At 45.0% G+C, this 144,179-nt stretch overlaps 1 protein-coding gene across 3 annotated transcripts; it reads left to right on the top strand.

Annotated features, from left to right (window-relative positions):
* Positions 1-41,310: 41,310 nt before the first annotated feature.
* Positions 41,311-138,477, top strand: SV2B (synaptic vesicle glycoprotein 2B). Of its 3 annotated transcripts, XM_069559261.1 has the most exons (12): positions 41,311-42,096; positions 79,628-79,808; positions 80,275-80,426; positions 88,640-88,773; positions 90,542-90,631; positions 100,891-101,001; positions 102,440-102,528; positions 106,114-106,278; positions 118,215-118,348; positions 123,345-123,545; positions 130,948-131,107; positions 135,451-138,477. In XM_069559261.1, the coding sequence occupies exons 1-12, from the start codon at positions 41,646-41,648 to the stop codon at positions 135,632-135,634; spliced, it is 2,052 nt and encodes a 683-aa protein (XP_069415362.1). In that variant the 5' UTR covers positions 41,311-41,645; the 3' UTR covers positions 135,635-138,477. The 3 variants fall into 3 exon arrangements, with proteins under 3 accessions (XP_069415362.1, XP_069415363.1, XP_069415364.1); XM_069559262.1 differs by lacking the exons at positions 79,628-79,808; positions 80,275-80,426; XM_069559263.1 differs by lacking the exons at positions 41,311-42,096; positions 79,628-79,808; positions 80,275-80,426 and adding an exon at positions 83,912-84,036.
* The last annotated feature ends 5,702 nt before the right edge of the window (positions 138,478-144,179 follow it).

The raw sequence follows: 144,179 nt of genomic DNA, 5'->3' as shown, positions 1-144,179 counted from the left end.
AAAATTAATAACAAAAAAACCCAACAGCAGAGCCAGGGAACTCCCATAGGAAAACCCAGACTGTCTGTATTTCCTTCTCTTTCTTGAAGCAGAGCAGATGGTGGCTTCACTTACCAGGTCAAAGCAAGAGGCAGATCTCAGAGTGGACCCACCCTACACATTCTACAAATTTTAAGACCTTTGAAGACCTTCAAATATGTGAGAAAAGCACAGGGACGTTTTGCCAACACAGAATGAAAGCAACTCTCATCTTCTCAAAGCTCCTCATTCTAGGAAGTACTCAGGAAGCACTTTCATATCTGTCCATTTATGTTAACCTGAGGATTAATTATCAAGTGGGGTGCTTGTAAAATCATCACAAAATAGATCACTGGAGTAGATTTAACTGCTCTGAATGTGCTTATTGCTGTCTCAGAGAGAGCAAGCTAAAAAAGATTTTCTTTGTTTTCCTCCATATTCCAGCATGTTTAGGTTTATCAAACCTGAATAATAGCCATGCTGCTGCTGCTGCTGCTAAGTTGCTTCAGTCATGTCTGACTCTCTGCGGCCCTGGAGACGGCAGCCCACCAGGCTCCCCCGTCTCTGGGATTCTCCAGGCAAGAACACTGGAGTGGGCTGCCATTTCCTTCTCCAATGCATGGAAGTGAAAAGTGAAAGTGAAGTCGCTCAGTCGTGTCCGACTCCTAGCGACCCCATGGACTGCAGCTCACCAGGCTCCTCCGTCCATGGGTTTTTCCAGGCAAGAGTGCTGGAGTGGGCTGCCATCGCCTTCTCCAATAAGGACCCACAAAGTTTCCCCCTACTTCTACAGTGTAAATGCAGGGTTGTAAACCAACATTTGTATTTGCAGTTGATCATCAGGAGGCTTGCTATCTTACAGGACCCTGGCTGAGGCACTGAGATGCTGGAGTGGATGGCCAGCACAGGAGGGAGTTGAACTGAGGCAAAGTCAGCTGGGGTCAGTCAAAGGCAGTTTCAGTTAGGGTCTTGTACTAGGGGAGGTGGGGAGAGAAGACATTTCCCAGTGAAGCGGGAACGGTAGGATGGGGAGGCAGGAGGCCCTGGTTCATGATGTGTTGGGCGAGGGACAGAGCAGGGCACGTGTCGTTCTGCCTTAACCACCCCACAAAGGCACAGCCTTTGTCGTGGGGCCGGCAACTTGCGTCTCTAGGCCGCATGAGCTTCATTTCCTGTTTAGATAAAGTAGGAACAATGCCTTTGGGTAGAATGTATATATTCCTTGGATATGTAGGGCCGTCTGGAGTGGAGGGTGGTCCCGTGCGTGTGTGTGTGTGTGTGTGTGTGTGTGCGTGGGCACTCGCACGCGTATGTGTGCTCAGTCACTCAGTTGTGTCTGACTGTTTGTGACCCTATGGACTACAGTCTACCAGGTTCCTCTGCCCATGGGTTTCCCAAGCAAGAATACTAGAGTGGGTTGCCATGCCCTATATATATTATATATGTAAAATATACAGTCATATTAAATATATATAATATATATTATCCAGTAGTGTATATATAGTATATATATGTAATATACACTCATATTAAATATATATTATATATATATTATCCAGTAGTATATATATAATATATATATTTTCCAGTAGTCTCAATATTACGTACATCTATATATGCTCTCTTTATATGTATGCAAACAGGTGGATGCTACATTGTCTCTACCTCATTTGTATTTATCTATGTGCTGTGGCTTAGTCACTTGGTTGTGTCCAACCCTTTGCACCCCCATGGACTGTAGCCCACAAGGCTCCTCCGTCCATGGGGATTCTCCAGCATGAATACCGGAGTGGGTTGCCATGCCCTCCTCTGGGTGATCTTCCCAACCCAGGGATCAAACCCAGGTATCCCACACTGCAGGCAGAATGTTTACCAGCTGAGCCACCAGGGAAGTCCAGAATTACTGGAGTGGGTAACGTATCCCTTCTCCAGGGGATCTTCCCTACCCAGGAATCAAACCGGGGTCTCCTGCATTGCAGGAGGATTCTTTACCAGCTCAGCTATCAGGGAAGCCATATTTACCTATAGCTATCTATCTATCTGGGCTTCCCAGGTGGCGCTAGTGGTAAAGAACCCGCCTGCCAACGCAGGAGACATAAGAGACGTGAGTTTGATCCCTGGGTCAGGAAGATTCCCTGGAGGAGGGCATGGCAACCTCCTCCAATATTCTTGCCTGGAGAATCCTGTTGGGTAGAGGAGCCTGGCGGGTTCCAGTCCAGGGGATCACAAATAGTCGGACACGACTGAATGACTAACACACAGACATAAATCTATCTATATATCTCTCCTATCTATCATCTATCTGCCCATCTTCCTATCTACCTATTGATGGAGAGAGGAGATTTACTATGAGGAACTGGCTCACATAACTGCAGAGGCTGAGAAGTCCTGTAATCTGCCCCTGTCTTCAGGCTGGAGACCCAGGAAAGTGGGTGGTGTAATTCCAGTCTGAGTTTGAAGTCCTGTGAACCAGGAGAGCCGATGGCGTAAATCCTAGTCCAAGGGCAGAGGTCTGATGTCCCAGCTCAAGTAGGCAGGCAGGAAATGAATGACTTCCCTGTTCCTCCATCTTTTGTTCCGGCCAGGCTCTCAGAGGACTGGACTGGACGGTGCCCACCCATTCTGTGGAGGACAGATTTACTGAGTCCACTGATTCAAATACTCACCTGCTGTGGAAACACTGTCATACACACAGCCAGTTTAATGTGAGCACCCTGTGCTCCAGTTAAGCTGACACACGCAGTGAGCCATCACAAGTTATAAGGCAGTGGGCTGGTTAAATGCTGAAGTGCAGATAAAGCGCCACTCAGGGCCTGACATGCAAGTCCTTGAAATTTGCTTGCTGTTGTTGCTGTAGTTGCTTTATGGATGCTGACACTGTTATATAGGTACATTTTCTGTCGGCATCGGGATTGAAGGGCCTGGGGAATCAGTGGACCTGGGGGAGGGCTTCATCTTTGTTGTTTTTCAGTTGCTAAATCGTGTCTGACTCTTTGCGACCCCATATATATTAGTCTGCCAGACTCCTCTGTCCTCCAATATCTTCCAGAGTTTGCTCAAATTCATGTCCATTGAACTGGTAATGCTCTCTAACCATCTCATTCTCTGCTACCCTCTTCTCCTTTTGCCTTCAATCTTTCCCATCATCAGGGTCTTTCCCAATGAACTGGCTCTTTGCATCAGGTGGCCAAAGTATATTAGGGTTCTGTTCTATTCTGTTACATCTAGAACAAAATGTCTCTACCTCTTTAAAACAGTCTGCAGGCAAGGAAAATATCTATACAAGGGAAGCTGTTTAAGTGCTTTAGACTTTATGTTCATAATAATTTATTAAAGATCTGCTGCTGAGAGTCTTTTTTTTTTTTTCAAAAATAAATCAATAGTTCACTCACAGGCCAAAATACTAAAATTCTTCTCTTCCTGCGAGAAATGAATCATGGAAAAAGATCACATTTGATGTGTTTGTGAAACATTTATTCACTCTGTGTTCAGAGCCAGGCATGAGTATAAAATGAAGCATAACATAAATTAGGGCCCCTGTGATGCGGTACTCACAGTCCAGAGGAGATGAACACTGTGCACAAAGCATCTTAAAATAAGATGTTGTAACTTGGATGGACCTAGAGATAGTCATAGTAAGTGAAGTGAGACAGGGGAAGACAAATATCACACGATATCGCTTCCATGGGGAATCTAATAAAATGATGCAAATGGTTATTTACAAAACAGAAATAGACTCACAGACATAGAAAACAAGCTTGTGGTTATCAAAGGGGATAGCAGCTGTGGCGAAGAGGGGGAGTAGATAAATTAGGAGTTTGGGATTAATTGATACACACTATATATATATAATATATATACATATGCATATGTACATATGCATATATATAAAATAGATAACCAACAAAGACTTACCGTATAGCACAGGGAACTATATTCAATACCTTGTAATAACCTAAAATGGAAAGAATCTGAAAAAGAATACATGCATGGCAGGTAGCTTCTTTACCGTCTGAGCCACCAGGGAAGCCCATGTGTGTGTGTGTATATATATATATATACATAAAATCTCTCTCTCTATTTATATAATCTTATATATACATGTAAAATCTATCTATAAATCACTTTGTTATACACCTGAAATAACACAACATTGTAAATTAACTTCAATTAAAAATGGTTATAAAAATAGAGTAGGAAAATGGAAAGTACATTTCATGAATTTTAGCAAGCTGCTGGCATGACACACACACAAATAAGATGCTGTTAAGTACTATTGCATTGCAGAGTTCCCTAGGTTCCAAAGATGATGGGAACATAGATGTGGGAGCGATCTGCTGTGTCTAGATGGGCTTCCTCAAAGCCTTGGGGAGGAAGCGATGCTTGGATTGGGGTTGCTAGGCTAATTGGACACCCCTTGGGTGTGTAGGGCCCTGTAGGCTGGACAGAGGCCCAGACTGAGGGACAGGATGTGGGATGTGGCTAAAGATGAGATGAGGGGCTGAAGTTGACTGCAAGACCTTTGATGCTATGTTGGGGAGTTTGGATTTGATCCTGTAGTCAGGGGGTGGGGTGGACACTGTAGGGAAATATGCATTTGATGCACATGCCCTGGATAAACACCAGAGATAGGGAGGAAGAACATTCAGCAATGATGTGAATTGCCCTCTGCTTATAGATCCAAGGAAGTTTTCTGCCTGTTGAGCAAGGTGGGCCCATGCAACTTGCTATTGGAATAAAATTGCATTAAAATCAGCACTGTGCCTTTCAGGACTGGCACTGCGGGGTGACAGCTGGGAGTGTCTAGCTAGGCACAGGTCCGGGTAGATGGAAATAACAATGATGACGGATGTTTACACAGCATGTCACCTGCTGGGGGGAAGTTGGGACTTTGCCCCTCTGCTGCTCAGCCTGTCAGCCATGCAACCTTCAGCCCACAGATTCTGGTCTTAGATGAAAGCAAACTGGAAAGGCCATATGCCCTGCCTCTGATCCATGTCAGCGCAAGGATGGCCTTATCAAAATATCACACTTCTTCCCAGAGAGTCAGTATCAGTTAATGCAAAGGAATGCTGTGATCATTTGTTTTTTCTTAAGATTCTTTTTGATGTGGACAATTTTTGAAGTCTTTGTTGATTTTGTTACAATATTACTTAATTTATGTTTTGGTTTTTTGGCCACGTCGTATGTGGGATCCTAGCTGCCTGACTGCTACTGCTGCTAAGTCGCGTCAGTCGTGTCCGACTCTGTGTGACCCCATAGACGGCAGCCCACCAAGCTCCCTCATCCTTGGGATTCTCTAGGCAAGAACACTGGAGTGGGTTGCCATTTCCTTCTCCAGTGCATGAAAGTGAAAAGTGAAAGTGGAGTCACTTAGTCGTGTCCGACTCCTAGTGACCCCATGGACTGTAGCCTACCAGACTCCTCCGTCCATGGGATTTTCCAGGCAAGAGTACTGGATTGGGGTGCCATTGCCTTCTCCAAGCTCCCTGACTACTAGGGATCAAACCTGTAACTCCCAGCATTGGAAGGCACAGTCTTAACCACTGGACCACCAGGGAAGTTCCATGATCATTGTTTTTTTTTTAATAAACTTTTATTTTGTACTGGGGTATAGCGAACTGGAGAAGGAAACAGCAACCCACTCCAGTATTCTTGTCTGGAAAATCCCATGGACAGAGAAGCCTGAAGGGCTACAGTACATGGGGTCTCAAAGAGTCAGACACAACTTAGCAACTAAACAACAACATAGCCAATTAACAATGTTGTGATAGTTTCACATGAACCTTGAAGGGACTCAGCCATACATGCACATGTATCCATTCTCCCCCAAACTCCCCTCCCACCCAGGCTGCCCATAACATTGAGCAGAGTTCCATGTGCTGTACAGTAGGTCCTTGTTGCTTATCCTTGTTGCTTATTTTAAATATAGCACAGTGTGCCATGATCATTGTTTTTAATAACAAAAAACCTAAATCACCTTAAAGAGATGGATCATTACAGAGAAAGGTACGAAGGAATACTATACCTCAGTTAAATTAATTAGAATTACATATATGTTATGGCTAAATCTCTATAATGTTGGGCTAAAAAACTGGGGTATTTACCATAGGACACCACTTATATAAAGTTTAAAAGTCATGCAAAACATATTGAACATCTGTTATGTGGGAAGCTCTAAATACTTTGGCCACCTAATGAGAAGAGTTGGCTCTTTGGAAAAGACCCTGATGCTGGTAAAGATTGAGGGCAGGAGGAGAAGGGGGCACAGAGGATGGGGTGGTTGGATGGCATCACCAACTCAAAGGACGTGAGTATGAGCAAACTCAGGGAGATAATGAAGGACAGGGAAGCCTGGCATGTTGCAGTCCATAAGGTTGCAAAGAGTCTGACTTTTGGAGAGCCATGGCTTAGTGACTGAACAATAATAAAAACCTGTGAATCTCTGGGAGGAAGAGAGAGAGATGTTACAATATGGGAAAGGTCTACATGGGGGAGCTTCAAGTCTATCCAAACAACTTTCTTTGTTTTGAAAGCAAGAAGTCCACAAGGTCAAAGTTAAGATTAGATATATCTGGGCCATGAGTTCATGGTTTTTCATTATGGTATATTATTTTCGCTTTGCATTTCTGTATTTGAAGAGAAATTTCATTAACACAATAAAATCTTAAAAAGCGATGCTTTAATCAAGGCACCCAGGTCTACTCAAAGAAGACATTACTTTTGGCATTAACATTTTCCTAATTGCTTTGTCTTCCCAATTGACAGGTTTTGGTCTTCATCCAGGAGGCATGTGTGTGCGTAGGGGGTGTGTTTGGAGATCTGTTAGGGGAAGCGAACGTATTTGTCAAAATGGAGTATGGTGTTTGTATCAGAAACCTAAAAAACTATTTTCTTTAAGTGAAATGCAGAACATATGACCTTAATGAATAGAAGGGCTGTGCTGTCGGTGAGTGGACCTAGACCTCGGGAGCTGAGCACACCATAAGGGGTGAGTGGGGACGGTGGTGGGGAAGCAGGAAACTGCTTGAGGTGATATTGCCCAAGGAGGGTGGCTGGAGATCTTAGTTATAATTTTTATTAAAAAAATATTCATTTCTTTGGCTGTGTTGTGTCTTAGTTGCCACACGTGAGGGCTTTGTTTCGTCACGTGAGATCTTCCATTGCAGTGCACGGACTCTCAAGTTGCAGCTCCTGGGCTGTGGACTCAGGAGTTGCGGCTTGTGGGCTTAGCTGCTCCTTGGCCTTGGGATCTCAGTTCCCCGAACACGGATCAAAGCTGGGTCCTCTGCATTGCAACTCGGATTCTCAACCACTGGACCGCCGGGGAAGTCCCTTAATTATAATTATTAAAGCTATGTGGCCAGCTTTGGTTTGACCCGGACTAGTCTTGCTGCATGCTCGGGGCCTGATCTGGTGGAGGGGACATAAGCCGTAGTGATTCTAAAGACGTGAGATGGCTCTTTAGGACTGGCTGAACCTCCTGTGGTTTTGCATGTGTATTTACAATTTGAAGCAGCGTATCTGGTATTACCCGATATATTTTCTCGACTTCCCTTGTGGTCCAGTCGTTGAGAGTCACCTGCCAATGCGGGGGACACGGGTTTGATCCCTAGTCGGGGGAGGTCCACATGCTGTGGAGCAAATAAGCGCATGTGCCACGACCACTGAGGCCGGTGGGCACAGAGCAAGGAAAGCCACAGCAGTGAGAAGCCTGATCCCCGCGACTAGAGAGCCGCGCCTGCTCCCCGTGACTGGAGAGGTGCGCCTGCTCCCGGCGACTGGAGAAAGCCTGTGGGCAGCAGCGAAGACCCAGCACAGCCAAAAATAAATGAATAAACAAAATTTAAAAAAGAAAACCAAGAAACTTAAATTTTTTTTTCTGCATTGAATATAATACTTTTTTCTTTCCTCCCCCCCCCCCCCGCCCACCCCATGTATATTACAGAGAGCTAAACTCAACATATCTCAGGGGAAAAACTTTCAGAACATAATGTGACTCTTAACAGAGCCATCACACCCTCTGGGGAAGAGTGAGGGTTAGGAAATGAATGGCTGTGGAATTTGTTGAAGTGGGGGAAGTGAAAGTGTTCCTACTCTTTGTGACCCCCTTGGACTGTAGCCTACCAGGCTCCTCTGTCCGTGGGATTTGCTAGGCAAGAATACTGGAGTGGGTTGCAATGTCCTCCTCCAGGGGATCTTCCTGACCTAGGGATCGAACCCACATCTCCTGTGTCTCCTGCATTGGCAGGCAGATTCTTTATCCACTAAGCCACCGGGGAAGCCTATAAAGGAGGGGGAGCATAGGTAAAAAAATAGGCTGATAACAATGCTCTAGGCCAGAATGCTCAGGGGACCAGAATACTGGTGGTGATGATGAGGATGCAGGCGTTTGATAGCAAAGAGTGTTCTTCCGTCTCCTAGAGATCTCCCTGCATGGAGGGGGAGCAAGTAGTGCTTCTGAGCAGGTGTTAGGCTCCCAGGTTCTGGGAGCAGAGTAAATACTTTGCAGGCTGTGATGGTCCTTGTTTGTTTCAAGCCTGTTAGTATTGAATCAGTACCACAAGCAGTAAGAGATGAGAAGAACCATTGAAGGACCTGCATTTCAGTGCCCAGGTGGGGCTGTAGGTAAGCCAGGTAATGAAGCAGAGGCCCAGTAGAAGTTTCTGGACATTCACCATGGGGATGAGGGCTTGGCATGTTACTCTGGGCTAAAGGCTATTAATTTTAAGCCCACTTGCCGATGAGGAAGCAAGTGTACAGTTAAACATGGTTAAAATAATATGTGTTTTTTTTTTTATGGGGCTTCCCAGGTGGCGCTACTGGTAAAGAACCCAGCAGCCAATGGAGGAGACATAAGAGTTGCAGGTTCAGTCCCTGAGTCGGGAAGATCCCCTGGAGGAGGGCATGGCAACCTCCTCCAGTACTCTCGCCTGGAGAATCCCATGGACAGAGGAGCCTATAGTCCATGGGGTTGCATAACGTCGGACGTCGGACGTCGGACACAACTGAAGCAACTCAACACACACGCATGCAAGGCAAATTAACAGGAGAAAAACAAATTTTATTTTGTATGTACATGGAAACCATTAAAAAACAAACAAGTACTCAAAGAAATGACCCAAACAGGCGGCTTTCATGCCTTTTAGACAGAAACACTAAATTTGTGAAGAATTGAAGAATTGACAAGGCAAAGGGGTTTTGGATTGGGTAGTAACTTAGTGAAGAAATAACAATGTTTATTGACAGGCTTCTCAGCCTTGAGCTCCCTGTCTCTGGTCATAGGGGTGTCTCTCTTCCTTCTGGTACAAGCAGGGTACCTTTCATGAGGGAGGTCTGCTTTTAGGGGAACAAAAGAGGGTCAGAGTGTCCTTTTCACAGCAGCTGTTTCTTCAGTTCAGTTCAGTTCAGTTCAGTTCAGTTCACTCGCTTAGTTGTGTCCAACTCTTTGCGACCCCATGAATTGCAGCACACCAGGCCTCCCTGTCCATCACCAACTCCCGGAGTTCACTCAGACTCACATCCATCGAGTCAGTGATGCCATCCAGCCATCTCATCCTCTGTCCTCCCCTTCTCCTCCTGCCCCCAATCCCTCCCAGCATCAGAGTCTTTTCCATTGAGTCAACTGTTCGCATGAGGTAGCCAAAGTACTGGAGTTTCAGCTTTAGCATCATTCCTTCCAAAGAAATCCCAGGGCTGATCTCCTTCAGAATGGACTGGTTGGATCTCTTTGCAGTCCAAGGGACTCTCAAGAGTCTTCTCCAACACCACAGTTCAAAAGCATCAATTCTTCGGCGCTCAGCCCTCTTCACAGTCCAACTCTCACATCCATACATGACCACAGGAAAAACCATAGCCTTGGCTAGACGGACCTTAGTCGGCAAAGTAATGTCTCTGCTTTTGAATATGCTATCTAGGTTGGTCATAACTTTTCTTCCAAGGAGTAAGCGTCTTTTAATTTCATGGCTGCAATCACCATCTGCAGTGATTTTGGAGCCCCCAGAAATAAAGTCTGACACTGTTTCCACTGTTTTCTCATCTATTTCCCATGAAGTGATGGGACCAAGTAACATCAATTCAAAATAATCAGTATGCCAAAGTGGCGTCTTTCGGGACAGTCTACTCCTGAACCCCATCACCGGCCTGCAGTATTGCCTTCCCATAATCTCCTGATCCTGTTCCATCTTCAGTTAAAGCTGCTCCTCATGCAGATTTTTTTCATCTAGTCTCAGAGTCATTTGATTCCTCTCTTGTGGTCACACCCCGCATCTAATCCATCTACAAATCCAGATGGCTGTAACTCCAACGCAGAGCCAGGTCTGACAGTTCCTACCACTTCGGTCATAACCATCTCAGCCTAAACTACTGCTCTTGCTGGTTTGGGTTATGGCAAGACCAGCCTTCCCCTGTGGCTTCCCTGTTCCCTTCCTTGTCTGCCCACCCCTTGTCTACACGCCCAGTCTATTTTCAACACAGCGCTGACCAGAGTGATCCTGTTAAAATTTGTGAAATCACATCACACCTCTGTTCTGTATCTCTCACAGCTCCTGACTTTGCACTTGCCCTCTTTACTTGAACTACTTTCTGCAACTACAGTTGTTCCTCAGTATCTGCAGGGGATTGGTTCCAGGATCCTCCCTGGATACCAAATTCTGAGGATGCTCAAGTCCCTTGTGCTATAAAATGGTGTAGTACAGCCAACCCTCCCACATCTGTGGATCCTGCATCCATGGGTGTGGACCCTGCAGATAGGAGAGTGCTGACTGTATCTACATGACTCATGCCTTTGCTTCCTTCTATTCTTTACTCACATGTCAATTTATCATGAGGTCTTCCTTTATTTCTCTGCCTGAAACAGCCCATTCTCACTGTTCCAGGATCCTGTTGCCCTTAATCTGCTTTGTTTTTATACAGGGCACTGCTAAATAACAAAAATTCAACTTGAATAAATTTGAAGACCTTAACTGGCTTTTTAAAAATCAATTCAATTTTTTTTTAAACTGGTTGTGTTTTAAATGGTTCTATCAGTGAGCAGCACTTCCTAGTTTTATCCCCACAAAGCTACATTCTTGGCAGCTCCATCAGGTGGGGTTGCAAGACGCGTCTTGATTACGGTCTGCGCAGCATGGATGTCAGCTGGGCACACGGACGGTCAGGAAGTCTGCGTCTGTCCAGTGTTTGAAGCAGATATTGCAGATGCTGTACCAGTTGGTTCTGACAGCTTCAATATCACTCAGCAGATGCTGGGCCAGGCACATCCCCCAGATCGGTAGCAATGCAATGCCTGTGAAAATAACAGCCACGATGGTTAAGCTGCCCTGCAACCACCTCTCAATTTGGGATACATAGCATTTTGTAAGCTTCCCTGGTGGCTCAGAGGTTACAGCGTCTGCCTGCAATGCGGGAGACCTGGGTTCGATCCCTGGGTCAGGAAGATCCCCTGGAGAAGGAAATGGCAACCCACTCCAGTACTCTTGCCTGGAGAATCCCATGGACGGAGGAGCCTGGTGGGCTACAGTCCACGGGGTCACTAAGAGTTGGACACGACTGAGCAACTTCACTTTCACTAGCATTTCGTATAGATTACAATCTGCCCACTGCCTTTTGGTTTTTCGCCTGGCGTCCTAGCCACGCCGAGTCTGTTCGTTTACTTGGCTGGGTCTTCGACGCTGCGTGCGGCCTCTCCCGGGTTGCGGTGAATGGGGCTGCTCTCTGTTGCCGCGCGTGGGCTTTGCGCCGCAGTGGCTCCTCTTGTTGTGTGTGGAGCACAGGCTCTAGGATGTGTGGGCTTTAGTCGTTGCTGCCCATAGGCTTCAGCAGTTGTGGCTTGTGGGCTTACTGCCCTGCAGTGTGTGTGATCTTCCCAGATCAGGGATGGAACCCGTGTCCCCTATATTGGCGGGTGGATTCTTAACCATTGGACCACCAGGGAAGTCCCTGCACGGAGTGTTAAGTACACCTTCTGAAGGCTCTTTAGTACAGCAGGAGAATGTCACACTGCGTTGTTCTTGACTTGCTTTGGAATCTCTGCAACTGCAGTAAATATTAAATATTTAGGTTCCAACCGTCAGCTCCAAAAGCCTCACAGCAGCATCCTATATAGCAATAGAATGCAGCTCTGCTGAGCTGCAAGAAAGGAAAGGTGTACAAAGGCAGAGGGGCTTCCCTGGTGGCCCAGTGGTGAAGAGTCTGCCTGCCAGTGCAGGAAATGTGGTTCAATCCCAGGGTTGGGAAGGTCCCCTTGAGAAGGGCATGGCAACCCACTCCAGTATTCTTGCCTAGCAAATCCCATGGACAGAGGAGCCTGGTGGGCTACAGTCCATAGGATCACAAAGAGTCGGACAACTCTGAGTGACGATGCTTGCAAGCGCAGTTACCCTAACCACATTTCCTGTTCTCAATAGTCAGAGGTGGCTGGTGGCTACTGTACCAGGCAGCCCAGAAAGTTCTACTGGACAGAAGGTTTTGCCTTCGTGTCTTTTAAATTTCTAACATTTTCTAGTTTTGAGTAGGGATGTTTGTTTAAAAGAAAAGCTAATGCACATTTGTGATGTGTTGAGAGTTACGATAGTAGATCATGTAATATTTATGGAGGTTTACACACATCGGCTGTGTTTATCTATCCACTCACCTTTCTTCTGTGCTGTGCTAAGTCGCTTCAGTTGTGTCTGACTCTTGGACCCCATGGACTGTATGTAGCCCACTAGGCTCCTCTGTCCATGGAATTTTCCAGGCAAGAATACTGGAGTGGGTTGCCATGCCTTCCTCCAGGGGATATTCTGACCCAGGGATTGAACCCGCGTCTCTTATGTCTCCTACATTGGCAGGTGTTTTTTTTTTTTTTTCACCACTAGTGCCACCTGGGAAGCTCTAACTTCTTCTCCTCACCATCACCCTATAAGGTGGGAAACACTGAGGTTGAGAGGAGTTAAATAAACTTGCCAAACATCTGCCAACCAAGTTGACTTAAGGCTGAAGTATGGACCCCAATTTTTGTTTTCTGGAGTAATTCACATGCTTCAGAAAGAAGCTCACAGGTCCCCTGTTGCTGCTGCTCTCTTATCTCCTCTTCTTCCAGAAAGCTTTATTGTCTAGATACAGTGCCCATGATCCCCTTTCCCAGAGGTCACTACTGTTAATATTTGGTTAATATTTCCCCAAAGTTCTCCATGCATATAGCCATATTTTGCACCAAGGGGGACCCTTTCTAGGGCTGGAGAGTGGGTTCTTGTTTAACACTTAGAAATGAATTGTTTGAGGAGACACATGTGCTGACAAGGCAAGAGACTTTATTGGGAAGAGGCTCCTGGCTGGAGAGCGTCAGGGTGAGGGAACCCAGGAGAACTGCTCTGCCATGGGGCTGGCAGTCTCGGGTTTTATGGTGATGAAATTAGCTTCCAGGTTGTCTCTGGCCAATCATCTCATTTGACCCATATTCTGTCTGACTCAGGGCTCTTCCTGATGGTCAATCTTGACTGGTTCTTCCCAGTCAAGCCAGGGTCCCTGAGCCCTGAGGAAGCAATGGCAACATTTCTGAAGTAGTTGAAACTGACTGGTGTCTATGCAGCTGGTTTCAAATTCCCCAGCAGAGACCTCTCCCATTTTGCAAAAATATTCGTATCCACACTTCTATATATATGGACATGCATGCATGCAAGCATGCTCAGTCAATCAGTTGTCTCCAACTCTCTGTGACCCTGTGGACTGTTGCCTTCCTGGCTCCTCTGTCCATGGGATTTTCCAGGCAAGAACACTGGAGTAGGTTGCCATTTTCTCCTCCCAGGGAATCTTCCCAACCCAGGCATCGAACCCATGCCTCCTGTTTCTCCTGAATTGGCAGGCGGGTTCTTTACCGTGGCACCACCTGGAAAGCCTATACATATATGCACACCAGCCTGCAGATTACCTTTTTTCCCCCTTAGGTGTCTAGGGTGAATCATGACTGTGTGGTTTATGATGAAGAGGAAAGTCTTTTTTTTTTTTTCCTTCTGAAAAGAAAAACCAGGCTAGTTGATTTCAGAGGTGAAAGTTTCCAAAGATCAGCATGCTAAAGACAGTAGCATATTCAGGGAACACAGAAAGACGTGGCGTCTTTGGCTTCACGGCTCCCAACGGTAGCAGCCGGCAGCTCTGGGGGTGGATCCCGGATGATGCTTGAGCAGGATTTGTCCTTCACACGGCATGCTGCCGTGATGTGCCATCTGTTTCTGGGATGATTCTAGTAGCTGTTGAGGAGCCCATGAAAATATCCCTGCCAGGTCTTCTTAAAATTCATCTTTCCCCATAGAGGGTGTATGACAACCCTCTAAACAATAAGGCAGTTTAGGAATAGGGGGACAAGGAAGACGCATCTTTTAAGAAAAAGAGCTACCTGCCACCCAGTATGGCTCCCTCCTCCCTTCCTCCTCCCTTCTGTCTCACTCAGGAGTTCAGGACATAGCTCCCCTAGTTCATTTTGGTGTCCACAGGCAGATGAAAGGATGCTGTGATGGATCATTTATTTGGGTTTCGACTGACGCTCAGGGGCATCAGTGGAAACCCAGTCTTCTCTTTGTTTTTCTTTTGCAACACAGTATTTATTAAGTGGGGCTTCCCTGGTAGCTCAGACAGTAAAGAATCTGCCTGCAATGCAGGAGACCTGGGTTTGATCCCTTGGTCAGGAAGATCCCCTGGTGAAGGAAATGGCAAACTGCTCCAGTATTCTTGCCTGGAGAATCCCATGGTCAGAGGAGCCTGGCGGGCTACACTGCCTTGAGTGCGGAGTTCTGCAGCCTGCCACTGGGAGACAAATACAAGGTGGACCCTGCCCTCAAGGTGCTGACAGTCTAGGCAGTCAGCTCCAAGGGTGAGTGAGGGCAGGGATGCTGCGTGGGGTGGCTTAAATAGAGTTCTTTAAGGTATTGACATCATTTGAAATCTCTCCTTACCAAATAGGTCAAATAGGTTGGAGTCATTTCAATAGGAGGGCCAAACAGCGGAAAGAGCCATGTCAAGGAATTCTATCACCCAAGTAGCCAGGCTTGTCGGGTGTCAGACTGAGATAATCTGTGACATTCTGTAAAAATGTGGAGAAGCCCAAAGACCACAGCCGAGGCTGCCAAGTATAGCCCTGGGTGTGAATCTGACTGACTCTCTCCGGGTTTGTGACCTTGGGCAATTCTCTTGAACTCTTGTTACCCAGATCCACCCGTTAGGTCCTCGAGAGGATGAAATGAGCTTGTGTGTGAGAAAGCTCCTGACATGTATTACAAGCTCATTACAGGGTCCCTTCCTCTCCCCTTTTCTTTCGCTGTTACTCTAGGGTCTGGAGTGGAGCCCAGAACTGTATAAAACTCTAGACTCTAGCACTAAATCTGTTTGCATTCCTGGCAACATTTGAGCCCTTTCTAATTACCAAGTGTATACATTGCCAAAGCTGAATCAGAGGCGAGGACGGAGAGAAGGAGGAGACTAATTACAGAGATGTCATACCCTGGAGTGGGGGACGGAGGAGGACCATGGGGCCAGTCACACCGAAGACTGAGTCATCCCAGGATAATTAGGAGCCGGAGGCAAGAATTAGCAGGTCCTGGGGTAGGGACTTCCCTGGTGGTCCAGTGGTCGAGAATATGCTTTCCAATGCAGGGGATGTGAGTTCTATCCCTGCTTGGGAAGCTAAGATCCCACATGCTGTGGAGGAGCTAGGTCCATGTGCTGCAGCTAAGCCTGTGTGCCACAACTAGAGAGCTCATGGGCTGTGACTAAAGAGCCCGAGCAAAGCAACCACTGAGCCCTCATGCTCCAGGGCCCGTGGATCCCGACAAGAGGAGGCTGTGTGCGCCACGACTGGAGAAAGTCTGTGTGCTGCAGCAAAGACCAGGGGCTAGGACATGGAAGCAACCTAGATGTCCAGTGACGGACGAATGGATAAGAAAGCTGTGGTACCTATACACAATGGGGTATTATTCAGCTGATAAAAAGAACGCATTCGAATCAGTTCTAATGAGATGGATGAAACTGAAGCCTATTATACAGAGTTAAGTAAGTCAGAAAGAAAAACAGAATATTAATGCATATACATGGAATTGATGGTAACGATGACCCCATATATGAGACAGCCAAAGAGACACAGATGTAAAGAACAGACTTTTGGATTCGGTGGGAGAAGGCGAGGGTGGGATGATTTGAGAGAATAGCATTGAAACATGTGTATTACCATATGTGAAATAGATCACCAGTCCAGGTTCGATGCTTAAGAGAGGGTGCTCAGTGCTGGTGCACTGGAATGACCCTGAGGGATGGGATGGGGAGGGAGGGGGGAGGGGGGTTCAGGATGGGGGATACATGTACACCCATGGCTGATTCATGTCAATCTATGGCAAAAACCACTACAATATTATAAAGTAATTAACCTTCAATTAAAATAAATTAATTTTAAAAAGTGTAAAAAGAAAAAAATGTACTGGGGTAAATTTAAAAATGTATATTATTTTTGGGAAACATAGGGGACTAACAAAAGCAAGATAAGCCAGGAAGAGTTTCTTCAAAGTGAGACGTGTGGGGGAGGTTTCCAGCAGTGGGGAGAGCAGCAGGACGATGGGACCCAGGGTGCAGCCATAACCGGGCAGCAGAAATCAGGGGCCCCTGGTCAAGCGGTGTGTGATAAGTCCATTGGCCTGAGCTGCAGAATCCGCTACTTGCAGGCGACCCTAGAGGAGGGGGCATGTCCATGACTGGGCTTCCCAGGTGGCGCTAGTGGTAAAGAACCTGCCTGCCAATGCTGGAAACATAAGAGATGTGGGTGCAATCCCTGGGTTAGGAAGATCCCCTGGAGTAGAAAATGGCAACCCTCTCCAGTATTGTCTGGAGACTTCCATGGACAGAGCAGCCTGATGGGCTACAGTCCATGGCATCGCAAAGAGTGGGACACAACTGAAGCAACTTAGCTCAGCATGGGCAAGGCTGGAATGTGGTGAAGAGCAGATTTTTTTTTTTTTAATAACTTTTTATTTTAAAGTGGAGTATCCATGGTCAGAGGAGCCTGATAGGTTACAGTCCATGGGTTGAAAAGAGTCAGACACGATTAAGCAACTTCACTTTCACTTTTCACTTTCATAGTTGATTAGCAATGTGTTAGTTTCAGGAATACAGCAAATGATTTAGTTACACATATACATGTATCTATTCTTTTTTCAAATTCTTTTCCCATTTATGTTGTTATATAATAAGGAGCCCATTTCCCTGTGCTATATAGTAGGCCCTTAGTTATTTATTTTATTTTATTTTTTGTATTCTTTTTCATTTTAGAAAGTTTTTTTTTTTTTAATTTTTGTTAACACTGAAAACATTTTGTATTGGGGTTAGCCGTATTTGAAACGAATCACCAGTCCAGGTTCGATGCATGATACAGGGTGCTCAGGGCTAGTGCACTGGGATGACCCAGAGGGATGGGATGGGGAAGGAGGTGGGAGGGGGGTTCAGGACGGGGAACACATGTATACTCATGGCGGATTCATGTCAATGTATGGCAAAGCCAATACAATATTGTGAAGTAAAAAAATAAAAAATAATAATAATAAAAAAGAATCAAGAAGGTTAAAAAAACAAAACAAAACAGTGTTGTGGTAGTTTCAGTTACACAGCAACGTGATTCAGTTATACATGTGTCTGTGCTGTGCTTAGCCGTTCAGTCGTGTCTGACTTTTTGTGACCCAGTGGACTGTAGCCCTCTCAGGCTCCTCTGTCCATGGGATTCTCCAGGCAAGAATACTGGAGTGGGTTGCCATGCCCTCCTCCAAAGGATCCGCCCAACCCAGGGATCGAACCCGTGTTTCCCACATTGCAGATGGATTCTTGACCTTCTGAGCCCCAGGGAAGCCCATATACGTATCTATTCTTTGTCACATTCTTTTCCCATTTAGGTTGTTGCATGACAAGGAGCAGAGTTCCCTGTGCTATACAGTAGGTCTATGGCAGTGTGAACCTGCCAAACTCTGTAGCTATCCCTTCCGCCACCCTTCCCCTCCTGGCAACCACAGTTTCACTCTAAGTCCATGGGTCTCTTTCTGTTTTGTAAATAAGTTCATTTGTATCTTTTTTTAGATTACCATAAAAGCACTGTCATATGATATTTGTTTTATTTTGTCTGACTTACATTGCTTAGTACAAGAACCTCCAGGTCCATCCATGTTGCTGCAAGTGGCACTATTTCATGATTTTTTTTTGTGACTGAGTAATGTTCCATTGTATACATGGACCACATCGTCTTTATCCATTTCTCTGTCGATAGACGTTTAGGTTGCTTCCACGTCTTGGCTATTGAAAGCATGCTGCGATGAACATTTGGGTGCATGTAACCCTTCGGACCATGTTTTCCTCCAGAAGTGGGATTGCAAGATCATATGGTAAAAGAGAAGGCTAGTTTTAAGAAAAAAAATGGACAGGGGCTAAGACAAAAGAAGAGGTAAATCAAGACATGAAGAAAAACTCCTTCAGCTTGGCTCGTTTTCCTCTGATTTGCCCTTGGGGGCACGTTGGGGCGGTCTTGGTTCCTCCTTGTTATCACCTTTCTTCCAGCTGCCATGCTTCATTTTCCTCACCAATCTGTATCCACAAAGTTTTTAGTCTTTTAGGAAGAGATCCAGTTTTTTAACCAATGGCCCTGTACTAGAGTATCAAATCATTTAAATTTAATGCCAGTTCTATATTTTTACTTTTCAGTTCAGTTCAGTCACTCAGTCGTGTCCGACTCTTTGCCACCCCATGAATCGCAGCACGCCAGGCCTCCCCATGCATCACCAATTCCCGGAGTTCACTCAGACTCACATCCATCGAGTCAGTGATGCCATCCAGCCATCTCATCCTCTGTCGTCCCCTTCTCCTCGTGCCCCCAGTCTCTCCCAGCATCAGAGTCTTTTCCAATGAGTCAACTCTTCGCATGAGGTGGCCAAAGTACTGGAGTTTCAGCGTTAGCATCATTCCTTCCAAAGAAATCCCAGGGCTGATCTTCGGGATGGACTGGTTGGATCTCCTTGCAGTCCAAGGGACTCTCAAGAGTCTTCTCCAACACCACAGTTCAAAAGCATCAATTCTTCAGCGCTCAGCCTTCTTCACAGTCCAACTCTCACATCCATACATGACCACTGGAAAAACCATAGCCTTGGCTAGACGGACCTTTGTTGGCAAAGTAATGTCTCTGCTTTTGAATATGCTATCTAGGTTGGTCATAACTTTTCTTCCAAGGAGTAAGCGTCTTTTAATTTCATGGCTGCAGTCACCATCTGCAGTGATTTTGGAGCCCCCCAAAAATAAAGTCTGACACTGTTTCCACTGTTTCCCCATCTATTTCCCATGGAGTGATGGGACCAGATGCCATGATCTTCATTTTCTGAATGTTGAGCTTTAAGCCAACTTTTTCACTCTCCACTTTCACTTTCATCAAGAGGCTTTTTAGTTCTTCTTCACTTTCGGCCATAAGGGTGGTGTCATCTGCATACCTGAGGTTATTGATATTTCTCCCGGCAATCTTGATTCCAGCTTGTGCTTCTTCCAGCCCAGTGTTTCTCATGATGTACTCTGCATAGAAGTTAAATAAGCAGGGTGACAATATACAGCCCTGACGTACTCCTTTTCCTGTTTGGAACCAGTCTGTTGTTCCATGTCCAGTTCTAACTGTTGCTTCCTGACCTGCATATAGGTTTCTCAAGAGGCAGGTCAGGTGGGGATCTACTTCTAAAGACTGTAACTCACCAGAAGATGGAGATGATCTTATGTGTGAAGAAACCTGTCCTTACAGAAATCTGTTGTTCTGGGTTTCAGTAAAATATCTGTGAGCTAGACTATAAGGGGTATGAGGGCAGGAGCTTGTTATATTCCTCTCAACACCCCCAGTGGGCTTCCCAGGTGGCACTATGGATAGAGAACCCTACTGCCAATGTGGAAGACAAGAGACGCAGGTTCGATCCCTGGGTTGGGAAGATCCCCTGGAGGAGGGCATGGCAACCCACTCCAGCATTCCTGCCTGGAGAATTCCATGGACAGCCTGGTGTGCTACAGTCCATGGGGTTGCAGAGTCAGACACGACTGAAGTGACTGAGCATACACACACACACACACACACACACACAGCATCCCCAGCTCTGGGCACAATACCAAGCCCCAGCCCCGCAAGGTGAGTGACTGTGATGATGAAAGTTCAGTGAGACTAATCCCCTTAGGAAGGAGTTATGAGAAAAGAAAATATAGATGGGGAGGTGGAGTGGGTGTTTCTTAGCACTGGTCCTTCAAGGTCAAATTTGAGGGCAGTGGTCTGAAGGTCTTGAGAAACCACTTAAGAAGAGCTGTTACTCAGGCCATAGGGAGGTGAGCTGACTCTGTTGGGGTAACTCAGGTGAGAGGTGTTCTGAGGCGGTGTCAGTGGGATGAAGGCTTGTCTCCAGACCTTATTTCTCTGGCACAGTGTCAAAGTGTAAGCTAATGGGCTTAGTGGGCAAAACCTGTAAACTACACAAGAAGGAGACCCTGGGTATTTGGCTTTCTTGATGATGGACACAGAAGTCTTCAAGCTGATAGTCAATTCTGCTCTTGGTGTGGCACTCTAAACTATTTGTTTCTTATCTTTAAGCTGTGTTTTCAACCAGTAGAATGATTTTTGAATCCAATCTATTTTGGGGAAGGAAAAAAGGTATATTTTAAATGCCCAGTGGGTCTAATCTCTCTTCTTGCACTGGGCGATGGAAGTCCACTGGCAGTGAGACGCATCTTTCAGCGCTCCCTTAGATAAAAGCTCGTGCTGCGTTCTGCGAGTGTCCAAGTAGATGTGGGCAACACAGAGGGTGTCAATTTAATAGCTCTTACTTTTCTTTCCAAAGGAAATATTGCTTCTCAGGAAAAGCAAAGCAAACATTTATTTTTCAAAAGGCTAGTTTAAAATGTACCTGTGCTGAACTTTGCTCAGTGTCATGTGGCAGCCTGGATGGGAGGGGAGATTGGGGGGGAAAATGGATACATGTGTATATGCGTGGCTGAGTTGCTCTGCTGTACACCTGAAACTATCATGACATTGTTAATTAATTATACTCCAATATAAAATAAATATTTAAAAAAGAAATTAAAATCAACAACAAAATAATTAAGGAGAGCTGATGGGGGGATATGCAGATATAGATATTTCACATCATTCTGTGGTGGAATAGTAAAAAATTAAAAACTGGGAAATATTTTAAAAAATAGAAATTAAAGTAAGATGAAATGTACTTATGCTGCTTCACGCCTCAGCTTTGAGGTGTCAGTGAGTCCCGCACCCTCTGTTGTCATTCAAGGCTCTTCTTAACCTTGCCTTACCTTCACTTCCACATCTATCTCCAGCCATCCTCCCCAAGGCCTTCCAAGCTCCCTCTGGGCTCACTGGCCTCCATGGAGCTCCCATTATTAAAAAACCTGATGATACCAAAGGGAAGCAGAAGATGCCACTTTGGCATATTGATTCTTTTGAATTAATGTTACTTAAGAAACTGCCAGTACAAGAAGAACACTTTGATTTTCCTTTGTTCCCCTGAAAGCAGGAAATAAATCTCTCACATGAAAAGTAACTCCCCTGTACCAGGAGGGTAGTGGGCATCCTTTTTACAAGAAATAGGAAATTTAGCTCCAAGAAGGCTGTCTAAGCAAACCTTCTTACCTCTTAACTAATTCACTTCCCAAAGTTCAGGCCCCTTTGTCACGTCGGTTCTTCACATATTTGCTGTTTCTTTGCCTGCAAGGCATAAACACTGCCTGCATTAGTCATCTCTTTGAGTCTCATATTTTTATGAGGCACCTGTACATATCAAGTTAAATTTGTTTTTCTCCTGTTAACTTGTCCTGTGGCAATTTAATCATTATGCCCACCGAAGATCTGAGGGAAGAAGACAGTTTTTCTTCCCCTATGTTACCCAAATTTGCTGTGTAATCTTGTCAGTCTGTGAGTTTACTTAAGGCGCATATGTTCCTAAGTGAACATTCAGGGACGTTTCAGTTGTTGCTTGGAGTATACAGTCTTTGTTGAGTGTGTCTGATTGTAAAGTAAAGTGGGATGGAGACTTCCCAGTGGTCCAGTGATTAAGACTCCACCTTCCAATGCAGGGGGCACAGATTCCATCCCCGATCAGGGAACCGAGGCCCTACCTGCTGTGGGGTGTGACCAAAAATAAAAAACAGCAACAGGAAAGTGGAATTGAGGAGTGTTCTGTTACAGAATAGAGGAAGCCTGGATTCCAAGGGCCTGAGACAGGGCGTCTGTGTTATCAGGCAGGCAGGCCCTCCCAGCAGGAGGTAGTCAGTAGACTTCTATGTACATTTAACTTTTCATCAAACCAGCACTGGTTTCCCTCTGGCAGCAGGAAAAGCACTAAGGGTGTGGGGGAGGAAGCTTGGTCCAGGTGGAAACTTTGAATCTTGACTCTCAAACTTAGCTGTGTGGCCTTGGCAAGTGACTTGAACTCTGAGCCTGTTTTCTCATCTGTGGAGTAGAAAAACAAGCGTAACTATCTCGTAGTGTGGTGATGATAGACTTGAAGTACTCAGGTAACAAAATGTTGCTTTCATTCTGCTTTGAAGGCAGTGTTTTGTCTCAGTGGTATTTGCCAACCTTGCCTTCTTCATGCATGACCCTCAACTATAAGGGCAGCCGTGGAGACGCACACAGAGGAACAGACTTGTGGATACTTGTGGGTGAAGGAGAGAGTAGCCTGGGAAACACGTACATTGCCATATGTAGAAGAGATGCAGGTGAGAATTGGTGGTGTGATGCAGGGGGTTCGACCCAGGGCTCTGTGACAACCTAGAGGGCTGGGATGGGTGGGAGGTGGGAGGGGGGTTCACGAGGGAGGGGACATACCTGTGGCTGGTTTGTGTTGCTGTATGGCAGAAACCGGCACAGTATTGTAGAGCAATTGTCCTTTGATAACTGTGTTTTGCTCTATATTTGTCAATATTGTACAATTAAAACCTTTGATAATCATTACTCAAGGACAGTTATGTTTTATAAGTACTGTTCAGTTGTCCTCTCCAATAGAATGATGACTCAGATGCATTCTTTCTATAAAACTTTATAAGTAATAGGAAAACAAAACCTGAAAACAATACAATATTAGGTTACTAATGTTTCAGTTCAGCTCAGTTCAGTTGCTCAGTCGTGTCCAACTCTTTGCGACCCCATGAATCGCAGCACGCAGCCCTCCCTGTCCATCACCAACTCCTGGAGTTCACTCAGACTCACGTCCATCGAGTCGGTGATGCCATCCAGCCATCTCATCCTCTGTCGTCCCCTTTTCCTCCTGCCCCCAATCCCTCCCAGCATCAGAGTCTTTTCCAATGAGTCAACACTTCGCATGAGGTGGCCAAAGTACTGGAGTTTCCCGCTTTAGCACCATTCCTTCCAAAGAACACCCAAGCTCTGAATCTAAGGCCTGTTTCACTTTGGTTAAAAAGGCAGTTTAACAAGTTAGCAAGCAGATGATAGAGCTGTGCTGGCCCCCCCCCCCCGCCCCCAAAGGAGACTTTTTTTTTGACAATCAAAAGGGATAGAAAGAACATTAAAAATGCACTTTTTCTTCATGCAATTAATGTTATTTAATGGTGTGGTTGAACATCTATCTTTAAAAAAGTTTTTATTTTATATTGGAGCATAGTTGATTAACAATATTGTCTTAGTTTTATGTATACAGCAAAGCGGTCCAGTTATACATATATTTGTATCTATTCTTTTTCAAATTATTTTCCCATTTAGGTTGTTACGTAATATTGAACAGAGTTCCCTGTGCTATACAGTAGGTATATATGTTGGTTGTCCATTTTAAATATAGCAGTGTGTACATGTCCATCCCAAACCCCTATTTATCCTTCTCCTTCCTTACCCTCTGGTAACCATAAATTCATTTCTAAGTCTGTGGGTCTGTTTTTGTTTTATAAATGAGTTCATTCATATAATTTTTTTAAAAAGACTCCCCATGTAAGTGATATCATGTGAGTTTTATTTTTCTCTGTCTCACTTCGCTTAGTATAACAATCTCCAGGTCCATCCGTGGTGCTGCACATGGAACTATTTCATTCCTTTTAATGGTTGAGTAGTATTCTGCTGTGTATCTGTTTGCCACATCTTCTTTATCCGTTCATCTGGGATCTTTTGAAATCATATCAGATACCAACAAAGGTAGCATCACCCACTCTGGGAGCCTGACCTTGGGAAACAGTCCTTTGGGAGTGTCAGGAAGGGGGAAATTTGCCCGTCAATTCCTCTTGAGTTCTTGCGGCTGGACTAGTAATAAAATTGACACAAGACAGATGAAGAGGAGAAAAAGACACACATTTTAATTCAAGCATATAGAGGTCTGGTAGAAATGAGACCTAAGAAGTGGCCCAAAGCAGGCAGCTTTTATACGTTTTAGGCAAGGTAACAGTACATCTGGGAAGAATTGGCACAGCAAAGAGACTTAGGTTTTAGGTGCTCAATCAGTGAAGAATCTAGAATTTAGGCCTGGCATCGTCAATTAAAGGAGTGACAGGGTTTGTTCATGAATTCTCTGCCTGAATTCCCTGTTTCTGGCGATAAGGGTGTTCTCTTAAATACAGATGTACCTTCCACATGAGAGATTTATTTCCTGCTTTCAAGGGGACTGCAGATGATCAAAGTGTCCCTCCTGCACTGGCTGTTTCTTAAATAACTGCAATTCAGAGTAATCGATACGGTGTGTTTTGAGGGAGCCATTCTGAACCATAAAATGTGCAAATTACCATCTGGTTACTGCAGGGATGGGGGTGGGGGTGGGGGTCCCAGGGGGAGAGGAAGTGGTACAGAGTGATGGGGGGAGGTGGTCAGGACTCTAGCCAGAGGGTAGGGACTCCTGAGACTGCTGGGGCTGCAGCAGAGTGCGGTGCTAAAAACCGAGAGAATATTACTTCAGTCTGTGTGTTTGCTGTTTGTGGGATGTGCTGAAGCCTCTTACCGTCCTTCTGGTTCTGTTACGCAGTGCTGCAGAGGTTAGTGGGTATGTAGAAATGCATAGAGTGCGTGCTCAGTCGCGTCCAACTCTGTGACCCCATAGACTGTAGCCTGCCAGGCTCCTCTGTCTGTGGAATTTTCCAGGCAAGAATACTGGAGTGGGTTGCCATTTCCTATTTCAGTAGAAATTTATATCTCCGTGTTATTCATTTATATAATAATAGCTATTTTTATTGAGCTCTTTCTTGATGGTAGACACTGTACTGAGCTTTTTGAATCTATCAACTCATTTAATTCTCATAAAGACCCAATGAATAGGAACTCACTTTCTCTTCATTTCACACATGAGGAAACCAGAGCTTAAAGGTTAAATGGCTTGCTCAGATTCTCAGAGCTTGTGAGGAGCAGAACTAGAATCTGCAGATGTATGGCCAAGAATTTGCTTTACAATATCACAGCAAGGCAAGAAATACCTTTAAAAATGTGTTTCTTACTCAAATAAGAGTAGGGTTGGTAAGATGGCGATGATCAGTCTTTGTTAGGGCTCCCTTCCCCACTCCACTGAACTGTTTAAGTGTGTGTGTGTTACTCAGTCATGTCCAATTCTTTGCCACCCCATGGACTATATGTAGCCCACCAGGCTCCTCTGTCCTGAAATTCTGCAGGCAAGAATAGTGGCGTCATAGCCATTCCCTTCTCCAGGGGACCTTCTCGACCCAGGGATGGAACCCAGTCTCCTGCTTTGCAGGCAGGTTCTTTACCATCTGAGTCACCAGGGACTGCTTAAGGCCCCCCTCAAATTGTGAGGATGCCTGGTTCTTGGTCTGTGGCTACAGCCACAGAGATTCCCCTGGTCCTCTCTGCTGCTCAGTGCTGCCTGTGGGATCAGGTTTTCTGCCATCTGCCAGGCGGTTCTGGTTTGGATGGATACAGTGGCACCATCCAACAATTCTTGATTTTTTTTTTTACTGCATGAGACCATTTTTGCTGATCCTGGGGTGCAGGATTAATAGCCTCCACGGGCACCCACAGCCTATCCTTCATTCGCAGTGCCGCCTGCTGGACAGACAGGGCTCTGTCTTTTCTTAGGAAACTCACAGGCTCCTTCTCTGTGAGTGCCCTCTCAGGGCTTGGGTACGTCCCCTAAAAGTCAAAGTACCAGCTCCTCTTGCCCTCTCCTTCTTCTAGGAGCTACTAGTTTAGCTCCTGGAAGGAGCTAATTGTCTGAAGACTTGGCTGAGGCCGTCTTTGGATTTGCTCTTGAATCTCAAACAAATTGTTAACTGCTTCCAGGGGTAAGAAGAGCATCAGCCAGAGGTTCTTGACTTTGAGTGATCACAAGAACTACCTGGAGAGCTTGCTAATAAAACAGATTTCTGTCCCCCTTCTGTGTCAAAGGTTTGAAATAGGATCGAAGAGTGTATTTACTTGGCACCAAGTGATTCTCCTGGAGGTGGTTTGAGGGGTGTCCTTAGAAAAACCCTGATTTGGCTTTAGAACACAGAGGAGCAGTTCAGTTCAGTTGAACTGAACCCTGACCCTGACCCTAACCTTAACCCTGACCCTGACCCTGACCCTGACCCTGACCCTAAGTTTTCTATGGTTCAGTTCAGTTGCTCAGTCGTGTCCGACTCTTTGCGACCCCATGAATCGCAGCATGCCAGGCCTCCCTATCCATCACCAACTCCCAGAGTTCACTCAGATTCACGTCCATCAAGTCGGTGATGCCATCCAGCCATCTCATTCTCTGTCGTCCCCTTCTCCTCCTGCTCTCAATCCTTCCCAGCATCGGAGTCTTTTCCAATGAGTCAACTCTTCACATGAGGTGGCCAAAGGACTGGAGTTTCAGCTTTAGCATCAGTCCTTCCAATGAACACCCAGGACTGATATCCTTCAGAATGGACTGGTTGGATCTCCTTGCAGTCCAAGGGACTCTCAAGAGTCTTCTCCAACACCACAGTTCAAAAGCATCAATTCTTGGGTGCTCAGCTTTCTTCACAGTCCAACTCTCACATCCGTACTTGACCACAGGAAAAACCAAGGACTTGACTAGACGGAGCTTTGTTGGCAAAGTAATGTCTCTGCTTTTCCATATGCTATCTAGGTTGGTCATAACTTTTCCTCCAAGGAGTAAGTGTCATTTAATTTCATGGCTGCAGTCACCATCTGCAGTGATTTTGGAGCCCCCCCAAAATAAAGTCTGACACTGTTTCCACTGTTTCCCCATCTATTTCCCATGAAGCGATGGGACCGGATGCCATGATCTTCGTTTTCTGAATGTTAAGCTTTAAGCCAACTTTTTCACTCTCCACTTTCACTTTCATCAAGAGGCTTTTTAGTTCGTCTTCACTTTCTGCCATAAGGGTGGTGTCATCTGCATATCTGAGGTTATTGATATTTCTCCCGCCAATCTTGATTCCAGCTTGTGCTTCTTCCAGCCTAGTGTTTCTCATGATGTACTCTGCATAGAAGTTAAATAAGCAATACTCCATTGTGTATATGTACCACAGCTTTCTTATCCATTCATCTGGTGATGGACATCTAGGTTGTTTCCATGTCCTGGCTATTATAAACAGTGCTGCGATGAACATTGGGGTACATGTGTCTCTTTCAATTCTGGTTTCCTCGGTGTGTATGCCCAGAAGTGGGATTGCTGGGTCATAAGGTAGTTCTATTTGCAATTTTTTAAGGAATCTCCACACTGTTCTCCATAGTGGCTGTACTAGTTTTCATTCCCACCAACAGTGTAGGAGGGTTCCCTTTTCTCCACACCCTCTCCAGCATTTATTGCTTGCAGATTTTATCATGTGAATTGAATCGCCAGTCTATGTCTGACGCAGGATGCAGCATGCTTGGGGCTGGTGCATGGGGATGACCCAGAGAGATGTTATGGGGAGGGAGGTGGGAGGGGGGTTCATGTTTGGGAATGCATGTAAGAATTAAAGATTTTAAAATTTAAAAAATAAAAAACTAAAAATTAAAAAAAAAAATAAGCAGGGTGACAATATATAGCCTTGATGTACTGCTTTTCCTATTTGGAAAGAGTTTGTTGTTCCATGTCCAATTCTAACTGTTTCTTCCTGACCTACATATAGATTTCTCAAGAGGCAGGTCAGGTGGTCTGGTACTCCCATCTCTCTCGGAATTTCCCACAGTTAATTGTGATCCACACAGTCGAAGGCTTTGGCATAGTCAAGAAAGCAGAAATAGATGTTTTTCTGGAACTCTCTTGCTTTTTCGATGATCCAGCGGATGTTGGCAATTTGATCTCCGGTTCCTCTGCCTTTTCTAAAACCAGCTTGAACATCTGAAAGTTCACGGTTTATGTACTGTTGAAGCCTGGCTTGGAGAATTTTGAGCATTACTTTGCTAGTATGTGAGATGAGTCCAATTGTGCGGTAGTTTGAGCATTCTTTGGCGTTGCCTTTCTTGAATGAAAACTGACCTTTCCCAGTCCTGTGGCCACTGCTGAGTTTTCTAGATTTGCTGGCATATTGAGTGCAGCACTTTCACAGCATCGTCTTTTAGGATTTGAAAGAGCTCAACTGGAATTCCATCACCTCCGCTAGCTTTTTCTGTAGTGATGTTTCCTAAGGCCCACTTGACTTCACATTCCAGGATGTCTGGCTCTAGGTGAGTGATCACACCATCATGTTTTTATGGGCCATGAAGATCTTTTTTGTATTGTTCTTCTGTGTATTCTTGCCACCTCTTCTTAATATCTTCTGCTTCTGTTAGGTCCATACCTTTTCTCTCCTTTGTTGTGCCCATCTTTGCATGAAATTTTCCCTTGGTATCTCTAATTTTCTTGAAGGGATCTCTAGTCTTTCCCATTTTATGTTTCGCTCTACTTCTTTGCATTGATCAATGAGGAAGGCTCTCTTATCTGAGAGAGAGAAAATTAACAATTCAGGGATCACTAGGTCAACATTGATTGGGCTTCCCAGGTTGCTCAGTGGTAAAGAACCCACTTGCCAATGCAGGAGACACAGGAGGCACAGGTTCAGTCCCTGGGAAGATCCCCGGGAGGAGGAAATGGCAACCTACTCCGGTATTATTGCCTGGAAAATCCCATGGCCAAAGGAGCCTGTCGGGCTACAGTCTATGAGGTCACAATGACTTGGACACTACCTGGCAATTGAGCACAAGCAAGCTGGTCAACATTAACATCTTAATGGACCATCCCACCAGATAGGAATACATTTGTATGATATAAATACATATTTACAACATACAATGTTATGGAAACTATTGGCATAGTGATTTAAATGTATGATTTACCCAGTATTCATCTACTATTGCAGTGTGATCATCTTCTAGTATAGTGTTATCATTTTTTCTTAATGAATTCTTCAAAGCCTATACTTTTTATATCACCATAATATTTAACTATATAAGTATGCCAACATTTATTTTGTTGTTGTTTAATTGCTAAGTCACTTCTAACTCTTTGCAAACCCTTGGATTGTGGCCTGGCAGACTCCTCTGTCCATGGGATTTCCCAGGCAAGAGTACTGGAACTGGTTGCCATTTCCTCCTCCAGGAGATATTCCCAACCCAGGGATAGATCCCATGTATGCATTCTCAGGCATATTCTTTGCCACTGAACCATATAGCCCCTGTTGTTTAATATACAGGGATTGTTTTCCAGGCTTGATGTCCTAAATAATGCTTGGATTAGCACTCTTCTCCATAAATTGTTATTTTGCTTTTGTGTTTAAAATGAAGAAGCTCTCAACAGTCAAATTAAGGCTGACGTTACTCTAAAGGATTTGATAGTACTTTAAAATATTTGTTATTTCCCTCTAACTAAAAAGATCATGTGGTTTGATTCTTTCTTAATAATCATTTCTCACACCTTGGAAACTCACTTTCTGTTTTAACACAATAGAATAGCAGGATGATTCAGCTAAGAGGAGATAAGTACTTTTAATATCACACTAATGAGCTCATTCTGTTTTAAGTGGGACAGTGATTGTTGGAAACCTCAGAGAAAACATCTTCCAATACCAGCCAGATTAAGTCTTGGTATTTCCTGCTCATGGAAGATATAACCTACTACAGAAACATCAAGCAGTGTATTTCAGGGAGCGTCGCAGGTGGTTAAAACATGTTTTACCTTCTATAGTTCACAACAAATAACTCAAGTTGTCCTTAGAACCGTTGCATTCTGGGCCATCTCAACTGAGACCTCGGTGTCAATAGAAGGCCAGTAGGGAAGTAAAAGAGTAAATGACTCCTTATAAAAGGTGGCATCTTCAGGATGTCAACTGATCAGACTTTTCTTTGATAAAGGTAAGCCAGCTGGTCTGTTTATAGCAAAGGCAGGGGAATTGTGGCCCGTGGGCCATTTTTGATTTGCTTTCAGGCAGGCACTGAGTTAGGGCTTCCAAGGTGGTGCTAGTGGTAAAGAACCTGCCTGCCAGTGCAGGGGATATGAGAGACGCAGGTTCCATCCCTGGGTTGCAAAGATCCCCTGGAGTAGGAAATGGCAACCATTCTAGTATTCTTGCCTGGAAAATTCCACAGACAGAGGAGCCTGGTGGGCTACAGTCCATGGGGTCACAAAGAGTCAGATCCGATTGAGCACATGAGCAGATATGTAACCTGTGATCTCTCTGATCCTCTAAGGCACTGAGTAACTGTTAACCTCCTTTATTGAGCAAATATTTTCAAGGACCTTCTGCAGACCTTGTAATTGGTGCTGGAGATGAAGAAGTTAGTAAAATCCAGTGTTTATCTATCCTAGAATTGCTCACAATCTCTTGGTTGAACTACACAATTACAATATAATATATATACACATATATATTATGTATATATGACAAGGCAGCCTGTCATTTAGACACATGGATCCGAATGCCTCACCCAGGTTCCCACCATGAATTGATGGCAGGCACAAGACTATAGTTCACATCCTGTATCCTGGGGTCCAGTGGTCTTTCTCTTAAACTACTGACAATATTTTGTACTGAGTCCCCTGCTTTCTCTTTGGACTCATTATTGGCATGACCTGTACAATTAGGATGGGAAGTGAAGTAAGAGGTGTATGCAAAGCTAACTGATGCATTGACTATCTCATTGGTGCTCATCTGTGTACGACTGAGTGACTGAACTCAACTGAGTCTGTCGACCTTCCTATCTTTTGTTCATGTAAGATAGAATTACGCTAAGGTTCTAAATAACATTTTTCTCAGGCTTTACCCCTCTTTGCCTCAGTCCCCCCTTAATTCCTGCCAAATAGTTTCAGGAGTCCCCAAACCATCTCCTGTGTTGCTGCACTAGTCTTTCTAAGTGTAGGTTATCTGCCATGTTCTTCTGCTCTGAGTCTTTGGGGTGAAGGCCAATATCAGCTGAAGGGCACTGCTACTGACTCCTGCTAAAGAGGCCAAGGAGTGTGCTCAGTTTCCCAGGGGTGGTCTGAGTCTACTGGTATCTTTGCTAAGGGGACATCATCTATTATTGTTTGCACCCAAGGAGCTACAGTCTGGGCTTTTAATGTACCACATTTGATTTGATTGAAGCTGGTGGAAAATCTTGGAAGGTTGTGGTTGTGGCCCATTGGGCTACAACCATGCTATTTTGTGCTGATTCTTACTTGTAATGGGCTTCCCTTGTAGCTCAGTTGGTAAAGAATCTGCCTGCAGTGCAGGAGACCCAGGTTCGATTCCTGGGTTGGGAAGATCCCCTGGAGAAGGAGATAGCAACCCACTCCAGTATCCTTGCCTGGAAAATCTCATGGACAGAGGGCTGCAGTCCATGGGGTCGCAAAGAGTCGGGTATGACTGAGCGACTAACACTACACTAATGGGTCTTGCAGGCAGATAGATTCTGGGACACCTGCCAAGTGGTCTTTCAATACATGACAAAATCCTAAGATGAATAAAGCCTAGGTCCTAAGCACAAAATGAGAGCTTCACTATTTAGAAGAGTCTGCAGGCATGCTCAGTTGCTCAGTTGTGTCCAACTCTTTGAGACCTCAGGGACTGCAGTTTGCCAGGCTTCTCTAACTGTAGGATTTTCCAGGCAAGAAAACTGGAGCAGGTTGCCATTTCCTACTCGAGGGAATCTTGCCAACCCAGGGATTGAATCTGCCTCTTCTGCACTGGCAAGTGGATTCTTTACAACCAAGCCACCTGAGAAGCCCCCTTAGAAGAGCCTATATTCCATAAATGTCAATACAGGTTCCAAGGAAAAAGAGGTCCATAATCTGGGAAACACTGGTTTCAATCAATTAAATCCTGTTAAATAGATTTTGGAAGGAAGTAAAGGGAGAGAATAGCAGCTTTATTACATAATATACATTATAAAATTATTTAACATAATAGGGCTTCCCTAGTGGCACACATGGTAAAGAATTCACTTGCAATGCAGGAGACCTGGATTTGATCTCTGGGTCAGGAAGATCCCCTGGAAAAGGGAATGGCTACCCACTCCAGTATTCTTGTCTAGAGAATTCCATGGTCAGAGGGGCCTGGCAGGCTACAGTACATGGGGTTGCAAAGAGTCAGACATGACTGAATAACTAATTTATTATATATAATATATCATTTATTATTAAAATACACATGATGTAAAATCCACTCATTAGAGTAAATGATTTCATTAAATTTGTAGAGTTGTGCAACAACCATCACTATAATCCAGTTTTTGAATATTCCCAACACTCACCTTTCCTGAAATTTACTTACAGTTACTCCCTTCTCCCATCTCTGGCCTCAGGTAACCACTTATCTGCTTTCTGTCTCAATAAATTTGCCAGTATGCTTCTGGAGATCAGTGGAAAAATAACTCCAGAAAGAATGAAGAGATGGAGCCAAAGCAAAAAAAACACCCAGTTGTGGATATGACTGGTGATGGAAGTCAAGTACGATACTGTAAAGAGCAATATTGCATAGGAACCAGGAATGTTAGGACAATGAATCAAGGCAAATTGAAAGTGGTCCAACAGGGGATGGCAAGAGTGAACATTGGTGTTTTAGGAATCAGTGAACTAAAATGGACTGGAATGGGTGAATATTACTCAGATGACCATTATATCTACTACTGTGGGCAAGAATCCCTTAGAAGAAATGAAGTACCCATCATAGTCAACAAGAGTCTGAAATGCAGTACTTGGATGCAGTCTCAAAAATGACAGAATGATCTCTGTTCATTTCCAAAGCAATCCACTCAATGTCACAGTAATCCAAGTCTATGCCCTGACCAGTAACGCTGAAGAAGCTGAAGTTCAATGGTTCTATGAAGACCTACAAGACCTTCTAGAACTAACACCCCCAAAAGATGTCCTTTTCATTATAGGGGACTGGAATGCAAAAGTAGGAAGTCAAGAAACACCTGGAGTAACAGGCAAATTTGGCCTTGGAGTACAGAATGAAGCAGGTCAAAGGCTAACATAGTTTTGCCAAGAGAATGCGCTGGTCATAGCAAACACCCTCTTCCAACAACACAGGAGAAGACTCTACACATGGACATCACCAGATGGTCAACACTGAAATCGGATGATTATATTCTTTGTAGCCAAAGATGGAGAAGCTCTATGCAGTCAGCAAAAACAAGACTGGGAGCTGACTGTGGCTCAGATCATGAACTCCTTATTGCCAAATTCAGACTTAAATTGAAGAAAGTAGGGAAAACCACTAGACCATTCAGGTATGACCTAAATCAAATCCCTTATGATTATACAGTGGAAGTGAGAAATAGATTCAAGGGATTAGATCTGATAGACAGAGTTCCTGAAGAACTATGGATAGAGGTTTGTGACATTGTACAGGAGGCAGTGATCAAGGCCATCCTCAAGAAAAAGAAATGCAAAAAGGCTAAATGGTCATCTGAGTAGGTCTTACAAATAGTTGTGAAAAGAAAAAAGTTGAAAGGCAAAGGAGAAAAGGAAAGATATACCCATTTGAATGCAGAGTTCCAAAGAATAGCAAGGAGAGATAAGAAAGCCCTCCTTAAGTAATCAATGTAAAGAAATAGAGGAAAACAGTAGAATGGGAAAAACTAGAGATCTCTTCAAGAAAATTAGAGATATCAAGGGAACATTTCATGCAAAGATGGGCACAAAAATGAACAGAAACGGTATGGACCTAACAGAAGAAGACGATATTAAGAAGAAATGGCAAGAATGCACAGAAGAACTATATAGAAAAGATCCTCACAACCCAGATAACCATGATGGTGTGATCACTCACCTAGAGCCAGACATCCAGGAATGTGAAGTCAAGTGGGCCTTAGGAAACATCACTACAAACAAAGCTAGTGGAAGCGATGGAATTCCAGTTGAGCTATTTCAAATTCTGAAAGATGATGCTGTGAAGGTGCTGCACTCAATACGCCAGCAAATTTGGAAAACTCAGCAGTGGCCACGGGACTGGAAAAGGTCAGTTTTCATCCCAATCCCAAAGAAAGGCAATGCCAAAGAATGCTCAAACTACCTACAGCACAATTGCACTCATCTCACACCTTAGCAAAGAAATGTTCAAAATTTTCCAGGCCAGACTTCAACAGTACATGAACCGTGAGCTTCCAGATGTTCAAGCTGGATTTAGAAAAGGCAGAGGAACCAGAGATCAAATTGCCAACATCCCTTGGATCATGGAAAAAGCAAGAGAGTTCCAGAAAAACATCTACTTCTGCTTTATTGACTATGCCAAAACTTTTGACTGTGTGGATCACAACAAACTGTGGGAAATTCTGAAAGAGATGGGAATACCAGACCACCTGGCCTGCCTCCTGAGAAATCTATATACAGGTCAAGAAGCAACAGTTAGAACTGGACATGAATGACAGACTGGTTCCAAATCGAGAAAGGAGTACGTCAAGGCTGTATATTGTCATCCTGCTTGTTTAACTTCTATGCAGAGTACATCATGTGAAATGCTAGACTGGATGAAGCACAAGCTGGACTCAAGTTTGCCAAGAGAAATATCAATAACCTCAGATATGCAAATGATACTGCCTTATGGCACAAAGTGAAGAAGAACTAAAGAGCCTCTTGATGAAAGTGAAAGAGGAGAGTGAAAAATTGGCTTAAAATTCAACATTCAGAAAACTAGATCATGGCATCCGGTCCCATCACTTCATGGCAAATAGATGGGGAAACAATGGAAACAGTGACAGACTTAATTTTTTTGGACTCCAAAGTCATTGCAGATGGTGACTGCAGCCATGAAATTAAAAGACACTTACTCCTTGGAATAAAAGCTATGACCAACCTAGATAGCATATTAAAAAGCAGAGACTTAGTTTGCAAACAAAGGGCCATCCAGTCAAAGCTATGGTTTTTCTAGTATTCATGCATGGATATGAGAGTTGAACTATAAAGAAAGCTGAGCGTTGTAGAATTGATGCTTTTGAATTGTGGTGTTGGAGAAGACTCTTGAGAGTCCCTTGGACTGCAAGGATATCCAACCAGTCAATCCTAAAGAAAATCAGTCCTAATTATTCATTGGAAGGACTGATGCTGAAGCTGAAATTCCAATACTTTGGCCACCTGATGAGAAGAACTGACTCATTGGAAAAGACCCTGATGCTGGGAAAGATTAAAGGCAGGAGAAGAAGGGGATGTCAGAGGATGAACTGGTTGGCTGGCATCACCGACTCAATGGGCATGAGTTTGATCAAGCTCCGGGAGTTGGTGATGGACAGGGAAGCCTGGCATGCTGCAGTCCATGGGGTCTCAAAGAGTTGGACATGACTGAGCAATTGAACTGAACTGAAATTTGCCCATTCTGGAGATTTCATATAATGGAGTCACATAGTACATGGCCCTTTGTGTTTGCTTTCTTTTAATTAACATAATGTTTCTGAGGTTCCTCCATGTTGCAATATGTGCCAGTAGAGCTTTTCTTCTTTTCTTTCTGGTTATTATTCCGTTGCATCGATAGACTACCTTTTGTTCTTTACTCATTAGTTGATGGACATTTGTATTGTTCCCAGTTTGGGGCTATTATAAATTATTTTGTTTTTTAACATTCATGTATTAGTCTTTTGTGGGCATTATGTCTTAACTTCTCTTGGGTAGATTATTAGGATGGAATCAAAAGGTTGTTTGGTAAGCATATGTTGAACATTTTAAGAAACTGCCAAACTGTTTTCCAAAGTGGCCGAATCATTTTTCATTCCTACCAGCAATGTATGAGTGTTCCAGTTCATCACAAAGAAGCTAACACTTGCCGTCATTTGTCTGTTGATTGGAGCAAGTCTGATCTGTGTGTTGTGGTAGCTCATTGTGGTCTGAAATGGATTTTTATGCAGGTCTTCTCACAGCTTTTAACATAGCCACGTGAATTACTAGTCTCTGAAAGAAAATGGTGAATAGAGTATACACAACGTTTCCTAAACTCAATTTCTCTTGAAATTCTTTTTTCCCTTAAATGAGCATATTAAAAGGCCTAATGTTCTGCAGAACACATTTTGGGAAGCATTACATCATTTGATTGTAATATTTTTAGCTTTGTTCTCTGTGATATTTAATTACGAGCAAGTGTTTACCACACGATGATTTTAAATCAGGTGGCATAGATGCAGAGGTTAATAGAATGGAAGAGTTAAAGGAGGATGCTTAAGAGATTTGTGCTGGGCCGTTTTTGAGAAGCAGTGGCTTCCCTGAATAACTAAATGTCAGTTTGTTTTTCTCTGTACTTGGTTCCCCAGCCCAGTCCAGATGGGCCTCAGATCTCAAGTGGAGTTCAGCAAAGCTCAAGCTGAGATCCTGGCTACATTTTCCTTATCAATGCTCAGATAATAATCATAACAACAACAACAATGATAATAATTCAAATTTATGTTGATCACATCTGTGCCAGGCACTGTGCTAAGCAGTCTTCATGAATTATCTTCTCAAATCCCCAGTGTGGGTACTAGTATTGCGGCCACTTTACAGATGAGTAAACTGAGGCACAGAGTGACCAGTAGCTTGCACACAGGTGGCAGGAAGTGGCAAAGTCAGGATCTGAACCTGGGGCGTTGACACTCGGGCTGTGTTCTTGAACCACTCTGCTATATATCCTGCATGCATGCTTGCTAAGTTGCTTCAGTTGTGTTTCACTCTGTGAGACCCTAGGGATTGTAGCTCACCGGGTTCCTCTGTCCATGTGATTTCCCAGGCAAGAATACCTGAGTGGGTGGCCATTTTCTTTTCCAGGGGATCTTCCCAACCCAGGGATCGAACCTGTATCTTTTGTATCTCCTGCATTGGTAGGTGGGTTCTTTACCACTTGGGCCACCTGAGAAGCCTGGTATATATCCTACCACTTTCCTGGTGGCTCAGCTGGTAGAAACTGCAGTGTGGGAGACCTGAGTTTGATCCCTGGGTTAGGAAAATCCCCTGGAGAAGGGAATGGCTATCCACTGCAGCATTCTGGCCTGCAGAATTCCATGGACTGTATAGTTCACGGGGTCACAAAGAGTCAGACACGACTGAGTGAGTGACTTTCATTTCACCTTCCAAAAAGGCAGATCAGCCTGAAAGAAGATTTTTGCTTGTCTTAACTGCACAGCAGTTGTAGGATTTCCAGTCCAGAATTCGCCTCCCTAGAGTCATCATCATCCCAGTTCCCCTTGCTGCTCCTTCTCACCTGCCAGGAAACATATCACTCGTTCTCCTGAGAATGTGTCCTTGTGTTTATCCTTCTCTTCCTGTCTGAAGGCCACCTCCTTTGTCCAGGCCTAACCTGACCTCTGGGCTATTCACACACACACACACACACACACACACACACACACACGAAAACCTCTACCTGGTTTCGTTGTCTCTGGGTTTTCACTTAAAAATCAGGATTTGCATCCCCACCAGCAACATCTTTCCAGATTCCCGCTCGACACGACACACCACTCTTACTCACTTCAACAACCACCTTCAAGGCTCCTTTTGTTCCAAGGATAATTCCCAGTCCCTGAGCAGGGCATTCAGACTGGCTGCTATTTACTCCCCAGTCTATCTCCCGTGATTGCCCCTTTTGGATCCTCTGCAGGGGGCGGGTGCTTCTTTGCTGCCAGAACAAGTGAAGCCATGCCTAACTCTGTGCCTTTGCTTCTCCCTGTCCTCCAGCCCGCAGCACCTTCTTCTCTGTTGTTTGCTCTCTGAGCGCTTGCCTGCCCTTGGAAGGCCCCTAACCTCTAGGATGCTATTTCGGCAGAACTTAGCCTATGGTGATCTCTCCCTTCTCTGAATCCCCTGAGAGAACTGCAACCTGGGACATTGGTCATCTGTCCAGCCTCTTCAGCCTCAGTCTTATTTATTGTAAACTGAGTATAAAAACAGCCCCTGCTTCATAGGGTTCTTGCCCTGGTTGGAAGATACTACAAAACTTAGCACTGTACCTGGGTCAAAGCCACAGAGCATCCAATAAATGAAAGATAATGTTGATAATCAAGATTGTCATTTTCATGATGCATGGTGCTTTGTGTTGTTTCACTGTCTCGTGAGGGGTAGACCTCTTGAGAGTGGGAATCGAGGCATGTCATACCTAGTGCACTGCCTTAAGCACCAAGGATCCTGGGGGATGTTTGTTGAGAATGGGCAGACAATCTTGAACCTGGGAATCAGAAGCTCAGTGTCAATCCTAGCTCTGTAGGCAACGCCATGTGTGACCTTGAGTTGGCCCTTTGGACTCCCAGTTTCTTCCACTGTGCATCATCCCTAACATGCTCTTTGAGGCTGGCTTCAAATCCAAGCCCTGATAATGATTCTCTGTGTTACTTTGGGCACATTCTTGAACCCTCTTAGCCCTGAGTGTCTTCATCTGTGAGATGGCGAGGATAGCAGCGCCTCTTTATTGGCCGTGAGGATAAGGAGATAATGCTGGTAGCATGCTTATCTCGATAGCTGCCCTTCTGGTTGTTTTAGTATCGCTGTTTAGCTGATAAAGACTAGACTTGCTAACGTTTTCGAATGGATGTATTTCCTGGTGTTGCCATGACGAAGCACTGTAAATTGAATGGCTTAAGCAAAGAAGTTGATGGTTTCAAAGTGCCACAGTCTAGAAATCCAAAGTCAAGGTGTTGGTTTTGATCAGTCCTGATGAGGGGGGTTGGTTCCTTCTGAGGGGGGTTGGCCCCTTCTGAGGGCTGTGAGCCATGTCTTTCTCCTACCTTCTGGTGGCCTCAGGCATCCCTTGTCTTGTCAGTGGTACCCTTCCTGCGTCTCTGCAGCATCTTCTCTATGCGTGTCTGTCTCCACATCTAGATTTCCCCCTTTTATAAGGTCACTGGTCATCTTGGATTAGCGGCCACCCTAATGACCTGACTTTAACTTGATTACCTCTGTAACAATGTAGCTCCTAAAAAGGTCATATTATGAGGTTCTGGAAGTTAGGGTTTCAGTATACCATTTTTTCCCAAGTCAACCTGTAACAGAGAAAATGACTAATTATTGTATTCTCTAGAAAATACTTTGCTGAGAAAATGAGTTGGCATTTCTCAATGAAAGGGGAGAAAACCCATCACACTTGACAGTGAGTCTTCCCGACTCCACGACCCCTGATGTTCACCACGGTCCATTTAACTGGATATGATGAGAGGAATTCGTTTTGACAAAGATCTGCTTCTTTCCACAAAGTGAGTCCCAGGACCTTCGCCCCCAGTGGCATTTGCCGCACGTGCTTCTGGAATTGCACAGCTATCATTTTTGGTTCATGACATTTTTGCAGAACCCCCAGGATGGAAATAGCACACCAGATCTCAGGCAGTTGGCATCCTCTCTCCATTTTTTATAGCACTCTGCTAAGCTCTCATGCTGTTTACGTGTGATTTATATTCCTCCTGTGGTCCTAAACAGATATAATAAAAACAGATTAAGAATATTAATTTGACATGGTTCAGTCTGGCATGGGCTAATACAAATTTATTTATCTGTCAGATAAAGGTACAGGCACAGTTTTCTTCTCTTTCTGATCATTGTAGGAATCAGGGATAAAGGGTATGGTGCGTTTAGCACAGTTCCTGGTGCCCAGGGGACATCATTAAATGGTGGTTGCAGATCTTGTGAGCACAGGGTTATAGGGACATGATTAGGACAGAGTCTGCTGGGCTTCCCCGGTGGCTCAAATGGTAAAGAATCTACCTGCACCGTGGGAGACCCGGTTCCATCCCCGGGTTGAGAAGATACCCTGGAGAAGGGAATGGTTACCCACTCCAGTATTGTTGTCTTGAGAATTCCATGGGTAGAAGAGTCTGGCAGGCTACAGTCCATGGGGTTGCAAAGAGTCAGGCATAACTGAGCGATGGAGCATGCGTACATGCACGCAATAATGTTTCACTGCTGGGCATGGAAATCAACAGATGGACCCAGTGATTGAAACTGGGATACAAGGTAAGGTCTCGGGTCTGACAATACTGGGCCCTGGTTTCCAGAATTGGAGCTAGGAATAAAAAAGAGCAAAATAGCATCTGTTTAAATAGGGTTGCTCTACTAGAAATGGATAACCAACAAAGTCCTACTGTATAGCATGGGGAAACCTGCTCAGTGTTATGTGGCAGCTGGATGGGAGAGGAGTTTGGGGGAGAATGGATGCATTTGTGTATATGGATAGTCCCTTTCCTGTCCACCTGAAACCATCATAATATTGTTAATCAGCTATACTCCAGTGTAAAATAAAAAGTTTTAAAAAAGCTTAAAAAGTGCTTACCAAGCGAGTTTGACACTATCCTGAGCACTTTATGCACAACCTCATGAGTTAAGTACTATTGATTATCTCCAGTTTACAGATGAGAACATCGAGGCTCAGAAACATGTGCACTATCACACTGCCACTATGTGGCAGGATGGAATTTCAGACACAAGCCAGCAACTATTCTTACCCATTTTAAGGCAAGTGCAAGGACATCAGAGTAGCCCTGGAACCACAACGCTGAGTATCAAAAGTAAGCTGAGCCTTGGGAAAAATGGTCCTAGATATTTCTTAGCCATACATTTCTAGGTATAAAATTGCACAGACACTTCTTGACAGAAAAGCTGGTCTTCTCATAACAGAAGCTGAACTGTAATAAACCTGCCCTGTTGCCAAAAGCTTGATTAATTCTAACAGAAAATCCATAACATAAGATCATCTTGTATTGAAAAACTTCTTGCCCACTTTACATTTCATTCTTGTATTAATATAAGACTTGACCCCTCTCATGGGTTAATCAATGCTTCCAAGGGCTCTCTGACCACTGTTCTTTCTCACTGATTTGAGGCTTATTCATTTGATATGAATCTGATGTCTAATCAAGATGTCCTCCACCTTACACATGAAACCTTGGCACTAATAAATATATTTGTTCAATTCTGAGAGTAACTTGCTAGAATTTCTACATTTCATAACACTCTTTCCTTTCTTTCACTCCAGAGCATAACCTTCAGTGGCAGAACAAATCAGGCCAGTCAGCAAGCTGCCAAGCCCTGTGGGCTCCTTGTCAAGGAGAACAGCTGGACCCATTTCTAATCAACGTTCAACACAACACCTTTGGATTGCCGAAGGAGACCAGGCCAGACTTTGAAACTTTTCAAAGACTTCCAGTAGCCACTGAATGCAAAAAGACAAAGGGTGTCACATTCACCCAAGGAGTCTACATTTAAACGTCTGTACCTAGCATGGATGATGGTTATTGAGACAGCCCAAATCTCTATCGCAGTGAAAGGAATATAGCTCACGAGGCAAGCAGGCAGTCCCAGAACCGAGGAATGGATGACTACAAGTATCAGGACCACTATGAGGGCTATGCCCCCGGTGATGGCTACTATCGTGGCAACGAGTCCAATCCAGAAGAGGATGCGCAGAGTGACGTTACGGAAGGCCACGATGAGGAAGACGAGATCTACGAGGGCGAGTACCAGGGCATCCCTCACCCAGATGACGTCAAGGCCAAGCAGGCCAAGATGGCGCCCTCCCGGGCAGATGGTCTCCGGGGCCAGGCAGACCTGCAGGCCGAGCGGATGGAAGACGAGGAGCAGCTGGCGCACCAGTACGAGACCATCATTGATGAGTGTGGCCATGGGCGCTTCCAGTGGACCCTCTTTTTCGTTTTGGGTTTGGCCCTGATGGCTGATGGGGTGGAAGTGTTCGTGGTGAGTTTTGCCCTGCCCAGTGCCGAGAAGGACATGTGTCTCTCTAGTTCCAAGAAAGGAATGCTTGGTAAGTAGAAGTTTTCAGAGCTCATTCTCTTTGTGGCGTGAAAATCTGAAGCGGGAAAGAGCGGTATAATTTGTATAGCACCTGTCACTCTTGGGCGTCTTAAATCTACCATAATGTCCTTGCAGCACTATCATTTTACATCCGTTTTGTCATGAAGGTGTTTTTATCTCAGAGACTTTAATAGGCACAGGCTTACAAAGCTGATAGATATTGGAGCTTAGGTTCCTACTGAGAACTGTCTGACTCTCAAGACTTTAGTTCTTTTCTCCAAGTATTTTTTTTAAAAATTGAAGTACAGCTGATGTACAGTATTATATGTTACAGGCATACAATATAGGGATTCACAAATTTTAAAGGTTATACTTCCTTCTCCTCCTCCCTGAGAGTCTGATTTCTCTCTTCTTTATATTAAGTCATCTTCCATATCCAAATAACAAATTCGTTTTGTGTGTGTGCGTGTCTCTTCCACTCAGTGCTCCTCTCTGACTTTCCAGAATCCGTTAGCATCTGCTCCTGGTTTCTCTTGTATATAAGTGTTAGTGGGCCGAATGCCCGTGTGTCTTGGCGGTAAATGCTGGGCTGAGCCACCCGCTGAGCCCCTGCAGGCTGTTGGGAGCCACACTGTGAGGCACAGATGGAGTCCGTGGGACGGAGGACGGGAGCTTGGCAAATCCTTGATGAGACTAGCACCATCAGAGCCAGACTTCAGATCTCAGGGCTTGAGGCACAGAGAATTTTGTGAAGTTAGAGTGTGGGCATAAATAGTGTGGCATAGAAGAGATTCATCAAAATGTAGACAAGGGCTTGTCTTGGTCATTAAATGTCCTACAAAACATATTCATTCTCTAAATTCACCATCCATACAGTTGATTGTTTAGCAAATGTACAGTTTCAGAGAACTTACCGTGAGTCAGGTTCTTACTCGAGACTGAGACACTTTAATCGTTATGACCCTCAAGAACTCAAAATCCGTCCAGCAGTTTAGTTGATTCAGCAAATATTTCTTGTTTGTGTACCATGTTTTGGTCTTTCTGCTCCAGCCCTGGAGAAAAAAATATTGAACAAGGTAGATGTTGTCCTTGCCTCTCAAAGAACTTATGTAAAGTAGGACAGATAGACATTAACAGAGAATTATTTGATTATGGTAAGGATGCATGCTTTCAAACATTCTGTGCCACTCTGGCCCCACTGCTTGCTTTAGAGCAGGGACTGACAAACATTTTCTCTACAGGTCTAGATGGTCTCTGTCGCCACTACTCAACTCTGCCTCTAGCACAAAAGAGGCCATAGACAATATGCAAACAAACAGGCACAACTGTGTTCCAATAAAACTTTATTTAGAAAAATGTAGCAGGCTGAATTTAGCCTATGGGTTATAGTTCACTGGCCCCTGATTTACAGCCACAATAAATAGGACTAGGATAAAAAAATGGAGAAAACATCTGCATAAAGAACTATCCCTGGAGGCTTTTAAAAATGGTTTTATAGACTCACAGATGTAGTAAATAGATTTGTGGTTGCCAAAGGGAAGTGGGGGTAGGGGGAGGGAAGGAATGGGAATCTGGGATTAGCAGAGGCAAACTGTTATATGTAGGATGGATACATCGTAAGGTCATACAAGGAACTATATTCAATATTCTGTGATAAGCTGTAATGGAAAATAATATGAAAAATACCTATCTATATTTAGAGAGACCTATACATCTGAATCACTTTGCTGAACAGAAGAATTTATGCAACATTGTGAATCAGCTATACTTCAATAAAACTTTTTAAAAAGAAGCATACAGGCCACTATCCCTAATGAATATAAATGTGAAAAAAAAATCAGCCTTAAAGAAGAAGTAAATTCTAACACAAGCTACAACATGGATGAAATGAGTTACACTAAGTGGAATAAACCACACACACCCACGTTTTTTATTTATTCCTATTTAATTAAAGTTAAAGGGACCTTTAAAATTATGAGATCTCTGTCCGGTATGGCTATCAGGGAACCAAAAGAGACCAAGTATATACAAACAAAAGAAATGACTCAAGAAGCAAGATGTCACCCAGAGTTTTTTTTTTATTGTTTTAAAATAATAAAAATTATTATTATTTTTATTAGCAAAATTTTGCTGTCTCTTCAAGTTTCAACAGACTTTTTAAAAAGGGCAAAAACCAAAATGAATCCCAACCCCCTGACCAAACAAAACTGTTGCCTGTTGATCTAAACATTCCCAAGACCATTAATTTGTTTTGTGGAACAAAACAGGTTTCGACTGAAACCCTGGATTCCTATTAGTCCAAATTGGCATGTCAGTAATGACTTCATGCCCTCTTGGTCTCTCCACTACCCTGGTACCCGACAACCTCATTAACAGCCGGCTCGCAGGGCAAATGCTGGGAATTGAGGAAACATGGTCCCAATCTGGAGACGCGACATTGTCAAGTTTTGCTTTCAGTGTTTACGATGAAGATGCTATGACTCAGCCCAAGAGGGGCAGGCAGACCCCTGACAGAGATGGACTCCCGTATGTGCCTGTGGGGCCCCCTTAACGGGTCCAGGGAGGTGGGTGACTGGAGAGTCTCATCAGGCTGGCTTCGCTATGCATTTTCTCATGTCAGCTGCATAGTCACCATGGTGCTTATAGGAATTTTTGTCCCATTTGTACATATCAGGAAGCAGACTCAGTGAGCTGTATTCGATGGCACATAGTAATTGCTGGAGCTGGACTTTCAACCCAGGTTTTTCTGATTTTAGGATCTGTGCTGATTCTGCTACACCATACAGCCTTTCTTTCATGCATGGTCTTTAGGAAGGAGGTCATGCCATGGGGAAGACTTCTCTCCAGTCATCAGGCACCCCATAGGGTACCTGAACACCATGAATTTCTTCCAACAGAGAGGTAGCATGGTGTGGGGAACGTTGCCAGTGTGGACACTGGTGTCTGTCAACAAGGTTTTGGCAACTGGCTTTGTCATTTATCTTTCCTGGCAAGTGACCTTGGGCAAGTTATCACTTCTTTAATGATCAATTTTTCCTATATATGGAATAGGGTAATGATACATCTGTTGCAAGGATTATATGAGATAAAGCTGGTAAGCCCCATGCCCACTAAACTACTGTTAGTTCTTGTTACTTTGTATTATTACAGCCTCCCTGCAGCATTTATAGTGAGTTGCAGTTCCCTGGTGGCTCAGTGGTAAAGAACCTGCCTGCTAAGGCAGGAGATGCAGGAGACACAGGTTCGATCCCTGGGCTGGAAATATCCCCTGGAGAAGGAAATGGCAACCCACTCCAGTACTCTTGCCTGGGAAATCCCATGGACAGAGGAGCCTGGTGGACTACAGTCCATGGGGTTGAGAAGAGTCAGACATGACTGAAGCAACTTAGCACAGTTGTACTGAGATCATGGAACAGCCTGGACCCTGCAGCCACGTGGACCCGGCCTCCTCCGATTCTTAGGAGAATGACTTTGGGAATTACTTAGCTACTCTGTACTCAGTTTCCTTCTCTGCAAAATGGAGCAGCTAAAGATATCTCACGTCATAGGATTTTTGAGGACTAAATGAGTTTAATGCATTTAACTTGCCTGAAACGGTGGCTGCCCATTATAGGTGCTCAAGATATTTTAATTATTATTGCTAAGGTTGTTTCTTTCTTTACTTATTTTTTAAAATATTAATTTATTTATTTTAATTGGAGGCTAATTACTTTACAATATTGTATTGGTTTTGCCATACATCAACATGAATCTGCCACAAGTATACACGTGTTCCCCATCCTGAACCCCCCTCCCTCCTCCCTCCCTGTACCATCCCTCTGGGTCATCCCAGTGCACCAGCCCCAAGCATCCAGTATCATGCATTGAACCTGGGCTGGCGACTCGTTTCATATATGATATTATACATGTTTCAATGCCATTCTCCCAAATCATCCCACCCTCTCCCTCTCCCACAGAGTCCAAAAGGCTGTTCTACACATTCTAAGAAATAATTGTGCTTAGTTGCTCAGTTGTGTGCAACTCTTTGTGACCCGATGGACTGTAGCCTGCCAGGCTCCTCTGTCCGTGGGGTTTATTTATTATTTATTTGGAATGCTCTGGGTCTTAGTTGAGACTTGAGGGATTTTCTCTGTGGCACACAGGGTCTTCCATCTTCCTGGGGGCACGTGGGATCTTTAGCTGTGGCATGTGAGATCTTGTTCTCCTACCAGGAATCAAACCCAGGCCTCCCTTCATTGGGAGAGCAGAGTCTTACCCAGTGGACCACCAAGGAAGTCCCTGTGGAGGCTGCTGTCATTACTAAGTGGATTGCTTGATCATGGTGACTCACCCAAATTCAGGACTCGATTTTCTCAGGTGCCATCGCGCATTCCTTTCACCCAAGATTATTAATAGTAGGTTTTGAAGGTCAAGCTTCCCTACCGAGGCTGGTGAAAAGACCTTTTCTTTCAGGTGCTAAGCTAGTTCTTTCTTTCCCCTCCCTGGTGTTTTTTCGTAAGACAATTTTTTAGAGCAGTTTCAGATTCACAGACAAATTGAGAGGAAGGTGTTCAGATATTTTGCTTAAGTCCCTGCCCCTACATATGTATAGTTTCCTATTATCCATATCCTCCTTCCAGAGTGTACATTGTTACAACTGATGAACCTACATTGACACATTCACCCAAAGTCCATTGTTTATTTTGCACCTTAGGGTGCAGTCTTGGTGTGATACATTCAATGAGCTGGACAAATGTATAATGATACATAGCCGTCATTATAGTGTCTTACAGAGTATTGTCACTGCCTTAAAAATTCCTCGTGTTCCGCCTATTCATCCCTTCCCTCTTCCCCAATTTCTGGAAACCACTGATTTTTTTTTTCTTTTACTGTCTTCATAAGGTTTTGCCTTTTCCAGAATTTCGTACAATTGGACTCATATAGTATGTAGCCATTTCAAATTGGCTTCTTTTGCTCAGTAATATGCATGCAAGTTTCCTCCCTGTCTTAGGATGGATTGATAGCAAATGCCTTTCTAGGGTTGAATAATATTCCATTATTTGTATGTACCACAGTTTTATTTATCCATTCGCCTACCAAAGGGCATCTTGGTTGCTTCCAAGCTTTGACAGTTGTGAATAAAGCTGCTATAAATGTCCATGTGCAGGTTTTTGTATGGATAGTTAGTTTTCAGCTCCTTTGGGTATCAAGGTGTGTGATTGCTGGATTGTATGGGAAGAATGAGTTTGGTTTTGTAAGAGACTGCCAAACTGTCTCCTAAAGGGGCTGTACCATTTTGCATTCCCAGCAGCGTGTATAAGAGCTTCTGTTGCTCCACATCCTCAGCAGTATATGCTGTCTTCAGCGTTCTGGATTTGGTCATTCTAATAGGTGTGATGTGGTATCTTGCTGTTTTAGCTCGCATTACTCTGATGACCTATGATGTGGAGCATCATTCCCTATACTCATTTGCTATCTGCATACCTTCTGTATGGCTTCCCGTGGCTCAGCGGTAAAGAACCCGCCTACCAATGAAGGAGACATGGGTTCAGTCCCTGGGTTGAGAAGATCCCCTGGAAGAGGAAATGGCAACCCTCTCCAGGATTCTTGTCTGGGAAATCCCATCGTACAGAGGAGCCTGGTGGGCTACACAGTCCATGGGGTCACAAAAGTGTCAGACATGACTTAGTGACTAAACAAGCATCCTTCTTTGGTGAAGTGTCTATTAAGGTCTTTGAAAGTGAAAGTGAAAGTCGCTTAGTTGTGTCCGACTTTGTGTGACCCCATGGACTGTAGTCCAACGAGCTCCTCTGTCCATGGAATTCTCCAGGCAAGAATACTGGAGTTGTTAAGTTAGGTTTTTTACTTCCTTATTGTTGAGTTTTAAGAGTTCTTTGTAGTTTTTGGATAACTGTCTTTTATCAGATGTCTTTTGCAAATATTTTCTATCAGTCTGTGAGCTGTCTTCTCATTCTCTTAACTCTCTAGTTATTAAAAAAAAAAAAAAGACTGGAGTTGCCTGTGGTCTAGTGGTTAGGATTCAGTATTTTCTGGCCCTGGCCCAAGTTCAGTTCCTGGTGGGGGAACTGAAATCTCTCAAGCCATGTAGTTGGGCCAAAACAGAAAAAGGAAAAAAGACACTGAAAGTGATGCCTCTAGACTTGACCCTAGTTAATGTTCCAGGGAAAGAATTCAGAGGGAGAACTCCTCCCACTCCCAAATTCAGACCTCAAATTGTGAACTATTTTGTTATTTTTCTTCCTGAAAATGGATGAGTCCATTCAGAAGATAAAAGAAGCATCCCTAGGCCAGGTAACAAAAATATCTAGGTGCTGCTGTGCCGCTTTGCTGAGCTTTTAAAAAGATGAAAGATGAACCCTTCCTTCAAGGGTTGTGTTTTAGTGGGTCACATCTAAAACTGTCTCATTTGGGGAAGAAAAAGCCCCATGAAAAATGTTAGCATTCAAGGTTCAGCCCTGTTCTTTTTCTTTTTTTTTTTTTTTACAGTTTCAGCAGTTGTTTCTTTTTTTTAAAATTTATTTTCAATTGAAGGATAATTACAACATTGTGTTGGTTTCAGCCATACAACAACATGGATCAGCCATAGGTGTACAAGAGTCCTCTCTCTCTTGAACCTCCTTCCCACCCCCTCCCACCCCTCTAGGTTGTCACAGAGCCCCAGTTTGAGTTCCCTGAGTCATACAGCAAATTCCTGCTGGCTGTCTATTTTACATATGGTACTGTATATGTTTCCATGGTAATCTCCCGTTCCTCCCACCCTCTCCTTCCTCCCCCTACCTGCCATGTGTACAAGTCTGTTCTCTGTGGCTGCGTCTCCATGGCTGCCCTGCAAATCGGTTCACCAGTACCATCTTTCTAGATTCCATATATATGTGTGTTAATAGACGATATTTGTTTTTCTTCAGCCCTTTCTCTTATGAAGCGGTTAGTCCCCTTTAAGACAGGAAGAATGCATTCATCTGTTAATTAAATTCGTTATTCTTATTTTTAGAAGGATCCCTGAACATTTCCATGTAGTATTCCCTCGTGGCAATGCAAGGCGGGCAGGTCCCAGCACTCAGTGTGCTTTGCTCTAATGGTGACGAGAAACATGGAATACCAAACAGCACTTTGCAATTAGGCAATGCTGTGTTCAGATGTGAAGGAAACAGACAGTGTAAGGGACAGAACCTGAGGCTGGCAGGTTGTAGAGTCAAGTGGCCTGTTTTTACATCTGCTCTTCTGTTCCGTGGCTGTATGTCCTTGTGCTGATTTTGGAGTCTTCTTCTCAAAGACTTCCATGATTTTAGGTGGTTGATGAATGAATCTATACTTCTTTTTAATCCCTTTTAGTTACTATTTATGTATTTTCTGGTTATATATAGGGGAAAAATCATTTTAAAAGACTTGAAGATAGGAAGTTAAGGACTAGCTGGCATGACATTTTCTTTTTCAAATGACATCCAATTGTTGCCATCTCTAATCCTTATTTCCTTACAGCTAGGACAGTACTTATTCATGACACACGAAACAAACCGACAGAGTCCTTCTCTGCCTGACTTTGATAAATTACCACCCAGGTTTTCCCATAATTGTAAAAATACTCCTTAAGCTGGAACTGTGGGTGATTCCCACCTTCATGCTGATCCGAAGAAAGAGAGCTCTGTCTTCAGGCCACAGTTCCACCTTTGCCTTCAGAATCTGGATTTCCTAAAAGGGCCTAGTTGCTCTGTGGGTACTTTATTGGCTGTTAGCTTTTCTTGCGATCAGCAGTGGGAAGGCTCAGGGAGTCCTACAGCTTCAGACAGTGATTCAGAACCTAATAGGGGACCCCTGGGGCTTGATGTCTGTATGAGCTAAGGGAGGGCATGGAGCAATGTCAGAAGGAGTGGGTTCATTAGAATAAACTGTGCACTGAATTTCCATAGCGGCTCAGAGATGGATGTATTACTCTACTGTCACGAAAGATTATCCTTTAATTGTTTTATATGCAAATTCACAGTGAGCATCAGGGCAGAACACTTGATTTATGAGCCGCTTTATCTTTAGCCCTGAATTCAGAGTGTCAGTTCCTGAAAGGAGAGGCCGCCTATACCCTAGAGCCTGGCACACAGCATGTGCTCAATAAGTGCTTACTTAGTATCATGGAAACTGACACTCTTGATGGTGAAATCCACCACTAGGAATTCTCATATAATCTTTTTGTGTTTGATTGTATCAGTTGTTTTTATGATTTTTTTAGATCATGGGGTTCTTTAGAATAGAAAGGAAACCAAGCGCTCCCTTAACAGAGTCCACACTGATTGCCATGTTTAGGAAGGTGGGCTTGATTGCACAGTCAATGGAAGAGCTTTTAATGGAGAGCTATTAAATGACTTTGAGGAAGAGAGTGACAAGCTGGTTTAAGATGATGACTCTACTCCAGTGATTTTGGTACTGGGCGTGGTTCTAGGGGAACAGAATCTTAAGGATATGTTTACTGAATTGATTCTGGAACTTCTGGAATCAGCCCTGTGATCCAGTTAGATTGGAAGGCAGCATTGACTCTATTTCCATGGCAAAGAGAAAACTTCTGTGTTTACAGCATGAGGTGGCCATAGGGATATACAAAATTTCATTGGATATTCCTGTTCAGATACTTAAAAGAGATAAGGATCTGGGTGGCCACTTTTGTTAGACTAACATTTTTGTCAAATTAATGAGTATGAGATTGGCTGGTTGCTCCTAATGTCATTGACAAAGTGGGAAAAGAAATGAATGAACTCAGGGCTCAAATTCCCAGCACCAAGCACTGCATAAGTGACTCCAGATCTTCTGTGTCTGCCCTGAAGGAGATGTTTACCTCCTGAGACTGCTGACAACCAAACCCAGAATCTCATCCTCTAAGTGACTGAATTACAAGTGCAGGGTTGAATTCCCAGCCTCACAGAATGTCTACTGTTGATAGGCAAGAAATGAGATCCTGGAAGTTGCATGGGGATGTATGGGAAGACCCCGATGAAGCTGAGGGCACTGAACTCCTAAAGTTTGATGAGTCTTCTTCACCAGTAGAAGCAGCCTCTCCATCTGGGTTAACCCTGCTTTGATGAGGAAGCTGTAATTGCCTCCCTTGTGGCAGTTGCCTTGCGAGACATTGTTGATTCTCCTGAGGACCTCAACTCCCTTTTCCTCTGGACTTGTATAACTAGACTCAAGTTGCTGCAGGTCCCTAAAAGTGAGGGTCAAAGTGAGACCCATGAAGAAGTCTTTGCATTGCATGCACGCTCAGTCATGTCCTGACCTTTTGTGATCCCATGGACTGTACCCATGGATTTCCCAGGCAAGAATACTGGAGTGGCTTGCCATTTCCTTCTCCAGGGGATCTTCCTGAGCCAAGGATTGAACCTGTGTCTCCTGCATTGGCAGGCAAGTTCTTTACAACTGAGCCACCTGGGAAGCCTATGAGGAGGTCTGTTACACTGCAAAAGAACTACTTGGTTTTCTAATTTACACAGAAGTTCAGGAAACACGTGTGGGAATGGATATTAAGGGTGTCGGGTAATGGGGAAGGAAAATAAAATTGAATCGGGCTGCATTAATTGATAATGGACCTGCTAAACAGAAAAATTCAACATTTAATATTGAAGACTGAGGAGTTAAAAAGGGCTCTACCGGTTTGGTTAGTTGGGTGGCTAAAACATGGACCAGACGCTGGCTCACAGTGTATGAACCTGAGTGCCAGACCTGCCTAGGCTTCATGTAGAGGAAGAGATTCAAAGGCTTAGGGAGATTGGAATGGTAGAATGGATTTGTCATTTAAAACCTATGCACCCATCTTGGGAGGGTCCACAGCATATATTTTTTACTGTGTCTATGAGAAATAAATTTGTGAGGCCACCTCCTAACATTCTTGAAGAGCTCTATGATCACTCTTATTTTTTTTTTATAAGATAAGCGATCTTTTTTAAAATTTGGTTTTTAGTTTCTTGGTTGTGCCGGGCCTCTGTTGCTGTGTGTTGGCTTTCTCTAGTTGCGGTGAGTGGGGCTGCTCTTCCGCGTGGGCCTCTCACTGTGGTGGCCTCTCTTGCTGCGGAGCACGGGCTCTGGCGGCAGGGGCTACAGTAGCTGCGGCACGCACACTCAGCAGTTGTGGCGCATGGATGCGTTCTTCCGTGGCAGGTGGAATCTTTCCCTGCCAGGGGTCAAACCTGTGTCCCCTGCATTGGCAGGGGATTCTTACCCATGGGGGAAGTCCTCTGTGATCACTCTTAAATGCAAGCCAGACCTCAGAGTGGGGACTTGAGCCACTGCAGTGAGGAAGCAAGTGCAGGGGGAGTAACTGGACCCTGGGTGGCAGGGGTCAAGGGGCAGCACTTAACCACCAAAGTCAAGGAGGATGTGCTTGCTGTAATGCACCGCAGAGTCAAAACAGTGACCGGAATAGCCCGACTCTTGGAGACTGAGGTATTCCCAGAAGTGAAATACATAGGAAGCTTGCTGAATTCTTGTTTGATCTGTATAAACAGAAAGATTCCAGGTCAAGGGAGCAAAAGTCTAACCTGTCTCAAAAAAATGGTCACAGTTCCTCAGTCATTTCCCAGGTTTGAGCCAGTTGATAAGCCCCAAATCTGTGAATGAAGGGGAAGCTGGGTCTCCTTAAAGAAAGGATCACAGTACCCTTGCCCAAAATTTATACTGGTTAATCTTTCTCCCAGTTTCTCCCAGGGGACTTCTGGCTTTCTGCCAGGATGATTGTGCATTGGGGAAAAGGAAATAATCAGACCTTTTGAGGCTTATGGGATCTGGACTGACACTAATTCCAGGAGATTCAGAACATCACGGTGGTCTATCAGTCAGCCTAGGAAGTCAGGTGGTCAATGCAGTTTTGGCTCAGGTCCATCTCACAGTGGGCCTGGTAGGTCCCCAAATCTACTCTGTGGCTATTTCCCCAGTTCTGGAATGTCTAATGGGAGGAGATATGTTTAGCAACTAGCAAAATCCCCACGTTGATGAAGAATGAATTGTCAGATGGGAGAGCTGGCTGAAGGTTATTGGAATAGTCCAAGGGGAAATATGCAATTCCTGGACTGTTATGTAGAGGAAATAGTAGAGGCTGTTTGAGTGTTTTGAAAAATTGAGATTTTTATGTGGAGCTTTAAAATATTTCTGCTATAAACATCAGTTTTTCTTATTTAATTTATTCAAGGAAGAAAACAGATGACTTATGCAATGAAGACAAGCTCTCTTAACTTCAAGAGGTTTACATTTTTACACAGCTGGTTGTGTTTATTATAATAAGATCAGTGAATTCATAATCAGAGGGTTGACTATTACAAAGCTAGTGAGTAAATTCAATTTTCTGTAACAAACATACAATGAAGAAAAACAGTTTCCTCTAAAACCAACCAACCCACCAGCTAATCAACCAACCCCAAAATCAGCATCATAATTTCAAGATGAAAAGTAATTTCACAGTTAACCATTGGGGGTTAAGAAAACCCTTGCAAAGAGAAGGTCTTGAAACAAAATCATCATCTTTATGATGTCGGCTACATGTTAAGTATGGATTTACCTTTGAGTGAGGCACTTTTCCCACTTGTCTCTGCTATTGTGTGTGTGTGTGTGTGTGTGTGTGCTTTTCAACTAAGTCCTACATCAAAGGATAGAGCCTACCTCAGTCTGAAAACACTTGTGTCAACAACTGCTAATTATTAACTACTTGTTCAAATTTACAGATCCTGGATTTCTACTCTGATTTTAATCAAGATTGAATCAAAGCTATTTGGGGTTCTGTGTGTGTTTTACTTTTACATGGAGTAAATAGCATTGTATAAAGAAAGAGGGAGAAGAAATAGGAGAGAAAGGGCAAGAGGAGAAGGGGAAGGAGGGGAGGGGGCGGAGGGAGACTAGGAGGAATCCTTAGCTCTCAGGGCCGTTGGGAGAACTGAGTGAGAGTAGTAAAGAACCCTCCTGCCAATGCAGGGGGCATTAGAGACACGGGTTCGATCCCTGGGTCAGGAAGATCCCCTGGAGGAGGGTGTGACAACCCACTCCAATATTTTTGCCTGGAGAATCCCATGGGCAGAGGAGCCTGGGGGACTACAGTCCATAGGGTCACATAGAATTAGACACGACTGAAGTGACTTACCATGCCGCTGTGCTGACTGTCCAGCTCAGGGTCTGCACACAGTATGTAATCAATTAGTACTCATTCTGTTCTTGTGATCCATCTCCCACAGACGATGTTCTGCTTCTAACTTGTTTGAACTTTTACTGTAGCAAAGATGTGTCAGTACATTCTGTCTACACAGCTTGCAGAACATCTTTGGCCATGAGTCCTTCAAAGATTTGAAGGACTTTTTTTTTTTTTCCTCCACTGTTGTAAGCACACTCCTCAAGATCTAAATAAAAGATGTTTGCTAACTAATGGTTTACTAATTTTTGGAATAAAAATATGATCTTTATTAATTTATATGGATTCCTCTATATTTGCCCCTACCACGGAAAACTTTAATGAACTAGAAAAAGTCCACTGAGCTCTAAATCCACGTTTGTCATTGTTTTTCAGTCTCTGACTCATGTCCAACTCTTTGTGATCCCACGGACTGCGGCACTCCAGGCTCCCCTGTCCCTCACTGTCTCCTGGAGTTTGCTTAAATTCACGTCCGTTCCATCAGTGAGGCTCTCATACCCTCTCATCCTCTGCTGCCCTCTTCTCCTTTTGGCTTCAATCTTTCCCAGCATCAGGATCTTTTTCAATGAGTCTGCTCTTCACATGAGCTGGCCAAAGTACTGGAGCTTCAGCTTAACTCACAGACTTGAAAATATAATCTTCAGATCATGGAAAATACAGCAGGAATGAGTGGGAGAAATCCTGAACTAGGAATGGAGGGCAAGTTGCAGGGTCAGGCATGGGCTGGATTTATACACATAATACATACATATACATATACCTAGCCCACTCTGTACAAGTGTGTGTATTGTTGCTGTTTACTTGCTAAGTCACGCCCATCTCTTTTCGACCCCCTGGACTGTAGCGCACCAGGCTCCTCTATCTATGGCATTTCCTGGACAAGAATACTAGGTTGGGATGCCATTTCCTTCTCCAGGGGATCTTCCCAACCCAGGGATCAAACCTGTGCCTCCTGTATGGCAAGCAGATTCTCTACCACTGACCCACCAGAGAAGCTCCAAGCATGCGTGTGTATATATATATATATATATATATAACTAGTAACTAAAAATGACTCCAGATATTGCAAAATGTCCCCTGGGGGCATGAGATCACCTCCAGTTGAGAACCAGTGCTCCAGGTGAGTGGTTCTGGCCTCTGTCTGCCCTTTTGCATCACCTGAAGAGCTGTTAAAAAAAGAAAAAAGCAACCAAGCCCCGTCCTAGAATAATGCTGTCAGAGTCTCTGTGGGTGAGGTGTGGCAGAGCATTTGGGGATCACCGTCAGTGGTCTGGCGATTGTGTTGTGCAGCCAGCATAGAGAATTAGGCAGTTGACCCAGAGACTCAGGGTCAGCAGGAGCTGCTGGTCGTCAGGGTTTGCGCTTACTGTGCTGTGTAGGACTTCTCCCCAGATGGCTTCCTTCTTGTGTCCATGGGGATGGATGGGATGTTTGCACACACCTTGACCAGCAGGAAAAAAAAATGGGGCTGTACCCAAAGACCTTGCTTACATTTGCACAGTGCTTCAGGGGTTATCAGTGATTTTCACAGATACTCACATCTGATCTTTAAATGACACTGTGAGGTGATCAGAGTGGTAATCCCCAGTTTACGGGGTGAGGGAACTGCTGCTTGGAGACCGTAAGTGATACATGTGGTTGCTAAGGTAGGCCTCTTGTCCTGTGTCGTCACTCACTGCCGCTCGTGTTCACTATGGGGGACTTTCTAGCAATGAGGTTGGAAGGTTTATTTTCTCACATATGGATTTCTTCATAGAAAACAAAGAACTGATGCTAAAGGGTCCATTATTTCCCAGTGTTGATGCAAACTCTGTTACCCTTCTTTTAAATTAAAAGCAAACTACAATAATCATGCTACTACCACCAGCAATACTTACAATCTGATAAACTCTTTTGTACTGGAATGCGTGGATGCTCAGCCATGTCCAACTCTTTGCAACCTCATGGACTGTAGCCCGCCAGGCTCCTCTGTCCATGGGATTTTCCAGGCAAGAATACTGGAGTGGGTTGCCATTTCCTTCTCCAGGGGAATCTTCCTGATCCAGGGATCAAAGCTGGGTCTCCTGTATTGCAGGAAGATTCTTTGCCAACTGAGCCACCAGGGAGTTACCATGTGATGAACTTTTTTATACTGTGTGTTAAGTTGCTTCAGTCCTGCCTGACTGTTTGTGACCCCATGGACTGTAGCCCGCCAGGCTCCTCTGTCCATGGAATTTCCCAGGCAAGAATGTCGGAGTGGTTGCCATTTCCTCCTCCAGGAATCTTCCCCACCTGGGGACTGAACCCGTGTCTCTCATGTCTCCTACATTGGCAAGTGGGTTCTTTACTACCAGCGCCAGCTCTTTCATACTAAGTATTTTAAGTATGACATTTCTGATGCTTGGAACAACCGACAAAGGAAGCATTCTTTTCATCCTTTTAAAGAAAACTTTTAAAAAAAAAAAAAAACAGTCTCTAAGAAGTTAATGAAACTTGTGAGAACTAGTTAGTGACGGCTCTAGGAGTTGAAACCAGCCATGTCTGCCGTGAGAGTCCATTGCTTCTCCTCTGCCTTGCCATTCCCTCTGTGGGACATGTTCGTCTGTGCCCACTGCATGTGGAACCCTGAGCAACCTTTATGCAAGATGCGTCACTCTGTTAAGGCGCAGTTGCCAGTTGGGCACTGGGCCTCCATCAGCGTGCTGGAGTCAGTTACAGCGTATTTCTGTAGGCGGGAGGGTGATGTAGTCCACACCCCAGCCAGGATCAGGAAGGCAAGGGACCTGAGGTAATCTGATACTTAGGCACCTCTGTCGGCCCAGAAGAGGCTGCTATATTGCCTCAGCGCTTCACTGCCGTCCTCCCATGAAAAGGGTCCCAAGAAATGCTCCAGAGCTAGGGAGCTCTGGAGGCATCAAGAGCGATGGAGGCACCAAGGACCTCTCCACCCTCCCCCTGCCAGGAATCGCATCAGATAGCGTAGAGCATCAGAACCTGTAGAACATTTTAAAAAGGCACCTGCGTTTTGCAAGTGAACAAGGAGAAATATCATATCTTACGGAGCATTTATCATGACACTGCTGGCCAGGAGTGACTGCCATACAGCGGAAATTCATCATGTAATTGAAGACAGACAATGTCAGTCCAGTCATGCTTGACTGAAAATCTCTGTTTCTGGCTCTCTATAAGAATTGACTATAATACATCAGTATTTTTATTATAACTCAACCCATACATATACCACATATGCCAAGCAGCTGCATGGAACATTTCCTAATCCTCGGTGTTCTGTCTTATTCTAATATTCAGGTTTTATATTTTGAAAAATTGATGTACATCAGAAGTCTTTATATGAAAGAATTTTTTTATTGCCTTTCCTTTATTTTCTTGTAAGGGCACCTCATTAGTTACTTCTGCAATGGATTCTCTTCATATAAAATTATTATGTCGATTGTATCAACATATGGCATATGCTCAAATAAATTTCTTAGAGAGATGTTAATCTTTTCTGTGACTGAATAGCAATAATAAAAAGAAAATTAGAAATTAAAAAAACACAAAACGTTGACATCCAATGTGGAGTTCATGACTATACAGTTATAATGCCCTTCTGCAGGCCAGTGGCTGTAAAATCTCTCTGTATTTTTAACTCTTACACAGCACAAGCCCAGATGAGTTGGGTTTTTTCTTTGCAACTGATTGAATTTTAATTTCCAGAGAGTCTCAGATATTAGCAGGGCAGGGGAGAGAGACAGGAGACTCAGATAGATGGTCTTGGAAATGTAACAGCTTTTGACATGTCCTCTGGGGTCCGTGAGCAGACTGAATGTAAATGCCTTTCTCTCCATGGGGACTGGCCCAGACTGCGCAAATATGCAGAGTGAGCATCTTTTGTTTCAACACTGGAGATTTTGCTGACTCAGAGACATATATCAATCTCCCATTACTGACGTGCAGCAATTAGCCCAAAGAAGTCCCATCCTTTCCTTGGCCTCTCTTCCTCACCTCTCCTTGGGTCCTAAAAAGGGAAGTCTTATAATCTGTAACACAGGGTATAAGGCAAAAGCCATTACTTACAACCTTATAGTATTTAGAAGGAGAATGGATAAAGGAGAACTCTGGACATGCCCTTTCTTTCTTTTTAAAAAAATTTATTGTTTATTTATTTGGCTGTGCTGTGTCTTAGCTGAGGCAGGTGGGATTTTTTATTTGTATTGTGTGAACTCTTAGTGGCAGCATGTGAGATCTAGTTCCCTGATCAAGGATGGAACCCGGGTCCCCTGCATTGAGAGCGAGGATCTCAGCCACTGGACCAGCAGGGAAGTCCCCCTGGAGGATTTTAGTTGCAGCTTTACTGGCACTCTTTTCATTATAATTCTTGGTGATTTCCATAAGCATTTTCCAATGTCCTCTTTATTCCTTAAGGTCTTCTGCAATGATAGCCCCCTCCCAATTACTTACTGTCCTGGTCTTACCCTAGGTCTTATTATTATCAATAACCCCAACCCCTCCAAAAATCCCAACGTCGGTACCCGCTCCTGTCTTTGTAACTCACCTTATCCAGGCTTCCAACTGTCAGAATGGTTCGACCTCAGGACAGCCACACCCTGTTGGTCTGTCTCTCACCACACTCTTGTCCTCACCACATTCTTCCCGGGATTTTAGTTCTGCAGACAGACCATAACCACTCCCTGCACAGACCATCAGTTTCTTGTGCTTCTCCAGGTTGTCGCATTCACCAGCTCTGCCTGCACCTTACTCTTTGTGAGTCTGCATTCTGTAGCTGAACGCGGCTGGTGAGCTACACAGCACGTGGTCCACTGGCCTCACTTTAAATTCATCGTCAAGAACCTCGAGGGGGCCCTTGTGCCGCCAGCATCATCCTTCATTTCCTGAACCACTCACTTGCCCACGCTCCTTGATGACTGCTTTGTGCCTCACCTCTGCTGTCCAACTCCCAGCACCTCCTCAGCGTAATGAACTCAGTGCCTCTTTCACTGAGAAAGCGGAGGAGCATCCAGAAAGGGCTCCCACCGTGCCCACTGGTTTCCTAGCTGCCTCTGGTCTTCCCCCTTCCTCCTGTGGCCGTGGACGAGCCATGGGGCTCCCCTGTCCATTCCCAGGCTCCATGCCTCTCCCGTTTCACTTCCCCAGGGTACCACTTGCATAATTTTCACCTTCCCCTCCCTCACTGACTTTTCTCTCTTGGGTCATTCCCATCAGTGCACAAACATGCTACTGTTTCTCTAATTATGACTCCACACAGACTCTTCCATTTTTAGTAAAACCCACTAAGTCCAAGTCCTCACTTCCCATTCTCACTTGACTTTGAGGAGAAGTTAGTCCCCAGCGCTTCAGAAGACTGTTCTTGTCTAGATTACCCCCACGTGGTCCAATCTCGGTCCTCTGTGCTCCTGACCTGCCGGCAGCCACTGAAAGAGGTGAACCCTCTGCCTCCTTGACACACTGTCTTTGTTGGACATCTGGGATATCCCTGCCTCCAGTTTTCCTGCTGCTCCACTGGCCACTCCTCCTCATTCTCCACTGCTGGTTTCTCTTTATCTTCCAGGCCCTTTAACAGTGGAACATGTCACTACTCAGCCAGAGAAGGTCCTCTCTCTCCCCTCTCTTTTGGAGATCTGAAATGCTGGGCTGGATGAAGCACAAGCTGGAATCAAGATTGCCAGGGGAAATATCAATAACCTCAGATAAGCAGATGACACCACCCTTATGGCAGAAAGCAAAGAGGAACTAAAGATCCTCTTGATAAAAATCAAAGAGGAAAGTGAAAAAGCTGGCTTAAAACTCAACATTCAAAAAATGAAGATCATGGCATCTGGTCCCATCCCTTCATGGAAAATAGATGGGGAAACAATGGAAATAGTGACAGACTTTATTTTCTTGGGCTCCAGAACCACTGCAGATGGTGACTGCAGTCATAAAATTAAAGGACGCTTGCTCTTTGGAAGAAAAGCTATGACCAACCTAGACAGAATATTAAAAAGTAGAGACATTAGTTTGCTGACAAAGGTCTGTCTAGTCAAAGCTATGGTTTTTCTAGTAGTCATGTATGGATGTGGAAATTGGACCATAAAGAAAGCTGAGCATCGAAGAATTGATGCTTTTGAACTGCAGTGTTGGAGAAGACTCTTGAGAGTCCCTTGTACTGCAAGGATATCCAACCAGTCAATCCTAAAGGAAATCAGTGCTAAATATTCATTGGAAGGACTGATTCTGAAGCTGAAGCTCCAATACTTTGGCCACCTGATACTAGGAGCTGACTCATTGGAAAGGACCCTGATGCTGGGAAAGATTGAAGGCAAGAAGAGAAGGGGAGGACACAGATCGAGATGGTTGGATAGCATACCGACTTGATGGACATGAGTCTGAGCAAGCTCCAGGAGTTGGTGATGGACAGGGAAGCCTGGCTTGCTGCAGACCATGGGGTTGCAAAGAGTCAGACAGGACTCAGAGACTGAACTGGACTGAACTGGCCTAATCTCTGCTTCATATGTCATCCATCCTCTTGACTTTACTTTAAAGGTTTAGGACATTTGTGTATGTGTTTAGCTGAGTTGGGTTTTAGCTGCGGTAGGTGGGACCTTTTGTTGCAGTTCACAGAGTCTCTAGCTGTGTCTCGTGGCTTAGTTGCTCCGTGGCATGTGGGGTCTTAGTTCCCTGACCCGGGACTGAACTCACATCCCCTGCATTGCAAGGCAAATTCTTAACCGCTGGACCGGGGAAGCTTTTTGACCCTACCTTTAAAATACACCCAGAATCCAGCCCCTTGTTACTGCTTCCACTGCCACCGACCACCCTGCCAAGTGGTCAGTGTCACCCACCTGGGTTTATAATGGCCTCTAACTGGCCTTTGTGATTCCATCTATTGGAGGGAGAGACCCCGTGGATGGGTGGCCAGGGAAGCTTTGGCCTGGACTATGGGAAGGAGCCAGCTGTGCAAAGATCTGAACATGCCAGATGGAGAAACAAGCAGTGTGAAGACTCAGATGGGAAAGAGCATCACTTTTGTGTGCATGCTAAGTTGCTCAGTCATGTCCGAATCTTTGCAACCCCGTAGACTGTAACCCTCCAGGCTCCTCTGTCCGTGGGATCTCCCAGGCAAGAATACTGGAGTGGGTTGCCATTTCCTCCTCCACGGGATCTTCTCAACCCAGGGATCGAACCCAGGTCTCTTGCATTGCAGGCAGATTCTTTACCCTCTGAGCCACCAAAGGTAAAGAGAAAAGAGTAATTGTCATAAGAATAAAAAAAATTAAGAGGTTTGATCCATGAGATACATTTTATTTCAACAAAAGCGTGAATACTCACTTTCCTAACATACTAATATTAAAACCTGCCCAGATCTCTGTCACATAGGATTCTCAAACTGGATGAAAATAATTGTTTGCTTAGCTCAGTTCAGTTCACTTGCTCAGTCGTGTCTGACTTTTTGTGACCCCATGCACTGTAGCCCACCAGTCTCCTCTGTCCATGAGATTCCCCAGGCAAGAATCCTGGGAGTGGGTTGCTGTGCCCTCCTCCAGGGCATCTGCCTGACCCAGGGATCAAGGCTGTGTCTCACGTCTCCTGCATCGACATGTGGCTTCTTTGTCATTAGCGCCACCTGGGAAGCCCGCAGTCACATAGGTTCTTATTTAAAGTGAGAAAGAGCGTGTAGGCAAGCACCGGATGTTCAAAAGATATACAGGCATAGTCACGAGGGCCCTATTCTTATATGAACTTGTCTGCAGGTAAAACCACCAAGATCTGTGCAAGAAATCTTCCCTTTCGGAAGACCTCAAGGCAGAAGTTCTCAGTGGGATTTGCTCATCCCTCTGGCTTTTGCTCCAGCAGTTTTGAGTAACCAGTTATACCGCTGAAACCATGAGTAAACAAACTGACTGTCGGGATCGCCACGGGAGTTTCAGACCTTAAACAGCACATCATAAATCTCATTGCCCTTATCTTGGCCATGAGTCAGAGCCAGACCTCTAGGTGTCCCAGACAGAAAGACAGATCTTTTCCAGCCCCAGTTGTAAATCAACTCTGCGCTAATATAGAAGCTAATGTTCTTTGAAGACAAGGTGGCCTGTTCAGAGTCATTGTATCAAAAAGACATCCAGGTTTGGGAAGGTCGTGAGTTTGACCTCTGCCAACAACCAGCCTCATCACCTTCTGATTCTTTTGTGTGATGCTCGGTCCGCTGCTCCCCCTCCGACCATCTTCCATCACCCCAACCGTCTGCTTATTCTAGGGCAGCCAAGTTTGCCCCCCACCCTCCTTCCCGCCATCACCTTGCCAGAGTTCTTGCTGTGGCCTTTCTCTGGCCCCTGCCCTGTTTTACCACTTCTTGTGTCCACCTATTTATTTCAGCTATATTGTGAGTGTTTTTGAAGCAGAGGATTGGGCTGGGCTTATTTAATCTCTATGCCCTCTTCCCATACTCACTGACATGTAGATAGTGGGGTTGAGTAAATTCCAGCATGAAGATTGTAGTTTCTTTTCTAGATTTTATGTCAGCTATTCCCGACTCAGCTTCCAGTTCTCAGCCATGTGCTCAGTCACTCAGTTGTGTCCAACTCTTTGAAACCCCATGGACTGTAGCCCTCCAGGCTCCTCTGTCCATGGGATTTCCCAGGCAAGGATACTGGAGTGGGTTGCCATTTCCTCCTCCAGATCTTCCCGACCCAGGGACTGAACCTGAGTCTCCTGCTTCTCCCGCATTGGCAGGTGGATTCTTTACCGTGGTGCCAAAATACTCTACCGCTAATAAGCCTACTGTGATTCCCCTGGATTGGTCCTGGGTGTCATCAGGCACATTGTTCCAGCCTCTGGACGTGAACACAGTGGCAGCCACAACTGGGCCGTGGTGGAGTGGAGGAGGGGTTGCGGGTCTCATGGGTAGTGGTCACAGCTGAGGCGCTCAGGGTCCTCAGGAGAGCTGTCCAAGGTGTCACACCTCTACAGCTTTAGCCCAGATGACGCGTCTTCTCACCTGCACTGAGAGGTACAAAAGGAAACCTCTGCTTTTCTAAGATGGCTCTAGTGTCAGGGGATGTGAACACAGCAATGTTAGGATTCTCACAGCATCCTCAAGGAATATTTCTTAAAGCCTCTTGCTATCAGCTTGAGAGGCGATTAAGGGACACGCCAGGTACCCCTTTGCCCCAGGGCTAGTCTGAGCCCCGGGAAGAAACCTCACTGGTATCCTGAGTGTTTTCTGTTACTGTTGCTTCCACCATGACTATAGACCTGTCTTCTACTCACCAAAGACATGGCTAGGGGTCTGGGGCCTGGGTATCCTTACCGGCTCAGAATATTGCCTTGTGGCTTGAGCTTGGTTTTGCATCACCACCTGGGATGATGGAGTCTCTGGGCTCCCTTGCAGGGTCTTAAGTTTCCCATAAGTATGGATGGAGAAAGAACCTCTTCCTGGGATTAGACCTTATCTATGTGCTTCCCCAATGGCTCAGCGGTAAAGAATCCACCTGCCAATGCAGGAGACCTGGGTTCAGTTCCTGATCCAGGAAGATCCCGCATGCCATGGAGTAGCTAAGCTCATGCCCCACAACTGGTGAGCCTGTGCTCTAGAGCCTGGAAGCCACAGCTGCCACAGCCTGCACGCCCTAGAGCCTGCGCTTCACAACAAAAGAAGCCACTGTAATGAGACGCCTGTGCACCACAGCTAGAGAGTAGCCCCCGCTCTCCACAACTAGAGAACAGCCTGCACAGCAATGAAGACCCAACACAGACCCCCGAAAGGTTGTGAATTACTATTAAAATATATTTAAAAGACCGTATCCTTACGCTACGCTACTGTAACAAGTGTCCCTGTCCCTCTAACTCTCCAATCCACCTGCAGACCCTGCTTCTGGGTCTGTTGGCCACATCCCGATCCTAGACCTTCCAAGACAGATGATTCTGCTCGTCCATGGGACTGTGGCTTCTCTATAGCCGAAGGAGCAAGCATGAGTGATTGCATCGCACCCTTAGGCAGAGCGACACATGCCTCCAGCCCTGGCATCCTCGTATAGTATTGATGCGTCTTTTCTCACGGACTGCTCCATCTTTCGGAGAAGGCAATGGCACCCCACTCCAGCACTCTTGCCTGGAAAATCCCATGGATGGAGGAGCCTGGCGGGCTGCAGTCCATGGGTCGCTGAGAGTCGGGCATGACTGAGTGACTTCACTTTCCCTTTTCCCTTTCATGCATTGGAGAAGGACATGGCAACCCACTCCAGTGTTCTTGCCTGGAGAGTCCCAGGGACGGGGGAGCCTGGTGGGCTGCTGTCTATGGGGTCGCACAGAGTCGGACACGACTGAAGCGACTCAGCAGCAGTGGCAGCGGCTCCATCATTGGGTTTCCCTGGTGTCTCAAGCAGTAAAGAATCCGCCTGAAATGTGGGAGACCTGGGTTTGACCCCTGGTTTAGGAAGATCCCTGGAGGATGGCATGGCAACCCACTCCAGTATTCTTGCCTGGGAGAATCCCCATGGACAGAGGAGCCTGGCAGGCTATAGTCCATGGGCTTACAGAGAGTTGGACACTACTGAGTGGCTAAGCACACTCCATCATTTGGGGCACATAATTCATCATTTGATGAGTCACCCAACTATAAACCTGGATTTCTTCCATCAGATATGGGAACAGTTTACTTAGATACAATAATTGTGGGACTTCCCTGGTGGTCCGATGGTTAAGGGTCTGCCTGCCAATGCAGGGGACATGGGTTTGATTCCTGGTCTGGATTCCCATATGCTGTGGGGCAACTAGGCCTGTGCACCACAACTGCTGAGGCCTGTGCCCCCAGCCAGAGGTTGTGCTCTGCAACAAGAGAAGCTGCCCCAGTGAGAGGCCTGCACACTGCCACTGGAGAGTAACCCCTAGACCTTCAACTCCTTGCAACTAGAGAAAAACGTCGTTTCCAAACGCCTTAGTGACCTTTCGGAGAGGTCCAATTTTCAGCAGACTGTTAACCTACTTCCCTTCAGCAGGGCAAGTTAACCTACTTGCAAAGATTCAGTCACTTGAGTTTATCTGACACAAAGTGCTGGGGCTTCCCAGGGGGCGCTAGTGGTAAAGAACCCCGCCCACCAATTCAGGAGATGTGAGATGTGGGGTTGATCCCTGGGTGGGGAAGATCCCCTGGAGGAGGAAATGGCAAGCCATGGCAGTATCCTTGCCTGGAAAATTCCGTGGACTGAAGGAGCCTGGTGGGTTGCAGTCCGTGGGGTTGAAAGAGTGGGACGTGACTGAGTGCTTGCACACAAATTGGCGGGAGAATCACTGCAGTGACTGCAGGTTGGATTCCACTAGACCAACTGTTGAGGCCAAGCTTCTGTGCTAAGCACTTAGGCTCAAGAGAAAGTGTTTACTCATCCCAGAAGTTTCCAAGCGTTCAGATGTCATATAAACAAAGCACTTGGCCAGCCTACCCGAGGCATCTGGTTTAATAGGGGTATGCACATAGATATCTTGGTATTCTTCCATGCCTTGGTAGCAAAGTGAGACTTCTCCTGGGGGGGTTCCCTTAGATATTCAATCTTTATCACAGCTACCACTGACTTCCAGGCCCTTGTCCAAGAGAACATTACCCTTCAGGAAAGTATATTTGGTTGAAGAATAAAGTGGAATGGCAATGGTTCCATTTGGAGAGGCTGATTTTTTATTCCTTCAAAGCATATGCATGAGTCAAATAAATATTGGAGTGGTTGCAGAAAAAGGGAGCTCAGAATTTTCCTTGGATATTAATGCATTTAATTTCAATGCATTCAAGCAAAAAAAAAAAAAAGAGAGAGAGAAATGCCTTCGCTGTTCTTGGTTAATTGCTAAATAAAGAAGATTATTCTGCAGGGGGCTCTTCTTTCCCATCACATTTCAGCCAGCACAATCTGACTGTTTATTTCCTCAACCTGCTGCCTCTGGGGCTGAGGGTATATTCTGTCGGTGTGAGGAGCACCTCTAGAGACAAACATTGAACCAATAAATACATTGGAGCAAATAGACATATGTTATATAAAGTATGTGGAAGGACCAGCAGAGATGACAGAATTTCCTTTGGAACAGGACAGGAGCCAGCAAGCTGTGATTTGTGTGCTACGCTCAATCCCCTACATATGACCCTTCAAACTGTGAACTTTCAGAGATGTGAACATGCTTTCCGTCAACATCAGGCGTGAGTGACATGCCAGCGTGCCCTCCGTCTCCTGCTGCTGACGGCCCTTCAGCTCTGCCCTCTCCCACCCCCTCTCCCTCCTCCATCATGAACGCTTCTGGCCTGTTCACTCCGTGCCAGCCCCCGAGTGCCAGCCCCTGAGTGCCAGCTGTTGTGCTGTAGTCCTATACTTTTCAAGGTCCTGCACTGTAAGAGTACAAATGTTTTCTTTATCTTTGTGCTTGTTTCTTGTGTGTTACTCGTGTGAGAAGCATTATAAACCTATTACGGTACAGTTTATATAGCTGAGTGTGTTAGTTGGTACCTACGCTAACTTGGCTGAACTCGTGAACAAATTGAATTTATGGCCATGCTTGTGAAACAGTACTTGTTTGAATGTCGAGGACTTGTTGTATTTTTGTTTTTATATTTTTAAAGGATTATAAAGAAAGAAAAGAAGCGTATGTCACAGAGACCACAAGACATCTGTAAAGTAAATTATTTGCAAGTAAAATATTTATTGTTTGACCCTTTACAGAGAAAGGTTGATGAGTCCCAGTTTGGAACATCAGGCTTGCTTCTCTTAGGAGATGATGTTTAATCTGGGAACTTTAGAAAGAGAATTGGGGCAGAGGAGAAGTCCCCTTCCAAAGTCTTATTAGAATAAATTTGAAAAAAACTTTTGTCCTAAAAAACTTTTTATTGGAATCTGGCTTCCTTTCTAGGTAAGAAGACAGGAAGGTACACTTAAAGGGCATGCTACTATAAATAAGTTTCTTTTGCTTGTCTTGATCCTTGCTGCAAATTCTGATATATGGTTGGTTTCATTTTAAAATATCACCAACCTATTGTCATGTTTCCAATCCCATGGCTCTCAGTTCCCAGCCCCATTCTAAGCTGGACTGCTTATAGCAACAATAGTAACTTTGATCACTTATGCATTTATTTTTTTAAGTTTGTATTTGAATAGTTTTGGGGAGGGAGTCTAATGGCCTCACAATGTTTTGTTATTCTCTGCTGTACAGTGAAGTGAGTCGGCTATAGGTATGTGTCTGTATATATCCCCTTCCTCTTGGACCGCCCTCCCACCACCTGCCTCTCGCCCCACCCCTCTAGGCCATCACAGCACGTGGGGCTGAGGCGCCCTGTGCTTGGTAACAGGTCCCCACTAGCTGGCTGTTTGGCACATGGTAGTGTATATATGTCAGTGCTACTCTCCCAGTTCATCCCACCCTCCTCTCCTCCTACCTCATGTCATCTCGACAGAGAAGAAGTAAGGAAACACAAGCTTTAAATGACACAATAGACCAGATAGATTTAACTGATATTTACAGGTAATGCATCACTTTTGAGTCAGGCATCCTGCTGCATATTTGCAACCCACTGTCTTACAAAATCCTAATAACTCTGCAAGATAACTCTGTGTCTGAATTTTACAAAGAAGGTGCGGTGGTCAGAGAAGCTGGGTGCAGTGCCTGTGGTTATGCTGCTGGTCAGTACTGTGACATGATCAGCTGAAGTGTCGTGTGTGAAGACTGGGCTCTTCCTTTTATGGGAAATTATCAGCATGGGCTCCTCCCTCTTCCAAGGAAGCCTATTCCATTTTATTTGCCCGTTGAAAGCCCTTCTTACTCACCCCATCCTTCTCCTTTCACTTCCATCCTCCCTACTGTGAAAGTAGCAATCTTTTTGTTTGTTTGTTTGAATATTTATTTATTTGGCTATGGCGTGTAGGTTCTTTAGTTGCAGCACGTGGGATCTAGTCCCCAGACCAGGGATCAAACCTGGACCCGCTGCTCTGGGATCACGGGGTCTTAGCCACTGGACCACCAGGGAAGTCTTTGCAATCATGGTTTTTAATTATCTAAAAAACTCAGTGTTATTAGGGGTGACATTGCCTTAAAATGCCACTGAGCTTGTTGAAGGAGGGTAGACTTCTTAACAGCTTTCTAACTAGTCCCTTATCAGCTTCATGCTAAAGTAATTTTTGATAACTCCAATGCACTCTAATTTTTCAGATTTATTGTCTTAACTTCTTCTGTGGAAGAAAGATTTTTAAATGAGTTTAATAGCAGAGCCATTTCAGAGGCATTGTGAATTTTCTATTTTTCTTCTCCTTGGATAAGCTCATCTTTTTTCCTTTCTTCCTTTTCGTGGCCTCCCAAGACAGAGCAGGGGAGGAAAAACTTCTCTCTACCTTCCTAGGTTCGGCGACAGGGGACCCTTGATTTAAACTAACAAAAGACAGATTAGCAAGAGAAATACAAACAGACTTCATTCCCACGCACAATGCTTATACTTAAGAGTACCTCTAGGGATGGTTACAGTCGGGATGGTTACAACTTAGATAGCATCTTCACAGAGGACAATACATTGTAGAGAAGGGACAAGACGAAGAAAAAGGGTCTTAGGCTTCCAAGAGCGGTGAACTGTGGTAAGGTGAACGTACGGAGCAATCCATTAATGATACAGAATTGTTTTAAGTGATATTTTCCCTCTTTGTCGTGTCTTTGGGTTGATAAGAGTCTCCGATGATTTAGAGTCTAAGCCTGCTGCTGCTGCTAAGTTGCTTCAGTCGTGTCCGATTCTGTGCAACCCCATAGACGGCCTGCCTGCTTTTAGGCAAATGTAGGGGAGGTCAGGGGCTTCTCTAGTGGCTCAGGGGTAGAGGATCTGCCTGCAGTTCAGGAGACCCAGACTGGAGCCCTGGGCCGGGAAGATCCCCTGGAGGAGGGCTCGGCTACCCCTTCCAGTACTCTTGCCTGGAGCATCCCATGGACAGAAGAGCCTGGCGGGCTACCGTCCATGCGGTTGCAGACTTGGACACAACTGAACAGACTAAGCAACAGCGGAGAACAGGAGCTTTTCCTTTTTTTGTGAGCCTGCTCTTTCTCAGCTGTCTTCTGCTTCAAACACTCCTTGTATCAAAGTGGCACGTCTGGAGGCCACGTATCCTGATTCCCTGTGACAGCATTCTGAGAAGCTCTTGTTTTCTCGAGTTCCTGCTTTGGCTTGGACAGTGAGGTTTAGTAGCAAAAGTACCGGGCTTGAGTCCAGGAGACCAGAGTGTATGCAGGGCCAGCAGAGAGCCTCCGCGAGTCCCTGGCCTTCTCTGGCACTCAGCCTCCTCACCCGGTACAGCATAGGCATTGAACTCAATGTCTAATTTCTAAGATTCATCAGTTTGCCTATGTGTCTGAATCTGTCAGGGTGTAGTCAGGAGACAGAAATTATGCCAGTTATTGGAACAGAGAGAATTTAATGTAAAAAAAACCCCTATTAATTAAGTACGTATAAGTGAAATGTTTATAGAGCGTATACTGAGGTGGGGACGGCAAGAAGGAATAAATTAGAATTATGATAACTTAGAAACTGAGAGGAAAGCACTCTCACGGGGTTACAGCTCAGATCTCTGGAGAGGGGTCCTGGCTGGCTAGTGCTGTGTGAAGGGAGGGGAGGCAGGTGTGGCTGGTTAATAAATTTAATAATTAACTTTATGACACATTTTAAACTTTTTATTTTGTCTTGGAGTCTGACTGATTAACAATGCTGTGATAGTTTCAGATGGATAGCAAAGGGACTCAGCCTTACATATTGTTCAGTTCCTTAGTTTAGTCCCTCAGTCGAGCCCATGGCCTGTAGCCTGCCAGGCTCCTCTCTCCATGGGATTTCCTAGGTAAGGATATTGGAGTGGGTTGCCAGGGTTGTCATGCCCTTCTCAAGGGGATCTTTCTGACCCAGGGGTCGAACCTGCGTTTCAGGCTTGGCAGGTAGATTCTCTACTGCTGAGCCACCTGGGAAGCCCAGCCATCCATATACATGTGTCCATCCTCCCCCAAGAACCATTCTCCAGTGGTTCTTCTTACTGGATTCCGCTGCTGCGGCCGAAGGGAACTGCGGCAGCCAGCGTGAAAGAGTGTTGCTCAGGTGAAACTCGCAGGAGCAGAAAGCATAGGCCCTTGCCCCTTCACCAGCCTTTAAGCCTCCCTGTAGTGCCCCCTGCTGGCAGGCTTGCAAAGCACATGTCGTTTGTGGACAATTTAGGGGCTGGAAGGGTGGCTTTGGAGCTGAGAGGGAATAGCTTAATACCTGGCTCAATGTTTATTGCTGAGATTGCAAACTGGTGGCCCAGAAGCGACTTAGGGCCACCTCTGACCCATCTGTCCTGTGTGACAATCCCAAACGTTTAATCATCCATTCATGTTTGGTTTTTTGTTTTTTGTTTTTGCTTTTTCACTATTCCCCCAACATTTATTATGAAAAATTTCGAACATATAGAAAGATAGAAATAATTTTACAATATACACTTATATACCTACTACTTAGACTTTACAATTAATATTTCACTATATTTGCTTCATTGTCTACGTCTCCACAAAACCGCCTTTTTAAAAATTATTTTTTATTTTTAAAAAGATTTTTGGTCACTCTTTGTAGCACAGGGGAATGTTAGTTCCCTGACCAGGGATGAAGCCCCCACCCCCTGCATTGGAAGCATGGGGTCTTAACCTCTGGACCGCCAGGGAAGTCCCAGCACAAACCTAGCTTTTAAAAATTCCAGTTATAAGATGCTTACAAAAGACATATCTAAAGCAAAACAGTATAGAAAAGTTAAGAGAATTCAAAAGTCACTTGGCTTTACCCAAATAATTTTAAAATGTATGTCCACACAAAAACCCACCTACTGAAGCTTATAGCAACTTTATTCATAATTGCTCATACTTGGAAGCAACAAAGATCTCCTTCAGTAGGTGAATGGATAGACCAACAGTGGTATAGCCATACAATGGGATATTATTCTTTGCTTTGGGTTTGTTTTTATAATCTGACAATCTTCTTCCCGAGAAATCCACAGAATTTCATCTTTCTCTTTTTATATTTTTTACAAACAAATGGGAAGGCAGCTTGGAGAGTGCATGCTCAGCTGACTGTTAGTAATCCTGTGGACTGTAGCCTGCCAGGCTCCTCTGTCCATGGGTTTTCCCAGGCAAGAATACTGGAGCGGGTTGCCATTTACTTCTCCAGGGGATCTTCCTGATCCAGGGATCGAACCTGTATTTCCTGCATCTCCCACATTGACGGGAGGTTCTTTACCACGGTGCCACCTGGGAAGCCCAGCCTGGAGGTTAGCTACTTCAGTAATTGGTTTGCAGATGTGGTGGTCAGGCCCTTGGAGGGTGAGAGGATATCTCTCAAATTATGCAACCAGTGAACAAGGTCTTTGGTTTCCGGGGACCAGGATTCCATCGCTACCCCTCCCTGTCTTTCCTTGAGGGTGGGTGTACACTAGCCTCTCACTACTCAGAGTGTGGTCCATGGATCAGCAGCACCAGTCTTGCTAGAAAGGCAAAATCTCAAGCCGCAACTCAGACCTATTGTACTGAGAATCAGAATCTGATATTAAGAAGATCCCTCTGTGATTTGTGTGCACAGTGAAATTGGAGAAGTTCTGAAGATAGCTTTATTGAAGTAAGAGAAAAAGAGAACTTCTTTTGGACTCTGGTGTTTTTCTCTGGGGTGGGGCCAGGGTATGGGGTGTATGCATGCGTGCTAAGTCACTGCAGTCATATCTGACTCTGTGCGACCCTATGGACAGCAGGCCACCAGGCTCCTCTGTCCGCGGAATTCTCTAGGCAAGAGTACTATAGTGGATTGCCAGCTCCTTCTCCAGGGGTGTATAGATGGGTTCTTACCAAATGTCCTGACCATTCGTCTGATTCTTGTCTCCCCTTCTAAACTTGTAGGCCCACAGGCATGTAGACAGCACACGTGCATGCGATCATACGTGTGTGTGCATGTTCTGTCTCTCGCACACACGTACACCCTCTGCGCCATTCATGAGCTGGCCTCGGTCCTCACCAGCCCCAGTTCCTCGAATGTCCCACGTGTACTGCATTCTGTTCACACGGAACTCCTTGCAGGTAGTTGTCCACTCACATCAGGGGCTGTTTCTGCCTCCCTGTCTTTGCACCTGCTGTCTGCTCCCACCTGTGATATATCCCATCACCAAGGTGGAACCCTGACTATTTTTTTTTTAAATCTGAAATTCAAATTTATCTTATTTTTTAAATTAATTGTTTGCTCAGCCATGTCTGACTTTTTGTGCGCCCATGGACTGTAGTCCGCCAGACTCCTCTGTCCATGGGATTCTCCAGACAAGAATACTGGAGTTGGTTGTCACTCCCTTCTCAAAGGGATCTTCGTGACCCAGGGATCAAACCCGGGTCTCCTGTCTAGTGGCCAGTGTTGAGTCCGTGTTTGCTGTTTTGCTGCTGTTATAGGATGCATTAGGCTTCTTAAGTGTGTTGAGTACTTCAGATTGGTTCAGTTCAGTCACTTAGTCATGTCTGACTCTTTGCGACCCCATGGACTGCAGCACACCAGGCTTCGCTGTCCATCACCAACTCCTGGAGCTTGTTCAAACTCATGTCCATTGAGTCAGTTATGCCATCCAACCATCTCATCCTCTGTCCTCCCCTTCTCCTCCAGCCTTCAATCTTTCCCAGCAACAGGGTCTTTTCCAATGAGTTGGTTCTTCGCATCAGGTGGCCAAAGTAATGAAGCTTCTGCTTCAGCATCAGTCCTTCCAATGAATATTCAAGATTGATTTCCTTTAGAATGGACTGGTTAGCTCCTTGCAGTCCAAGGGACTCTTAAGAGTCTTCTCCAACACCACAGATCAAAAGCATCAATTCTTTGGTGCTCAGCTTTCTTTATAGTCCAACTCTCACATTCATACATGACTACTGGAAAAACCATAGTTTTGACTAGATGGACTTTTGTTGGCAAAGTAATATCTCTGCTTTTTAATATGCTGTCGAGGTTTGTCATAGCTTTTCTTTCAAGGAGCAAGCGTCTTTTAATTTCATGGCTGCAGTCACCATCTGCAGTGATTTTGGAGCCCAAAACAACAAGTCTGTCACTGTTTTCATTGTTTCCCCATCTGTTTGCCATGAAGTGATGGGGCCAGATTCCATGATCTTCGTTTTCTGAATGTTGAACTTTAAGCCGTTTTTCACTCTACTCTTTTACTTTCATCAAGAGGCTCTTTAGATCTTCTGTACTTTAGTTTCTGCTACAAGGGTGGTGTCATCTGCATATGTGAGGTTATTGATATTTCTCCTGGCAATCTTGATTCCCACTTGTGCTTCATCCAGTCCAGCATTTCTCAAGATATACTCTGCATATAAGTTAAATAAGCAGGGTGACAATATACAGCCCTGATGTACTTCTTTCCTTATTTGGAACCAGTTTGTTATTCCATGTCCAGTTCTAACTTGCTTCTTGACCTGCATACAGATTTCTCAGGAGGCAGGTTAGGTGGTCTGGTATTCCTGTCTCTTTAAGAATTTCCCACAGTTTGTTGTGATCCACACAGTCAAAGGCTTTGGCATAGTCAATAAAGCAGAAATAGATGTTTTTCTGGAACTTTCTTGCTTCTTCGATGATCCAGAGGATGTTGGCAATTTGATCTCTGGTTCCTCTACCTTTTCTAAATCCATTTTGAACATCTGAAAGTTCACAGTTTACATACTGTTGACGCCTGGCTTGGAGAATTTTAAGCATTACTTTGCTAGCGTGTGAGATGAGTGCATTTGTGCAGTAGTTTGAACATTCTTTGGCATTGCCTTTCTTTGGGATTGGAATGAAAACTGACCTTTTCCAGTCCCATGGCCACTGCTGAGTTTTCCAAATTTGCTGGCATATTGAGTGCAGCACTTTCACAGCATCATCTTTTAGGATTTAAAAGAGCTCAGCTGGAATTCCATCACCTCCACTAGCTTTGTTCGTAGTAATGTTTCCTGAGGCCCACTTGACTTCACATTCCAGGATGTCTGGCTCTAGGTGAGTGATCACACCATTGTGGTTATCTGGGTCATGAAGATCTTTTTTGTATAGTTCTGTGTATTCTTGCCACCTCTTCTTAATATCTTCTGGTTCTGTTAGGTCCATATCGTTTCTGTCCTTTATTGTGACTGTCTTTGCATGAAATGTTCCCTTGATATCTCTAATTTTCTTGAAGATATCTCTAGTCTCTCCCATTCTATTGTTTCCCTCTATTTCTTTGCATTGATCACTGAGGAAAGCTTTCTTATCTCTCCTTGCTATTCTTTGGAACTCTGCATACAAATAGGTATATCTTTCCTTTTCTCCTTTGCCTTTAGCTTCTCTTCTTTTCTCAGCTATTTGTAAAGCCTCCTCAGACAACCATTTTGCCTTTTTGCATTTCTTTTTCTTAGGGATGGTCTTGATCACTGCCTCTTGAACAATGTCACGAACCTCCGTCCATAGTTCTTCAGGCACTCTGTCTATCAGATTTAGTCCCTTAAAGCTATTTGTCACTTCTGCTGTATAATCATAAGGGATTTGATTTAGGTCATACCTGAATGGTCCAGTGGTTTTCCCTTCTTTCTTCAATCTAAGTCTGAATTTGGCAACAAGGAGTTCATGATCTGAGCCACAGTCAGCTCCTTATTTTTGCTGACTATATAGAGCTTCTCCATCTTTGGCTGCAAAGAATATAGTCAATCTGATTTCAGTGTTGACCATCTGGTGATGTTCATGTGTAGAGTCTTCTTTTATGCTGTTGGAAGAGGGTCTTTGCTATGACCAGTGTGTTCTCCTGGCAAAACTATGTTAGCCTTTGACGTGCTTCGTTTTGTACTCCAAGGCCAAATTTGCCTGGTACTCCAGGTAGCTCTTGACTTTCTACTTTTGTATTCCAGGCCCCTATAAGGAAGAGGACATCTTTTTTGGGGTGTTAGTTTTAGAAGGTCTTGCAGATCTTCAGAGAACTGTTCAACTTCAGCTTCTTCAGCATTACTGGTCGAAGTATATACTTGCTACCCCATTATCTATTCCTGTATGACTCAGTGGCTTAAAGCCACTGTATCATCTGCTTTGCTCATGGAGCTGTATTTTGGGTGGGAATTCCCTCCTCCTCCCTTCCTTTATTCCCCTAAATATCTATTTGTTTATTTGACTGTGTCTGGTCTTAGTTGCAGCACGTGGGATATTCACTGAGGCTCATGGACCTTCTAGCTCGACTCACAGGCTTAGTTGCTTGGGCCATGTGCTATCTGAGTTCCCTGACTGGGGATCAAACCTGTGTCTCCTGCATTGCAAGGTAGATTCTTAACCACTGGACAATCAGGGATTCTAAACCACTGGACCCCCTTCCTCCCTTTCAATATCTCTTTCTTTATTCCAAATGTTTACTAACCAGGTATCACGAGACCAACACAAGTCATTTGTTGGCTGAATGCGATGGTGGAAATTCTAGGCAGTTGTTGTTCAGTGGCTTAGTCATGTCCTCTTTGCAACCCCACGGACTGCAGCACACCAGGCTCCCCTGTCCTTCACTACCTCCCGGAGTTTGCTCAAACTCATCATGTCCACTTGATTAGGTGATGCCATCCAGCCATCTCCCCCTTTGCCACCCCCGTCTTCTCCTGCCCACAGTCTTTCCCAGCATCTAGGCAGGGAGCCGCACTAAAATGAGGCAAGCCAAACTTGGAAGCTGCACGTACCTACCTGGCGAAAATAGTTCCCTCTCTGCTCTGGTCTAGAAGCCTGAATTACCAAGCATAAGGAATGATGTAAAAAACTCCCTTGTCAACTGGGCTGGTGGTGACCTCCCAGGGGCCTGTCTGGGAGGGGAGAAAGGGCAGGGCATCTCATATGTGGGGCTCTGGCCATGGGTGTCCTGGGGGAGGCCTGGTCGGGCAGGGGCAGAGTTTGGGACTTATCTGATTGGTTAGGGCATCAGATGCTGGTAGGAAGCTAGCATGGACCAGGCACCAAGCCAGTCTTGCAGACTAGTACGCCTGATGAGAGTAACAGGAAAGATCCAGCCCGACCCAGGCACAGAATCCAATTCCTTCTTTTTAAAAATATTTATTTGCTTTTATTTTGCTCATTTTTGGCTGTGCTGGGTCTTCATTTTTGGCTGTGCTGGGTCTTCATTGCTGGGCACGGGCTTTGTCTACTTGTAGCGAGGGAGGGCTACTCTCTATTGAGGTGCGTGGGCTTCTCACCACGGTGGCTTCTCTCGTTGGGGAGCATAGCCTCTAGGCAGGCAGGTCAGTAGTTGCTGCACACAGGCTTAATTGCCCTGAAGCATGTGGGATCTTCCCAGACCAGAGATCCAGCCAGTGTCCCCTGCATTGCACGGTGGATTCTTGGCCACTGGACCACCAGGGAAGCCCCCAATTCATTCTTGATGGAGACGGGTCATGGCCGCAGAAGATGGTTTTAAGACACCTTCATCAATGAGTAAGGCATTGAGACATAACACTCAATAGGTAAGAGCTGGGCAAGATTAAGTCTGCCAGGAGCCAGATGCTGAAAGCCCTTGGCCGGTCAGGGCTGAATCAGGCAGACAAACTCAGAGTCTAGTGGGAACACTAACCAGACATCATTACAATACAGCATGACCCAGGCCTGAGCTGGGTTTGCAAGTCTTGGCTCATTTTCTCAAACACAAATGTCAATGACCTAATAAAGTGGGAGATTGCTCACTATATTTTCTAAGCTGTGGGCTGGGAAACTGGTAAAATAGTAGTGGAGAAAAACCTTGGGCCCAGGAGCATAGGTACAGCAATTTCCCCTAGACATCCCCACATCTGACTCACTGCAGGTCTTTGCCCAAATGTCCCAGTTCCCCGAGGGATGTCTGAACCATTTTGTTTGGAAATGTCACCTTCCACTCTGATTCTCCCTGTCTCTGCCTCTGTGTTATTTTTCTTTGTATCACTTTCAGCAACCCACTTACTGTATATTTCACTCACTTGCTTATCATCTCTTTTCCCAACTAGAAGGTAAGTGCCACGAAGGCAGGGATTTTCATGCGTTTGTCTCCTGCTGTATTCCCAGTAATGGAAACATGGGCTAAGTCACTTCAGTCGTGTCCGACTCTTTGTGACCCCATGGACTGTAGCCTGCCAGGCTCCTCTGTCCATGGGATTTCCCAGGCAAGAATACTGGAGTGGGTTGCCATGCCCTCCTCCAGGGGATCTTCTTGACCAGGGACCGAACCTGAGTTTCTTATTTTTTTGCATTGACAGGTGGGTTCTTTACCACTAGCATCACCAAATAGTACTTAACTAATAACAGGCATTGAATGAATGTTTGTAGACTCATGGACATGTTTCCTGGATTAATGTCACATATGGAAGGGAAAAAGGAAAGGGCTTATTTCGTGGCTTTGAGTTGTGTAGAGGTGAAAAGTGATGAGGCGTGTGAGTGAAGGAAGTCTTAGTTAGTGAAAACCACTGACGGCACCAAAGTTATCTTCTTTTCATCTCATAAAATAAAATAATAAAAGAAGGAAACCTGTCACCGGGAAGATAAGGCAGAGCGTAGTTCCACTGATCCTTTTGGGGACCTCCCTGCAAGTTGATTAAACAGCTAATGAAGATTTTGGCTGTACATGGGCCCCTCCCAGCACACATCTGCCTAAATAAAGCATCACGGGTCAGGAGAAGCTTCCTGAAAGATAAATCATTTTCTTCATCTGATTTACAGTCAAGGTTGAGCAAAAGGACACTTACCTAATTTGTATTCAGGATTTCCACTGTATGAAAGACGTTCTCCAAAATTTCCTTCTTGGGTTTAGTATATAACGTATCAATATATTTTTTATTTTTTTTACTTTATTTTACTTTACAATACTGTATTGGTTTTGCCCTACATTGACATGAATCCACCACGGGTGTACATGCGATCCCAAACATGAACCCCCCTCCCACCTCCCTCCCCACAACATCCCTCTGGGTCATCCCCGTGCACCAGCACCAAGCATGCTGTATCCTGCATCGGACATAGACTGGTGATTCAATTCTTACATGATAGTATACATGTTTCAATGCCATTCTCCCACATCATCCCACCCTCTCCCTCTCCCTCTGAGTCCAAAAGTCCGCTATACGCATCATGGAAACAACCTAGATGTCCATCAGCAGATGAATGGATAGGAAAGCTGTGGTACATATACACAATGGAGTATTACTCAGCCGTTAAAAAGAATACATTCGAATCAGTTCTGTTGAGATGGATGAAACTGGAGCCGATTATACAGAGTGAAGTAAGCCAGAAAGAAAAACACCAATACAGTATACTAACACATATATATGGAATTTAGAAAGATGGCAGTGATGACCCTGTATGCAAGACAGCCAAAAAGACACAGATATAACGTATCACTATATTCTTAAGTCATTCATAAATAGTAAGTATTCAGTTTTTAGTTGGAAAGAATTATCTGTGTGCTTCTAGAGATCTGCCACCCCTCTGAGGATGCTGGTTTTACTGGAATTCCTTAAATGTGTCTACAACAGTGTATTTATATTACTATATCTTAAGGTAACTGATGGGGCTTCCTCAGTGGCTCAGTGGTAAAGAATCCACCTGCCAATGCAGGAGACCTGGGTTCGATTCCTGGGTGGGGAAAATCCCCTGGAGGAGGAAATGGCAAACCACTCCAGTATCCTTGCCTGGAGGATCCCATGGACAGAGGAGTCTGACGGGCTACAGTTCATATGGTCACAAAGAGTCAGACATGACTGAGGGACTAAACCACCACCAGGGTAACTGATTGTATTACAAGCATGTAGTAGTTACACCTGTTGGAGAAAGGATAGCACATGGCTGCTCTCTTCTACATTCTCCTGATAAATCTCAACATTTAAAGTAATTACAGTCCAATAAAAAAGGAAATCTGAACATTGGTTGTGGCTTGGAAAAGGCCCTTCTTGGGTGTTTAATAAAATGAACTGTCTTGTTGGTAGTCGCTCTTATCACTCTTGTCTTGTCTTTGCCCTCCCGATGGTCCCCATACCTGCCTCACCACACTTTTTCCTGGGAAATTTGTCTTTAAGCATAACCCCGCAGGTAAGGACATTTGAGGCACTGCCACTTTTTTGTTTAAAAATAAAAATGACAGAATTTCCTTCAGCTGCACATTACGCATTTCAAAGAAAGGTACGTCAAACCCAGTTCTGGTTGATCTATTTTAGCACGTGTACATATGTGTCAACCTGGTGAGGCTGTTATTTTCTGAATAGCGTTCCTCAGAAGTCGCGTTTGTCCAACATGTCTAATTTGCCGCCGACATCTGTCACACTCCACCTTTTATGTCTGTGACACAGAATTTCTAGGATGCATTAAGATGGGCATCAGGTTTTCTAAAACATCGTATGGTCTCTAATCTCTTGTCTCCTCCCTCCACCCTCCCTTCTCTCTTTCTCTTTCTCACAGGGCTGATAGTCTACCTAGGAATGATGGGGGGCGCCTTCGTCCTGGGGGGCCTGGCTGATAAGCTGGGGAGGAAGCGAGTCCTCAGCATCTCCCTGGCCATCAACGCTTCCTTTGCCTCCCTCTCCTCCTTCGTACAGGGATATGGAGCTTTCCTCTTCTGCAGACTCATCTCAGGCATAGGGTACGTAATCACAGAGGTTCAGCCGGCCCCTCCTGCCCACAGACCAGCGGTCCGTCCATCCTGGTACCTTGCCTCCGAGTGGTTCTCCAGAAAACCTTGAACTGAATTCTGCTTTTTAATTTTTGGCTGTATCTCACGGCATGTGGTGCCTCAGTTCCCCAACCAGGAGTTGAACCCACGCCTCCTGCAGTGGAAGGCAGAGTCTTAACCACTGGACCACCAGGGAAGTTCCTGAATTTTGTGTGACTTCCAAGATACTGTGTTAAGGTTGAATCTTAGAAAGGGGAAAGGTTGCAAAGTCAGTGTGTAAGGTCAAAAGAACCTAACGCTGCCTTAGGCTGGTCTTTTGAATTTACTGGGTTGTTTCACCACTTGGCCCAAGGGTGGGACAAGGCAACTGGGTTCCTGGTCTGACTGTGTTTAGTGCCTGACTTGGTTCTGCCTTTCTGGCGTTTTCTCTCTGCAGTATTGGGGGTGCTCTGCCCATCGTGTTCGCCTATTTTTCTGAATTCTTGTCCCGGGAGAAGCGAGGGGAGCATCTCAGTTGGCTGGGCATCTTCTGGATGGCTGGTGGCATCTATGCATCTGCCATGGCCTGGAGCATCATCCCGCACTACGGTGAGTGCAGAAAGCTTCAAAGGGCCGGGGGGCCTTTGTTCCCAGACACCTGCATCCGAACAGCGTTTCCTGTCCTCAGCCTTGATCCCACACTCTCATACACAGTTCCTGAGTACAACCTTGATCTTTCTAAAGAACTTCCAGCGCTGGAACACATTGCTAATTTCAGTACACATCTGTCTGGAAATAATACAGTCTACCCTCCCTCTCTCCCCGACTCCTTCTCTACTTTCCTCTCTTTTATTTGAAGGGATTTCAGCTTTCATCTCCAGCCCTCCTCCTCACAGCAAATTAGGCTCCATTCCCTTCTCCAGGGGATCTTCCTTACCTAGAGATCGAACCTGGGTCTCCTGCATTGCAGGTGGATTCTTTATCATCTGAGCCACCCAGGAAGCCCTTTAAGGCAAACTTCATCTCCAGTTCTCCTCCTCACAATGAGTTAGGCTCAGTAACTGCTTTTTATAGATGGTGTAGCAGAGGCCAGGAAGTTGGTGACTCGGCCAGACTGATGACTTGGCCTTGGCATGACCTTGGATCCCCACGCCCCTCCTGCGCAGCGCAGTGCTCTCATGCGTTTTCCATTTTACTTCCTGCTGTCCCTCTTTTGGTTGCAGACATGGAGCAGCCCTTACAGACAGGGTCTTGGTTTCAGCCGAGACAATTTTATTATCTTGGTTAATTGCGAAAACTGGATTTTCTGGACAGAGACTTGGCAACATTAACTTCCACTATTGGATTTTATTAAGAGTAAAGTAGGGAGAAGGCAGCAGTTTTGAATTTGATTAGGCCTTTGGAGTATCCTGGGTAATGCCATTAACATCCTTCAAAATTATTTTTGGCCAACTACAGATCATGGGTGTAGGCTTTGCCATCATCTAGAATCCTGCAGACCACAGGGAAGAGGAGACAAATGCCCCTGAAGTTAACCAACACTTCTCCACCCATTCCCCTCCTTGGTGTGTGAGTGTGTGTGCGTGTGCATTTGTGTGTGCGTTTATTAAAGTTTATTTGCAATGTTGTGTTACTTTCAGGTGTGCAGGAATGTGAGTGAGTTATCCTTTTTCAGATTCTTTCCCCATATAGTTTATTACAAAATATAGGGTATGGTTCCTATGCTATATAGTAGGTCCTTGCTTCTGCTGATGCTGCTAAGTCACTTCAGTCGTGTCTGACTCCGTGCAGCCCCATAGACGGCAGCCCATCAGGCAACTCTGTCCCTGGGATTCTCCAGGCAAGAACACTGGAGTGGGTTGCCATTTCCTTCTCCAATGCATGCAAGTGAAAAGTGAAAGTAAAGTCGCTCAGTTGTGTCCAACTCCTAGTGACCCCATGGACTGCAGCCTACCAGGCTCCTCCATCCGTGGGATTTTCCAGGCGAGAGTACTGGAGCGGGCTGCCACTGCCCTCTCCCACTTTGCCCTTTGGTAACTGTTAATTTGTTTTCTGTGTCTGTTAGTCTGTTTCTGTTTTGGAAATCAGTTCATGTGTATCATTTTTAGATTCTACATATAAATGATATCATAGGATAATTGTCTCTGTCTTCACTTAGTCTGATAATCTCTGGATCCATCCATGGTGCTGCAAATGGCATTATTTTCTTTATTTTTTATGGCTCAGTAATATTCCATAGTGTGGCTTCCTTGGTGGCTCAGTGGTAAAGAATCTGCCTGCAATATAGGAGCCTCTGGAGATGATGTGGGTTTGGTCTCTGGGTGGGGAAAATACCCTGGAGGAGGGCATAACAACCCACTCCAGTATTCTTGCCTGGAGAATCCTATGGCCAGAGGAGCTTGGTGGGCTACAGTCCATAGGGTTGCAAAGAGTCAGACACAACTGGAGTGACTCAGCATGCATGCACGCAGCATTCCATAATATACATCACATGTTCTTCAGCCGTTCATCTGTCCCATGGACATTTAGGGTGCTTCCATGTCTTGGCTACTGTAAATGGTGCTGCTATGAACACTGGGGTGCATGTAGCTTTTTGAATTAGAATTTTCTGCAGATAATGCTCAGGAGTAGGATTGCAGGGTCATATGGTAATTCTATCTGTAGTTTTTTAGGGAACCTCTATACTGTTCTCCATAGGAGGATGTACCAATTTGCATCTCCACCAACAGCGTAGGAGGATTCCTTTTCCTCTTGGGAGGCTTGTTTTAAACCTGAACCTTGCTGTTGTCTGTTCTGGGCTAATGGAGGCTTCGGCGTTATCTTTTTAAGAAGAAGCAATCTTCTTGGATTGGTGTAGTTAAGGAGATGCTGAGTATATTAACCTGAGAACCTGATCAACCCTGAAATCTCAGTGGTTTAATGCCAAAGATATTTTCCCCTCCTTCAAAGCTGGCTGGTCCTTCTGATCTGTGGGCAGCTCTGCTCCTCAGTAATCTTAGGGCTCGGGTTCCTCCCAGTGTGTGCTCTCCTCTCTTCAGAATGAGTCAGGAAAACAGCGTGGGCAGTTGCATGTGGGTGCTTTTGAAGGGCAGGAGAGGAAGTGGATCACATCCTCTTTGCTCACATCCCCTTGGCCCCAAATCTGTAATGTGACTGCACACTACGGCAAAGGACACCGGGCAGTGTAACCTAGCTGTGTGCCCTGAGGCTGGAGGAAATGGCTTTGAGACCATATCCCATCAGATTTTGTATTAGAAACAGAGAAAGAAATGTGAACAGAAACAATGAAATAAAGAGTTGACGTTTTCCAGATAATTCTGTTATCATAGGCAGTTCTCCCTGGAGAAGGGCATGGCAACCCACACCAGTAGTCTTGCCTGCAGAATCCCATGGACAAAGGAGCCTGGCAGGCTACAGTCCATCAGGTCACAGGTGGACACGGCTGAGGCGCCTAAGCACCCACGCAGGCAGTTTTTCATAATTTTAGATACAAAACTGTATTATTCTCCATATTAGGCTCTGCATTCTACCCTTCCCCCAAGGCACACTTTAATTATCCAGGCTGTTGGTTACATGGGTCCAAGGAATTGCTTTTGTCCTTGCTATTAATATAATATCATTTCCCCGGGTCATTGGTCCAAATGTGTTAACAGTAAGAAATTATTTCTACATATAAATTGAACTAGGAAAATTTGCTGGGAGGGGAACAAATAGATTCTGGATAAAAGCTAAGTCAAAATAGCGGGGCTCTGTAATTTGGAACAAGTCACCCTAGCTTGTCCAGGCTTGGTTCCTTCATCTATAAAATGAAGTGAGAAAGAAGCAAAGGGAATTGACTCTAGAGATCTGATCTGTGCCAGCCTTAACAGCCCGCAGTTGTTGGGATGCAAAGCATGTCGAGAAAATTTTGGAAATGATTCTAGTACTTGAGCTGGCTTCCCTCCAAGCTGCATTGGCAATTCTAGCCCTGTTTGCAGACTGCTTTTTCTGTAAGGGGACCGCCCCCACAACCAGCCAATGAGCAAAGGTTCTTGGCTTCACTCTGATTGGATCAGCTTAGGTCATATGCTCACCTCAGCCAATCACTAAACTCCAGAGGATGCCAGATACTGAGGGTTCGTATACTTCATTCCCCGTCCCTGGCATTGGGGGTGGGGTCAGTCCCACCCAAACCACAAATCTGCAACCCAGTGGAGAAGGACTGGAAAGATTTTGTGAGGTGGGTAGCAGCCTTCAGTAGTCACTACAAACTGTGTCATTTTTCACTTCACTTTACACACTAACACGTGCCAGTGTCTGGGTGTCTGGTTTTTAAAGAAGCAATAAAATAATTCAGGTTGGGAACTTGCTGATCAAGACTGAAGGGGATGCCCATGGCAGAGGGGCCATAAGGCTGCTGGCTGATAGCAGGACTTATGCTTAAATATCCTACTCCAAATGGACGGGATATTTTCCTATTTGTATGCCTTTGTGGACTGCAAGGAGATCCAACCAGTCAACCCTAAAGGAAATCCGTCCTGAATATTCATTGGAAGGACTGATGCTGAAGCTGAAACTCCAATACTTTGGCCACTTGATGCGAAGAACTGACTCATTGGAAAAGACCCTGATGCTGGGAAAGATTGAAGGCAGGAGGAGAAGCGGGTGACAGAAAATGAGATGGTTGGATGGCATCACTGACTCGATGGACATGAGTTTGGGTAAACTCCGGGAGCTGGTGATGGACAGGGAAGCCTGGCATGCTGCAGTCCACGGGGTCACAAAGAGTCAGGCATGACTGAGTGACTGAACTGCACTGAACTGAGGCTTGTATGAAATCTGTGGCTTTTACATGCCATTTAAAAATGGCCTCTTGGATGATTAGGCTTGAAGGCTTGAAATGCACATTTACTTGAGGGCAAACCATCCTAGAAATATGGTAGACTAGAGTCACAGGGTAACAGGAGTGACTATTTATTTTAAGCCTCATTTTTACCAGGACCAGATGTTTTGTCCACAGTGAATCAGTTATTAGATGATATTTTTTAATAGACCCAAGACATTAATCCTCTAACATCGCCTCCTCTCAGCAGGGACAAATGCAAGGGTGATCCAGAAAGGAGACTGAATGTTTGTACGTAGCTTGTACAAACCATTTAATTGCTTTTGCCGGAATGAAATGATGTGAGGTCTTGGCACCAGGAATTTGGGTGATGGAGTCATTAAGAAAGAAAATTACAAAGCTCAGAATGTTTTTCTGGGAAGTCATGGGCACAGCCCTGAAAAAAGTGGCTATATTATGGAAGATTAATTCCCACTGTAGTCAGCAGCACCAGCTGTTTGTGAGATCCTAATGGAGAAAAAGTAGGGCAAGCTAAAAGATCAGTGAACAAGACAATCCATGTCTCCAGATTAGCAGTTGTTCCATATATTTGGAAGCAGTTCGCTATTTAATTTTATTTAATTTAAGGCCCCAAAGATGTGCCTAATGAAGTGCAGGTTACTAAGTCACTGTAAAAACCAGAGAGGCATGAGGGAATAATGGATTTTGGATAATTCGCACAGATTATCATTAAGAAAAAAATATCTCTCTGAGGCAGAGTACTTTCTAAACATACCTGTTTCCTGTTCTTCTTCTCTTGTTACCCACCTGAGTTGGATGGCTATGTGGTTATTTCTAATTACGCCAGAATGGTTTTTGAACATGAGCTGAGAATGTGGAAATCTTCCTATGGTTTTGTCTTCCTCTTCCAGTTGTCACTCCCAGGAGAAAGGAAAGGCTTTTTAATTAAAATTAAAATAAACAAGCAAACCCCAGTGATATGGGAAGGAGGATGGGCTGTGCCTAAAGAGGTTGGATTCTGATTGAGAAGGCTGGGTGTGTTCTGTGTATTATGTTCTGTGGCCATTGTGTAAAAGTGGCCACAGTCCCCTGTTTTTCCACCTGGGATTCTCTCTGGCCAGTCCTTCACTCTGCAAATAGAGTTAGAAATATCTGCAGAAGCAAGAGATATTAGTTAGGAGTCTCTGGCAAGTACAACAAATTGAACTGCAGTGGTAAGTAATAGACTTCAAGACATAAACTTCCCACCTCTGGAGTTAGCCATTCAGTGTATTTTTCACGTAAATGGAATAGAGATTTTACAGTGGAATAATGTTTACCCTTTGAGCTTTAGAAATCACCATATTTGTTTATAAAGTTAGGTATTTTTAAGAAATGCTATTGAGGGACTTCCCTGGTGGTCTAGTGGTTAATACTGCCTTCCAATACAGGGGGTGCAGGTTTAATCCCTGGTTGGGTAGCGAAGATCCCACATGCCTTGAGGCCAAAAATCCAAAACATAAACAACAAAATTCTGGTAAAGAATTCACGGACAGTGCACGAGACCTCAGTTTGATTCCTGGGTTGGGAAGGTCCCCTGGAGAAGGAATAGCCTTCCCCCTGCTGTATTCATGGGCTTCCCTGGTGGCTCAAATGGTGAAGAATCCGCCTGCAATGGGGGAGCCCTGGATTTGATACCTGGGTTGGGAAGATCCCCTGGAGGAGTGCATGGCAATCCCCTGCAGTATTCTTGCCTGGGGAATCCCATGGGCAGAAGAACCTGGCAGTCTACGGTCCATGGGGTCGCAAAGAGTCGGACACGACAGAATGGCTAAGCACAGCACAAAAACCAGAAGAAATATTGTAACAAGTTCACTAAAGACTTTAAGAATGGTCCCCATCAAAAAAAAAAAAAAAAAAAGGGAACCTTAAAACCAAAACCAGAAATGCTGTTGGAATTGTCTTCAGAGGTTGTTTTGAATGGCATGAGAGAAAAATAAACAGTTCTTTTGCTGATCTTTGCTGATATTCACCCATTTTACTCAACATCTTTGGCACTAAATGTCATGTAACTATTTCTAAACAAATCAAAGCTACCCTCAAAGAAGGTGAGTTATTATTGATTGCTGGGGAGGTTTCACACACAGTGAATCTGTGGGAGCACCATTAGCTGCATTCTACAGCTGTGAAAACTCACCAACACAATAACGATGTGAGAAAGCCAGGATCTGAACTCTGACCTGTGTGACTGCAGAAGTCCAGGCACTTTCCACTGTGTCACTGTTCCCTGAAAGAGGGACATTTGCTACTTATAAAGATGTTTGAAATAACGTTTTGTAGATTCTGAAGGCAATTTTCAAAAATGAGTTTTAGAAAAACTTTGAATATAATGAAAGCTGAGTTGGAGCCTAGTGACCTCTCTATTTCAATGATTATGAATTCATTTGAATGTAGAAACTCAGCTTCTTTAAAAAAAAAATTAGTGTTATGACTGACAGTGGTTTTCAAACTGTGGTCTTAAGCCCTGTGCTTTGGAACCACCCAGAGATGGTGTTGCTCTTTGACGTGGGTGAGAGTAATCCCCCATCAAAACCCTAGGTCACACAAGGCCCTGCTCGGGCTCTCCTTTGGCTCAGATGGTGAAGAATCTGCAGGAGATGCAGGTTTGATCCCTGGGTTGGGAGGATACCCTGGAGAGGGGCATGGCAGCCCACCTCAGTATTCTTACCTGGAGAATCCCACGGACAGAGGAGCCTGGCAGGCTACAGTCCATAGGGTTGCAAAGAGTCAGACAGGACCGAGGGACTAACACTTTCACTTTCCTGAAGGTCACTCTAAGACCAAGTGTCAGAGACACTCTGCTTTATTTCAATTGGAGTATAGTTGCTTTACAATGTTGTGTTAGTTTCTGCTGTGCAATGAAGTGAATCAGCCATACATATTCACATATCCCCTCCTTCTTGAGCCTCCCTCCCACCACCACCTCATCCCACCCCTCTAGGTCATCACAGAGCGCTGAGCTGAGCTCCCTCTGCGATACAGAAGCTTCCCACTAGTTATCTATTTCTGCAGATGGTGACTGCAGCCACGAAATTAAAAGACGCTTACTCCTTGGAAGCAAAGTTATGACCAATATAGATAGCATATTCAAAAGCAGGGACATCACTTGGCCAACAAAGGTCCGTCTAGTCAAGGCTATGGTTTTTCCAGTAGTCACGTATGGATGTGAGAGTTGGACTATAAAGAAAACTGAGTACCGAAGAATTGATGCTTTTGAACTGTGATATTGGAGAAGACTCTTGAGAGTCCTGTGGACTGCAAGGAGATCCGATCAGTCCATCCTAAAGGAAATCAGTCAGTCCTGAATGTTCATTGGAAGAACTGATGTTGAAGCTGAAACTCTGATACTTTGGCCACCTGATGCAAAGAGCTGACTCATTTGAAAAGAGCCCGATGCTGGGAAAGATTGAAGGCAAGAGAAGAAGGGGATGACAGAGGATGAGATGGCTAGATGGCATCACTGACTCAATGGACATGAGTTTGGGTAAACTCCGTGAGTTGGTGATGGACAGGGAGGCCAGGTGCTGCGGTCCATAGGGTCGCAGAGAGTTGGACACGACTGAGCGACTGAACTGAACTGAGCGTGTATATGTCAGTGCTCCTCTCCCAGTTCATCCACCCTCCCCTTTCCCCTCTGTGCCACTTGTCTGTCCTCTATGACTGGGTCTCTATTTCTGCCCTGTGAGCAGGCTCATTTGTACCATATTTCTAGACTGCACAAATGGGCATTAATGTACGATATCTGTTTTTCTCTTGTCTGACTTACTTCACTTGGTATGATGGACTCTAGGTCCATCAATATCAATACACATGACCCAGTTTCATTCCTTTTCATGGCTGAGTAGTAGTCCAGTATGGATCGCTAGTACTTCTTTATGCATTCATTTGTCGACAGACGTTAGGTTGCTCCCACGTCCTGGCTGTTGTAACTAGTGCTGTGTGTCTGGCTGCTTCTTCACAGGCTGGGGCTTCAGCATGGGCAGCAGCTACCACTTCCACAGCTGGAGAGTGTTTGTCATCGTCTGTGCTCTGCCCTGCACCGTGTCCCTTGTGGCCCTGAAGTTCATGCCGGAGAGCCCGAGGTTTCTGCTGGAGGTGAGTCAGTGCCCCACCCCGTGCGAGGCTTGCTGTCCCGGTCTCTTGGTCCCAGGTCGGCTTTGACCTGGCCCGTCATTAAACCCGTCGTGATGGTGGCCTGCCCAGGATGCGAGGACTGCCAGAGCTGGAGGGACAGAGCTCACAGAGTGCAGAGCAGCGGCACTGCCTCCCGAGTCTGGGTGGGGCTGGAGGGCACCCTCTTGAAGATGCTTCCGGTACCCATGCTCCCCAGAGGTCCTGATGACCTTCAGAGCTGCATGAGCGGGACTTCCCTGGCAGTCCAGTGGTCCTCTCCAACGTGCTTCCACTGCAGGAGGCACTGGTTCAATCCCCGGGCAGGGAACTAACATCCACATGGTTTGAGGCAGAAAACAAAACAAAACAAAAAATGCCCAAAACAAAAAACAAAAAGCCGCATGGAGTTTTTTCCATGTTACAGCAGTGACCTGGGTTGTCGATCTTTCTCTGCTCCCCAGCCCTTCAAGACTCTTGTCTTTGCAGGACCTCTCTCCTCCAGAAGGCTGCTCCCATAGTCCTGTGAGGTTTCCAGCTGGATGGTGGTGGTGGTGGAGGCTTGCAGCGGTCAGACGGGCAGGGCTGGTGGAAGGGCAACAGGACTCCAAGGCTCTTACAGCCCCAGTCCTCAGAGTCCACTCACTAGCTTCCTTCTGACTTTCTGCAGACTTTCCTGTTGAATGTCTTCTTTCATCCCATTGATCAGGGGCAGATGCAGCAAAAAGTTTTTTTTTTTTTTTAATCCAAGCATGTCTCAGAAGCTTTGATGTGTATTAGCTCTCTAGGACTGCTGTAACAAAGCTACACAAACTGAGTGTCTCAGAGTCACAGAAATTTGTTGTCTCCCAGACCTGTTGGCTAAAAGTGCCAAATCAAGGTGTTGGCAGGGCCACACTCCCTCAGAAGTCCTTAGGGCAGAGGTCCCCAACCCCTGGAACCTAGTGCCTGGTGATCTGAGGTGGAGCTGATGTAGTGATAACAGAAATAAAGTGCACAATAAATGAAATGCACCTGAATCCTCCCCAAACCATCCTCTGCATCCTGGTCCATGGAGAAATTGTTTTCCATGACATAGGTCCCTGGTGCCAAAATGGTTGGGGGCCACTGCCGTAGGTCAACCTTCCCTTTGCCTCTTCCAGCTTCTGGGTGGGTTGCTTACATTTAGGGTGGTCCTTGGCTTGCAGCTCTTTCACTCCAATCTGTCTTTGTCACCACAAAGTATTGTCTCTGAGTGCCTCTAGGTCTTCACTTGGGCTTCTTCTTATAAGGACACCAATCCTGTTGGATTAGGGGTCCATCCTACCCCAGTATGACCTCATCTTAATTACATCTGCAGCAACCCTACTTCCAAATAAAGTCACCTTCTGGGGGCACTGAGGGCTAGAACTCCAACGTATGGAAGTGGTGTGGGGGACACAATTGAACCTGTTATATGTTGGGTCTTGGCTTTAATCGTCCAGAGAGGATCACGGCTCCCACCTGCAGTCTCTTCAGCCTAAAAACTACAAGTGGTTACTCACAGCCTATGATGATAATAATAGCCAGCATTTACACCCCGAAGGCACAGCCTGATTACCCTTCCAGGATGGGCTGCGACAGAAGTTTGTCCTGGTTTTTCACAAGCCACAGATTGTAACATATCCATGGCCAACGGCCTAAGACGTGGGCATCAGCACCCTGTTGTCTCTGTTGGGTTTTCCACCTCTAATTAGCAAAGGATTGTTCATGTCTCTCTCCTTGGTTTTACCAGATGGGCAAACACGACGAAGCCTGGATGATTCTCAAACACGTGCACGACACCAACATGAGGGCCAAGGGGGCCCCGGAGAAGGTGTTCACGGTGAGTGTGTGGTCACCTGTGCCAGCCGGAGGGGGCCTCTCCTCTTCACTGTTTTGGTTTGCTAAAAAATAATTTTACTGCATAAGCACATCACGGAAAATTTGTCAAAAAGGAAATAAAGCCCTGGATATTCTGCATCATATTACTACATCATAATTATTTTTTGTATTTGATGGATTCCTTCTTGGTACCACTAATTGCTCAAAAATAGCAAAGGAAAAAACTAGCTGTATTCGTATGGAGATAGCCAGATGTACCTATATTTACATATAAATATATATGATTTAAGAGCACTCATAGACATTCTACATGTGTCTAATAGTATTCAGAATCATCCTTTTTTTTTTTAAAAAATATTCATTTTAATTGGAGGCTAATTACAGTATTGTGGTGGTTTTGCCATACATGGACATGAGTCCGCCATGGGTGTACACTGTGTCCCTTGTCCCAAACCCCCCCTCCCACCTCCCTCCCCACCCTGTCCCTCTGGGGTGTCCCTGGGCACTGGCTTGGAAGGCTCCGTTTCATGCATTGAACTTGGACTGGTCATCTATTTCACATACAGTAATACACATGTTTCAGTGCTATTCTCTCAAATCATCCCACCCTCGCTTTCTCCCACAGAGTCCAAAAGTCTGTTCTTTACATCTGTGTCCCTTTCCCTGTCTTGCATACAGAGTCGTTGTTACCATCTTTCTAAATTCCATGCGTTAACATACTGTATTGGTGTTTTTCTTTATGGCTTACTTCACTCTGTATAATAGGCTCCGATTTCATCCGCCTCATCAGAAGTGACTCAAATGCATTCTTTTTTATAGCTGAGTAATATTTCATTGTGTATACGTACCACAACTTTCTATCTATTCGTCTGCTGATGGACATCTAGGTTGCTTCCATGTCCTGGCTATTATAAACAGTGCTGCGATGAGCATTGGGGTACACGCGTCTCTTTCAATTCTGGTTTCCTCAGTGTGTATGCCCAGTAGTGGGATTGCTGAGTCATAAGGCAGTTCTGTTTCCAGTTTTTTAAGGAATCTCCACACTGTTCTCTATAGTGCCTGTACCAGTTTGCATTCCCACCAACAGTGTAAGAGGGTTCCCTTTTCTCCACACCCTCTCCAGCATTTATTGTTTGTAGACTTTTGGATAGCAGCCTTTCTGACCAGCATGAGATGGTATCTCATTATGATTTGCATTTCTCTGATAATGAGTGATGTTGAGCATCTTTTCATGTGTTTGTTAGCCATCTGTATGTCTTCTTTGGAGAAATGTCTGTTTAGTTCTTTAGCCTATTTTTTTGATTGGGTCATTTATTTTTCTGGTATGGAGTTGCATGAGCTGCTTGTATATTTTGGAGATTAATTCTTTATCAGTTGTTTGATTTGCTATTATTTTCTCCCATTCTGAAGGCTACCTTTTCACCTTGCTTATAGTTTCCTTCAGTGTGCAAAAGCTTTTAATTAGGTCCTGTTTGTTTATTTTTGCTTTTATTTCCATTACTCTGGGAGGTGGGTCATAGAGGATCTTGCTGTGATTTATGTCAGAGAATGTTCTGCCTATGCTTTCCTCTAGGAGTTTTATGGTATAACATTTAGCTTAAACTTTTCTTATACATGTGTATGTGTTAATCATTCAGTTGTGCCCAACTCTGTGCGACTGCATGGACTGAAGGGGCACAGAGGATTGACCTCTCAGAGTACAGGGTCTCCTCCTTCCTTCTCTCTACCCTCCTCCTCTTTTCTCCCTCTTTAGTTCCCTCCCCTCCCCTATCCTCTCTGTGGAATTAAACACATTTTTCTCCTTGACTCATGCAAAGAAGTTTATGTCTTTTGAGTTTGAGCCCATTTCCCAAGAATTTTCCCACATGTGAAGCAGTTTATTAATATGCGGTATTTATTCCACAATAACCCTGCACTCTCCTAAGAGGAATCTTTGGGTAGATTCAGTTCAGTTCAGTTCAGTCGCTCAGTCGTGTCCGACTCTTTGCGATCCCATGAATCGCAGCACGCCAGGCCTCTCTGTCCATCACCAACTCCTGGAGTTCACTCAAACTCACGTCCATCGAGTCAGTGATGCCATCCAGCCATCTCATCCTCTGTCGTCCCCTTCTCCTCCTGCCCCCAATCCCTCCCAGCATCAGAGTGTTTTCCAATGAGTCGACTCTTCGCATGAGGTGGCCAAAGTACTGGAGTTTCAGCTTTAGCATCAGTCCTTCCAATGAACACCCAGGACTGATCTCCTTCAGAATGGACTGGTTGGATCTCCTTGCAGTCCAAGGGCCTCTCAAGAGTCTTCTCCAACACCACAGTTCAAAAGCATCAATTCTTGAGCACTCAGCTTTCTTCACAGTCCAACTCTCACTGTCCTCTTCATTTGTGTGTCTGTCCCTATAACTATAAATCTCCTTGACCTTCCACCTCTGTATAAATCTCCTTGACCTTCCACCTCTGTCTTGCCCTGCTTGTCCCATGCAGGCCCTTACAAACTGTGGTTTTCCTAAGGTTGCCTCTGGAAGGATCACTTCTAAACTAACCACAGACAGATTGATACTTTGTGTAAAATAAATAACTAATGAACACCTGCTATGTAGCACAGGGAAGGCTACTTAATGCACTGTGGAGACTTGAATGGGAAGGAAGTCCAAAAAAGAGGGGACATATATGTATGTGTGACTTCCCAGGTGGTGCTGGTGGTAAAGAATCCACCTGCAATGCAGGAGCTGCAGAAGGCTCGGGTTTGATCCCTGGGTTGGGAAGATCCCCTGGTGGAGGGCACGGCAAACTATTCCAGTATTCTTGCCTAGAGAATCCCATGGACAGAGAAGCCTGGTGGGCTACAGTCCATAGGGTTGCAGCGTCAGACGTGACTGAAGGGACTTCGCATGCACGTGACTGATTCATTTTGCTTTATAGTAGAAACTAATACAACATTGTAAATCAACTGTTCTCCAATAAAAATTAAAAAAAAAAAAACAACCACAGGGTTGCCTGACTGGGACCCCTTTTTAGAGAAGTGGTCTGACTTTCTCTTTTTAACAACCCATTCTAACGTAAACAGTTTACTTTTAAGAAATGAGATCTTTCTTGGCCTGAAAATCAATCAAAACTCCAAATTCCAAAGGTGAAACTGATCCCTTCCTTCAGGACTAGAATTCCTCATTTCAGGAAGGGTGTGCATGCCCCAGAAGAAAGCTCAGGCAGGAATCAGTGAGCAGAGGGCTCTGAGACCTGGAATTTTGTCTTTCTCCAACAGGCATGCCAGTCACCAAATCCTTGGGCATAAACTCTGTTTTTAGTAGTTTCCACCCCTCCACAGGAAAAGGGAATTAGAAAGGTTATGGACTCAGTATTTCCATAACTGATGCTAGAAGCTCAGCTTCTCTGTACACAAGGGCAGAATCGAATCTCAGAGACAGTTTTGGATGAAGTAGAAATGAATAGCTTTATTGCTTCGTCAGGAAAGGGTGGGGGGCCACAGCACGCTAATGCCCTCAGAAATGTGTGTCCCAACTTGGGGAAGATAGTGAGAAGTTTCATAGTAATTGCTCAAAGAGGATGTGATCAGCTCATGGACGTTCTTCTCATGGGTGATGGGTTGGTGGTGAGTTAAGTAGGAGTCAGCATCATCAACCTTCAGGTCTAACTAGTCTGGGGTCTACATGCTTGTGGGCAGCATATCGTCATTAATAGTTAACTTCTCTCACCTGGAGGGGATTTCAGGATCTGTGATACAGCTCAAAGATACTATGTGTATCCACTGATGTGGAAACAGGACCTTGCTCCAAGGCCGCACTATTGTTTCTCCCTGATCTCTCATCCCTTCCCTAATTAATGACTGCTTGGAACTGCCCATTGGAACTCAGGGAAGGTCATGGAGGCTGAATGAAGGCTCTTTCCTGTAATCAAAGAAATGGGGGACACAGAAAGGCCTTATGCCCAGGAGCCCCACAGGGTCCTGCATGGTTTCTTGCTGACTTGATGATCCTAATTATGTAGGAGTGGATGACTGGATGGGACAGGGAAAAAGGGAAAAACAAATGACTGGAAAGTGTTATAGCCTCAGACCGCTGGGCTGTGGCTGGAGTCGGATGTGAATACTCAGCCCCACTGGCTGGGGTCACCTGCTCTGCTCCTGTGTGCTCCTCTCCGTGCATGTATCACAGTGAATGTACTCAGTGGCCTTGAGGAAGAGCATCGGGCAGGCTGGACTCAGTGCCCGTGGGAAGCCCTGGGTGTGGCCCTCCTCTCTCTGCCTTTGAGCTGATGGGCTTCAGGATATAACAGCGCCAGATTATGGCACCTCGGCGTATTATATCTCATAAGGTGAAGGAGTTGGAGAGAACAGCAGAAGCAGAAAGGTTACTCTGACCTCCCCTTGCTCCCCCTTATTCCCTGAAACAGGCCATAAATCTCCCACATGAAAGATGCTTTCCCTGAACCAGGAGGAAAGAAGATGTTGTTCTCAAGAGCTATGGCCGTTGTCCCTCAGATGAAGAGGGCTATATAAGCAAACCCTGTTAAACAAACCCTTATCATCCTAATTACTTCTTCACCATTATTCACCCAAATCCCTTTGTTTTGTCTGTTCCTCACAAATTTACTGTTTCTAAGGCTTCCCTGGTGGCTCAGATAGTAAAGAATCTGCCTGCAATGCAGGAGACCTGGGTTCCATCCCTGAGTCAGGAAGATCTCCTGGAGAAGGGCACGGCAACCCACTCCAGTATTCTTGCCTGGAGAATCCCATGGACAGAGCAGCCTAGTGGCTTATTGTCCATAGGGTCACAAAGAGTTGGACGTGACTGAGCAAGTAACACACACACACACACACACACACACACACAGAGTATAAAAGCTTCCTGCACTGGTCACTTCTTCGGGACTTCATTCTCTTGTGAAGACTCCCGCAGATACGTAAAAATTTAGTAAAACGTGGGTCCCTTACTCCTGCTAATCTTTTCCAGCTGTGCTGTCTCAGTCGCAGCACTCGGAATCTTTCAGTTGAAGAATCTAGATCCATGACCGGGGATCAAACTCAGGCCCCCTGCATTGTGAGCGCAGAATCTTAGCCACTGAACCCCCAGGGAAGTCTCTACTCCTGTTAAATCTGTCTTTGCTAGTTTAGCTTCCAGACCCAGTCAGGGAGTCTAGGATGGTAGAGGAGAAATTTTTCCTCCCTTACAGGGCCCTGGCTTCACCAGCCCTGTTTGCTGCCTCACAAGCTTCCAAAATGTGCCCTGGGCAGGTGTCCCTAGGACACCTTTGCAAAGGAGAGGTGTTGAAATATTCCCTTGAGAACTGCTGTTCTGCATGGCTGGGGGGTGGGGGGGGGGACACGGGTCATATTATAGTTTAGACCAAAGGAAAGCCAAGCATCCTACTTAATTGTAAATTAGAGTAATTGTGCTTGCAGCTGTCAACACACCACTCCCAAATCCCTAGGGAATAGGGTGTTATTTTCCCCAAGAGGAAAGCAAAGACAAAATTTGCATTTTTTTAGATGGTACCACAAGGCACGTGGGATCTTAGTTCCTCTACCAGGGATGGAATCCAACAGAGCCCACTGCAGGAGAAGCATGGAGTATTAACTACCAGACCGCAAGGGAAGTCCCATTGAATGTGAATCGTAACGTGTTTCCTGATTTGGGATCAACTTTCCCCTGGTGGCTCAGATGGTAAAGAATCCACCAGCAATGCAGGAGACCTGGGTTCAATCCCTGCATGGGGAAGATCCCCTAGAGAAGGGACTGGCAGCCCATGTAAGTAGTCTTGCCTGGAGAATGCCATGGACAGGGCAGTCTGGTGATTACAGTCCATAGGGTCGCAAAGAGTCAGACATGACCGAGCAACTGACACTTTCCCAACACTTCCACTCGGCCTCTTTTGGCTTCAGCTGTGTTCTTGCCTTGCCTGGGTCATCTAATAACAGGAAGATCAGCTCCAGCCTAGAGGCCCGTGATGCGGGCCAGCTGGGCTCCCTCTCCTGTGTCCCTGTCTGGACCCAGGCAGTAGTGCGATTGCAAAGGCCCCACCCCCGGGAATGGCAGCGCCAGCTCGGGAGGCTCTGGTGTGCTTATACACCTGCAGTTTTAGGAAGAGCACCTATGCTTTTGCTAGGTTCTCTAAGGGGTATCCAGCCCAGTCAAGAGTTTAAGAACCACTGTGTTCAAGCTTTAGAAAAATGAAGCCGCGCCATCCTGGGCTTGGTGCTGGGGAATTAAAGAACCACTTGTTTCTATTTCAGTGACTGCATTTCCTGTGTGATATTCAGCCTCACGTCTCTCTCTCTTCCTTTGTCTCTTTATATCCTCAGTCCCTTGGTTGAAGAAAGAATGGGAGACGCTCTTATGACTAAAGCCTTTTCTCCCCAGAAGAAAGATTTATTGGAAGAGGTGCTAGAAACTCTTTCTGAATTTTTCGAGTAGGCTCTTCCATTTTCTTCTGATTTGGTCTGTGAGCATAGACCTTGATAACTTGGCTAAGAGTCTGTGCGGTCAGAAATCTTCTTAACATGACTGTTAGTTATAGAATTCAGTGGTTGTCTTACACATTGATTAAACTGAAAATCACTGTCTTAATGAGTCAGGATTACTCCTTGGAGCTATCTGCTGATACTGGACAAATGGACACTTTCCAGGGCTCTTGTGTTGCTGAGTCCAAGCTTGGTCTGCTCACCACACGACAGGCCAATAAATCGAGAGAGGAGGTGTTGAGGCAAGGAAGAGAGACTTTATTTGGAAAGTTGGGTGTCCAAGAAGATGGTGGACTACCATCTTATTGGGGTCTGGGTGCTAGTTTCTTTTATAGAATAGAGACAGAGAGGAGATGAGGAAGTAAAGTAAAAAGGCCATAAATCTTGCAAAATATCTCCTGGCTCAGCCAGCCTCTGGGGGTGGGGGGATGTGTTCATTTCTTCTTTCCTGCAGCCATCCACAGGTGGGCAGGGTCGTGGTGTTTCCCTGTGAGCTGAACAAAGACACTTTAGTTTAAAGTCAGTAGAGGGGTGGGCTTTCCAGCTGGCTGTCGTGGTAAAGAATCCACTTACCAATGCAGGAGGTGAAAGAGATGAAGTTTCCATCCCTGGGCCATGAAGATCCCCTGGAGAAGGAAATGGCAACCACTCCGGTATTCTTGTCTGGAGAATTCCATGGACAGAGGAGCCTGGTCAGCTACAGTCCATAGGGTCACAAAGAGTTGGACATGACTGAAGCAACCTAGTATGCATGTAGAGGGGCAGAGTTCCCCAAGCAGGGAAAGCTTACAGCTGTAGACAGCATCCTTTTAGTAACAAAAGCCACAGAAAGCAAAGGTTAAAGAAACATATCCAATATGAAGTCAGATTCTGTTCTTCCCTGTTACACACAGCCTTATTCCCACTTCCTATCTCTTTGATTTCCAACAGAAAAACCAGGGGTAGCAAGGAAGACCTAATTTCTCTTTTTAAAAAGTGAAATAAAGTTGCTCAGTCATGTCCGACTTTTGTGACCCCGTGCACGTAGCCTACCAGGCTCCTGTGTCCATGGGATTTTCCAGATAAGAGGACTGGAGTGGGTTGCCATTTCCTTCTCCAGGGGATTTTCATGACCCAGGGATGGAACCCATGTCTCCCACATTGTAGGCAGACGCTTTACCATCTGAGCCACCAGAGAAGCCCCTTTACAAACAAACTGAGGTACAGTTGGCATGTAACACTGTGTTAGTTTCAGGTGTTCTGTATAATGATTCGGTGTTTGTATACATCGCAAAATGATCAGCACAATAAGTCTCAGTACCATCTGTCACCACACAGTTACAAGATGTTTTTTCTTGTGCTGAGGACTCAAGATTTACTTTCTTAGCAACTTTCAAATAATGAATATAGAGTATTATTAACTATTATCAAACCAGTCCATCCTAAAGGAAATCAGTCCTGAATATTCATTGGAAGGACTGATGCTGAAGCTAAAACTCCTATACTTTGGCCACCTGATGCAAAGAACTGACTCATTGGAAGAGACCCTGATGCTGGGAAAGATTGAAGGCAGGAGGAGAAGGGGATGACAGAGGATGAGATGGTTGGATGGCATCACTGACTCAATGGATGTGAGTCTGAATAAACTCTGGGAGTTGATGATGGACAGGGAGGCCTGGCGTGCTGCAGTCCCTGGGGTCGCAGAGTCGGACACAACTGAGCGACTGAACTGAACTGAACGGAACTACTGTCACCATGCTCTACATTACATCCCAGGACTTATTTTATAGCTGCAAGTTTGTACCTTTCGACCCCTTTCTCCTGTTTTGTCCAACCTTCCCACACCCCTCCCCTCTGGAAACCACCAATCTGTTCTCTCTGTCTATGAGCTTGGTTTTCTGTTTTTGTTTGGTTTGGTTGATTCTCCAAATATAAGTGGGATCATGCAGTACTTGTCTTTCTCCATCTGATTTATTTCACTTGCCATAACGTCCTCAAGGTCCACCCACGTTGTTGCAAATGGCAAGATTTTATATTTTATGGTTGGTTAGTATTCCTCTGTGTGTGTGTGTGTGTGTGTGTGTGTGTGTGTGTGTATCACATCTTCTTTATCCTTTCACTTATCAATGGCCACTTGGGTTGTTTCCTTATCTTCACCTTTATAATAATACTGCAGTGAAGATGGGAGCACGGTTACCTCTTTGATTTAGTGTTTTCATTTCCTTCAGATAAATATCCAGAAGTAGATTCATAGATCATATGGTAGTTCTATTTTTAATTTTGGGGGAAACCTCCATACTATTTCCCATAGTAGCCTCAGCAGTTTACATCCCCACCAACAGTGCAGAAGGGTTTCCTTTTCCCCACATCTTAATGGACACGTGCTATTTTTTGTCTTTTTGGTAATAACTATTTTAGCAGGTATGAGGTGATATCACAGTGTGGTTTTAATTTGCGTTTCCCTGATGATTAGTGACGCTTAGCATTTTTTTCACCTGCCTATTGGCCATCTCTGTGTCTTCTTTCGGAGAAGGCAATGGCACCCTACTCTTGCCTGGAAAATCCCATGGGTGGAGGAGCCTGGTGGGCTGCAGTCCATGGGGTTGTGAAGAGTCAGACACGACTGAGCGACTTCACTTTGACTTTTCACTTTCATGCATTGGAGAAGGACATGGCAACCCGCTCCAGTGTTCTTGCCTGGAGAATCCCAGGGACGGAGGAGCCTGGTAGGCTGCAGCCCATGGGGTCGCGAAGAGTCGGACACAACTGAGGCGACTTAGCAGCAGCAGCATGTCTTCTTTGGAGAACTGTCTATTCAGATCCTCTGTCCATTTTTTAAATTGGATTGTTTGCTTTTTTTTTTTTTTTTTTTGCTGGGAGTTGCATGGGTTCTTGATATATTTTGAATATTAGGCCCTTGTCAAATTTATGATTTGCAAATATTTTCTCCCATTCAGTAGGTTGTCTTTTCATTTTGTTGGTGATTTCTTTTGCTGTGCAGAAGGAGGACTTAATGTCTTTTATTCTGGTGTATGTAAAACATGTCTTACACAGGGCTTCCCTGGTGGCTCAGTGGTAAAGAATCTACCTGCCGATGCAGGAGACATGGGTTTGATCCCTGATCCAAGAAGATCCCACATACTGTGGAGCAGCTAAGGCCATGTGCCACGCTATTGAGCCTGTGCTTTAGAGTCCAGAGGCTGCAACTACTGAAGCCTCGTGCCCTGGAGTCTGTGCTCCACAACAGCAGAAGCCACCACAATGAGAAGCCCACAGACCGCAATTAGGGAGAAGCCCCGACCTGCCACAACTAGAGAAAGCCCGTGCAGCCACAAAGACCCAGCACAGCCAAAACTAAACAAAATAATTAAAAAGTCTTCCAGAGCAAGCTTTCTCTCCCAACACACACACACACACACACACACACACACACACACACACACACACACACACACTGTTGTCTCTGCAGGCTCTAGACTTCTCTGATGTTAATGCCTATTAAGGATAGACCTGTGAATTTTAAGGTGCAGTCAACGCTATTATGGGCAAGTAAGATATAGATAGGACCTCAGTGTATTTCCCAAAGCCATAACTGAGTGAAAAAACTCCGAATCATCTGTCTGCAGTGGGACATATCTACCTGAGAAAGATCGCTAAGAGATGCTATGTACAATATTGGTTAATAATTACTGAACTAGAGGGTCACCAAAAGCTCCTCTAGCCCTAAGGAAGTTAATAAAGTCAGTTACAGTCAACTGAAAATTGAAAAGTCAAAGTAAGGTTGAAATTCCCTAGCCCGTCTTTCTTCACAGGTTTCCAACATTAAAACTCCCAAGCAAATGGATGAGTTCATTGAGATCCAGAGTTCAACAGGAACTTGGTATCAACGCTGGTTGGTCAGATTCAAGACCACTTTCAAGCAGGTAAGTTTGGAGGGAGGTGGGTGGGCGAGAGGGAGGCTTTATGGTGAGCTGTAACGAGAGTGGATGAGGAATAGAGATTCTGAACACGCCCGTCAACCCAAGGCACAGTGATGGGCAGGAAGCAACATCTGGGTCCTAGCCCACACCCATCTCCAACCCCTGTGAGCCCTGAACCACAAAGTATCTAATCCTTAGTTTCTTTTCTTTGCTTTTCTTTCCAAAGGCAGAGATTTTGAATGTAGATACAATGTCTAGTCCGAGAAAGCACCGTTCTTTCTAGCACCTTCTTCTTCTTCTTTTTTTGGTCTGAGAGTTATGTTTTATTCAGTGGGAATTTTTAGAACTTCAAGCCCAGGAGACAGCAGCTCAAGTAACTGTGAGAGAACTATCCAAGGAGGCGAGGGCGGGGGAAGCCAGATATATAGGAGTTTTGCAACAAAGGGCAGGTGGTCTGACAGTCAAAAGTTTATTGTTAATGAAAGAAAACTAGATATGCCAAGTTAAAGAATTTAGTGCTTTTCCTTGCCTGGGAAGATGTCTGGGCTCACTGAAATTATTCCTTTTATATGCACTCAGCTATCTGGGGCCATTGTCCTTCCTGTGTTTTCACACCCTGAGTTTCCTCAGGGCTCCCCGTGGGGAGAGGCTGCAGTCTGGTGGCTGCTAAAAGGCAGGTACTGTTTTCCCTTCTGAGTTCCCTCAGGGTTCGCCAGCTCGCCTTCTGGTGATGGCTGAAGTCACTGATGAATGAGACCAAAATGACAGGCAGTATTCCGCTTATCAGTTCCTCCTCTTGGCCCAAAGTTCGATCCATATGTGGGAGGCATTTCAGGATCGGTTTTTGCCCCACAGTGCTGGGCGTCTCATCCTAGACTGGGTGAAAATTCTTGCTGATGAGCCACTGCAGTGGCATTTTCTCTTTAAATAAACTGTGGGAAGGAGGGAGGGGGTGAAAGACAGGACCCTTTAAGGTTTGTTGGTGACCTCTGAGAAAGTCTTTATGAAGGGCAAGGCCATTTCTCCAGAGAAGCGGTCCTGTGAGGCAAGCCAGCTGTCAAACACTCAGGCAGGCATCGGCCAGGATACTGAGCCTGCATAACCCTCTTGGGGCAGGGTGGTTCAGTGTTTGAAATAGCGTCCATTGCCACTGACGGGGAGGCGAGCTCAGGGCTGCGCAGCACCTTGACATCCCCACTCACTGTGCTTTTGGTCCCATGCACCATTGTGTTCGAGGACGCTGCAGGACTTAGAGCGTGACACCAGCCGAGAAGAACAGAAGAGGGTTCCTTGTTCCTTGAGCAGAATCGCTGCCTCTGGAAGACATTGCTGCCTGTTCTGTCTGCGGGTTCCTAAGCAGTGTAATAGAGAATCTTAAAAAGGAGCTCTTCCAAGTCACAAGTTTCTGCCTTTAACCACCCATCTCTGCTGTGGGTTACAGGTCTGGGAAAACGCTCTGTACTGTGTGATGGGACCCTACAGGATGAACACGCTGATTCTGGCTGTGGTCTGGTTTACCATGGCTTTAAGGTAAGTTCTGTCTTCCTTAAGTTAATTAATAAAAAGCTATCACAAACGTAGACAGTGTAGTGCTGGAGAAGATTCTTGAGAGTCGGACTGCAAGGAGATCAAACCAGTCATTCCTAAAGGAAATCAACCCTGAATATTCATTAGAAGGACAGATGCTGAAGCTGAAGCTCCTGTACTTTGGCCACTTGATGTGAAGAGCTGACTCATTGGAAAAGACACTGATGCTGGGAAAGTTTGAGGGTGGGAGGTCCAGACGGGCCACAGAGGATGAGATGGTTGGATGGCATCACCAACTTAATGGACATGAGTTTGAGCAAACTCCGGGAGAGAGTGAAGGGACAGGGAAGCCTGGTGTGCTGTAGTCCATGGGGCTGCAAAGAGTCAGACCCAACTTAGCAACTGAACAAAAAGTTCAGTAATTTTCTTGTGCTTCCCGTTCCTCGTCTGTACGTTGGTTCTAACTCATATAGAGTCTGTGTCAGATTGGATGGTTTTGGCTATGACAGACAACCCACTCTAGTGGCTTCTCCAACAAGGAAATTTCTGATCCTTTGTAACAAGAATTCCATGGAGAGGCAGCCTCCAGGTGGGGATTCAGCCTCAGGCTAGTTCTCATCTGCTAGCAAGATGCTGCAGCTGCTCTCGGCATCCTCAGACATGGAAAAGTGTCCCAACAAGGAAGAGGCTGCCTTTCTCTGAGATTGATTTTAAAAAAAAATATATATATTTTTTACTTGGTTCTGCTGGGTCTTGGTTATGGCTTGTGGGATCTTTGATCTTCATTATAGCATGCAGAATCTTTAGTTGCTGCATGGGTGACTTTTTTTTTTTTTTTAGTTGCAGCTTGCAAAGTCTTAGTTACGGTGTGTGGGATCTAGTTACCTGACCTGGACCCCTGCCTTGGGGGGATATGGAGTCTTAGCCACTAGACCACCAGGGAAGTCCCTGAGCTCCACTTTTTAACATCAAGGAAACCTTTCTCATTTTTGCTGGTGGCTCAGATGGTAAAGACTTTGCTTGTGATGCAAGAGACCTGGGGTTCGATCCCCAGGTTGGGAAGATTCCCTGGAGAAGGAAATGGCAACCCACTCCAGTATTCTTGCCTGGAGAATCCGATGGACAGAGGAGCCTGGCGGGCTACAGTCCATGGGATCGTAAAGAGTCAGACATGACTGAGCGACTAACACTTTCACTTGAAACCCTTCTTAGAAGCCGCCAGCAGACTCTGCCCACCCTCACGTTATATTAGCCAAATGTGTGTCACAAGGTTCACGGCTAAACCAGCCACTGGTGAACGGGGTGTGATTTCCCCATGGCTTCAGACTAATCAGGATTTGCCTCTCAGCTGATGACACTGTTAGCTTTCCTGAGCATTGACACCCAAACAAAATCAAAGCAGGGAATGAATGTTGGGTCAGCAGCTGTCAGTGTCCTTGTGGATATTAAATGGAGAAGACAGAGAACCTTTGCGATAATATCCGCAGCAATAAAGTAAATGAAATGTAACGTGACTGAGGATTAGCTGGCTCCTCTCTTAAATAGTAGTCTTTCACCCTAGTCATTTTATTCACCTCCAGATAACATGACCCTTCTTTCCGTGCCAGTTTTGGGGCCCATTTATAGTGTTAAGAGGCTGTTTCATAGCACGGATAAAGTGCAATGGTTTCTGGCACGTCAGTAAGTGCTCAGTAAATTGCTATTATCAGCTAAAATCTTTTGGTGAGATTTTAAACTTTCATCTATGAAGTTGTTTTGTTCACCACCGCCCATGGCCAAAGACACATTCCCCTCGACCCAGCGAACTCAGCTGGCTTTAATGACCTCCTGGGTTATGGGAGGAATGTGGGAAGCCCTGCTCTTTCCAGTATCTAACCAAGTGTCTTCCTATAGATATTGATGGAGACCCAAACAGTCTCCACCAAACAGGTAAGGTAGAAGCAGACTGCTCACTTCCACTCGTCCCATCCAAGCTAGACGAGAACACGGAACACTTCAGAAGCTAAAATGTAGGCCCTTGGATCCAATTCACTGAAAGTTTTAAGAAATTTCCTTACGTCTAATTTAATTTTGTCAAGTAGGTGATGACTTTCCAATGTTGGAACCTCAGAGAGATCTGGTCTCCCTTCCTTCCCCCTCTATTTACTCCCTTCTGCCTCTTCCATGTAGTTCTCTTTTATTTTTCTGTTTATCATTCTAGTATTTCTTTTTGTAAATTTAAGCAAATATATGTATATTTACAAATTTCTTTATTGTTTCCTTATGAGAAGGAACTGCAGGAAAGCAGTTTTGCATTTCCTTTTTGTATTCAACAATATATTCTGGAGCTCTCTCGTACAGCTGGATAGAGATTCACATTCTTTTTTTTTTTTACAGTGGCATAGAACGTGTGCATAGCTCTTCACAGTACAACTCTACACTTCCTTCAGTCGGAACCTTGCTGCCAGATTGTTGGGAAGTTTTCAGACATTTGTTGTTGCAAACAGTGCCACAGTGCATCACTCTTTGTGGGCTTCTTTGCATTGGACAAGTTAATCAGTGGAATAGATTCCTAGAAATAGAATTATGGAGTCGAAAGGCGATAAATCCACCAGTAATTGTTGTAGGGACTGAGCAGTTCGCCTCAAGATGGTATTGCAAAATGCGGTCCTCTTCCCAGCAATGCATTAGAGCACCTGCTTACCTGCAGCCTCACCATCAGAGTTTTTGCAAACTTCAAGGTTTCGGGTCTGGTGGGCGAGAGTGATAACACAGTGTGGTTTTAACTTTCACTTTTCGGGTTATGAGTGGGGTGGAGCATCATTTTTTGTACGTTTCATGGCCATTTTTTTGAGTTGGTGATCTTGAGATTTTAGGTATAAAATGTCATCTGCAAATATAGTTTTACTGTTTGCTTTGTAACTTTATATTCCTATGTTCTTTTTCTTGTGTAGCCAAGTTAGTTAAGACTGATTAATTAACTGAGTTAGCTAACACTACAACGTAGTGTTAAATAGTAGTGATGACATGGGTATCCTGGTCTTATTTCTTATGTTAGTGGGAGTGACCGCAGTGTTTCCCCCATTGAAAGATCCTTCTTTTGGAGTTGAGATATATTTATATATATTTTGGGCTTCCCTCGTGGCTCAGATGGTAAAGAATCTGCCTGCAATGCTGGAGACCTGGGTTTGATCCCTGGGTCAGGAAGATCCCCTGGAGGAGGGCATGGCAACCCACTCCAGTATTCTTGCCTGGGCAATCCCATGGACAGAGGAGCCTGGTGGGCTAAGTCCATGGAATCGCAAGAGTCAGACACAACTTAGCAACTAAACCACCAGCACGATATATATTTTTACATGCTAAGGAAGTATGCATGAATTTCTAATCTATTGGCGTTTTAATCAAGAATGCATGTGGTTTTTTTTTTATCAAGTGCCTTTTTGGCATCTATGAAGACGATTGTGACTTTTTTCCATTAGATCTATTTTTATGAGTTACATTTTCTAATGAACCATACTGGCTCATTTAAAATGGGCTTGATTTACATCATGTCAGAAATGCAGACTCTGATGGTGTTGCTGCTCCAATATTCTTTCTTCTCTATTACAGTTACTATGGACTGACAGTTTGGTTCCCTGACATGATCCGGTATTTTCAAGATGAAGCGTACAAGTCCAAAATGAAGGTGTTTCACGACGAGCATGTGTATGGTGTCACAATCAACTTCACGATGGAAAATCAGATTCACCAACACGGGAAACTTGTGAATGACAAGTAAGTGAGGGACTGTGGACTTTCCTTAGATCAAGAGGAGTTTGTGTGGGTACTGTCTTGGGGAGGGAGGCATTGGCCAGATAAGAATTCAATATGGTGGGGATTGAGCTCTGAGACTGGTAGAAAATCACCTTTGGCCTGGGCTGCCAGAGACTCGACAGTGCCCCCTGGTGGCCTTGTCTCTAGCGTGCAATTCCCCATCATCCTGGCTAGGGTTGATTGATCAAGGAGGGTCAACCAGGCTGTCTTGTCTGAGACCTCAGAGAGCCCCTCAATGATGCCTGCCTGGAGGGAGGGCCCAGAGGTCCGGCACCAACTCACAGCCTGATTGTTGAGCTTTTTCTTTGATTCTGGATGCTTCTTCAGCAGCAAGCCCAAGGCTAATATGACACTATTTTATGATATTCTTTCACCTATTACTGGCTTCCCCGACAGCTCAGTGGGTAAAGAATCCTCCTGGAATGCAGGAGATATGGGTTTGATCCCTGGGTCAGGAAGGTCTTACTTCCAAGTGTCTATTGGCATGGCCCTTTGCCATCAAGAGTGTTGTCGTCCTTTGGGGAAAAAAATTAGAGCAGTGTTAAAAAAGTCCTGCCCATGTGCTCTTCAGGGCTTCCCTGGTGGCTCAGTGGTAAAGAGCCCACCTGCAGTGCAGGAGACACAGGGAGACGGGTTTAATCCCTGGGTCGGGAAGGTCCCCTGGAGAAGGAAATGGCAACCCACTCCAGTGTTCTTGCCTGGAGAATCCCATGGACAGAGGGGCCCGGCAGGCTACATAGGCCATAGGGTTGCAAAGAGTTGGACACAACAGTGCTCTCGCAGACAGACCTCTTCTTCAGTCTGACTCCTCTTTCTACTCCTGGAACACTGAGATGGATAGTCCAGACCGCTGGGCTTTAAGAATGCCTCCTTGAGGTTGCCTCCAATGGCCCCAAATGGGTCAGGACAGCACAAAGTTCCCTCCAAGCCACGTGATCCACTAAGCTGAGCATTTTCACCTCTGCTGTTTGCCATCTTGAATTATCCTTAGCAAGTTCACTGGGTCAGGGGAGGGCTACACCAGAAACCCCACAGCCCAGGCAGTTCAGTGTCGGTGATAGACGCTGCCCCTTAGTTCATGCACCTGTGCAAGAATTATCGCCAGGGATGCTCTCCTCCAATGCCAGCTCTGCTTTTCCAGCCCACACCCAGCTATGTGTCCAGGTGGCTGTGCCCGTTGACTCTTAGCCACTGTGGGAAAGAAGTATGTGTCTGGATGAAGTCCAAGGAGGGGGTCTTGGGCCGTCTAGTTCACGTTACTGGCCAGACCTTAGCAAATGTTCTCGGTTATTTAGGATGAGAAAGAAAGTGTGATATGAAAAGAGGAATGTTATTTCTATAAATATAAGGCCTTTGAGGAAGGAACGTTAGGCGTGACTATCAGCAGACGTGGAATTCAGACTTTCAGATGATGTTTTAAAATGCCGAGGCTTAGTCACAAACATCTCCACGTTTACATGCCCATGTGTGCACACGCCCTCGCTGGGGACACTTGGGCCACTGGAATCTGCCGAGAGTGGCCACTCCAAGGATGGCAGTTCCAAGGCTGATGGTTGGTGGTGGGTGGTAATCCCCCCGGGATTTCTCACTGTTGGGGCTCTTCAGTATAAAGCCAGAGATCTTGCATTGGCATTGCCAAGGAAGAGAGGTTGCCCTTCTTGGGACTTCCCTGGTGATCCAGCAGTTACGAATCCTCCTTCCAATGCAGGGGACTCAGGTTTGATCCCTGCTCCAGGAAGTAAGATCCCACATGCCTTGATGCAGTTAAGCACTAGATGAAAAAAAAAAAAAAAAGCCTGTGATTTGCAGGAAGACCCAGCACAGGGACCACCCCTCCCCCCCACCAAAAAAAAGAAGAAGATGAAATGTTGCCCTTCTTTATTAGAATGCTTTGGAAGTGGTGAAAAGTAAGGGATGTTATAGATGGCTAGATGTCCCTCTGGTATGATGTTATTCCATGGGGAGACAAATTCTTTAAAAGAGACTTCATCTGTGAAGTCGCCTCTATTCAGTGACACTCTATTGCGGTGTTACTATAGTGGCGATGGTGATGACAATGATAACAAGGCTGATTAAGGCTGAGTATTTTGTAGATAATCTCATATGTTGTTGTTCAGTCACTAAGTCGTGTCTGACTCTGTGACCCCGGGAACTGCAGCCCACCAGGCTTCTCTGTCCTTCACGATCTCTCGGAGTTGGCTGAAACCCATGTCCATCGAGTCCATGATACCATTTAACCATCTCATCCTCTACCATCCCCTTCTCTTCCTGCCTTCAATCTTTCCCAGCATTAGGGTCTTTTCCAGTGAGTCAGCTCTTTGCATCAGGTGGCCAAGGTATTGGAGCTTCAGTTTCAGCATCAGTCCTCCCAATGAATATTCAGGATTGGTTTCCTTTAAGGATTGACTGGTTTGATTTCCTTGCTGTTCAAGGGACTCTCAAGAGTCTTCTCTAGCACCACAATTCAAAAGAGATTAGGAACCTTGGAAACTAAGGAATTGAATGTGGGTTTGTTTGTTTTTCTTGAGTTATGCTGCCACCTGCTGGTCACAAACTAGAAAACATCTGACCTGTGGGAATCTTGAGCCTCTTGACAAGTTAAATGCTTCACATTCGTTAACATTGTCCTCACTCTTACCAGTAGTCCCCTTTTGAGTTTATCCACACTTTGCTGACTAAAAATCTGGGTAAAATTATTTACTTTATTAGCTACCACACATGGGGGAAGATTACTTTTAGCAGGGAGAGCAAAGAGAAAGAAAGTCTAGAAGAGAGAAGGTTGATTTCATGCGTCATAGTGACATGCTACACACACAGTTAAAAGCTCTTTTTAGCGAGGCATTAGTAAAAATTTTCTTCATCTGCAGTGGGTGTGTTTAAGGGCAATAATGCTCTGTGAAGCTGCCAAGGATGGGAAATGTGTTAAACTTACTTTCTGGCTTCAGGTCTGAGGAAGTAGCCAAGACTTGGGGCTCTACGTTCCAAGCCTTGATGGGTCAGTAACTAGCTGAACCCTCTCTGACCTGTGCAAGCCTCTGCACATCAGAAAGTCATAATATTGAGATAAAACATCCGCCATGCTTCAGGGTTGCTGAAATTACTGTTGATGTTGTTTAGTTGCTACGTTGTGTCTGACTCTTTTGCGACCCCATGGATGGTAGCCTGCCAGGCTCCTCTGTCCATGGCAGTTCCCACGCAGGAATACTGGGGTGTGTTGCCATTTCCTTCTCCAAGGCATCTTCCTGACCCAGGGATCAAACCCATGTCTTCTTTACCACAGAGTCAACAGGGAAGCCCACTACTAAAATGCCTCAGCATAATTTAGAAATTTAGTCTGGGTTCTGCATAGTTCTTATAGAGCTTCTTCCTGAATATTTTACGACTGTGCATGCGTGCATCGTGCATTGCTTCAGTCATGTCCAATTCTGTGTGGCCCCATGGACTGTAGCCCTCCAGGCTCCTCTGTCCAATGGGATTCCCCAGGCAAGGATACTGGAGTGGGTTGCCATGGCATCCTCCAGGGGATCTTCCCTATCCAGCAATCTAACCTGCATCTCCTGAACCGCAGGCGGATTCTTACCCACTGAACCATGTGGGAAGCCCATTTTACAACTAAATAGCTACTAAAAAATGGGGTGGCTGTTCTTCCATCAGACCTTTACCCAGATTATTATTGCAGATCAACAGAAATCCTGTTGATCTGGGGATGTTTGAGCTGAGCTCTTTTATTAGTTCTAAGAGCCCTGTCATCTGCCTATAACAATTGTTTTGTCTCCTTTCTTTTCTTTTTTATTACATCATGAAATATATCAAATATACAAAGAATACAGAATAACACAACAACCCTATTCAGAGCATCTAGCTTTGTAAAATCATAAACTACGCTGCACTGACTTTGGGCTTCCCTTGTGGCTCAGCTGGTGAAGAATCTGCCTGCAATGCAGGAGACCTGGGCTCCATCCCTGGGTTGGGAAGATCCCCTGGAGAAGAGATTATAGGCTACCCACTCCAGTACCCACAAGGGCTTCCCTTGTGGCTCAATGGGTAAAGATTACGACTGCAATGTGGGAGACCTAGGTTCGATCCCTGGATTGGGAAGATCCCCTGGAGAAGAGAATGGCTACCCACTCCAGGACCCACAAGGGCTTCCCTTGTGGCTCAATGGGTAAAGATCATGACTGCAATGTCGGAGACCTAGGTTTGATCCCTGGGTTGGGAAGATTCCCCTGGAGAAAGGAAAGGCTACTTGCTTCCGTATTCTGGTCTGGAGAATTCCATGTACTATATAGTCCATGGGGTCACAAAGAGTTAGATACGACTGAGCGACTTTCACACTGACTTCAGATTTTAATGTAGATTGAACATCACTCACTCGGTTGCTCTTTTTGATGTTGCTTTTCTTCCTCCCAAGGAGTAATGATCACCACAGTCATAAACTCGGTGTTTTACACACATGCGTGATTTTACACTTTCCCACGTGTTTGTGTATCTGTAAACACTGTACAGCCTTCTTCTGTGTGCTTTAAGTTTTAGGTAAATATCACGCTTTGTTACAGATGTGAATGTATAATTCTCATACTATAAATTTTGCAATTAGGTTTTTTTTTTTGTTATTTTTAGGCCACTTCTTTTATTTTAAATATTTTTAATTGAGGTATAGTATTGTGTTGATTATAATGCCAGTGCTAATGGGTATCCTGACTTCAGTGGGGGTAATTTGGGTGTCTTACTTTGAAGTATGACACTTGCTATGTTTTGATTGGTCTTCTTTATAAAGTTAAGGAAATTCTCTTTTAAGTATGCTGAGAGTGTTTATCATGAAGGCATACTGAATCTGTCACATGCGTCTGTTATTTTCTGCATCTATTATGACAATCATATGGCTTTCTCCTTGGACCTATTAATATGATAGATTAAAGTAATATTTTTTCTGGATATTCAACTGTACTTGATTCCTGGGATATATCTTGATCATTCCATGTGATTTTTTTTAAATGGTAATACATCGACAGATTTGATTTACTAATATTCTTTTTTGTGTTGTTTAGATGTTTATAGCTGTTTTATTCATAACTGTCAAAATGTGGAGGCAACACACATGTCCTTTATTTTTTATTTTCTACAGAAAATTGTGCAAATATTTCAGATTGGTTTTCAACTTATTATTTTGTTAAGATTATTTTCAGAGCTGTTTATGTTCACAGTGAAATTTCGAGGAAGTCACAGAGATGTCCCATATACCACCTGCCAGAACTACCCTATTATCTAGCAGTGATCCAAGATGTCCTTGTGTAGGTGAATGGATAAATCAACTGTGGTACATACTGGCCCTGGAATATTATTTAGTGCCAAAGAAGTAAGGGGTCAAGTCATAAAAAGATGTTGAGAAACCTAAATGCATGTTCCTAAGTGAAAGAAACCTCTCTAAAAAGGTTTATGATTTCAACTGTATATCATTCCTGAAAACGCAAAACTATGCATGTCAGTGGTTGCCAGAGGCTAGGGGGGAGGGAATTATGGACAAATAAGCAGAGCTCAGTGGAAACAGTCTGCGTGGTGCCGTAGCGATGGACACATTTGCTAAAATCCAATTGGCACTAGTTGTAAAGAATCTGCCTGCCAATACAGGAGATGAAAGAGATGTGGGTTTGATCCCTGGGTCTGGGAGATCCCGTGGAGTAAGAAATGGCAATCCACCCCAGTATTCTCGCCTGGAAAATCTTACGGACAGAGGAGCCCTGGCAGGCTGCAGTCCCTGGGGTCGCAGAGTTGGACACGACTGAGCATGCACGTGTGCACGCGCGCAGACACACACACACACACACACACACACACACACAGAACTACTTATGTTCTATTTAGGGTTTTTGCATTTAAATGAGATTGGTGTATATTTTCCTTATACTATTCTTATTGATCTTTGGTGTCAAGGTGTTATGTGGCTGAGCCATGGTGGCTCAAACCATAAAGAATCTGCCCGCACTGCAGGAGACCTGGGTTCGATCCCTGGGTTGGGAAGATCCCCTAGAGTAGGGAATGGCAACCCACCCCAGTATTCTTGCCTGGAGAATTCCATGGACAGAGGAGCCTGGTGGGCTCTAGTCTATGGGATCACAAAGAGTGGGACGCATCTGAGTGACTAACACACACACACACACACACACACACACACACACGTGCACGCACCAAGGTTATGTAACTGAAAGTGGGGTCTGGCTGCTCACTGCTCAAAAGCCAATACAGAGGCCAGGTTGGCAGAAAGGAAAGTTTGCTTTCTTTTGGATGCCGGCAACTCAGCGTTGGGGCAAGGGGAGGAGGTGGACATGTGTCCAAAGGCCAAGCTCCCTCCACTGATGATCAGAGGGCAAGAGCTTTCACAGACGGAGGGAGGGGGCTACATGCAGAAACAGTGCGGTTGGCTGACAGTCACCTTGAAATTGGTCATCAGTGGTCTGACCAGTGGTATCTTGACTGTTTTAAGTGCAGTTGATCTTCAGCTCCAGGATTGGTTTGTTTCCAGTTCTTTGAGGCCGATTCTAAGAACTGTGACAGCGCACGTCACGGCTAGTCTGGTCATCATGCAGGCAACTTCTCCACCTGGTGGGGGCATCCGTATCCATAAGACAGCTCGCGGACATGGCTCAGAATATGGTGAATAGGCCTTGAGAGGGAGATAAGGCCCCTGACCATGTGTAATGGCTAAATTATTATCACTTGCTCTCCGTTGACTGTTTCCTTTGTTTCTGCGTGTTTTCACTTCTCTGATGGAACTTACTCTTTGGCTAAAGTTTTTCCACAGACAGAAGGCAGGCTGAGGACATAGGAGGCAAGGACCATAGTATCCTGCTCCTTTTCAGTTATACCCTCTTTTAAAAAATGTTCTAGGATCCATGTAAAGAGACAGTGTGAGATATGGTGATTTCAGCACTTAGGGGGCTGTAAGCGTAAGAGAAGATGGAGAGAGTAAGTTGGATTTACTGGCAGATCCCCTGAGGCATAAGGATTTGTCCTTAGAGAGTCTGTCTGGAAGACGCAGCACCGGTATTTCCCATCATATACATCTGCTTCTCCGTGAAACAGTATTTCAACCATTTGATGGCCATCTCCTAACTCTACTCCTTTCTTTCCCAGGCTACTTATAGTAAAGATACCTCTCATTTATAAAACCAAATACTAGCATTGGAAAAAGTCATCTCCTCAATAATGTTCTTTTAAAGATTTTAAAATACAAGCCTGCAGAGAAGAGACTTGCCTGAAATCTTTTAATGAGAGTCCTAAAAGCTGAACTCTATTCTTCATTTTTTGGAAGGTAGTGTCAGAGATGAAGTAAAAGCCTGATGCCTGTGTGTGGAGAATTTAAGAAGTTACTTAGAGTTATAGAGAGAATTTAAGAAGCTGCATAGAAGTGATAAACACAAGACCCTCTGTTTCCTTCATTCTTTAAGCAAAATGAGCCCAAGCATGTATTCTCTGAAGTGATTTTCTTTTTTTCTTGAAGATTCCTTTTATGTGGACCATCTTAAAAGTCTTTACTAATTTATTACAATATTGTATCTGTTTTACGTTTTGGGTTTTTGGCCATGAGGCATGTGAGATGTTGGCTCCCTGACCAGGGATCGAACCCTCACCCCCTGCCTTGGAAGGCGAAGTCTTAGCCTGCCAAGGAAGTCCCCTGATGTGGGCGGTTTTCTCATTCCTTCATCTCAGATTAGGACCTGATATCAGATAATGTGTGAGAAACTAGAGTTCCGGGTCTTTCCTGGAAAAGTTTCTCTTTTATTTCACTGTATGTGGAAGGCTTATTGTAGGACGGTCCATGTGTGTGAGCTTTGGGAAAATAGACCCTTTGTTTACTTTCTCTCTGAAAGGTGATATAAATGATGTGAAAGAGAATTCACACTTAACAAAAAGTCAGTTGAAGGGCATACATTATATATCATGCCTCTGTGCCTTAGCATATGCTCTTCCCTTTGCCTGGAATTCACTTGCTCTGCATCTTGGCTTGGATAGCTTTTATTTATCCTTAAGGAAAAGCCAATATCATGGTGTACCCGACTGTATCATAAGTGCCCATCTGCAGTGATCTTGTGGCTTATCTCTAATCTTTTTTAAAAAGCAGTTTATATCTGGTCGCGCTGTCTTCATTGTTTTTCCTAATAGTCTTTCTCTAGTTGCGGCGAGTGGGGGCTGCTCTTCGCCGTGTGCGTGAACTTCTGAGTGTGGTGGCCTCTCTTGTGCGGAGCACAGGCTGCAGGCACACGGGCTCAGTAGTAGCCTGAGAGCTTGGCAGCTCCGCAGCGGGTGGAATCTTCCCGGACCAGGGCCTGAACCTGAGTCCCCTGTGTTGGCAGGCGGACCCTTATTCACCGCACCTCCAGGGGAGTCCTACGTATGTCTGAGCTCGATAGTTATCACGCCAGATTTTAATTGTCAGGTTTCTTGTTTCCCCCTTCAGCTTTGAGCTTCTTGAGCATGAGCCCATTCAAGTCTAAATCATGGTGACTGTGTAGCTGCGGCTTCTGGTATAGTTTAGATCACCTGGGGGATGAAGCACTGGCTGAGGGTAGCTGAAATAAAGCGTTTGTAATAATAATTCCACCACAGGCTCTGGATCACCAATGGCTTCTGTTTCCTTAAAGGAAGGGTTCCACAAGCTACTTCTGTTAACTTTTCTTTCAGCCTTTGAGACCTCCTGAGTGAAGCATCTTGGACCAGTTCAGTATATAAATTAGAGATCGGAGGAGATGATTTATATAAAAGACTCATAAAATATGCCTTGGACTTTTCTCCTTTTATCTCTCCTTTTATAACTTTGGCTTTTTATAACTCACTTGGAGATACATTTTAAGGTCTGCTGGTGTCAGACCTGTTATGATTTATGGCCCTTCTTTCTCACCCACCTTCGGCAGAACATTAAAATATCACCGGAGGCCACATCACCAGCCCATTACTGTATTAAAGAGAAGGATATATTAAGAAGGGCAAAGACCCGAGACAGGTTCCAGGAATAGCTTTCCTGAGTAAATACAGTCAGCATACAAATTACATTAATTTTGAAATCAGAGCCATCTTCCTGTAACAAAAGGCTTGGTGATCAGTTTTTCCATAGAAATAGGAAGAGTTCAGCAGTAGCTTTTGGAGGCTGATTCAAATTTAACCCTAAGAAAAACTGTTGGAAACAATTTGGCTTTCTTGATCAGAGATTCTCACGTTTCCTAAAGTGTAATAATCTGGCATCTTCCTCTGGTGATTATAGTTCAAGAAGTGCAGGTTGGAATGAAGAGAACTCCCATCTTTCGTAATAACCTCCCATTTTATTATTATTATTTTTGTGTGTGTACCTAAGTTACGTCAGTTTATTTTACCTTTTAAAGGTTGGAGTATAATTGCTTTACGATGTTGTGTTGGTTCCTGCTGTGTAATCTTATGTGTACATAAATCCCTGCCTCTTGAGCCTCCCTCCCACCCCCCCCCCCCACATCCCACCCCTCAAGGTCATCACAGAACACCAGCTGAGCTCCTGTGCTTCACAGCAGCTTCCTGCTAGCTATCTGTCTTACACATGAAAAGTGAAAGCGTTAGTTGCTCAGTCGTGTCTGACTCTATGTGACCCCATGGACTGTAGCCCACCAGGCTCCTCTGTCCATGGGATTCTCCAGGCATGAATGCTGGAGTGGGTTGCCGTTCCCTTCTCCAGGGGATCTTCCCGACCCAGGGATCGAACCTGGGTCTCCTGCACCGCAGGCAGATTCGTTGCCATCTGAGCCCCCACAGGGTAGTGGATGTAGGCCAATGCTACTCTCCCAGTCTGTCTCCCGATTTTATTCTGATGCAAGTGTTCTGGGGACTTCCCCTTGAGAAGTACTGGCCCAGGCCTTCTTATTGCTGAGAGGTCTTTTTGTCAAAGCTAGTAAGATGTGGTTCTAGGTGAGGGTTCTCAGCAGAACGTAGCTGAGAGTGAAGAGTAGGGGGCCCTGGCCATCGTGTGTGCTGGTGGATGGAGTGACCTGGTGGCCCTGAGGAGCAGCAGTGGCCCCCAGTGCCCTGTGCTGCCTCTGTCACTGGGTCCCCACTGAACTGTAATTGTCTGTTGGCTCCGTTTCTTTTCCCCATTAGGCTTGAGGGCAGGTACCGTATCTTTTCTGTCTGTGCTCATAGCACCTAATGCTACCCTCGGTAAAACTTTTGCTTGAGACTGAATCAGTGACTGGATAGACAGATGAATGAATGAATGGGGTTGAAATTCTTCACAAATGAAGACGCAGCCAAAGGTTTCTCACTTAATAGCCTAACCAAGCTTGGGACGCACAGCCAGGAGAGGCTGATGTCCCTGTGTGTAAGTCCATGTTTTGAAGTGTCCTGTTGCTTTTTCCTTTTAAGTTTGTGTAGGAGTTGAAGGCATGCAACAGCTCCGGACGTGGGCTGTGCCTCACAGTTATCCAGGGGTTTTACCTCTTACTGGCTGTTTCGGTTTTAAGTGAAAAAGTATTATATACACTTGGGATAAAGAAAAATTTGTCTGAGCCCGGTGGGCTACAGTCCGAGGGGTTACAAAGAGTCGGGTACAGCTGAGTGGCCACCACGTTCCCTTTCAGCCCCCGGTGCACCTCCCCAGGGCCGCACACACCCGCCCGTGTCTGCGGCACTCTCTCCAGGTGTGTGCGATGCACTCGCAGCTGTATGCGCGTTATCCTTTCTCACACGAAAGAAACTCACATGCTGTGAATATCATGCTGCACTTATTTATTTTTTTTCAGTTAACAATACGTCTTAAACGTGGTTCCAGATTAAGACACACAGATCTGCGGGTCCTCAGTTGCTCGGTTGTGCCTGACTCTGTCCGACCTCATGGACTGTAACCCATCAGGCTCCTCTGTCCATGGGGTTTCTCAGGCAAGAATACTGGAAAGGGATCTCATTTCCTTCTCCAGGGGCTCTTCCTGAGCTAGGGATTGAACCTGGGTCTCCTGCATCTCCTGCATTGGCATGTGGCTTCTTTACCACTGAGCCACCCCATGGGTCATGGTCCACGGGTTTGCAAAGAGCTGGACGCAGCTGAGCACCTGAGCACCTGTAGCCGTTATAACAATTAGGTGGATGGCTATGTGTGGTGCCTGTCTATCTGTCTATCCATTCTCTCTATCGTCTGTCTACCCTATCTGTCATCTATCATCTGTCTCTCCTATCATTTACCTGTGCCCTATCTATTATCTATCATCTATCTATCTATCCATCTATCTTTCTAGTAAGCCATTGCTGTTATCAGCAATGTTGCAGTGAAGGTCAGTGAATGGATCTCTTTGAATGCATGAGCAAGTATGTGTACAGATTTGTAGAGGTGGTATTCCTAGGTCAAAGGGATAGTACGTTTCAATTTTGCAAAGCTGCTCTCCAAAGAGCCTGCACCAATTATGTTCAACAGTGTGGATAACATTGCTTATATTCCCCCACATTTTTGTTGGTTCAATTTTAAAAACAAAAATTCTGAGGCCCTCCTACGTCTATTGCCTTTAAACCTTTCAAGACCAGCTAAGGGATATTCCTGTTTTTAAAGCTCCTAAACTGAGATATTATGAATATTTTCACGTCACGCTATTTCATCTTTCCATGATTCTGATGCAGAAAGCCCATGAATCTGCTTTTGGGAATCATGGATTGATGCCTAGAACACTGTGTGTACCTGGACTAAACGTCAGCTCCCACAGTCCTGAGGCTCCTCTCTGTTTGTAAATACACAGTGAAGAAAAGGGGAACTAGTTTGGGTTGAAAATAATGTGCTGGAACCTTTTAATTTGCGATTCTTCTTCTTCTGCCTTTCTGTGTTTTCTGTGTCAGTCTCAAGTCTCCTTTTTTGTCTCCTGGATGAATCATTTGGGAGCTATTTTTTTTCCCCATAGGTTCACAAAGATGTACTTTAAACATGTACTCTTTGAGGACACGTTATTTGATGAGTGCTATTTTGAGGATGTTACATCAACTGATACCTATTTCAAAAACTGCACCATTGAATCGACCATCTTTTATAACACAGGTAAGAGCACGAACAGGGTGAGCTTGGTGTCTAGAAATTGTCCGACTGCTCAGCCATAAGCTTTAGGAGTAGTAAAGTGTTCACTGGTGTGTGTGCTGAGTCTTGGGTTCTTGCCTCATGCAGGGCACAAAGAAGTTGCCATGCCAAATCATTTAATCTGTCTGAATCTCAGTTTGATCACATGTAAAATAGAAATAGAAGCACTGGGCAAGTGTTCTGATCTCAACAAGACTGATGCTATATGCTCAGGGTCTTTGTAGGAACAAATTGTGACCCAGATTAAAAAAAAATAGCATTCCAAGAGGGTGATGTGTTATGCCTGGAGTACATTCTTGAAGACCTAGCATAATTTGAAACTTATAAAATTCTCACGATAATACATGAAAAGGAAAGACTGCATATTTTCAAGCTTTATGCATGAAATAAGATAAAAATATTTTAAAATTACACCATTTCAGACTTCCATGATTAAAAAAAAATCACAAAATTCCACCTCTCTCTCACTCATTATTTTTACTTCTCCCTTTATGAATTAATACCAAGTGAAGCTGGGTTTCGAGGAAACTAACTGAGCTTTACTGGGGGCTTCACCAATACTGTCTCAAGTAAGAAATGTACCAACATCCACATCTTACAACTAGGAAAACAGAAGCTTAAGCAACTTACATTAAGGCCACAGATAAAAATTCCCCCACAGGTAACAATTCCCCCACAGATAACAAGTGAGGGAAACTTGGCTTCATCCCTTAATTGTTAAGCTGTAAAGTCTGTGAGGCTTCCTCTGAAATAGTTGCATTGTGTCTGGATCAATGCTTTGTCCCTGGCATTGGCACCATGGCACAGTTTAATGCGAGAACTTCTTTTTCCCCTTCATGACGCCAATCTCAAACAATTCAATATCTGGTCCCTAAATATCCCTTGGTCTTTAAATAGTCCATTATGGAACTTATCTTTCTAATTTATTTTTAGCCTGAACTTAAAAAAATATTGGTGAGTGTTGTACATTTCGTCTTTGGCATATCTTTTATTTTCTTCTTTCAAGTTTCAGTGATGCCTCTTTGCTTGCTCTCTTTCTCTTTTTTTCAATGTCAGCAAGTACATATTATTTATGTAAAATATTTTAGGAGTTTCAAAGATGAAATCTGCTATTTCATTAAGGTTTTATATATATATATAATTCTATGAATGTATGTATTCATATAATTTAGTAACACTTCACTTTCACTTTTCGCTTTCATGCATTGGAGAAGGAAATGGCAACCCACTCCAGTGTTCTTGCCTGGAGGATCCCAGGGACAGGGGAGCCTGGCGGGCTGCCATCTATGGGGTCACACAGAGTCAGATACAGCTAAAGCAACTTAGCAGCAGCAGCAAGCCCAAGTAACTTTATGTGTCTGTATACTTTGTATGTATGAACTACACTACTCCCAGGTGACGCTAGTGGTAAAAAAAACCCTCCTGCCAATGCAGGAGGCATAAGAGCCACAGGTTCAATCCCTGGGTCAGGAAGATCCCCTGGAGGAGGGCGTGGCAACCCACTCCAGTATTTTTCCCTGGAGAATCCCTTTGGACAGAGGAGCCTAGAGGGCTGTAGTCCATAGGGCCGCAAAGAGTTGGATAACACTGAAGCAACTTAGCCTGCACACAGGCACTGTATATATTTATATGTTCTCACATATCACAGTATGACATAGATGTTCATACACACTACACATAATTCACGAACATATATTCACTGTATACCGGCACACATTCTATGTACACAGGTGCAGTGAAGTCTGTATGTTCACACTTATCCATGTGTGTACAGACATGGGCAACATAGCAATTCATTTAGTAGGGTCTGTCCTTACTACTCTTCCTAACATTTAGAAAAGTTATGAAACTTATATATGATCATTGCAAAAGTTCAAACATTAGGAAGGACACAGAGCTGAACTAAAGCCTTGTTTCCATCTGGCGCTTGGCTTCTGAAATCTTTTCTTCTTTTTCCAGACGGAGCTGCTACGTAACAGTGTCCTTGCAAACTTTTCATGTTTATTCACATAGGTAACATATTTGTTTGTTTAAAAGTAAATTGACTATATAGCTCATATTGTTGTGACACTGCTTTTTTAAACTTAATATGCCATAGATATGCACCGTCTAACGTGGTAGGTGAGTGAGAGCTCAGTTGGGTCCGACTGTTTGTGACCCCGTGAACTGTAGTCCTCCAGGCTCCTCTGTCCATGGGATTTCCCAGACAGGAATCCATGCCCTCCTCCAGGGGATCTTCATGACTCAGGGGCTGAACCCAGGTCTCCCGAATCTCCTGTATTGGCAGGTGGATTCTTTACACTGTGCCACGTGGGGAGATTGGGATTTTGCAAACACTTGTAGTCATGAAATATCAGAGCTGGGAAGCAGTGGCTATCATTAGGTGTTTCCTCTGACTTTATAGGCAGAAGCTCAGGGAGGTTAAAGAGGGCCAGCCACTGAGCCAGTTCCCAAACCCAGGTTTGTGGAGAGCCTATATAGTGATCTTTCTTCTAGAACAGCTGATGTTAGAAGGTACCAGAGAACATGAAACTGGTTCCAAAGCAAATGCTTATTTTATTAATTTTTTAAGACTTTATCTTTTTTAAGAGAAGTTTTGGGTTTATCACAAAATTAGAAGAAAGATACAGGAATTTCCATATGCTGCCTCCTCACACACCATAGCCTGCGCCATGATCAACATCCCCCACCAGGGTGGTACCTTTGTTAAAATAAATGAACATCATCACCCAAAGTCCATAGTTCACGCTGAGGTTTATTCTTTTTTTGCATAGTAAGGCTTTTGTTTTTTAATTTTAAAAGTTTTTAATTGGAGCATAGCTGCTTTACAGTGCTGTGCTGGTTTCTGCTGCACAACAGCATGAGTCAGCTCCGTGTGTGCATATGCCCCTTCTCTCCCAAGCCTCCCTCCCACCACCCCGCCCTCTAGGCCAGCCCAGAGCCCTGAGCTGAGCCTCCCGTGCCATCCAGCGCTTCCCACAGCTCCTGTTCCACGCCTGGCGGTATGTATATGTCAGTGCCACGGCCCAGTTTGTCCCCTTCCCCCACCCTCAGTCCACACGCCTGTTCTCTGCATCTGTGTCTCTGTTCCCGCCCTGTGAATAGATTCATCTGTAGCAGTTTTCTAGATTCCACATACATATTAGTGCATTTGTTTATGAAGCTGCTGCTGCTAAGTCGCTTCAGTCGTGGCTGACTCTGTGTGACCCCATAGACGGCAGCCCACCAGGCTCCCCCTGTCCCTAGGATTCTCCAGGCAAGAACACTGGAGTGGGTTGCCATTTCTTTCTCCAATGCATGAAAGTGAAAAGTGAAAGTGAAGTTGCTCAGTCGTGTCTGACTCTTAGCAACCCCATGGACTGCAGCCTACCAAGCTCCTCCGTCTGTGGGATTTTCCAGGCAAGAGTACTGGAGTGGGGTGCCATTGCCTTCTCCCATTTATGAAGCACCTCCCACAAAAGAGTAAATCAAAATTTAAAATTCCACACTCTTCACATTTTTCTTCTTTCCTCACACATTTCTGCCTAAGCTTCTAAGTCTCAAAGTTTAGTTAGAGATAGGAACAGACTTCCAGAGCAATAGGGGAGGGAAAGGCCTTTGTTCTTGGTGTTCTGCATTCAATCGGCTTGGATACATGGATAATGTGCATCATTGTAACATCATGCAGAGTATTTTTACTCTACCAAGTCATCTATTTCCTGCCTAACCCTCACAACCACTGAGCCAATGGTGTTTATTTAGAAGCATGCTCAGGTTTTTGTGACCAGCTCAATCTGGACCCAATTTTCTGGTCAACGCCTCTTATAAGCTGGGAATCCTTGAAGGAGTACCCCAGGGTGAGCCTCAGTGTCATATTGTTGATACAAACAGGCTGTTAACTGCCTTGAAAGATGTTCTACTTACACATGTCCCTCAATGAATGTTCATTCCATTTCCCTTTGCTTAGAGAAACTTACACAAGTTGTTACATTTTTAAAGATTTCTTGCTATATCTGTGGGAGAAGGCAATGGCACCCCACTCCAGTACTCTTGCCTGGAAAATCCCATGAATGGAGGAGCCTGGTGGGCTGCAGTCCATGGGGTAGCTAAGAGTTGGACACAACTAAGCGACTTCACTTTCACTTTTCACTTTCATGCATTGGAGAAAGAAATGGCAACCCACTCCAGTGTTCTTGCCTGGAGAATCCCAGGGACAGGGGTGCCTGGTGGGCTGCCGTCTATGGGGTCGCAGAGAGTTGGACACGACTGAAGTGACTTAGCAGCAGCGGCAGCAGCTACATCTGTACCTTGCCCCCTGTTGTTATTGTTGTTGTTCAGTTGCTAAGTCATGTCTGACTCTGCAGTCCCATGGACTGCAGCATGCCAGGCTTCCCTGTATTTCACTACCACAGTTTGCTCAAATTCACATCCATTGAGTTGGTGATGCCATCCAACCATCTCCTCTGTCACTCCCTGCCCTCAATCTTTCCCAACATCAGGATCTTTTCCAGTGAGTAGGCTCTCCACACCAGGTGGCCAAAGTATTGGAGTTTCAACTTCAGCATCAGTCCTTCCAATGAATATTCAGGATTGATTTCCTTTAGAATCAGCTGGTTTGATCTCCTTGAAGTCCAAGGGACCCTTAAGAGTCTTCTCCAGCACCATAATTTGGAAGTATCTGTTCTTTGGCGCTCAGCTTTCTTTATGGTCCAACTCTCATATCTGAACAGGACTACTGGAAAAACCATAGCTTTTACTATACAGACCTTCATCCACAAAGTGACGTCTCTGCTTTTAAATATGCTGTCTACGTTTGTCACCACCACGTGTTACCTTGACTTTGTCTGAGTGCCGGGGGTGGTGCTGCCTGCCCGAGGAAGGGGAATAACTCCAGTCCCTGCCTCTGCCTCACATCTCCCCAGCACTCTCCCCCTCCCTGACCCCTGTTTCACATGAACCACGTGTTTCCTTCTCTCCGCAGACCTCTATCAACATAAGTTCATCAACTGTCATTTTATCAACGTCACCTTTCTGGAGCAGAAGGAGGGCTGCCATATGGACTTAGAGCAAGACAACGACTTCCTGATCTACCTTGTCAGCTTCCTTGGCAGTCTGTCTGTCTTGCCTGGGAACATCATTTCTGCCCTGCTCATGGACAGAGTCGGAAGACTCAAGATGATCGGTGAGTTGCCAGGGATGTCACACCTGTGGGCCAGGGTGGAGGCTTAAGGTGGAGGAAAAGCAGTGGGATTTTCCTTTGTCTTTTTCAAGAAAACCCGCACAGGAAACCATGTAGGTAAGATGGATTCTGCTGGTGTAGAACCAAGTCTGCAAAACCCCAGGGCACCTTGGAGATCTCTGAGATCCCTAGTCCAGGTCAGGCACAAGCCTTCATTCCCCGATTCAGCAATTCTGTCACAGTTACGTATTCTATTAGCACTTCAGTAGGATGTTATATACATCCGCTGTACCCACTTTGTAGTCCTCTTGGTGGAAAAATACATTAAAATGCTTTTAAATAAGCATCAATTTCATTTGATGATCTTAGATGAATCTTGTTACTTTTTATTATGTAATAGTAATAACGTTCTGGGCTTTGGAGTTGGACAGGCTCATGTTGGAATCCTATCACCTAAAGGCTGTTTGACTTTGGACATGTTCCTTTTCCTCTCTGGGCCTCATTTTACAGATAAGTAGACTTATGATGAGCTGGCAGGGGTTTGTGAGAATTTAACACAATGCACCCAAAGCATCTCCTAGTGCTCGGTGCATTGCAGGCTCTCACGTCTGCCTTGCTTCATTCTGCCAGATTTGCAGCAGTTTGTTACCAAAAGACAAGCCAGGCATGGTGAGCCAGAGACGAAATATGCTTACACCCAGAGCCAGGGTAAGCGTGGGGCTTCCCAGGTGGCACTAGTGGTAAAGAGCCCACCTGCCAGTGCGAGATATGCAAACGATATGAGTTCACTCCTTGGGTCGGGAGTGGGAGGAGGAGATGGCAACCCCCTCCAGTATTCTTGCCTGGAGAATCCCATGAACAGAGGAGCCTGGCAGGCTACAGTCCATGGGGTCATGAAAGAGCTGGACACGACTGAGCCACTGAGCACAGCACAGGGAAAATGTACACAGAAGAATATGGTCAAGGGGCTTCCCTGTGGCTCAGCGGTCAAGCAGCCACCTGCCAATGCAGGAGACACGGGTTCGATCCTTGGTCCAGGAAGATCCCACATGCCCTGAGGCAACTAAGTCCGTGCACCACAGCTGTCGCGCTTGTGCTCTAAAGCCTGGGAGCCGCAACTGCTGAAGCCTGTGTGCCTGGAGCCTGGGCGCTGAAGCAAGAGAAGCCTCCGCAGTGCAAAGCCCTCGCACCGCAATGGAGAGTAGCCCCCGCTGTTGCAGCCAGAGAAAGGCCCACGCAGCACCGGAGACTCAGCGCAGCCAAAGATAAATAACAAAATCACTAAAGAAAGAATATGAGTCAAGGCCAGGGGACGGGGAGCAGACAGTAGGCTGATGCACGTGCCAAGAGTTCAGCCCCCGGGGATGTAGTTGTCGGGAAACATTAATTCCGAGATCCTAGCAGCAAGGCGCAAAGGACACAAAACAAATTGCAGAGCCTCTTTGTCAATAAGTAGTTGCGTGAGTATTTAGAATGGTGCGCCCGAGACATGCCTGTGGTTTCTGCTTTTTAATCTCGTCGAGAGGATTGTCCTGTCTCAGGCATGTCTCACGGCATGAGCTGTGTCCTCTTCAGCGACAGTGTTCTGGTTAGACCCGAAACCCGATGCGGGAAGATGGTGGCTTACCAACTTCTGTGAAGTCTGTGCCCAGCTCGGTGTCTGCCACTGAGTCCTGGCTTAGCCACGCTGTGGGACTGAGAGAACCAGCAAAGATGACCTCTTTCCTGGCTGAGCTGGAGGCACCAAGTTTTTCAGCAGAAGGTCCTGCAGGGCGGCGTGGTGTCAGAGACTGGCGGCTGGGAGTCAGCTGGCCGTCTCGGCCGGCACTGGCTTTGTGAGTCCGCACGACTTCCTCGACTGCTCTAAGATTCTCTTCCACGATGGTTAAAATAATACCTCTGTTTGCTCCAGTGAGAGTAAGTGTGTGACACTTCTGCCACTGGCCCTTTTTTTAAACTTTGGAAATACTAGTATGTAAGGAGCTAGACAAATAGCATGTTTCAAGCAGTCTCGGTTGGTCTGTGTAATAACAACATAGAGAAGAAAAACAGGTGACTGAAGCCATACATTTTTACTTGGCATTTGAACTAAATCACTTGGAGTGGCTCTGACAGGTCTATTTTTATGGGAGAAAACCCCCCACAATTTTGGAGAAGAAAAGAACAATCTTCATACAAGAAAGTGAATTTGTTTTTCTTTTTCTTTTTTTTAAAATGATTTACTTATTCATTTTTGGCGGCGCTGGATCTTTGTTGCTGCAACGAAGCAACAGGGCCTGGGGTCTGCTCTCTAGCTGCGATGCACAGGCTGCTCGTTGCAAGTGGCTTCTCTTGCCGCAGAGCGCGGGCCCTAGGATGCCTGGGCTTCAGGAGTTGTGGCACATGGCCTCAGTAGTTGCATCTCCCGGGGTCTAGAGCACAGGCTCAGTGGTTGCGGCACATGGGCTTAGATGCTCCATGGTTTGGGGGATCTTTCTGGACCAAGGAGCGATTCTCAGTCTCCTGCTCTGGCAGGCAGGTTGTTTACCACTGAGCCACCAAGGAAGCTCTGTTGTAAGGTATTGAATGTAGTTCCCTGTCCTATACAGTAAGACCTTGTTTATCCATTCTGTATCTAATAGCTTCAGGTAAGCAATATTTTTCTTAATTTTAAAATTTATGTCTTTGTTTATTTTATCTTCCGCGGTGCTGGGTCTTTGTTGCTGCATGCGGGCTCGCTCTAGTTCTGGCACTCAGGGGCTACTCTCTAGCTATGTGCATGGCCTTCTCATTGCAGTGGCTTCTCTTGTGGCAGAGCATGGTCTCTAGGGCCTGAAGACTCCGTAGTTGTGATGGAAAAGTTTAGTTGTCCTGAGGCATGTAGGCTCTTCCTGCATCAAGGACCGATCCCATGTCCCCTGTGTTGGCAGGTGGATTATTAGCCACTGCACCACCAGGGAAGTCCCCAGGAAGTGAATTTCTATCACAGGTCTTTTAAGTCCTAGGGTTGAATAGTGAATTCTGTGTCACATCCTGGAGTAGCTGAAAGAGTTCTTGGGAGATAAGTGTGGATGAAGGGTTGGGAGTGAGGGGGTTGCCCCTGTGAACTAGAATGGACCATCCCCCTCAGCCAAGGGCTCCGGGAGGGCTGAACACAGGGAGCAGGCGGGGCAGGGAGAGAGCATGTGTCCTTTCCTTCTCCACGGAGTCTCTTCTTATCATCATGAATGTATCCCAGCTGAAAATAAAGTTCTCCAGTGCTAACTAGTCGTACTCCCCAAACTGGATATCTGCAGCTAATATTTACCATTCATCGTTCTTTCTATGTTGTTCAGTCACTCAGTCATGTTCAGCTCTTTGTGATCCTATGGATTGCAGCATTCCAGGCTTCTCTGTCCTTTACCATCTCCTGGAATTTGCTCAAACTCTTATCCATTGAGTCAGTGATGCCATCCAACCGTCTCATCCTCTGTCGTCCCCTTCTCCTCCTGCCTTCAAGCTTTCCCAGCATCAGAGTCTTTTCTAATGAGTCAGTTCTTTGCATCAAGTGACCAAAGTATTGCATCTTCAGCTTCAGCATCAGTCCTTCCAATGAATATTCAGGGTTGATTTCCTTTAGGATTGGCTGGTTTGATCCCCTTTGCTGTCCAAGGGACTCTCAAGAGTCTTCTCCAGCACCACAGTTCAGAAGCATCAATTCTTTGGTGCTCAGCTTTCCTTATGGTCCAACTCTCACATCCATACATGACTATGGGAAAAACCGTAGCTTTGACTATATGGACCTTTGTCTTTATATTTTCATCTTTTGCTAATGTCTATTTCATTTCTGAGCAAGACTGTTAAAAGCTCGTACAGTGTTCTTTCTGTATGTTTAGAAAAAGGTCTGGCACACAGGGTATCAACTGCTATATTCTCGGGCCCCAGTACCTACCAGGTACTCAGTTAATGTCTCAATGTGATGTGGAGTGACCTGTTTTGAACTTGCCTTTCCCGAGACCCTGGGACAACCCCCCAGTCGAGTCTGCTGGAGCCTCATTTATCCTGCTTACTCTGCCACTGTGCCCTCTTCGGGCCAGAATTGTGCCTTGTTAACAGCAGAGAAGAAATTTTTCCTGATGAGCCCATTATTCCTCATTTATTCAATTTAATAAACATTAATTTGTCCAGAACAGTTCTCCACCAGCCTGTGTGGTCAGCAACGGGAATATGATGCTAATTGAGACAGACAGTGTCCTTGTGCTTAAGGAACAAATGATCTGTGGGAGAGACAGACATAAACTAGAAATTTCATTCAACTAACACTTAGGAAGTGCTTATTAGAGGTCAGATTTTGTTTCAGGCATTTTGTAAATATTAATATATTTAACCTTCACCGTAACCCTGTGATGGGGAAAGTGAGACAGTTCAGGGAGGTTAAGTGTCTCACTCAAGGTCACACAGGGGCAGCTGGGGTTGACCTCAGGCCTCTCCAAAACAAGGGAATAAGGACTAATGATGAGAGTGGAAGAACTGGGGACCAGAGGGATCTATAGTGGAAAGACTCACATAGTCAATCCTAAAGGAAGTTAACCCTGAATATTCATTGGAAGGCCTGTTGCTGAAGCTGAAACTTCAGTACTTTGGCCACCTGATGTGAAGAGCCAGCCCACTGGAAAAGACCCTGATGCTGGGAAAGATTGAGGGCAGGAGGAGAAGAGGGGGACAGAGGATGAGATGGTTGGATGGCATCACTGACTCAATGGACATAAATTTGAGCAAGCTTCAGGAGATAGTGGAGGACAGAACAGCCTGACAGGCTACAATCCAGCGAGTGGGGGTTGGGGGGGGGGGTCTCAAAGAGTCGGCTATGACTTAGCAACTGAACAACAGCATTGGTTCCCTATCACTTGATTTCTTTGATGATAATATTTGGTGTTCAGTAAACATTGTACACCAATGCCTATGGCTGGCCACCTTGAGCGATGCATGCAGGGCACTCATGTTCCAGTAGACAGCAGTCTCCTCCCCCTCTAGTTCTCTCCTCACTGTTGGAAAGAGGTTAGCATGCTACCCAGTCACAGCCTATCCCTCCCCAGAGTCAGCAGAATGCAGCTGGACAGTTACCATCCCCCAGCTCGTCAGCAGGGTTTGGCATGAGTCTCAGTGGCTGCAGGACTGACGGTGAGGCTCCAGGCAGAGGCCTCCTCCCCAACCCCCACCCAAGGATGCACTTGCAGGGGAGGCCAGACCAGCCTTCTGGTTCCTTGGCAACCTAAAGAGCTCCCTTCTCCAGGCTCCTGATCCCCGGTGGGGACTCTTCTCTGTTTCCCAGCTGGTTGGTTGGGACCTGCTTCTTTCCTTCCTTTCTGCCAACTATTCCCACCACATTTCAAGAATACTCTTGATCCCCGCCCTGCACCCACTCAAGACTTCCCCAGCTCTTCAGGGCTGGATGTATTGAATTTGGGTAGGATGTGACATAGCCTTCTTTGAAGGGAATCTCTTGTCATTAACTGTATCACCCAGAGTCCTGGTGGGAAAAGGAATTCACCCAAGATAGTTCTGGTGAAGACTGCATGCTGGAGCAGCATCTAAATGTGTGGGCAGGGTTGTGGGGATAGATGAGGTTGATGAGACACCCAGATACTAGTGACAGTGAGCAGCAGGCTCTGTCTCCAGGGACAGAGGGAGGAAACAGCAGTAACTGAATCCAGGGAGAGCTAGAACCAAGGAGGAGGCATCCGGGAGAAACTATAGCCCTGGAGGGATGTAATATTTGCCCCCAAAAGGGCTTATAAAGCAGGCTGGGAACTGGCATGAAATACCCCGAGCCCTTTCTCCTTGCAACTGACAAGGGAGCATAGCTGCAGGCATGCTGTCCACAGGGGTTATCTTCCTGGGACACAGGGCAGGGCTAAGGAGGGTAGCTTAGATATCTGGGATGCAGGTGGCATACGTAAGAATGCACAGCGGGGCTCTTGATCAGGTGTTCTTCTGTAGCCAGTGTCCAGTTGAACTTGAGCTCCATAAAAATGGAGTCTTAAAATAAAAAGATGATTGCCTATGCTCTGTGACAGCCTGGAGGTGTGGGATGGGGAGGGAAGTCGGGGGAGGTTTAAGAGGGAGAGGACATACGTATGCCTGTGGCTGGTTCATGTTGATGCATGGCAGAAACTGTCACTACATTGTAAAGTAATTACCCTTCAATTAAAAATTAAAGGCCTTCCCTGGTGGCTGGGTTGGAAAAACCCCTTGGAGAAGGCAAAGGCTACCCATTCCAGTATTCTGGCCTGGAGAATTCCATGGACAGTTCATGGAGTTGCAAAGGGTCGGACAAGACTGAGCAACTTTCACGTATACTGCTGGCTCAGCTGGTAAAGAATCTGCCTGCAATGTGGGAGTCCTGGGTTTAAAAAAAATTTTTTTTAAATTTCATTTATTTATTTGTTTTTGGCTGCACAGGATCTTTGTTGCCGCACTGGCTTGCCTCTAGGTGCGGCGAGGGGGAGCTCCCTCTTGTTGCGGAGCTCGGGCTCTAGGGCAACAGGCTTCAGTATTTGTGGCTCCCGGGGGCTCTGGAGCAGGGGCTCAGTTGCTCTGTGGCCTGTGGGAGCTTCCTGGGGTCAGGGATTGAATCTGTGCCTCCTGGATTGGCAGGCGGATTTGTTACCACTGAGCCATCGGGGAGGTCCCAAGAATGGAGTCTTCTGACACTGATGAATCTCAGCACCTTAGGAAGTCTGGCATATAATAGTTTCTCAACTAATATCCACCCTCTCTGCCTTGTCTTCAGTTACTCTGGGTTGGACAGTACTCAGTTCAGTTCAGTCGCTCAGTCGTGTCAGACTCTTTGTGACCCCATGAACCGCAGCATGCCAGGCCTCCCTGTCCATCACCAACTTCCGGAGTCCACCCAAACCCATGTCCATAGTGTCGGTGATGCCATCCAACCATCTCATCCTCTGTCGTCCCCTTCTCCTCCTGCCCTCAATCTTTCCCAGCATCAGGGTCTTTTCAAATGAGTCAGCTCTTTGCATGAGGTGGCCAAAGTATTGGAGTTTTAGCTTCAACATCAATCCTTCCAATGAACACCCAGGGCTGATCTCCTTTAGGATGGACTGGTTGGATCTCCTTGCAGTCCAAGGGACTCTCAAGAGTCTTCTCCAACACCACAGTTCAAAAGCATCAATTCTTCAGCGTTTAGCCTTCTTTATAGTCTAACTCTCACATCCATACAGGACCACTGGACAGTACTAGGGAGGGAGAATTTTGAAATCCTTCCTGGGGGCTCATTCTGGTGACGTGACCCATGCAGGCTCTAATTCCATGGCTGGGGTGCCACGTGGGGGTCCAAGCTGTGCTCTCTGTGTGTGGAGATGAACCTGCTTTCGCAGGTGTTGTCTGACATGGGTTTCATGTTTCTTTCTCCTCTGATCTCCCTGGGCAGGTGGCTCCATGCTCATCTCGGCCGTCTGCTGCTTCTTCCTGTTTTTCGGCAACAGCGAGTCCGCGATGATCGGCTGGCAGTGCCTGTTCTGCGGGACCAGCATTGCTGCCTGGAACGCCCTGGATGTGATCACAGTGGAGCTGTACCCCACCAACCAGAGGTCAGCTCCTCTCTGTGCTTCCTATGGGACTTGCTTGGGCTCCTTTGGCCAAGAGTCAGCCTGCCACGAGATCCTCCACCAGGGCCATCTTGGTCTTCTTGGAGTTCGATGGACCAAATGTCTCTTGGGTTGTTGAGTTTCTCTTGCCCAGAGGCTGGCATAGGCCTGGAGCTGGGAAGGCTAAGGCTTGATAGAGTAGGTTGGATGGCAAGATGTAAAGGACAAGGGCAAACCTTGTCCAGGAGAGAGGAGCCAGGGCTAACCCTATGTATGTGCCATCCAAGGGGAGGTGAGAACAGACATGCCAGTGGGAAGTGAAGGAGAAAGGGGAAGAGCTGGACAGACAAAGGGTGGAGCAGAAATAAAGGTGGCATGAGGCACGATGGTTAGGACATTTGCAGAGAATGTGGCAGGAACGCCCAGCGTTTATTTTCTTTCGTGCACACTCTTTAGGAAGAGGTCTAGTTTAAAGGCATAGAGTCAAGGCCCATTGCTTAGCAGGTAATTTCTTCTCATGGAGGGGGAATTTTTTCTTTATATAATAGATAAGTTACACAGACAGTGTAAAATCAGACAGTGCAAAAAAAAAAAAAGATTTACAATGAGAAGTTCAATCTTTCTTCTGCCACAGGCTGCTAGTTCCCCTCTCAGAAGCAGCAATTACTACCAGTTTCTCGTGTATTCATTAGCAATATTCTTTGCATAAATAGGAATGCATATGTGTATGTGTTTGTGTGTTTTGTTACCATCTTTGTGTATATGTTACCATCCCCCCCTTTTAAAACCAAGATGAGAACATGCTATGTTATACCATTCTATGCCATGCTTTATTCTCACAGGCATATGTTTTGGAGATTGTTCCATATTACTTTCTCAGTATTTTAAATGGATTCATAGTATGTGGAGGGGGGATTTTTCAGGACTGCATGTGACTGGCTCTTGGGCCAGAAATGAGTGTGAAGTGGTGTAGAAGGCAAGTAAATGCAATTCTGCAGAAAATAATGATATTCCCAAGACAATTGATGACAGAGGTATTGATTATAGGCAGCTATGGAAAAGCACAGGATATTATATTTGAAACTTCTTCTGTTAATCAAAGAACTTCTATTACAAAAAATAAGAGATGCAAAGTTATCATTATTTCAGTGATATGTGATTTTAAATCCAGGGAACCTAAGGGAATTAAACAAAGAGAGTAATAGGAACAATAAGATAATTTGGTAAAATGGTCAATAATAAAACTGACATAAGAATTTATAGATCTTAAAGAAGATCAAATATTAAAAATAAAATGAAATTGATTTAATAATGGAAGAAATAATAAAATATTTCAGAATCCATTTGATGAGAAAACTGAAAAGCTTATGTGAAGAAATCATGAAACTTTACTGAGAGATATAAAATAAGACTTAAATATATGTCAATATGTATCTAAGAAGATTTAATCTTACAAAAATATTAAAGATTTTTTAGCGTTTGAAGCATTCATTTACAGCTCTATGAGATTTTTTCCCACCCTGGGAAACTAAAAAAAAAAAAGACTGTAAAATTTATCTGGAGAAATACACATATGAAAATACCCCCCAAAATTCTGAAAACAAAAAGACTGGGGTGGGGGTTGGCAAAAATGGATAAAGGTAAAGTGTTGTATGGTTATAGAAAAAATGTTAAAAGAATTTAAAGTAAAAAAATATATATATTCTTTATAAACTTGTGGTATGAAATAGAGACAGTTTACTTAATTTGGGGAGGACTAATGCTCAGAACACGGGCTTCTAAGGTGGCTCAGTTACTTGGAAAGAAAGCTATGACAAACCTAGTAACATATTGAAAATCAGAGACGTTGCTTTGCTGACAAAGGTCTGTATAGTCAAAGCTGTAGTTTTTCCAGTAGTCATGCATGGATGTGAAAACTGGACCATAATGAAGGCTGAGCGCCGAAGCATCAATTGATGCTTCTGAACTGTGGTGCTGGAGAAGACTCTTGAGAGTCCCTTGGACTGCAAGGAGATATAACCGATTGATCCTAAAGGAAATTAACCCTGAATATTCATTGGAAGGACTGATGCTGAAACAGAAGCTCCAGGACTTTGGCCACCTGATGTAGAGAGCCAACTCACTGGAAAAGACCCTGATGCTGGGGAAGATTGAAGGCAGGAGGAGATGGGGACAACAGAGGATGAGATAGTTGGATGGCATCACCAACTCAATGGACATGAATTTGAGCAAGCTCCATGAGGTGGTGAAGGACAGGAAAGCCTGGGGTACTGCAGTTCATGAGGTCTCAAAGAATCAGACACGACTGAACAACTGAAGGACAACCAATTCAGGAGACGCATGAGTCAAGGGTTTGATCCCTGGGTTGGAAAGATCCCCTGGAGAAGGAAATGGCAACCCAATCCAGTATTCTTACCTGGAAAGTTCCAATAGTGCTTAGAATATTGTCTGTGTACATAAATGGAGTCAGAAGACAATTGATGGTTGACAGTAGTTATCACTGGGAAGTGTGGTTAATACCAGTTAGGATTAGGTTCTGCCATGAGTGAGAGACTCCAGATATTAATAACTGCAGATGTAGGAAGACAGGAACTGCAGGCTCTTTGTATCTTGTTTCTTCCTCTTTCATGACCTCAGTCATGGTCTGCAGTGAGACCATCTATATTCCCGGAAGCAGGATGGAAGGAAAAAGGACTCTAAAAACAAAGCAAAACAAAACTTTTAAATTTTATATTGGAGTATACCCACTCCCCACTCCAGTACTCTTGCCTGGAAAATCCCATGGATGGAGGAGCCTGGTAGGCTGCAGTCCATGGGGTTGCTGAGGGTAAGACATGACTGAGCGACTTCACTTTCACTTTTCACTTTCATGCATTGGAGAAGGAAATGGCAACCCACTCCAGTGTTCTTGCCTGGGGATTCCCAGGAACAGGGGAGCCTGGTGGGCTGCCGTCTATGGGGTTGCACAGAGTCAGACACGACTGAAGCGACTTAGCAGTAGCAGCAGTAATACCCACTCCAGTACTCTTGGGCTTCCCTGATAGCTCAGTCAGTAAAGAGCCTGCCTGCAAGGTGGGAGACCTGGGTTTGATCCCTGGGTTGGGAAGATCCCCTGGAGGATCCCTGGAGGAGGGCATGGCAACCCACTCCAGTATTCTTGCCTGGAGAATCCCATGGACAGGGGAGGCTGGCCAGCTACAGTCCACCGTGTCACAAAGAGTCAGACACGACTGAGCAGCTAAGCACACGGCACATAGACAATTAGCAATGCTGTGATAGTTTCAAGTGAATAGCAAAGGGATCCAGCTATTCATTTATGTGTATCCATTCTCCCCCAAATGCCCCTCCCATCGAGACTGCCACGTGACATCGACCAGAGTTCCCTGTGCTATGTAGTTGGAAAAGACCACTCTTGACATCTCTTAAGGAAGTTTCTCAGGAACTGCCACTTGTACTTATATCCCATTGGCTTAAACTTCGGAAGCAGCACAGGAGTCTGGGAAATATAGTCTCATATCTGGAGATCTGCTATTTAGGCAGAACCGTTTTTGCCACAGAAAGGTAGAGGAGTTATTAATGGGGAACACATACACTTTCCGCTCCATCCTTTTCCATTCTTGCAATATGTCACAGTACTCAGGTACTTGTGTGCATGCTAAGTTGCTTCAGTGTTTGACTCTTTGTGACCCCACGGAAGCGGCCTGCCAGGCTCCTCTGTCCATGGGATTCTCCAGGCAAGGACGCTGGAGTGGGTTTCTATGCCCTTCTCCAGGGGATCTTCCTGATCCAGAGATCAAACCTGCCTCTCTTATGTCTCCTGTATTGACAGGTGGGTTCTTTACCACTAGCGCCACCTGGGAAGCCTGTGAACAACTCAAGTTGGAAGGAAATACTCCAAAATGTTAATAATGGTGATTCCTTTCAGTGGTGAAGCTACAAATTCTTGCATCTTTATGTTATTCTGTATTTCCAAATTAGACTAAGAATGTGTTACTTTGATATTTAGGGAAAAAATTCCCTCCCACATCTTCACTATACTTCTTCTTCTTCTTTTTTTTTTGGCTTGAGGGATTCACTCCGACAGGGTTTTTATTTTTTATTGAAAAAACTTTTTATTTTGTGTTGAGGTAGAAAAGAATGTGTTGATTAGAAAACAATGTTGTAGTTTCAGGTGAACAGCGAAGGGACCCAGCCATACTTATACATGCATCCATTCTCCCCGACTTCCCTCCCATCCGGGCTGCACTCTACTTCTTTAACAAGGGAAAGGAAGAGCCCAGTCCCACACAGCTAAGGAGGTCTAGTCTGCATCCTCCAGAATGGTTTACTTTCTCCTTCTTTTACAGGGCAACAGCCTTTGGCATCCTCAACGGATTATGCAAATTTGGCGCCATCCTGGGAAACACCATCTTCGCTTCTTTCGTTGGGATCACCAAAGTGGTCCCCATCCTTCTGGCGGCCACTTCCCTCGTTGGGGGAGGCCTGATTGCTCTTCGACTGCCGGAGACTCGAGAACAGGTCCTGATGTGAACCACCTGCCAGGGAAAGGAAATGTTGGAAGAACCCCGTCTGGGAACCCTCCACGGTGCCCTCACTTCCTGTCTGTCACTGTCCGGCGGACCCCTGGATAGCGCAGGAGGAAAAGTTGAACTTGGGACCCCTAGCTTAGCACCCGTTTCCGCTGTCTGTGTGTTTGTAACTCGGGGGTTTCCTGAGCTGTCCTCCCGTAGAATCCCAGAACTCCATGCTTGGCTTCTAGTGTGCCCAGCCGAGGGGAGAACACCCCCAGTGGGAGCACAGACTAAGCAAGGGGTGTGTATTTCTGCAGGTGAGGTACAAGGACTTTCTTGCATTTCAAAATGAACTTGAGAAACACTCACGTTCCTCCGTAAAGTTCCTCGGAGCCCAAGGACTTAACGAATGGACTTGGTGGGGAAGTTGAGTCATCGTCTGAATACTGAAGTACCTATGATACATATATTTTTGCAGTTAAAGTGTCACATCTCATAGTTTCCATTTGAAAATTGACACAATAGCCTTGAAGATACTCTGATATAGGAAACCAAATATCTGAGCAATATCTTTAGAAATCTATGTTACCCACTCCAAGAGTCCTAAGTTGTCCATGCTGATTAGGGGGTAAATTGAAGAATAATATTTATTCCTATTTTGATCTAGTCAAAAACACTTAAGGGGATAGGCATTCTTTAAACTATCTTTGTACATAATTGTCTTTGGGTTTCATTTGCAGAAATGGTGTCTGCAAATATTTGCCAGCACTTAGCCATATTTGGAGAGGAGTTGGTGTTTGAGGTCCCAGGAACCTGGGGCTGATGGAGTGAAGTGCAAGCACACTTTCTTATAGCCATTTAACTTGCTGGCGGGAGGATGCACTTCACGAGCCCACGTCGCACTGTTCATTTCGTCTGGCTCTTTTCTTCTTGTGGGGGAGGAATTATTTCCTCTCTTACACAGACTGCTGGTGAAACGCAAGCTCACCTAGCAGTTGATGTGCCTGCTCACCCAGAAGCGACACGGAGAGTGTTCCGCGGTTCCTGCCATCTCCTCTGGGCAAGGATGAGATGCTGCGGGCATGAGGGATGGAGGCTGGGGTGGGGAAATGCAGCCGCAGGCCTTCGAAGTGTAAACTTGGCAGTGAGGCACGATCGGTGTTTATTGTAAAGGTCAGATCCGTGAAAATCTACTCTGTGTCTCGGTTCGGCTTCTTTTTGGAGCAGACATTGGCATGGGAGTTGGGGAGCACAGGGGTTTTCATATATGTTTTTGTTCAGTCCTCACAAGGAACACTTTCCTGAGATCTAGTATGAAATGTGAATGGGGGTGGGGTGGAGGGGGGTGAGGAACTCAGGACAAACTGCTTTGGCAAAAGTCAGTAATAGATTGGAGTCTTGAATCCATTGAAGAAGAACAACTGTTTCACCCTTCAGAACTGTCTTGCATGGAAGGGTCTGTGAGCTATAAGCCCTGGGTCCCTGGAGGCGAACCCTGAGGCCAGATGGACCTCAGTCTGCAAGAATTAGCCCTTGATTTGTGATGCTTTCAATTCTATAAAGTGCCAGGCTTTTGCTACCAGAAACCTCAAAAATTTAAAGAATAAAGATGGCTGCATTGAGTGTATTTTCTGTTTTGGAGAAACACTTAGGCCCCGTGATAGCTTCCAGCCATCCTTTGGTTATTCTCTGGAGTAGAAGGTGGAGAGGAGAAAGAGTAAATCCTGGCAACTCTCTATCCTGGATCTGAGATCAGTTTTAATGATGAAAAGGTTTTCTTTGCTTCTCTTGTCCACTGATAATTGAATCACCATTTTTTTTTTTTTCTGTGTGGGGAAGGAAGATGCATCAACTTTGGTTTGATATCCTGACTCCCCCAAATGTGTAAATGTATCATTGTGTATTAGTGTTTCTCTCAGTTTGTTACAGGAGTTACCTAACATCAGTGCTACATCAATAATGAGAGGATCAATGTAACATAGCTGTAATATACTTGCTTGTGATACAAAATACACTGGCTAGGTTCATAAATGAGAGCGGTGTAAACTGGGATTACTACATCCCTTCTAACATGATTTTTCAGTGGGAGAGTACAGTTCGATGAACAGTTACTGCTTGAGAGATTTATAAGGCAGCAAAAGCCTGCATTTCTAGTTCGGATGGATCTTGTAAATCTAAAGCCTGATTCATTTCTGAGCGTTGGGATGGCTGCGACGATTTGGGGTAAACTCCATTTGATTTCCAAGTTCTCACTTCTACATTATCCTTATGGCTCTGTACACCAACCATCTAGCCAACCAAGGGCAATTCCCATCCCATCCATCACCCAGGCCTTTGTAAAGATACAGCCATGCTCTGCAGACATTTCCCATGCAAAATTGTCTGGCACTGGGACCTGGCCACTTCTTAAATGCTGTCACTCCTGCTGAGATAAATGCGTCTTTAAAAATAGTCCCTTTGGCAGGTCACTGGGGGATAATGCACAGCATTCCTGGCCGGGCGCTTCTTTTTCATTTCACATTCTACCCTGAGAAACTCCCTATGGCATTCGTGGAGAATCAGAGGGATGAGGCTGTCCCTCGTTGAGCAAATCTGTTCACAGTTCATGATGTACTTTTATGATGCCCAGTTTGGGAGGAGTTGCTTTTAAAGGTCTCAGCTGTATTGTGTCATCTCTTGATGCTGATTTCTCGATCTTTTGTTTTACTGGAAATAAATAGTGAAAGGGGTGTGCCTACTTGTGACGTTTATAGCACACGACCCTGAGGTCATGTAATAAATAAGCTCTTTCCCAGGGTTTCCTGGCACCTTGTATTAGTTCATTAAAAATAATAATAAAAGTAATTGTAAACAAGCCTTAAAGAACTGAGACTAAAGATTATTTCTAGACTCTGAAGTCTCTTCTGGAAGCTTTGATTGACTGGATGTGCTGCCAGGATGCTGACAATCATTTCCTTCTTATGTTGCATATGGGGACCCTGAGAGGTTAAATAATTTGACCAAGGTGACATGTAGTGCTTGGAGTGGGTTACAAGTGGGTTGCAAGTGGGTCTAGTTCTGGACTCACTGATATATTACTACAGAGTCTCCCATAGTCTTTGAGGAATGGGAAGATATGACCAACACTTACCTGGGACCATTCACTGGAAGTCCACTTGATTTCTTTACCTAGAATAAGTGGAAGGACCAGTATAAACATGAAAGGGTTTCGTGTGTATTCATGGACACGCAGGCTCCAGCCCTGGGTCGGTAAAATTGGTAAGATCGCCTGGAGAAGGAAATGGCAACCTGAGCCAGTATTCTTGCCTGGAAAATTCCATGAAAAGAGGAGCCTGTCGGGCTACAGTCCATGGGATTGCAAAGAGGTGAACGTAACCGAGTGACTGAGCAAGCATGCATTCAGTGACTCATTTTGCTTATTCGGCAAATCCCTACTGAGCCCCTACTGTGTGCCAGTCTCCACTCTCAATCCTGGGGATGCAGAACTGAACGCCATGGCTGGGGTGGCTGCTTTGCAATCTGATTATTGGGAGCAGACTTCTGCCTTTCAGCTGCTAGGTTTCAGTGCTGTTTCCATCATCAAGGCTGCCTCACTGACTGAGATGGCACCGGCCCTCACATCCACATTCAGTGGGAAGCGGAAGGAAGGGCAATAGGTGGAGGGGCCGCACTTCCCAGCTGAGGCAGCCTTTCTTGGACCTGCTGTCACGGATGCCCCTTCTGCTTGCTTCCACAAGTATATCATGGACTTCCCTTTGTTTCAGGGGAGGCTAGGAAATGCCACCTTTACCTGGGAACATTGCCACCTGTCCTCCAAATAGAAGATCTTGGCACTAAGGGAGAAAAAGAGAAAGGAGAGGTGGGCGATGCTTCTTAAGACTTAGCATATGTCAGAATCACCTGGGGGCAGGGGCGGCGGCTAAAACTCACACTGCTGGGCCCCGCCCCATCTGAGGTGGGATCTGAGAATCTGCATTTTTAACCAACTCCCAGGTGGTGTGGATGGCCTCAGTCCTTGGATAGTATTTTGAGCAGCATCGGCAATCTGCCAATTTGATTTGTTGGAGAAGTTCTGTTGTACCGATCATTTAAAAGTTGTCCAAATCAGAAAGAAACTCACAAAACTAGAAGCCATGAAAAGACGATTACCATAGTCCTCAAGTTCAGGGACAATCAACTGGGGGCAGTGCATTAGTAACTGATGGGTGTCCATGAAGCTATGGCTAGATATGACCTTGATCAGCGACAGTCAATCTGAACTTGGCACGGAAATATCTCTAGAAAAAGGCAAAGAGATTTCTTTCGAAAAGAGAAAGACTGATATGAGGAATTCCTCCACTTAGACCTCATCCAACAGGTGTTTGCAGAATGGTTACGTGTGTCCCACGCTCTACAAGGCCCCCACCTCTAAGTGATTGTCCCCATGTTCAAAGTCTGGGCTTTTGCGGGTAGCTGAGTCATGCTTCGGCACAGCCCTAAGAACTGTGTGGAAATAAATCACATGAAGCCTTTGCATTTGAGGCAAGCTTAAAACACATTTTATTTAATTTGCAGAAGCATGGTGGGGAGATTTATATGCATAGCTTTTGTGACAGCAGTGAAGTTTCTGAAAAGATTGATGATGAGCTGAAACAAATTCTAGAGCTATCCACAAAAGTAAATGGAGAAGTAAATGGTGCTATATCGTTGTTAATTACAGGATGAACAGGGGATGTGCTCAGCAGGACGGTAGTAACACACTCCAGGAGGTTCGATCCATGAGCTGGGCAGTGAGGACTCTTCACCATGTCCCCTGAAAGGACATGCTTGGCTATCCATTCACTTCTGGCCCCGCTGGCTACAATGTCTTTGAATTTCAGGGACCATAAATATGTACTCCTCTGGGAATTACAGTTCTTTCAGGAGATACCCCCCACACCACATTTGGTCATTTGGCTAGATAGGGAGGTCTGTTTAATTCCATGACTGTCCCTCAGGAAAGCAGGCTATTTGAAACCAGCTATCCTGTCCACCTGTCACCTACACTCAGTCATGTCTGACTCTGCGACTCCAGGGACTGCAGCACATCAGGCTTCCCTGTCCTTCACTTTCTCCTGGAGTCTGCTCAAATTCATGTCCGTTGAGTTGGTGATGCCATCCAACCATCTCATTCTCTGTCACCCTCTTCTCCTCCCGCCTTCAGTCATTCCCAGCATCCAGGTCTTTTCCAGTGACTTGGCTCTTTGCATCAGGTAGACAAAGTATTGGAGCTTCAGCTTCAGTATCAGTCCTTCCGATGAATATTACACGTACGATATATAATCTCAGCAATACAGATTTCTCTAAATCTGAATCAGAGTGTGTGAATTCAATAGGATACATGCAAAAGGCCAACAAAAATAGCCTTTCAGGAAAGTTTGACTTTGAACTATCTCACAAAGGACTACTTAAAAAAAACCTTTTTGTTTGTTATTGGGGTGCAGCTGATTAGCAATGTTGTGATAGTTTCAGGTGAACAGCAAATGACTCAGATATACATATATGTGTATCCATTCTTCCCCAAACTCCCCTCCCTTCCAAGCTGCCACATAGCACATAAATGACCCTTATTTACAAAAGTGTTTCTTCCAAAGAATCACAAAGCTAATTCTTTCAACCTCAAAAGTATTTGGAAGTGGCAAAACTCTACTTCTTTAAAATTTATTTTGTGGTAATAGCTTTCTTTCTGATTTGGAGTTGGTCTGGATGAATCAAGAAAACTCAACTTTAACAAATATTGTTAAAATATAACAACTTTAACAAATAGCTATTGCTAATAGCTAATTTGCCCATATTCTTGCTAATGATTTTTAATAAGGATGCCATCAGAAACCTGCATTCTACATACTTTACGGTTGAAATATCAAACCATAAGCTGAAGATTTTGGATCAGAATATAAATGGTATGTTGCTGAGATGTATGTTAGAATATGTGGTGTAACAAGTGAGGCAGGAAAAGACCATTACATTGGTAGTCTTGAAGAGACAAATATATAACCAATAAGTTTAATTGATGATTTTGAAAGGTAGCTCAACCTCTAAAAATTAAATTCTGGAGAAGTAAGATGGAAGTATTTGTGACATATATACATAAAAATATCCATATATACATTAAAAATATCCCTCCACAATGTAGGGGCTTCCGTGATGGATCAGTGGTCAAGAATTCACCTGCAACGCAGGAGGCCCGGGAGATGTGTGTTTGATCCCTGATGAGGAATCCCTTAAGGAGGAAATGGCAACCAACTCCAGTACTCTTGCTTAGAAAATCCCATAGACAGAGGAGCCTGGCAGGTTGCAGTTCATGGGGTCACAGAGAGTCACACACACACATGTACACAAGGTACAGACAGGAAAACTATTATTGTTTAAGGCACATGCCATGAATTAGTCAGTTTTGATTCAGGCTATTTTTACTTTATGTGATAAAATCTAAAGGCTATTTTAAAGTTTAAAAGTGTGAAATATTTATCAACTGGTGAGACACGGACTTGTCAATCCTGCTACATTTCAGTTCAGTCCAGTTCAGTCGCTCAGTCGTGTCCGACTCTTTGAGACCCCATGAATCGCAGCACGCCAGGCCTCCCTGTCCATCACCAACTCCTGGAGTTCACTCAGACTCATGTCCATTGAGTCGGTGATGCCATCCAGCCACGTCATCCTCTGTCGTCTCCTTCTCCTCCTGCCCCCAATCCCTCCCAGCATCAGAGTCTCTTCCAATGAGTCAACTCTTCGCATGAGGTGGCCAAAGTACTGGAGTTTCAGCTTTAGCATCAGTCCTTCCAGTGAACACCCAGGACTGATCTCCTTTAGGATGGACTGGATGGATCTCCTTGCAGTCCAAGGGACTCTCAAGGGTCTTTTCCAACAGCACAGTTCAAAAGCATCACTTCTTCAGCGCTCAGCCTTCTTCACAGTCCAACTCTCACATCCATACACGACCACTGGAAAAACCATAGCCTTGACTAGACGGACCTTAGTCGGCAAAGTAATGTCTCTGCTTTTGAATATACTATCTAGGTTGGTCATAACTTTTCTTCCAAGGAGTAGGCGTCGTTTAATTTCATGGCTGCAGTCACCATCTGCAGTGATTTTGGAGCTCCCCAAAAATAAAGTCTGACTATTTCCACTGTTTCCCCATCTATTCCCATGAAGTGATGGGACTGGATGCCATGATCTTAGTTTTCTGAATGTTGAGCTTTAAGCCAACGTTTTCACTCTCCTCTTTCACTTTCATCAAGAGGCTTTTTAGTTCCTCTTCACTTTCTGCCATAAGGGTGGTGTCATCTGCATATCTGAGGTTATTGATATTTCTCCCGGCAATCTTGATTCCAGCTGTGCTTCTTCCAGTCCAGCGTTTCTCATGATGTACTCTGCATATAAGTTAAATAAGCAGGGTGACAATATACAGCCTTGATGTACTCCTTTTCCTATTTGAAACCAGTCTGTTGTTCCATGTCCAGTTCTAACTGTTGCTTCCTGACCTGCATATAGATTTCTCAAGAGGCAGGTCAGGTGGTCTGGTATTCCCAACTCTTTCAGAATTTTCCACAGTTTATTGTGATCCACACATTTCATATAGGTCAGACTTAAAAATAGCTGGTTTGTGCATTTCCATTTGGTCCCAGATTTTTGGTCAGTGTGAATCCTGAAGACCCCCAACCCTAACAGTCTAAATTATTACTTCTTGTTCTTGATGTGATAGGTATGTACATAAAGCAGGTTGAGTTTTTAGGAAAAGAAGTTCAAGTTTTTTGCTCCATCTTCTCTTACTGACTTATGCTTCAGAACCTCTTTAAAAAAATTCTGGAGTAGTAGGTTACATTTAGAAAGTCCCAACAAAGCCTCTGGGCTGCAATAAGCAATGCTGGGGGACTAAGAGGTTTTATTCCCTCTGGTGGGAGGGGAGCTAGAGAGAGGCCATTTTGGGGGGAAGGTCACAGGATCCAGACGTGTGACTCTTCACGATCTTCCTTGAATGTTTGACCAGTAGTTTTGAATGTGTTTTATAGTCACTACTATAAACATGGCTATCCCAGTCCTTTGACTGGGTGGGGCACTTCTAACTTTTCAAATGTGAGCAGTTGAGTAGTTACGTCCATCATGGTTCTTGGTTGGGTGTCTGGAACAAAGCTGATAGGGACGATCTCGCCAAGTATCCAGTGTAGCCCTGCACAGTGCTCTCAGATTTGTAAAGAACGCATTGTAGATACAGAAGGAATTTATAGAAAGGCGTATACAAGAAAGCAATATTACTGCATACAACAATACGGACACAGACATAGAAAGCAGTATTATTGCTGTTGATGAAATGTGCTGAAACACAGCCCACGGAAGAAGGAGCTCTTCCTTCGGAAGCCTGTCATGTCTCTTTGGAAGCAGCTTCATGCAGAGATTATGAGGAGTGGGTTTGCTTTACAGTTGCGTGTGACCCGGCCACAAGGAGGACACAGGGCCACAAGCTGTGAGCCAAGAAGAGGAATTCTGCACGTGACAGGCAAAGAGACTCATTATCCGCTTTACAGTGACTTGACAGCTGGCTGGAT

The sequence above is a fragment of the Ovis canadensis genome, chromosome 18 (assembly GCF_042477335.2).
Source record: "Ovis canadensis isolate MfBH-ARS-UI-01 breed Bighorn chromosome 18, ARS-UI_OviCan_v2, whole genome shotgun sequence".
NCBI classification, from domain to species: Eukaryota; Metazoa; Chordata; class Mammalia; order Artiodactyla; family Bovidae; genus Ovis; species Ovis canadensis.
The sequence above is the reverse complement of the archived record's forward strand: the minus strand, read 5'-3'. Positions and strand labels throughout refer to the sequence as shown.

What these genes read in the sequence shown, in the direction of transcription:
- SV2B (XM_069559261.1), top strand. Translation starts at nt 41,646, where the DNA reads ATGGATGACTACAAGTATCAGGACCACTATGAGGGCTATGCCCCCGGT. An exon ending in GAGCATCATCCCGCACTACG is followed by an intron (nt 80,427 to 88,639) that starts GTGAGTGCAGAA and finishes GCTTCTTCACAG; the next exon opens with GCTGGGGCTTCAGCATGGGC. An exon ending in GGGAAACTTGTGAATGACAA is followed by an intron (nt 106,279 to 118,214) that starts GTAAGTGAGGGA and finishes TTTTCCCCATAG; the next exon opens with GTTCACAAAGATGTACTTTA.